This window comes from Mixophyes fleayi, chromosome 9, assembly GCF_038048845.1.
Source record: "Mixophyes fleayi isolate aMixFle1 chromosome 9, aMixFle1.hap1, whole genome shotgun sequence".
NCBI classification, from domain to species: domain Eukaryota; kingdom Metazoa; phylum Chordata; class Amphibia; order Anura; family Limnodynastidae; genus Mixophyes; species Mixophyes fleayi.
The window spans coordinates 22,696,034-22,840,212 of record NC_134410.1 but is presented as its reverse complement, the minus strand read 5'-3'; the positions used below and the strand labels follow the sequence as shown (position 1 = coordinate 22,840,212).

Genomic DNA, 144,179 nt, shown 5'->3' with positions numbered 1-144,179 from the left:
ATAATCATGGTTAACAGTGGAAGAATAATGAGTTAAAGCACCACCCTCCTTTTAAAGCTTCCTGTCTGTTATTCTAACTCAATCAGCATGACACAGCCTTGTCCACGTCAACACTCTCACCTGTGTTAACGAGAGAATCACTGACCTGATGTCAGCTAGTCCTTTTGTGGCACTGCTGAAATGCAGTGTAAATGTTGTTTTTTAGATAAAGTTCATTGTCATGGCAAAGAGGGATTTTGAAATTAATTGCAATTCATCTGATCACTTTTCATGACATTCTGGAGTATATGCAAATTGCCATCATAAAAACTGAGGCAGCAGACTTTGTGAAAAATAATATTTGTGTCATTCTCAAAACCTTTGGCCATGACTGTTCAAGAGTTAGACAGATTCTAAGTGCGGATAAGGCATATGTGGAAAATTGAAATTCTGGACATCTAACCTTGCCCGTATGGGACACATTTTCAATCAGTTGAAGCAAAGAGCATTTCTATGTGCAGTTTCAAACACCGAAAAGTGCCACATGTAGCACAGACAGTCTAGGGGGTAAATGTATCAAGCTGAAAGTTTTTCGGCGGGTTTGAAGCTATCATTTATTTAGTACATTCTACAAAATGACAGCTAGAATCTGATTGGTTGCTACAGGCAACATCTCCACTTTTCAAACCCACTGAAGAACTCTCAGCTTGATACATTTACCCCCAGATGTCCCCTCACTTCCATCATTAATATAAGGCATAAATATTTTAGATAAAAAAAAGTGGGTGCTCCTACAGTGGTAATAAGTTGGATTTTCTAGTTATGTTTTTACTGTTTTCATCATGCACATTTTTCGTAGCCATAAACTCAAAAATATAGATTGATTCTTTGGGGGTGTTTTAAAAAAAATCAGGAAATAGGAGGACATCTTGAATTGCACTTTTCCATTAATTAAATGCTCTTTTTTTGGTTCATAAATGAACTTTAACTTGCATTAGACTGATAAAAGCTCATTTGTTGCAGTGATTCAATGTAAATTGTGCACCTAAATGCAATATTAGTATATGAGCCCTTCTATGTATTATAAAATAGTCATTTTTCAGCATGTTTTTTTTTTTGGAGAGCACATTTTATGCTGGTAAAATTAGTTAATGCCAACAACATTTTCACAGTAATATTCCCACGATTATTTAGATGCCATTGTGTAGATAAATTGTGTAATTACTCACTAGACTTCAACTAGTTTTACAGTCATTTTACAACCATTATCTTTCAAATTTTGGTAGAGAACCAAAAGATTACTGACCAAGTGAAGTGATGGTAAAAGGCTTGGGACAGCGGTAACCTTCTAAAACGATTGATGTGAGATTTAAGGTACAGAAGGTACGAAGGACACCATGTTAGCCTTCCTCATTTTTATCCTGGGCATCTGCCAAAATCAGGTCATCAGTCTAGGATGTTCTTCTGTAAATATCAAATTGCTAAACAGGAGGGGCCACTGAAGTGGGATCATGGTTGTGGTCTCATGTTTCGTCCTATTGATTGGAAATAGATATATTAAACATATGGAACGTGATCACATTTGTTGTATTGTCCTGATATCCAGGAGGATTAATAACCTAATGACATGTACTGTTGTATTCCACCGAAGAGGATTAATCCACAATCTAATCTAACAAAGAAATGCACCCATAATAAATATTTAAAAATAAATACTGTGATCCAATGTTATTAACCCCCAAGATACTCCCCCTTCCTCCGGTGTAGCCTCTGTAACTGTTCATTCTCTTGCCGTACTGGAACATATTAATTGTCACCAATTTGGGCACTCATGTGCCTCTCCATGCAACAAATAGGGGTCACCCACTGTCCGTTACCAGAGCCAATCATGCAGTGAGCTCACAGTGGACCAAATCTGTCCACTCCTCTCCTATAGATCCAAATGGAAGTGCTCTGTTCAGCTATAGGGGAGAGGAGTGAACAGACTTCCTCTCCCATGTACAATGCAAGCTCACAGCATTATAGTTCTGACTTTAACTTTAAAGTTAGAGTGAATTGGGTTATAAGGAACCAAGACACCCTTCAATGTAAATAAATTACAGTTAAAGTCTATATGAGAAGTAATACTCATATATCTGCAACATGATCACAATTCCTTGTTAAAATGAAAATTTAAAATGTAATCTTCACATAAGGAACTGTGGGCAGAGACATACGAAACATTCCTTATGTTTCCATTTTGACCAAAGTGCACCCATAAACTACTGGTTAATAGTACAGAAACAGTGTGTTCATGGTAGCCCACAATTATTTAAATATGGGGTAAACTCCCAGGTGTATTGCCTTTAGTAGTAGGCTGGGTCAAACTAAAGTGGGTGACCACCTCTCTACTAATTACAACCAATCCCAGCAAAAGAAAAGCACCACTCTCAAGAGCTGGTGACTACAGAATCAAGCTAGTCCCTCAAAAGGCTAATGAAGATGATGATGATGATGATGATGATGATGATGATGAAGGCAAAATCATGTCACCTTTCTGCATTAACTTACCTGACTATTGTCACTTTTTAGGAACCGGCAGCATTTTTATTAGTTCCTACTAATCAAAATGACCAGTTCTTGGACTATTCAGTGCTGGGCTGATTGCCTTTAGTAGAGGGCTGGACCAAAAAACTAGTGTGACCCAATCTAATTATATCCAGCTACAAAACTAAAAAAGCACAGGGGCTCTTTTAGTCATTCTTGTGCAGTGGTGGCTAGAGAAACATGTGGACTCCAAGAGGCAATAAGTATGCCACATCCATAGGGTTTCTGTGCAACAAACATGGAGTCAACAGAACCATATGCCCATTATCAGTAGCCCCTGCCCCAGCCAATTCTCAGCCTGATACCATGACTTTGGGAGTAAAGTACAATATAGAGTTCCCACCTCATTCAAAGAGGTCGTCCTTTAAGCTACGCATTGCTGGGATGTCTTCTTTTAGCAGATGAGTGGTCAAGCTAAAGTGGGTGTCCCCCTCTTCTAATTACAAACAGGCCACCCTCTACTAATTACATAATTGCAACCAGTGCAGAGGTGGCCTAAGATCTCTCTTTCTAGGGTAAATGTATTGGTTCCATATAGGTTTACAGCTGCAGATTGTGTGACATGATCCTAACATTTAGAAATATTAAAAAAGTGTACACCAGTGTATGTGCCTGGTCTTCAACTAGTTACATTACCAAAAATATATATATATTAACATTCCACATTTTTTTTCTAGTATAAAGGTAAATGCTTATCCTACACTTTACCATAGACATGTTGGTTGACAGTGCTAAAGTCACATTACCCAATATTAATAAAATATACTCAAGAAAGCATAATGTGTTGACAGCTTTTAATAAATGCAAAAGTTGAATTTTTTTTATCTAAAATGCCATTAACTACAAAAACCAATACAAAATAGAAATATAAATTAAATTAAATCAAGTTAAATACAAACATCTGTTGTTTTTCCCACTTTAAAAATCAATGGGAATCTTCTTTCCTGCAGTAGTCAAAATGGAAATGTCATTTAAGTAATCTAAATAGACGTCTGCGACTTGATATTATATAGCTGCGGTGCTAAAGAATAAAGTACTATCAGCTAGAGAGGCCGATGTGCAATCAGCCAGTGACTAGATAGTATATTGTTGCAACCCTCCAGCACCGGCAAGAGTTACGCCTCCTAAACGGCGTATCTGTTGATGCATCCACATCTAATTGTGTCACAGTAAGGTGAACACAGCCGTACTTTACTAAGCATGTGCATGTCTGCCCCTGATCCCCCACTCCAGGCAGAAGGAGATGCAAAATTATGAGCTGTGAGTGAGAAAGAGGGAGTCTCTCAGAGAAGAGAGAAGTGAGTTGAAGGGGCAAAGATGAATTGACTGTTGGAACGCTGGTGGATATTAGAGATATGAAGTAGCTTTGCATGGCAAGTGAAAGGGCGGTGCTGTTAGAAAAAAAAGGATGAATTAATAATGAAGAAAGTAGGCATTGGAGTAAGATTTTCTTCAGTGGCATTAAGCAGTTCTGGAGCACTTTTGCAGGTAGTGGGTGTGTTTGGTGTGCCATGGTTGAGGTTTGAATTGATGAAGAGTAAGTGCGGAAGCTGGATTTTCTATGTCTAGGTCTAAAATAATTGCCCTGCTGAAAGAGGTAGTTAGATCAGGGCAGGACAAGTTAGGAGAATTAGAGGCCAGTTATAGGAGAAAGGAATAGTTTTACTGAAGGTGGGAAGTGGATCATGTCAAGAGCTTTTAAGTGGAAGTATGGCTGTTGGGATAAAAACATTAGGAAAATGGTTACCACTGCTTCCTCATAGTGCTGGATTCATCGGTACAATTCCCCACAGGGCTCTATCTATGTGGAGTTTTTATGTTCTGACTGTGTTTAGGTTTCCTCTGGGTGGTCCAGATTCCCCCCACAGTCTAAAAACAAACAGACCTTAGTGTGTGTTGTAGGGGATGAGACAGTGACTAATGTGAATGACTACATATTACATAACTATATCACGGAAAGAGCTGATAACTGCAAGTATATGCGTCTGCCAGCTGTATACAGTTCTATCCACTGCATCTCTATTAAGACACTAAAGGGATTTGGTGACTGTCATACAAAAGCTTAAACCTTTCACAGTCGAAATTAAACATCTCCACCTGGTGGTGAATCTGTGAAACGGATATTTATAATTATACAAAACTATGTGAACTGGAAGATAATTGATTGAAATGAATCATTAGACAGTGATCCTTCAATACAATATAATTTTGATAATAAGAGATATTTGGTTTTGAGGTGTTCACCCTCGCCACAATAATATCTTTTATTTCATTTTATTTTACTTTATTTTACATGTCTTGGTGATTATTCCTATGGCTACGATCTTATTTGGCTAGGATTGATATATCTTTTTATTTCTTATTCATTTAAATTCATCTGATTAATAAATACATTTATATCAATGTGTGTAAGTGATGGTGGAAATTTGGATGGTTATAATGTACCGTATTTTCCCATGTATAAGGCGCTCCCATGTATAAGACGCACCTTAATTTTGCCCCCAAAATGTGAAAAAAAAAATATTATGGTAGCTGTCAAAAAAGGCAGGGAGTGTGTAATGGCTGGCTGCTCTTATTGTGATCAGAGCAGCCAGGCAGCACACTCTCCCTGCAATTGCCCCCCCCCCCCTCTGCCACTGTACCTCTGTCCCCCTCCTCCTGGATCCTCGCTGCCACTGTGCCTCTGTCCCCCTCTTCCTGGATCCCCCCACTGCCACTGTAACGCTGCCCTGCTCCCTCTCGATTCTCCCCCGCTGCCACTGTAATGCTGCCCCCCCCCCCCCCCCTGCATCCCTGCTACCCCTGTATAAGACGCACCCAGGTTTTAGAAAAGGTGCGTCTTATACATGGGGAAATACAGTAACTCAGGAGGGATAATTTATGCACTCTTTTTTCCGTTTATGGTATATTATCTCAATAATAGCAAGGTTTAGCTGTCACTATGTGTGTGGATTTGGATGCAGGGAGGTAACAAGAGGTAAAGTGAGGCTGAAGGAAAGGAGGTTGTGGGTGGAGACCATGGGCCTGATTCATTAAGGATCTTAACTTAAGAAGCTTCTTATTTAAGTCTCCTGGACAAAACCATGTTACAATGCAAGGGGTGCAAATTAGTATTCTGATTTGCACATAAGTTAAATAGTGACTGTTTTTTCACGTAGCACACAAATACTTGATAGCTTATTTGTACACTGAAATTTAAAGTTGATATCTGTGTGTTACATGAAAAAACAGTCAGTATTTAACTTATGTGCAAAACAGAATACTAATTTGCACCCCTTGCATTGTAACATGGTTTTGTCCAGGAGACTTAAATAAGAAGTTTCTTAAGTTAAGATCCTTAATGAATCAGGTCCCATATGAGGAAGTAAGAGAAAGACGTTTTGAAGCAGCAGAGACAGAGGTATTGGCAATGGGAATGCTAAATTCAACAAGGATGAGGATGATAAATGAATCCATGCACCATAGTGGGTGGGGAAAACGCAATGAAAATTTGATATCTGTATATTTTTGAGTAAAATCTTACAAGAACCCGCATTCTACAGTATATTCCTGGTTGTTTTTAGATTTTACTTTTTTAGACCAGAATTCTACTTTAAATGTTCTGTGAACTCAAAAACACATTTATCTTAATATCCAAATTGATTGAGCATATCTGATTTATCATAAAGTGGAAGTAAAGTAAGATAATTAAAGCACTTAATTTAAAACTCTTCAATCGGCCATCTATTCATACATATGGAACATATACATGTGCATATCCTGCACTGTATTCTGTCTGTTAACATACTTGAAGTAACGTATAACCAGAGTGTACTATATAACCAGATGCAAATGGAATTTTTTGTTTTGAAATACGCTAGTACTTGAATATAGTCATACGTGTCTGCAAAATGCGTGCAATTTTTTCAAATGTAAGTTACGTTCAGGTTGTGTTCCTATATGAATCTGGCCCCTTATGTTTAAAAATTACATTTTAAAAGACAAATGTTTCAGTGCAAACTTAATGAACTGAATCAACGGTGCAGAAATTTGCAAAAGTGCACCGACTTTGCAACAATGCCCTGACGCAGCCAGATTCCTCCCAAAACCTGTGCAAACTTCTGGTTCTCCTTAAATAAGACAACTTGTTCTATAAACATAAATAAATTGAGGCACACAGCATATTTAAAGCTGTTTTGCACTTCCTATCTTACCTTAACTGTGTGCAAAGCACATTCACACTAAATAATGTGATTGTGTTTATAAAAGATTTTTTCATGTTTTACAAGTGTAGCTTATTATAGAACCAGTACAGGTACATGTTGGGGAAGAGCTATAGGAAACTTTTTATAAGTACATTTGTAATTTCTGGGGTTTTTTTTTATCCTTTTCTTCTGCACTGTTGCTGGGCAGAAGCTTTCAGAAAAAACTCATTTTAATTTCTAAGCAATATATAACTAGAACAATTATTGAGCTATATCACAGCAAATGCTATGCATGTGGAGAATAAATTATTATGTTAAAACTAAATTTCAACTATAAGCACAATTCTCCCATAACACCATAAAAGTTTACTGTGACTATAAATAATAATAGTACATACAGTTATATGGCTGCCACTGTGCAGATAAACATGTCATGCAGAATAGAACATTTCACACCATTACTTAGTTTTTACAGCTTTACAGTCATTTTACAGCCCAGTTGTCTGTTATCTCTCAGAGATTGACAGGCCGTATTCATATTAAGGTGAGGAGTAGATAGAAAGGAGGGGTGGAATATACCCCTAGCGCTATATATACTGGCTTAGCACAAGCTGTCCGGTACAGAAGACGAGATGGACACCATGTTGGCCTTCTTCATTTTGATCCTGGGCGTCTGCCAGAATCAGGCCAACAGTCTGGTGAGTTCTACTGAAAAATCCAAACTGATGTGATAAAGGTGACACAAAAGTGGGCTCAGGGCTGTGTTCTCATGCTTCTACCTATTGAATAAACAGATATATAGATACATAGATTGTCACCACAATCGCTGTATTCGTGAATAAAATGTTCAATGGCTGCACCCACGGATTCATTAATGTTTCAGTAGTGGGCAGCATGTTGGCACAGGAACTAGCATTTCTGCTCGACAGCGTCCAGGGCCATGGGCTAAATTATAATCAGGGCACTATTTGTGTGCAGTCTGTGGGCCTGAGTCATTAAGGAGAGCAAAGCATAAAAAAAGAGTAACATTGCACCTGGGCAAAACCATGTTGCATTGGAGGGGGGGGGGGGGGGGGGTAAAGTTAAAATGTTGGCAATATAGCACAATGAACATGGAGATGAATCACTAATAACTGTGAGGCAGCCTATGAACAATTGTTTCATGCAACCTTTTGAAGTTTATTTGGGGAAGAACATGTTCCTGGCTAACACTAGGCACACAAATAGATCTAGGGTTGTACTTTTTTTGAGATAAGTAATACACACTTGTTGTATTAACAGTGCATTCAGAATAATTACCCAATGCCATATATTGTTATATTTCACTAAAGAAGATGCAATTAATCCACAATATAAGCTAATTGAATACACCCATAATAAATATGTAACATAACTGTCCAGAGCCACCAAGATACTCTTTCTCCTCTGGTGTGAACCTCTGTAATTGTTCATGCTCTTGCCACATTGGGAATTTTAAATTCCCCCACTTTTATCACTCACGTACCTTTCCTTGCCGTACAGAGGATACATCGACCCTCAGTTAGTTGACTTGATCATACTGTGAGCTTACAATTCAGAAGGATTGAAACATTCCGGTCCTCTTCTATAGAACTGAATAGAGACAGTCTGTTCATCTTTATGGGTGGGGCTGGATGTACTTCCTACCTCCCCCCTGCACTTTTCCCCAGTAATGCAAGGTCACATAGCAACCCGATGTCCAAAAGTGGACCTCCCCTTGAACATTAGGGTGAGGTGGGTTAAAAAAACCAACACCCCCCCCCCCCCCCCCCACACACACACACACACATACACACACTGCAAATAAAATACATATCTCTGGTATATAAGATCATTAAACTGGAAATGACAAATGTAATCTTCACAAGTGAAATTGTGCACAAAGAAATGCTAATCATTCCTTATGCTCCCATTGAGACACACTATGCATCCAGATTCAGCAGCAGGCTGGTAGCCTTTAGTGGTGGGCTGCTTAAACTAATATGGATGACCATCCCCCTACTAATTACAACCAGCCACAGCACTGAAAAGCATAATGATTCTTCCTAGTCAAACTGTAGCTGTGTTGTCTAGGGGAGTAAGCAGGACCCTAAAGAGGCAACAAACCTACTTTTCTAGGTTCCATGTATAGCAGACATGGAGTCCACAGAACCTCATCCCCTATACACAGTAGAACCTGCCCTGCCCAACCTGAGCATACTACCATGGTTTTTGTACCAGCCTACAACATGGGGTCTCCACCCCACTGAAAGTGAGTATATACCTTGGGCTACTTATTGCTGGACTCCTGTTTTTTATTAGAGGGTGACCAACCAAAAGAGGATTCCCCCTCTACTAATTAGAACCAGTGCAGCGGTAGCTATGACACCTCTGTAGGGTAACTGTGTATTTGGCCGATATAACTTTATATTTCCGGATTCATCTGAGACACTAACTTTACTTTTAATGACAGAATTTCATGGTCACGAGACAAGTAATTTGCAACAAGTGAAAAAGTTTCTCTCTTGCTTATAATGTGGCTAAGGACATTCATCATTTTCTGTAGCTTATGTCTTGTTTCTCCTGATGTGACACAAGTGAAGGTACCTATAGTGATAGAAGGAATTTTGGAAACTTGTTGTCTGTTGGGAATAAGCAGCCTATCTGTACTTAAATAATTTTTATTTTTTATTTTTTTATGACATATATTTTTTTAGTTGCCCTTGCTTTCATATATTTTTAAGTAAATAACTGCTGGTGGTACGGAAAATGTAAGTCAATGGAACGTGACAGTTTTACAATGAAGGCAGTAGGAAAAGTCGCAGTATGACATATCCCTGTATACCAGCCCACTTCAAACACTGTTCACAGGGAATATAACTATACACCTTCCTTGAGATTTTACCAAATACTAGTGAAAAGGCCAGGGCAGGGTTGGCAAATTTTAGGCTGGGGGGCAAGTCTCGACTCAGCAGCCTACTAGGAACATTTTAAAGGAAAAAAAATGGCCCAGTGACCCAGCCCAAGGTAGAACACTAAGGGACCGGCCCGGGGAGAAGATGCCCCCCTGTCCCACCAGCTCAGCCCGCCCCTGTAAAAGGCAATCTCCTTTTTAACTCATAATCTAAGTTACAGTCCTTAACAGTACTGTTTATATCTGTTGTTATTATTATTAGGCACATTCTGGTTTAAAACGTATGAGTCTCCATGTTCTTTTTTTCGTTTTACATTGTTACATTGAAATGTGTGTCCAGTTTTCTGTGGGTTTATGGTATCCAATAATCACTGTAATAATACTTCCCATCAATATATAACTCTGACATTTGTTCTTCAATAGTATCAAAACTCAACAGGATTATTGGATGAAAATGGGGTCTGTCTCTGCGCCGTCATACTCCCAGACTCCACTTTTCCCGCAGGTCGACTGGAGATCCTGGAGGTAACCAACCGCAACCTGAGCATCACCGTCGAGAAGGAGATCACTAAGGTATAGAGAAGATTTCAGACATAAATAAAGTTTTGGTCAATTTCATACCCGACAAACACCTACTAAAGAGGAAGAAGAAAGAGAAATGTGTGCACACGCAAGGCACTCAATGATTGATTATAGCGTAATAAAAAAACAATCTTTATTGATATACAGTAAATTAAAAAATTAAAACAGAACCCTGTTTGCCAGGATCCCTTATATCAAAAGAAATAACATTGACTTATAGCAAAATATTAATGGATAGTGATGATTACAGTTAAAATGGTAGTGAAAGACTACCAAGCCACTTCGCGGTTGTATAATTTTATTTTGGCTTTATATCCTAACAATGTGTTATTCTATTGTTCATAAAATACAATTTTAACTATTCCGCCTATATGACACATATTAATAAAGAATTGTATTTTTCTCAATGTATCTTCCTTCCATATACTTGTTTTCTTATTACTTGTGCTCTGAAATGAGCCTATGAATGGTGTAGGCTTGATAAATCATGTATAAAGGATTGCACTGTTGCAAACAATTATATAGAATATGAATATGAATAACCAATTGTTTGTATATCAAACCAAAATAAAATGATACAACAGCGACACCTATGATGCAGCTTGCCATGGACACATAATTGATCTTAGCTCCTGGTAAGTTAATTCATAAAATTCTAAATCTAGCACTGAGTTGAAGTGAAGGCATTATAGCATAAGCAAGATATAAAGGATAAAGGTCTGTTCTAAATTTTTAGACAAAAACATTTTGTTTGCAAACCTTAAAATACTGTAGCATTTCTATCATTACTATTTACCAGTGTATTTTCACATGAAATCTATTAAAATTACAGTGTTCCAGCAGATTTTTCAAACTTTTCTTGGCTTACCACTGTCAAAGGTAGTGATCACTACTTAGTGCAAAGGAACTGTGATAGGCGTTTCACAGAGGAGCAGTACAAAACCAAGGCATTTTGCTGTGCGCATCAGATGTGCTTCATAAATTCCCTCCATTGCGTTCTCATCTCGCTAAATACACAGCATAGTGTGTGGACATTCTAATCATTGACTGTGTTATTGTACTATTACACTACAAATGTGGACTCTCTCTACAGATTCACAATTATCAGAGTATACTGATTGTGTATATAGAGAAGCTGAAGAACCTGACCATACGTGTGGAGGAGATGGAGAAGAGTGGCATCACTTATACGGAGCTGGAGTTTGAGCTGGTGAAGTTGGAGATCAAAGAGATGGAAACTATCATACTGCAGCTGAAAACTTCATTAAATGGCTCAAATGTCCTGGTGGAGACTCTTTACCTGGAGGTGAGACTAGATGTATTGAAAGGAAGAAAATGCAACTATCTATCTATCTTTTTATCTATCTAATCTATCCATCTAATCTATATATCTATTGTTCCTAACTGCCATGCATCCGCATTGGCTATCTGATTTTCTATTAATGATGCAGCCTGACTTCAACATCCCTTTATGCCTGTGACACTGGTTTTCAGCTTGTTTTCTGACCTTGTACAAAGGTTTCCTGTCCAGGCCAATGACCTATTTCTGACCTCAATTGTACCTCAAATTCAGTGTTCAGGCTTGTTCTGTGTTAGCTGCTACCTAGCAGGGTGAACCTGTGCTCTGTCTCACTCCAAAGCCCATTACCTCCCTGCAAGGATCTCTGGTAAAGACCAGTCACTCATTAAGCTGCGACTCAGGTCAATCAGTTGATACCCCAAGCATATGATTTCTCTCGATAATCTTTGGTAGGATAATGGATGAGAGCTTCATTTTGCTCAAACAGTTTGACCTCTAACAGAAAACATGTAGATAAAGTTTGACTATACATTATGCAGGTATAGGCAGAATACTGGGCTTAACAGTGAAATGTGGTCTATAGTAATCAAACCCTAGTTAAACAATTGTAAGATATGTAAATGTCATAATCAAACAGGACTAAAGACCATCCCACAAGCTATCCTTTATTCTATTTTAGATCCGTAACATTTCAATTATGGTGAATCAGTTGGAGGTCTATGACAAGAACAATGTTCTGGCGATCAGAAGAGAAATATTGGCTCTGCAGAAACGTCTGGAAGCATGTGAGAAGAACAATACAAAACCAAATTCTCCTCCAGTGGACTATGGTAGGTCACATCAGTATCTGTTGATCAAAAGAATTCTATTGTAAATAATAATTGGCATTGAATGTATAGTGAAACTCTGCATCTGTTTTTCTATTCTGTGTGTACATTTAACTGCACAACATGGAATCAACTCAAGGCCACTTTAAAATATTTGTATACCCCTTACAATTTTAGAATTTGGGGAGTGAGGTCAGAGAGTTTAAAAAGTTTCAGCAGGATTTCTGGTATAACTTGGATTAGAATTTGAGCTAATGCTAGGGTTAAAGTTTGGGGTAGGTTCAGATTCAGGAATGGACAGATGGCCCACTGGCCAGGTACAGTTTGACCTGTCTTGGGCTGGGTGGTATAGACCAATATTCAGACAAAGCCATACTGATGTGTTTTGTTCGGAAGAGCCGAGTTGCATCTTCAGCCTGCCAGGCATGGCCATGAACTCTGCAGCACCACAGTTACATGACTCCAAGCAGAGACTGATTAAGAGTCCATCCAGTCCTAGGCAATATACTGGTTTTGGGCCCCTTCTCCCTCTTTTTTTATATAAAAAAGAACACATTAAAACAGGTTAGTGTATTCAGGGTCCCTCAAGAGTCTAGGTTGCCTAATGTATGATCCAACTTTGACTCCAAGCATGCCGATTGTAGGCTAGTGATGACTAGCTAGTGATGAAGTCAGCACTGTAACATCACCGGAGATTTGGGGGATGTGGGAGGCCTGCAATGTAAATCCACCAAAGAATTGGAGGTGTGCATTTTAAAGGATTCTCCAGAACGGGGTTGGCATTGAATAGTAGTTACCTGTATGCATTGTGTTTTGTGTAATGGTCACAAGAATGTTCTTTGCATTGCATATTGTTTATTAAGACGCTCTTTATTGTATAGCGGCCAATAAGATGCTCTCTGTATTGCATATTGGTCACTAGAATGCTTTCTGTATTATATAGAGTCCTCTAGAATACTTTTTGAATGCTATAAAGATCACTAGAATCGGATAAATTAAATACTAACTATATGGGACTATGTAAAATTTAATTATAGCTACTTGATATAACATTGTCCTATTGACTATATAAAGTCACACCCACATTATACAAACTCTGCCTCCGTAGTTTTTCTCAGACTAATATTTATGTTGCCGCACCAGAGCTGGGCCTTTTGCTAGTTGTATTTGACCCCCAGGCCCTCTCCTGTTCAGATTTATCACTTGGGTATGTTTATGATTAAAAACTTAAGGCTATGGTCGAGGATGATTTTCTTTTGATTTCATCTAGGCTGATTACTTGATAGGTGATACCTGTCTTTTTGAAAAAAAGGTCATCATATGGCTGAAAAAAGAATCTTATATGATCTTTTAAATCCAGAGGATACTTCTAGGAAGTCTCACTCTGTGTGTCTCAGAGGGCTGAGGCAAAATGTTTTTTTTGCTCTTGGAGATAAAAAAAAAATCTCTGAGTCATAGATCCAGCATACAGAAGAAGAGAAGTGGTATTGTGTGGTTATCATCAGCATCCTCATCACCATCATTGTCTATTTATAAGGCGCCATAGATTTCATAGCACCGAAAAGTCATCTTACATATGGCAAACATAAGTACAATAAATCTAATTAAATATACAGGTAATAACTTTGACATGAATACAATTTAAGCAAAATAATGCTTCCGTGGATTATCATGAGCTAGCGATAAAGCATGAGGTAGCGGAGGATTCCGCTTAAGACATGACAACAAGGTTGTATGAGAGAGACATTCATGAAACATGGAGGAGAGGACCCTGTCAATGATAGCTTACATTCTAGAAGGATGACAGACAATAGGTGCAAATGGGGCAGGAGCGAATGTGGTGAACAGATGAGGCAGAGGGAGTGGATGTGAGAGTTTAGGGAGTAGGGTAGGCAAGGATCAAGAGATGAGTTTTGAGTGATGGTTTCAAGGATTTGAATGCTGGGTGAAAGTCTGGTAGAATAAGGCAAGGAGTTCCATAGGTGGGGAGAAGTCTTGTTGACAGGAGTGCTAGGAGGTAACAAGGTTTGAAAAGGTCAGAGGTTGAACAAAGTGGATATGATGGAGTATATCGCATGATATTGTCAAAGACATAGGGGGAAAGCCTTATAGATGTGGGTGAGCAACTTAAACTTAATTCTTGAGGCAACAGGAAACCAGTGAAGGGATTTACAGAGAGGAGCAGCGGAGGAGGAGTGGCGGGATGGGTATATAAATCTAGCCACAGCTTTCAGGATGGATTGAAGAGGGTAAAGGCAGTTGTAGGGTAGGCCAGTGAGAAGTAGGTTACAATAGTCAAGGAAATAAGCAGCAAAGTTGACTTGGATTTTAGATGCATCTTCAGTGAAGAAGGGGCATAGATTAGCAATGATGTGGATGTGTCAGGACTATAAGAGAGACTGGATGTGAGGGGAAAAGCATAGGGTGGAGCCAAGAATGACACTGAGGGTGCACGGGTGAGGAACAGGGGAGAGAATGAAGTTGTCAATTGTGAGGGAAATGCGGGGAGGGGTGGTGACATTAGCAGTGGGAAAGATGATAAGCTCTAATTTGGACAGGTTAAGTTTGAAGAAGCATTGGATCATCCAGGTGGAGATGGTGAAGAGACAGTATAGGAAAGAGGGTGAGACATCTGGAGGAAATGTAGATTTGGGTGTCATCTCAATAGAGGTGGTAGTGGAGATCGAAGGATCAGATGAGTTAGCTAAGAAAGGAGGTGTTTATAGAACAAATAGATAGATAGAGGGAGGAAGAGGAGGGGTGCAAGAATTGGAACTAGAGACAATAAAGGATTAACCTGAGAGGTAGAAGGTGAATCCGAAGAAGACAATGTAATGAAGGCTGAAGGAATGAAGCATGTCAAGGAGAAAAGAGAGGTCATCAGTGTGGAAAGTGGAAAGAGGTAAAGGAGAAGAGGAGGGAAAATTTATATTTTACCTGTACCAGGAGTAGATCATTGGTAACTATGTTGTGGTCGGTTTCGGTTAGGTGAAGAGGGCGCAGGCCCAACTGAAGGGGGGCGATGAGTGAGTGGAAAGAGGCAAAGTGGGTCAGACAGTTGCAGACAGTTAATAAGTTAATAAGTAATACTGAGACATTTCTCTGGATGTTTTTTTACATGAAACCTACACTATTGGATTTGGGAGAATATCAGGATGGATCATCCAAGCATGAAAATTTATTTGTTTGAAGTGAACATTTTATGGGACTGTGATTTTGATCGTTGTTCACCATTCAAAATATAATATTTTTGTATGTTTGTTGTATGCACCTATAGCGCCATCTAATTCCTTTTGTATTGTATAGTTGCAGACAGTTGTTCAATAATTCTGGATGCAAAAGGGAGCAAAGGAATGGGATGGTAGTTGAAGTGAGAGGAAGGGTCAATAGACGGTTTCTTGACAATGTGGGAGATGAGAGTATGTTTAAAAGGCAGTGGGGAAAATATTGGTGGAGAGGCCGGAGTTAAAGAGGTGAAAAAGGTGTAGGCAAGCTTTGTGGAAGAGAATGCAGAGTAGCTTGAAAGGGGGCAGGTTGCCGGAAAAGAAGAGAACATGAGTGAGGATTTTGTACTCAGTTACAGGAGGGAATGAAATGAGGATGAGAAGGTAGCAAGGGATCTGGCTGGAGCAGATTTTGTGGTGGATAGTGTCAATATAGTCTTTAAAGTAAGTTGAAAAATCTTGGTTGGTAAGATAGGAGGGGATGGGTGGTGAGGGTCATGCATACTTTATATATCTATATACCAGATAAGAAGAAAAGATGCTAATGTACATCCACTGGCCAATTATTATTGAAAATGTTGGAGCATTGACTTGTTTTACCAGACTTTACCAAGCCATATATATTTTTAGAAAAATTAAATGCTTCAGTTTGTCCCTTTCAATAGCAAGTACTAAGGCACCAAGATGTTAGCAGCAGATTCTTTAAGTTCTGTAAGTTGTGAGGATGGGTCTCCATGGCATGGCCTTGTTTTTCCAGCACATCCCACAGATCCCAGATCAGATTGAGATCTGGGGAATTTGGAGGTCAAGTCAACACCTTGAAAACTTTGTCATGTTCTCAAACTATTCCTGAACAATATCTGCAGTGTGGCAGGGTGCATTATCCTGCTCAAAGAGACCACTGCCTTCAGGGAATACTGATGCCATGAAGGGGTGTACTTGGTCTACAACAATGTTTTGGTAGGTGGTACGTGTCAAAGTAACACATGAATGCCAGGACCCAAGGATTCACAGCAGAACATTGCCCAGAGCATCACACTGCCTCCGCCTGCTTGCCTTCTTCCCTTAGTGCATCCTGGTGTCATCTCTTCCCCAGATAAACGATGTATATGCAACCAACAGTCTACATGATGTAAAAGAAAAAAATTGATTATATAGGTAATCTACAGCACTCAAAACTATTTGTTGCTTATGTTTCAACTGGAATCACAGATAAAATTCCCCAAATAGCTATATAAATAAGAAAATATTTTTGGAGATTTCAGTGCTAATAGTGTTTCTCACAATGTATAACATTATAAATGAAATAAATTGCTTAATATTTTTTTTTTTTTAAAAGACATTTCCAGGAATATGTTCCTTTTCCAGTCTCTTGATCGCTCAGAAATTTGTGTATATATAAAACATTTTTTTTTTACATAGTGTGATATTGTCTACAGTATATAGCATATATTTCAACCATATTCTGTGACTTAAAAAAGCTATAATGGAATTTCTCCACTATAATGTGGTAACGTTCTTTCCCAGACATCCTCTAGTGGAGATCCACTTGCTAGACATTTTCTTAATTGTGGACCTTAATTCGCAGATATTATAGGTACAAGTGTACATCAGAAAGTCTCTTCTTCCAAACATGTGATAACACCAATTGGTATTACACTTACTAGAGTTATTCTTTGTGTAAAGCTTCATAAAGAGTTTCTGGAGATGTGTGTATTCTACCAGATCTTATCCACTTGTTCTCCTTCCCAGTTTACTCAATTGTAGGATGTATGGAATAGAAACAGAAGAAAGCAAACCTAGTGTGATTTTGCTTTTGCTATAAAATTCTTTTTGATAAGTAATCCAACATATATCTTAAAAACATGTATTCAACAATAATTGCACTAAAAACTCCCTATCAGATATGGGGGGTGAAGCATTCACATTGTTTGTAATGATGTAAAAAGATGTCTCCAGGGTATAATATGAAGTTCCTCCACTTGATGGTATTTTGATAGTATAGACCAGAGTTTCCCAAACCCAGTCCTCAGGGCTCCCCAACAGTGCAGGTTTTCCATATCTCCTTGCTGGAGCACAGGTGTACTCATTACTGACTGATACATTGTAACAGATCCACAGGTGGTCCTAATTATGTCACATGTGATCCAGAAAACCTGCAATGTTGGGGAGCCCTGAGGACTGGGTTTGGGAAACCCTGGTATAGACGTTCTTTGTGCAGATTAAATTTACCCTTATCCAAACACATTTCAACCTCCTTAGTTCAGGTCTTTCTCAAGGATAGAGCTAAATCCAGACTGACTCCATGTGGACCAATCAGAATACATAAGGGTCAAAGTAGGGTCTAAGGTAGGCAAAATTTTGTACTGAGTGACATATTTCACAGAAAGACTATTTAATATAAGAGTCAAATCACATTTAAAGGGACACAATCTCTTTTGTTGATTCCACATTTTGTTCTATTTTTGTTTAGTCATTGATTTCAAGTTGTGGGATGTGTTTTTTTATTTTTTAGTGGATGGGGAGCAAAAACTACATCATACTCACTTTATAACTTAAAAAGTCTTCATTGTACCTCTGCTTCATATATTTAAGTATCAAATCTATATTTGTTTCATTGTATAGGTACATGTGACCATGGAGGAATTGTGAATATCAGCAAACCTTTTGTAGTACATCTGAACTGGTTGGGATTCAGCTACAAATATGGAGGATGGGGAAGGGATTCATTTTTAGGATCTGATCAGAGTGTTCAATGGGTAGCCCCTCTAAATACAGATGAGAGGATAATGAATACCCTGCGCTTCTACCCTTCATATAATGATCTTCTGATCTATGCAAACAACATAGAGAAGACCCTTGCAGTCAGGGTTGGTAACGGTTATGATTATAACAATTGTGGACAAGGAGGTGGGATGATTATGTTCAACAATACAATGTACTATAACTGCTACAACTCCAGGAATCTCTGCAAATTTAATAGGCAGACAAATGTGGTGCAGCGCCTGACTCTCACTGAAGCCACCTACACTAATCGGTTCTCATATTCATCCTCATCTTGGCAGGACATTGACCTGGCCGGCGATGAAAATGGTCTTTGGGTCATTTATTCATCTGAGGCTAAGAGTGGTCACATTATTATTAGCAAACTTGATGCCATTTCTCTTGTTGTGATCGAAACCTGGTACACCTCCCAGTACAAACGTGGGGTCACCAATGCGTTCATGTCATGTGGGGTTTTATATGCTACTAGAAGCCTCAACACAAGACAAGAGGAGATTTTCTATATGTATGACACCAAAACCAGTGAAGAAGGGTATCTGAGCATCCGATTTGACAAGATGATGGAAAATGTGCAGAGTCTGTCCTACAACCCCAATAATCACAAGCTCTACATGTACAACGACGGGTACCTGGTCAATTATGACCTCACTTTCATGCCTCTCAAAGGAAAGAAGTCTTAAATGTAATTTTTTAATATTCCAGAAGCAATCAAGGTTATACGAATCTTTTCATTAGGTTGATGCTGCTAGTGTGATACTTACCTAGTGGTGATGTGTAAAATCCAATATTTCATTTTGTAATTGTCTTCTAATTCTTTTGTGTGCATTAAAGTAACATCTAGTATCTTTTCAATCAAATTTAAAAGAGCTTTAGAAATATAAAATACACTGTAGTGACAATAGGCTTTGTACTAATGTTTTCCTCTTTGATCATTTAATATTAAACTTTATAAACTGATCAATGGATTTTCAAAGTAAACTAATAAAAACGTGTTATTGAATTTAATTTGTGTTTCTCAAGATAAGTAGATTTAGATTTGAAAGGAACAAATGTCTTTCAGTTATACAGTCAAACAATTGTCTCTCACACAAAATAATCTTCAAGTGTTTTAATATATATAATACACAGGCAATTTTTATACACATGTGACATTTTGTAAATTACAATGATTTTCTTTGGAGACTTGTGATGACATCAGTTGTAGCTGGAGAGCTGTGATAGATTTCTCTCATGCTGTCAATAAGCACAAACATTTTATGTATTATGCGAAAGCAACAAGTCACTTCATAGCTTTATGGCCTGTATAAAATCACCAATATTTTCCCATGTGCTTCCGTATGATGACCGAAATTGGAGACTTGTAAAATACTAGGTAAAAGCCTATCAAAATGATGGGAAAAAATAAGAGTAAGATCATGTTGGACCCCTTTGCACTCAATTTGACTTTACCCTTGTGGCAGCAGTGGTTGAATTGATTATCAGATGACTGCTCAGCCACAAAATGCTTAGCGTGTCAGAATTCACAAATACTGTTCATGGGACCATAGTTGATGGCAATAATATTTGTTTCATCAAAGTTACCGACGTGAAGAATGGCGTGGCATCTTGTTTGCCGACTTTGTAGGCGTTGGTGTGATATTACCTCTGTCCTGTTTGCTCTTCGATTGTCCGTCACAGTGAAAACAATTTGCGGAGGAGATATATCTGCATGGCATTGACGATCACGTTCTCTTTGGTCATCAGTCACAGTTTGTCGTCAGGCTTTATTCCACTCCACCTCCTTCGTCTTTTTGTTGTTGTTGTTGTTCAGTTACTCCCACAGCAGACATTTGCCTTTTATGTGGCATCGCAGTTACAGTTTGTATAAATTAATTAGTACCGTATTTCCCCATGTATAAGGCACACCTTTTCCCCCAAAATTTTGGGTCTAATAACTGGGTGCGTCTTATACAGGGGGTGTAGCACTTTCCCTGTCAGATGACTCCTCTGTTCGGTAAAGTCTTCTCTCTGTCTGATCCTGATGCTGGAAACCTGATTAAGGTCCTCTCTGCGATGTCTGGATGTCCTTTCAGGACCTTGACAAGGTCCTGAAAGGCATCCTTTTAGGACCTTGAGGTCCTGAAAGAATTGACAAGGTCCTGAAAGGACATCCGGACATCGCAGAGAGGACCTTAATCGGGTTTCCAGCATCAGGATCAGACAGAGAGAAGACAGAAGACTTTACCAGACAGAGGAATCATCTGACAGGGTAAGTCAGAATTCACTATAGCAGGGTTTCCCAAACCCAGTCGTCAGGGCTCCCCAACAGTGCAGGTTTTCCATATCTCCTTGCTGGAGCACAGGTGTATTCATTACTGACTGACACATTGTAACAGATCCACAGGTGGTCCTAATTATGTTACATGTGTTCTGGAAAACCTGCACTGTTGGGGAGCCCTGAGGACTGGGTTTTGGAAACCCTGCACTATAGCATTGTCTCTCCACTGTATAAGCTGCACAAATACTCTGTGAAAAAATTGAGGATAATGTTTATCCTCAATTTTTTCACATGATTTATATAGGTGCGTCTTATACAGTGGAGCGTCCTATACATAGGGAAATACGGTATATTCCTAATAATTTAACACTAATTATAAATAAAATGAATGGCTAGAAAATCAAATCAATTTGGAATAGCAAAGGTCGCTATAAATGGTAACTGCCACCCAAAAAACCTAAATAAACCAAACAAAATGAGCCCAAGAAATAAGGAAAATCTAATCAGTAGAAATAAATAACAAAAGAGTCATTTGTAAGTGTAGATATGAATCAGATCACTTAATCCACTAATTTACATTTCAGTTACAATCAAATCTTCACAAACAGATTTGGTTAAATATAAAAAAAAAACAAATCTGAATTATTAGCTATGCATATGAAATATGGTGAAGGGAAAAACAAAAGGCGATAAGAAATAATACCAGCTAAAAATCCATAAACCATCACTGAACTATGAATAGCCCTGCCTGATGAAAAATAGAAAATAGTTAATAATGAAAGTCTATGGCAATAAAAAGTGTGTTATGTCCTGTAGGTGCCGATAAAAAGTCATGTTTTCTACTTATACTAGGAACTGAGGTGAGCTGGCAGATGAGGTAACTTTATTCCCTAACTAATTAGCTCACCCCTATGGTCAGGGCAAGAGGAATGCTACTGCCTTTACAAGAGAGCAGATCCAAGGCTTTTTTCTATCTAATCCTCTATGTAGGCTACTATCTGATAACAGAGATGGCACCAGGATGCACTGTGGGAAGAAGGCAAGCTGGCATAGGCAGTGCAATACTCTGGGCAATTTTCTGCTGGGATACCTTGGGTCCTGGCATTCCTTTGGATGTTACTTTGAAACGTACCATCTATCTAATTATTTTTGCATACCAAGCACACACCTTCATGGGGACGGTATTCCCTGATGGTAGTATCCTTTCCAGCAGGATAAGGTACTCTGCCGCACTGCAAAAATTGTTCAGGAATAGTTTGAGGAACATGACAAAGAGATCAAGGTGTTGAATTGGCCTTCAAAACCCCCCTATCCCAATTCAATTGAGCATCTGCGGGATGTGCTGGTAACAAGTACCGAGCCATGGAGGACAAACCTCGCAACTTACAGGACTTAAAGGATCTGCTGCTAACTTCTTGCAGCCAGATACTACAGGACACCTTCAGAGGTCTTGTACAGTCTATGCCTCGCCGGGTCAGAGCTGTTTTGGCGGCACAAGAGGGACCTACACAATATTAGACCGGTAGTTTTAAAGAAGTGGCTCATCGGTGTATGCATTCTTATTTGTTATCCTACTTGTCCTGTTTTAACCTTATCTTATAACCTCAGTAAATATATATTTGAACATGTCACACATCAGTTACACAATACACAGAAAGTGTTAAATGAGGATGTTTGTTCTATGACGCAAATCTCATTGTTTCTAAGTGTCCACATCTTGTGCGCTTTGTGGACCTGTCACAATTTGAATAGAAACAAATAAATGAAGAAATCTGTAAGGATTCCTTATTTGTTCATTGGCTTAATTAGAGATTAAAACTAAGATGGGACCCAGTATATGTAATACACTTATGCTATTTGTTGTTACATTTCATTAGAGATTAAGAATGAAGAAACCTGGAAAAGAACTGGATGGAGCACAATTTATGTAGTCAGAAGATTATATGAAAAAGAGTAAAAGTCATGATAATCAAGTGTACTCTACCCAATTGGAAAGGAGATGCAGGTAACCCAATCAGTTGCCACATAGACTGAACACACTCCGTCCTACATGAGTGAATAGTTAGGGTGGGTTAAGTCGGCCAGTCCTGACAGCAACATGTGGTGTCTACTTAAAGTCTAAAATAAGGGAACTCTTTAAAAATAAAAAAGTCCAACCAGGAAATACACAACTTGGTTTCACATTTCCCCTGCACTATAAGTAAATAACAATCTTAAAGAAGCAGTTCAGGACCACCCTTTTTTCTTGTTTGTAAATGACTCCTGTCGACTGTTGTCTATACTAAAATGATGTTAATGAATTACTTTTCCAGTTTTATTGCTATAGGATTTTATTATGGCTCTTCCATTTATAAAGCCATTTATAAAAGATAGTTCTATCACTTCTACGTATTCCTTGTGTGTTGTACTAATTGCAACCACTTACATTAAGAAACATTATCTCACAATAATCTCAGCACTATTGCCATTGTATATTATTCACACAAAACCACTTACCACCAATGGTGCCAACTATAACAATACATATATTTTACATAGCATTGATCATACAGTTTTTAAGCACATCTTATTTATCTTGCCACTATCTATCAAGACATTATCTCTTGTACTACTGTATTGTGAGTGTTATCATTATTGGGCTAATGATATCTACATTTCTAGTTTTTAATAATGATTCTACTGCTGCTGACATCCTGCCACTTATTGCCATTAGATATTTATATAGAACAATAAACCCTTTGCTCTAAATTCTAAGAAATATCATGACACCAAAGAGTTATGTGACCATATAAAGGCGCAAGGTCACATACACTCTAATTTACATAAGTCTTTTTGGTTGTGGGTACAGTAGTCCTTATATTTCACAAGCTTTCCAGACGTCATCAGAACATATCGATTATAACTGATGACATCACAGCTCCCCATATAAACAGATTTGAAACAGTTTCAGATATAATTGTTTTGTAATGCATGTCCTCTCTGTCATGGGCCTTGTGAGAAGCTGTACTCGATATTAGAACTCTGTAGGCTTTCAAGTTTACATGTTCATAAAGAAGAAGACACTTTTGCTGTATTTCTCTCTTCTCCAACCAACTCACCCACCTTACTTACTAAATTTAGAAACTATGATCTTGTTTATTTAAAACTCAAGTTGTACATGTAAGTAAGGACAGTTGTAGTAAGCTTGATTTGCCCATGGAAACACTCTGGATCAACAATAACTCTCTTTAGCTGGTTAATCCAAGTTAAACCATGTGTCATATACTATTAAGCAGTAAACAAATTTCTATTACAAGGTCCAGAAAAGGTTGGGACTTGTGAGTTCTCATCCTGAACTGAATGCCACACCTTCCTGTACAGAAAGATGTATATAAAGTAAGCTTGATGATATTAAGAGACACACATATGACAAATAAAAAAACAGGATGTTAATCTTGCTTCTGTTGAGTGTGGGGATTTGCCAGGCTCAGACTGTGACTATGGTATGTATAGGATGTAAAAAGGATTGACGTAGATAAGCAATAACATGGTAGGAAATAATGAAGGGAAATGGATATGTGGATAAGGAAAGAGATGGATAGCACACAATAAGGGATGTTGGGACACTCTAGGTCATATACTACATCAGGTTAATTATAAGGGAATTTCTGCTTCACATAGATATCATCTATTGATCACTAGATGTGGTCCTTTAAGTTCAGCATCTCTGCAATCTTCTGGTCCACAACAGCTGGCGTTCCACAAGTTTGTAAGTTGGTTGATAGCATAACAACAAGGCAACACCATATTGTTTTGCAGAACTTATAAATCAAACATAGGTATTTTTTTTATCATGAGCCCCTGATACTGTTTCTTGCTTCTCTAGAATCCAAGACTATCTAATTCAAGCCAGAAGATGGTGACTGGGTCTCTGGATGACCTTGGAGTCTGTTATTGCTCTGTTGTGTTGCCGGATTCCAGCTTTCCTGCAGATCGTATGGAGTTTCTGGAGACATCCAACTATAACCTAAGTCTCAGCATCCAGCAGGAGTTGACTAAGGTATATATTTCAATAGAAAGAACAGTGAGAGCACATTGAGTTCAGCTCATTCTGGAGGGGATATAGGCATCAGTGCTTAATGTAATTAGAGCAAAGATGGGTATCAGTGAGTCAGAGAGAAAAATATAGAGAAGATGAGAGAGGTAAAATTGAAGTCATAGAAAAAGAAGACAAAATTAGCAGCCAGAAGGAAGAAGAAGAGTAAGAGACAGACAAGAAGAAGTAATATATTTAAAAAGAGAAGTCATAGAGGAGAACAAGGCTAGGGCATCAAACTACAATGTTTTTTGACAATAGGTAAGAGTACAAATAGCAGGTCCCACAAGAGACCTTTGGTGACTGGTTACCCAATCTACCTTATGCAATATTGTTGTGCAGCAGCATCCAATACTTTCATATGAAAAATTCTAGTGGAGAGAGCATAAGAGGGAGAGAGTAGTGAAACAGAAGGAGGGTTTGATTTTGTGAGGGATATAAATAATGGAATTATTTATGGCTGAAAGTGAAAGGGAGCTTTATGTTTTACATGTTAGCTTCTTATTTATTAACAATTTTGGATGTACCAGATCCTACACTACCAAAATCAACTGGATGTTTACATAGAAAAGATAAAGAACTTGACAAGAAGGGTGGAGTTCATGGAGATGGGAGGCGTTTCCTATACTGAACTCGACTTTGAGCTGTTAAAGTTGGAGATCAGACAACTGCAATCCTTGGTGGGGGAACTCAGATCATCGCTTACCGGCTCTAATGAGAATGTGGAAGCACTATATGTGGAGGTAAGTGCTGCTCACTCTCTATCAGATAATCATGGGCTGGATGGGTGAGGGGTAAATGCTGATGAATAAATTCTAAGTGCAGTTTTGTCAAGTGATGTTGTATTTTCCAAGTCAACAGAGGCACTAAATTGTTTGAAAGTAGTGGGCATCTTCCTTACCTTTTTATGATATGTGGAACCAACCTATGAATAATAAGTACTCATTAATGGGAGTCTGGATTTTTGACTACACTGTTGATAACATATTTATTTGGATATTAATCATGTGCACCACTATTGTTATTTCCTATGCTATTACTCACAAGTTAATACCTTTTTATAATAACATCCGCAAGTGGATATTATCCCTTAGAGTGAAAAACAAAGAACTGAGTTGGATATATGGAAAAATAGATGTGCTCTGATTGGGACTGCTGAGTTCTGGATTATATCATAGTGTCGTACTAACCCATTTCTTTGAAGGCTCTAAATTTTGGGTGTGGATCCTATTTATGAGTCTAATATTACTACTGTGGCAGAACCATATGGATTTCATGCGCTTGAGTTGATTGGTTTTAAATTTCAATGATAGAAGTGTTGATATAAGCACTCCGTTTCTTGTTTTTTTTTTATTATACTCATAATGGAACACTTTTTATTGTTGCTTTGTTGTATATTTACACAAGGCCTTATTTTATTAGGCAAAGAAAGTTTGTACATCTAAGTGCTGCTTGTATGTTCAGGTTAAAGTGTCAATTTTATTAAGAGTCTAGTTACTAGTGCTGCCTTTTCATCATTAATAAAATTTTAATCAATTACTTGAAATTTGTCCATATTTTGTTATGTCGACAGATTCATAACATGTTCATCATGGTGACCCAACTGGAAAAGTACGACAAGAACAATGTCCTGTCAGTCCGAAGGGAAATTGTATCTTTACAGAAACGCTTGGATGAGTGTAAACGCAACAAGACAATGTTTACACCTTCACAAGTGGACTACGGTAAGATCAGAATTTAATATATGCAGTTATAGGTTCATTTAACACCACATATTGTTTTTTAATCAATTCATTATATTCTTATGTATTGTATTGGGTTTTTTTACGTGTAATTATATAGCTATGTTCAGTAAAGCAATTATGCTATAGCTAGAACATAGCATCTTCATCAACCTCACATATCACTGTGATATCAGCTACAATCAAGCTTAAATGGACATCATATATTTAGCCTCCATGTTTTATATATGAAAATATTACATTTATATTTAATTGTTTCATTGTATAGGTACATGTGACCATGGCGGAATCGTAAATATCAGCAAACCTTTTGTAGTACAACTGAACTGGCAGGGATTCAGCTACAAATATGGAGGCTGGGGAAGGGATTCATTATTAGGAGCTGATCAGAGTGATCAATGGGTAGCCCCTCTAAATACAGATGCGAGGATGATGAACACCCTGCGCTTCTACCCTTCATATAATGATCTCCTGGTCTATGCAAACTACATAGAGAAGACCCTTCAAATCAGTAGTAATTATGCCAATTGTGGACAAGGAGCCGGGATGATTATGTTCAACAAAACAATGTATTATAACTGCTACAACTCCAGAAACCTGTGCAAATTTAATAGGCTGACCAACGTGGTGGAGCGCCTGACTCTCACTGATGCCACCTACACTAATCGGTTTTCATATTCATCATCAGCTTGGCAGGACATTGACCTGGCCAGCGATGAAGAAGGTCTTTGGGTCATTTATGCAACAGAACAGAAGGGTGGTAACATGCTGATTGGTAAACTTGATGCCACTTCTCTTATGGTGAAGCAAACCTGGTCCACCTCCCAGTACAAACGTGGAGTTACCAATGCGTTTATAGTATGTGGAGTTTTATATGCTACTAGAACACTTAACACAAGAAAAGAAGAGATTTTCTATATGTATGACACTAAAACCAATGAAGAAGGGTACCTGAGCATTCAATTTGACAAGATGATGGAGAATGTGCAGAGTCTGTCCTACAACCCTAATGATCACAAGCTTTACATGTACAACGACGGGTATCTGATGACATATGACCTTGGTTTCATGCCTCTCCAGGGAAAGGAGTATTAAATTAAATTTTCACTTTCAAGAACCAATCAATGTTCTAATAATTGTTTCATTTGAATGATGCCTAATTTTGTTTTAAGGATCAAAGTAACCTGTAAGATCTATTCGTCCAAATTCTACAGTGCTTTCGTAATACAAAATACACAGTGATGACAATAGTCCAGATTCTAAAAGTTTCCTCTTTGATACTATATAATAATCAATGGCTTCTAAAATAAACTAATGCAAGTAAAAGGAAAGGTGTTATTGTATTTTAGTGTGTGTGTGTCTTTATGTGTCTCAAGATAAGGTGCTATAGACTAGAAAAAAATAATTCTCTTCAAGTTATCTAGTCCAGCAATTGACTGTCACTAGGCATTAGCACATAAACAATAACATATTCTAATATATTTATTCTATGCAGTATATAACTCAGCAATTTCATATTATGTGAATGCAACAAGTCACTTCACAGCTTTATGTCTATATAAAAGCACTGAACACTGGCAACTACTTGGGGGTGAGCTATGGCACAGTCTTTTGGGCAAAAGTATATGAAAATCATATTGTGACCTGTGAGGTGCTAAAAATTGACTGGAAATTACTGGAAATTAGTGTTAGTGAGGTTAATAATAATGTAGGTGCAAAATAAGAGCTAAATTATGTGATTTTCGCTCAAAAAGTGACATTTTGTCAAAAAAATCAAAACAAAACTAAAACCAAAACACGCAAGGGCGGTTTTGGCAAAACCAAAACCAAAACCTGAAGGTAATCCAGATCCAAAACCAAAACACGGGGGTCAGTGAGCATCTCTAGATCTTACTGACATTCCCTTACACGATTCTGATGAGTCTGATTCATGATGCAACTCTTCTGCTAACATCTACACCGAGACAAGGTAAACTTTTGGATTAGTAGATTATTGGATATCATTGAAGTTGTTTGAATTCAAAACTTCTGTTGGTAATGCTATTAAGTGCCTTTAAAATGTTACTACACTTTTAGATGCTTTGCAACTTCCCAGCTCACTAGCTATGCTACACACACACAAGCAAAGGACATTGTAATTATTGCAAATCACAAGGCTGCATGACTGCTGCACTTTAGTCTATGACAAAACAATTCTACCAAATCATGCATCCATGACCTTCACAGACTTGCCCTCTGCAAAATACATCTGACCTACTGATTAACGATGAAAGGATCCTGGCAGATAGCTCCCATTAATAATGGAGCATGGAGACGTCTCCAGGGCAGACCTGAGCTACACCCTTGTCTTGCTTGCGTATCTCATTTGACAAAAGGGGAGGATAATAGCCATGGTGCGGAAATAATTGGTTTGCAATGTAAAAGTTGTCTACAAGGGGGTGTGGCTTGTAAGCCAACATGGCCGGACGCTTCAGAAGGAGCTCCGGTAGGCACATTCTAAAGGGACCCGAAATGGGAAGTGTGAGGGGAGATTAGAAATACCTAGCACCCAATAACGAGTCCGCAGAACCTAAGGACTCAGGGTTTTGAGAATTGGATCCCCCTGTTGTCAGCGGTCAGTTCTTCCCCCGGAGCGCGCTTGGGCGCCATTGAGGTGCCTGCACCATCTCACGGCTTACTAGTGATTTCAGCAGCAGTGTCCCCAGTGTTGCCAGCAATAATCTGAGTTTGGGCTGGTGTGTCCACACCTGCTTGCCGCGAGAACCTGCAGCCTGGAGGTTGGGTAAGGCTGGAGTTCTTTTATAACTTTTGGCGCGAACGGCGCTCGGCGGCAGAGTTGGATTTGGAGCTGCAAGTACATAGTACATAGTATACTACAGAAAGTGCAAGGTACGCACAAAAGTAAAATAAGAAAGAAAGGTGACATACTTAAAGTTTGGTGTATAGTAGTGGAAAATCATCTCTGTCTATTTCTGCTTCTTTGTTCACTGGACATTTTTGCTGTGCAGCTCATAGGCTATTCAACGAAGCTGAGCTCCATCTAGTGGCAATTGAGCACATTGCAATACATTCTTTGCTTTTGATCAGGAAGAAAGGAGAAAAAAAAAAAAGATAAAAAATACATTTAAAATCAGTTGCCAGTACCCAGTTTTGATTTCTCAATTTCTCAACTTTTCCACAAGACACATAGGAAAGCAATTCACCTATCTCTACAAAACTAAGTCTTGAGATGTAACGTTCAAATGTAATTTGGAGGGATTAACACCCACTCTGTTTAATATTGAATGGGACTAATTTAATTTCGTCTGCCTGGAGTATTGGTTTCTGACCTTCATCATTTGCAATGGATACATTTGTTAACTCATCCACGAGTGGTAAACCACAACGCACTGGATCTGAACATAAAAGAGGAGCGAGGAATGCTGGCCAGGGCAACAAATCATCCGATAAAGATGCAAATGACAATTCAACTACTATGGTTGCCAAACCTCCATCTCCACCTCGATCCAATCAGTTGGTGACGGATACACCAGCTCTTTCCTATGAATCTGTTGTACAGGGCATCAGGGAGACTATGGAAACACTAATGAAGCAATAGATGAATATCCTTACAGCGGCTATACAAGAGCTCAAAGAGCAGGTGTCGCAGACCACTAAACAAGTTCAAGTGAACAAGTTACGCATTGGAGAAAATATACACGAAATTGAAGGTCAGAAGACCCTTACAGCTTCTTTAATTAAAACCCAAAAGCAAATGCAAAACAAGTTGGATGACTTGGAGAGGAGATCCAGGAGAAATAACCTATGTCTTGTAGGTCTAGCCGAAACAGTTAAAGGCCCAACTCTTTTATCATTTATCTCTAAAGAGCTACCCCGAATTCTAAGGATAAATGAAGAAAGTAGAAATTGAACGCGCGCATAGATTGGGACCGCCGAGAGAAAATATGAAGGAACGACCCCGCACGGTCATTTTTAAATGCCTGATTTACACACACAAAAATGCTGTTTGGTTGGCCTCAAAGTCAATGGTCCCGATAAATTGGGAAGGTAACCACCTACTGCTTTTCCAAGACTACTCGGCAGAAGTCACGAGAGCGCGGAAAGAATTCTCCACAGTCTGTTCTACATTAATAAAGAAAGGGAAAAAATTTGCTCTTTTATATCCTGCACGCCTGAGGATCTTTGATGGTCAGGATTATAAAGACTTTATGACTGCGGACGATGCAGAAGCCTTTTTAGAGGAAACGGAGGTGGAAGCTGAGTGAACAGGTCAAAGAGACTGATTAGGCTCTGGACTCATCATTGATATGTACCGGTTTGTCACCATTATTGAGTTACTGCGAGAGGTGACCTCATATTCCCGTAAATATGCCTTTCTGACCTTATTATTGTTTTAGCATATAACTGCCTTTATAATGTTAGGAAACTACACTTTGCAGGTTTTCCAGGCATATAATGGTTTGCTTATACAGGTTTCTGGAGACGTTCGGGGATATCATAACACGGGTCGCTGAAACACTTCCAGAGAATGTTCTGATCAATAATGCCGTGATATTGGTATTGATATTAATATTGGTGTATTATCGCTCATCTGGCTTTGGTTTTGTCCTGGCATTGCTGTTATTTTTATTTTACTTTATTTCCTTTTTGTGTACCTTTTCTACTGTCTCCAATTACGAGGTGCTTATGCCCATTAGTATAAAACTAGTCCCATTTTAATTTAATATACTAATGTATTTATATAGTTGTAACACTTTACCTTCCCACAAACGGAGTGGGTTCCTTCCCTCCCTCCATTACTAAGTTCACTCTCATTTCTATGTTTAATTTATTATTTTCCTTCTTTTTGCTGATGTTGCATCAAACTGACATGTCATCTCTTTACACCCGGACAGGTACAGGTGTGACAGTGGTTATGTTAAACCACATCTGTTCTATGTATAGTCACTGCTTTTGTCCTTGTCCCCACCTTCCCTTAATGGTAGTTGTCTCTTCTAGCAGTGTAAAAAATTGTCAAATCAATCTTCTTCAATCTGGAGCCTGGGGGGGGGGGGGGGGCGTCTACGTACGAGGTATTTTGTAACATGTGTTATGTCGTTTTGAGGGTCATTCTCTCTAACAGCTACTATTTAGAAGATACTGACACTATTGAAGGGTGTAATACAAAAACATGAAAGTTAAATGGCTGCGTTGAAATTTTGCTCCTGGAATGTTGGAGGTATTAACTCACCTTTTAAACGGAAAAAGCTGTTGACATATTTAAATAAATCTAAAGCAGATATAACTTTGTTGCAAGAGACGCATCTGACTGATGCAGAACATGACAAGCTGTCTATGTTAGGACATAAAATTTTGGTATATGCTTCGTACAATAGGAAATCAAGAGGGGTAGCGATTCTAAAGAGGAAAAACCCTCAGGTAGATATTCACCATGAGATAACTGACAAGGGCGGGAGATTTGTGGCATTGTTCGCCACCATCAAAGACACTAAATATGTAATATGTAATGTCTATGCCCCAAACACACAGACTAAGCCATTTTTCTTACAATTGATGAATAAGCTTTATACATATTCAGATTCACTTCTCATAATCGGGGGAGATTTCAACATGGTGGCTTCCAGATACCTAGATAGATCAGCTCCATCAGGGCAAACGAGATTCGACAGCCAGGTTGGCATAAAATACATTTCAGATCAATTGGGTTTGTTGGATGTTTGGAGAGCTAGACACCCACCTAGAATATACATGTTTATCGGCAGCTCATAATACATTGTCCTGTACAGATTACTTTTTGATCTCCCATCTCTTAGCCAATAAAACCTTATCAACTGGCATTGAACCAATAGACCTCTCTGACCATGCCAGGATTTGGATTCAGCTAGAAAGACAGGCCCCATTGGGAAAACACAAGCAATGGAGATCTCCAACTAAGCTTTCTAATTCACAAAAAGTTCCAGGATATGGTAAAACTAGCGTGGGATGAATATGTACATAATAACCAACAACATGCTAATGATCCTATGCTATTTTGGCAGACTGCCAAAGTAGTTTTGAGGGGGGGAGATTATCTTGTATACGACAAAATATAATAAAAAATAGCAGAAGACATATTTTGAGGCTCAGCGTGAACTGACAGAGTCCTTTGAGATCTATAAAGGTCAGCCCACCCCAAAAAATAAAAATAAGTATAAGCAAAAGCAAATACACGTTGATCAGGTCATGCAACAGCAATGTACACGCCGGGAAATGGCAAGAAAAATTTAACTTTTATAAATTTGGCAATGAATCCAGTAGAATTCTCTCAAACTTACTAAATGGAACTAGACTAAATAGTAATATTTCATCATTACAATCACATGATGGAACTGTCCAATATAAAGGGCCAGAAATTATAGAGATTCTAAGATCCTTCTACTCTAAACTTTATTCTCAGAACCCTAATGATGCAAGTGCACAAGAATTGTTTTGGGAAAAAAATTCTCTACCTCAATTGACAGAAATGCAAGCAGATACTCTAATTCAGCCCATTTCTTCTGAAGAGGTTTTAAAGGCAATTAAGTAACCTTTTAAATCCCCAGGCCCTGACGGATTTAGTGGGGAATTTTACAAAATTCTTCAAGACAGAGTTGTAACTTTGTTGACAGATTTTTTTTAATTTAATTCTTGGACAACAAAATTCCAATTTATTTTAATAGTGCCATTGTTAAGGTACTTCGTAAGCCGGGACGAGACTTAAGGTTGCCAGGATTGTATAGACCCATCTCACTACTAGATGTAGACTACAAACTATTCAGGAAAATAATGGCAGAGCAACTCAAAATCCTGTTGCCAACTCTTATTCACAATGATCAAACAAGCTTTATATGGGGGCGACACTCAGTAACTAATGTTAGAAAGATCTTGACGGTTCTCCAGGCTTTAGAGGGTTCGGGTAGGGAAGACCCGGCCTTGTTACTTTCCCTAGATGACAAAAAGGCGTTTGACCTTGTAACATGGGAGCATTTGTTCACAACCCTTAACAAGTTTGGATTTCCTGCTCAATACATTAACACCCTAAAAACGCTATATTATTCCCCTAATACGCAAATGTTGTCCAATGGCTATCTCTCAGCTTCATTCACAGTGGAAAGAGGTACCAGGCAGGGGTCTAAGAGAAAATACCGATTATACGGGCATAAAAGTGTGGAATCAAGAAGCTAAGTTAGCTCTTTTTGCAGATGACATGCTATTGATGGTGTATAACCCAGAGAAATCAATCCCTGCTATTCTGAGCGTAATACAGGAATTTAGTTCTTTCGCAGGATATAAAATAAACATTGATAATATTTACGGTAGCAAAGAAGCTGATTTTGTGATATTGGACAACACCAGTGTCCCCGACTCTAGGAATGCTCAAAATTCAAATTTTGGATATTGTATATTTGGACAGGAGAGCCACTCTACTCTCCCAGATATAGAAAAAGGTGGGTTGAGGTTCCAGAAAAAATGGGGAATATATATTGAATCGCTGGAGCCCTCGGTCAACAAAACATCTTTAAACTATTTGAATATACTACCTGGTATTTACTTAGACAACTAAGTTAAAAATTTAGATTGACAAATGTGACAGTTCCAAACTGGTTGAAAGTGAAACCCAAAAGCTAAAATTCCGGAATATAAAATATAAAATTAAATTTTTTTTTACTTTTGAAATGTCAGGAGGATAATCCCTTAACTCGATAATTTTACCCTCCTGAACCCCCTAAGGACACAGATTATTGTTAGATAGATAAAGGTTTGATCTAAATCCTTTATTTTATTTTTATTAACTAAAAGACAACTACTTTCCCCCCTCCCCCTTCATCCCTTCCCATGTTTTTATGTTTCCTCAAAATTGTGTTTTTTCAGCTTTTGTTTGCTCGGTGTGAGAACCCTTGGGACAATCTTTGCACAAACTTTTGTCATGTTAAGATCTTAATGCAAAATTTTCCATACGGTGTGTTTGTCAATGTTCACAGATTCAGCTATCATTTGAACACTGAGTCGGCGGTCTTTTCGAACAATCTGACTGACTGATTTTTTTTTCTACATTTTCTTTGGTTCTTGAAGTGCAAGGTCGTCCAGGGCGTTTATCATCTTCGACATACTCACGTCCCTCGCTAACTTTTTTGTGCCACTCAAACACACGAGCACGAGTCCGGCAGTCATTCCCATAGGCCGTAGTAAGCATTTGAAAACATTCTGTTGGTGTTTTGTGCAATTTTACTAAAAATTTCTAATTGACACGTTCAACTTTTAAACTTAGCATTTTTCGGCACTCTACAGAAAACACAACCAAACTAAATGGCGACTCACAATCAACTGAACGTCATAGAGTGTTGTAGCCTGTCATGCAGGTTCAGACCGCTATTATTTGCGCTGGCACCTCTGACTGCTTTGTTTACTAGGTGAAATCACAGTCTCGTTATGTAATAGACATATCTTGTATTATTTGCATATAAGCTTAAAGTCTTCCCTTATCTGTCACTGCACAGTTGTAATGTCATTTAACACCAGGACATGAATTAATTGTTATTAAAAAAAAACTTTGTTGTCATGGATATAATTTTATAATGACAGATACATAATATATTTACCAGGTATACTACACCTTTTTTCTTCTGGTATTGTTAAAATATATCTGTGCACAATTTACACAATAGATGGTTTATTTTTTTCTATTAATAACGAGCATCCTTTAAATTAATTTACAACTGTCTACAACTTAAATATACTATTAAAAAGGATAGGTACCCTTTAATATAGTAGATAAATCCAAATGAGGACTTGTCAATAAAGTTCATAAGTGCATGTGTATCAAGTGAAATGACAGAGCGAGACTTATCTGTTTAATATCCTTAAGACCTCAGCACTCCTCCTTATTGAAAGACGTTCCTTAGGGTTGGAGAAGGATACCAAACAAAACAGTAACTATATAGTGTAGTAAGATTAGGTTACTTTAAATATTCAAAAATTCTGTTTTGTTTTTTTTACTCTTTGCAAAAGGTGCAAAAGTCGATACAAATTCCTACTAGACGACCTACCATGAGGCAGGCATTGATTCTTTGACTTTCTATTTTTCCAAATATGTGGAAATTTTTCACAAGAAATATGTAAAGGAACTGCAAGGAGATTCTTTGAATATGGACCATTATTTAGGTAATGATCAGCATTTTTTTTATATGTGAACTAATTCATTTTATTTTAACTGATAACTATTTTACATTTTTAGATTAATTATATTTACAAACATGTGGTACAACTATTGTGACTACCTTGGCCCTGAGTTTTTTTAATTTGTTGACTGGAACTTGGGGAAAACAGTACATATACATTAACAATCCAGATTGCTGTAATGAGAAATTAAGCAAGAAATAGACTATACTATTATGGTAGATGATGGTACAGTAGAGTTTTGTTATGATTTTAAGGGGCGTATTCAATTGTTAGCGTTAACGCTAAAAAACGAGCGCTCGAAAAATCTTACCGTTAATACGGTAATTGCTCGCTGAAATTCCACGAGTAAACTACCGTATTAACGGTTTTCGCGCGCAATATTACCGTATAAACGGTAATATTTTTCGAGCGCTCGTTTTGCAGCGTTAACGCTGACAATTGAATACGCCCCTAAGAGTTTTATTGGTAATAATGATTTTGATCTTAAATTTAACTAAAATATTAACAGTGTAAAAATATAGTTTTTAGACCTAATTCTAGAGGATAACAATAGTAAATGTATTATAATTAATTATATTACATCGATAGGCAAAAACACTTAAGTGAAAAAGAAGATGGTGCACTTCTTTAGATTAACAAAATGTTTACAAGTGAATAAAATCATTTGGAAAAGTGCAGCCAGGACAATTAAGACCACTGTGTATATGATAACACACTTATGTACATTTTAAAAGTGTACATTGAGTAGATGGAATCTAAACATCCCACTTTCTCAATCTGACGGATAGAAAGGAATTGCAGTACAGATCAGGTCTCGGAGGAACAATTTACACTGTAGAGATCAGGTCCGTGAGGCACACAACATTATATGCTCAGAGATTAACCACCAGACGTTACCCAGATACATTAATGCATCATACAATTAACAAAACTAGAAAAGTAGAAAAGGAAGACCTTTTAGAATATAAAATATAACAACAAAATAGGGATATGACACATTTATTAAAAAATATAAAACTAAGACCAATTCTTTATCTTTCAAAGCCCTAGAACATGTAACCATGAGTTAAAGAGGGGGAGATATTGATAGCCCTTTTCTTACTCAACATGCTACCAAAACTCTTATCCATTCTCTCATCATCTCCCGTCTTGACTATTGCAACATCTTGCTATCTGGCATTCCTGACACCCATATATCCACACTTCAATCCATCCTAAATGCTGCTGCAAGACTGATCTTCCTCTCTCACCGCTCCACATCTGCTGCACCACTTTGCAAATCCCTACACTGGCTCCATGTGTCCTCTGGAATCAAATTCAAATTACTCACCCTTACCTACAAATCCCTTAACAACAACACCCCTACATACATCTCAAATCTTATATCAAAATACTCTCCCTTCCGCCCTCTTAGATCTACCTCTGACCTGCGCCTTGTTTCGTCTCTGATAACTACCTCTCACTCCAGCCTACAAGACTTCTCCTGTGCTGCTTCCCACTTATGGAATTCCCTACCATGCTCTTTGAAAACCCATCTCTTTTTTAGAGGTGACTTTATCCTTGATAACACTATTCACACTAATGCATCCTCACAACTATCCCAATCTCCACTCTGAGCCACACTTGCTCCTCTTGTTTCAGCTATGCCCTCTTCCCTTAGAATGTAAGCTCTCTAATGAGCAGGGTCCTTCATACCTTTTGTTTTCATGTCTCCATTCATTTTGTCTGCCTTGTCTGTTCCTGTTTTATGTATGTCCTGTTTTATGTATGTCCTTGTCTCCCTACTGTACGGCGCTGCGGAGCATTGTGGCACCTTACAAAACTACCATAATAACAATAATAATTGTCTATTATCTCAGTGTTGGATATACTGGATTTGTAAATTGAATTTATTATCCCCCATTACTCTTAATGAGGTATAGGAAATTGTTCTGTTTTTATAGTTAGACTATTTATTCATTGTGCAATGATGTCCTTTTTTACCTGACCCAATAATTAATATATTTATATCAAAGTTTGAGATGCATTTTTAGTAATATTTTTTCTGGCATATGGCTAGAAATTATAAACTTAGACTTTATTGAACTTTATTATTATTATAATTATTATCATTGTTATTATTATTAGTTTGTTTTAAGGAGAGAATTATAATCATAGTTTTAATTTTATAACGGCCATTGGTACATTTATTCAAATGTATAGTGTATTTGCTTTCAGAGGAAAGATACCTATTTCTCACAAGCCTTTGGTATTTTTTTAGTTACCTATGAATATGTGTTCTCTTATACCTTACCTATAGATTCTTTTCTAGTGGGACCGATTAACCATAGTGTATGTGTTAGGGAATTTAAACTGTAAGCTCTAATGAAGCAGGGACTGATAATCTAGTTAGATTATTATTTGAAACACAATACTAATAAGATAGTTCTTTTTTCTTTTGTTTCTATATAAATATTTTGATACTACATCGATTGGCAAATCTTTTATTTCTTCTATTTAAATAAAATGCAATTTTTTAGATTTAACCTGTCAATATATTAATTATTCTTAACAATGTTTAAAAAACAAGAGAAAATGAAATTTAAAAACACAATTTTTTCAGTGCAACTTTAACAAACTAATTCAACAGTCTCATAAATTTGTATCAGTGCAACTATTTTATATTTTGCAAGGAAAGTCCTCCTTCTGCCTAATTCCTCCCATCCCCCCAAAGCCTGAGTAAATTTTTGCTTTAAAGCAAATGCTGTCATCTTGCTCCTTAAACCCATGCTGAATTCAACTTTTACATGTTCAAAAACATGTTTCACTTTGCAAGTCATTGTAAGATGCGCTTTAGTCATAAATATTAGTCTTAATATTTAAAAATATTTAATGTATATAAGGTAGTTTTAAAATAAAAGTTTTATTTTATTTACATTTTGTTAACATTTATTTAATGAAGCAAAAGTCCATTTATTGAAAGAATATTTATTAATTTATTAACAGAACAGTTATAGCTGTAGTAAGTTATCATTGGTGATAGGCTTCTTCATGCAAAAGTATGCGGGATACTATCTATCAAGTATAATGGTGGTACATTAAGTTGACTATCACTAAGCTGTCTTGGTGTCAAAATTAAAGTAAATCACGTTGATAAGTAATTTATTAATAGCGCCATAAGTGATGATAAACAAATTAAACTTTTTGCCAAAATATCTGTTGGTATATTAGCACTTATTTATTTAGCACCAGGGTATTCCACAAAGCTACAATTAGTTTAATAAATAGGCCACAAATTTACAAATAGCAAAACTAAGTCACTCTTTTTATTTCCTGATAAGAGATCATTAGCTCAGTCGGCACATCTAGGGGAGAGTAACTAAGTAATCACAAGTCTGATAAGAACAAATATTTTAAGACATGTATTACTTATTTATTAACCTTTGAAAACATATTTTTCAATACCAGTAAGTTCCTGTTCTAAGATTTGCATAAGAGCTAAAAGTCTTCTGTTATCTGTTATTGCTCAGTTGTAATGGCATTCAACACACAAAGACATGCTATTGTATTGCACCACTTTCTTGTTGTGCAATACAATGACCAAGCATCACATCCCATAAATTATTTGGCTATCATTTAATAATGACATTTACATATTATATTTACCAGATATATGTCACCTCTTTTATTCTGGGTCTATTAGAATATATCTAATATATTCATGTACCAATTGCAAAACAGATTATGTCATTTTTTTAATCTAATAAGGACAGCAGTTTACAACTTAATTTTGAAAAAAGTTAGGTGCCTTCTAGTATAGTAAAAATAAATCCAACTGTGCACTTATCAATAAAGTGCATAAGTGGCTGTGTACTAAGTGAAACAACAGAGTTAGGCTTATCTGTTTAATATGTTTAGGTCCTCAGCACTCCTCCTTTTTCAAAGATGTTCCTAGGGTTGGAGAAGAATACCAAACAAAATAGCAACCGTATATTAAAATAACAACAATAGGGAGCGCAGATCTCAGATTAAAGTTTAAAATTAGTTTAATAAAACATATATAAAAAAGTACATACTTAGGTATAGACAAATATTTGGAAGTATGTAACACACCCGGGCTTATATAAATGCTCTTATATCAATACTAATTTTTTATAACAAAAAAATAATTATAAGCTCTTGCCAAAAACAAAAAAAATCTCCAAGAACATTCTGGAGGAATTTATTGGAGATGAATGATTTTTGAGATGCAAATTATAATATAATTTATTGGCAAGAGCCTATAATGATTTTTTTGTTATAGACCATTAATGTTCATATAAGAGCATTTATATAAGCCCAGGGGGTAAATGTATTAACCTCCGGTTTCTTCAACCCCCGCGAGTTCGGCGTCTTCGATGTTTAAATTTAAAGTGGCGCTGCCTTGTAAAGGGAAATTCAAGCGCAGAAGACGCCGAACTCGCGGAGGTTGAAGAAACCGGAGGTTAATACATTTACCCCCGGGTGTGTTACATACTTACACATAATTGTCTATACCGAAGTATATGCTTTTTTATATATGTTTTATTAAACTAATTTTAAACTTTAATCTGAGATCTGCGCTCCCTATTGTTGTTGTTTTGGTATTTACTATTGGGTACGGATCCCATGTTTTGGCGAAGCTGCAATCTAGATTAGCACTGTTTATTGTATTAATATATTGTGGAGTATTGGTCTCTAGCGTCCAACCTTTTTTTCTATTTTAGCAACCATATATGTATAGTAAAATTAAGTTACTTTTAATAGACTTAATGATAACAATAATGCATGTACAGTCACAAACATAAAAAAACAGCTTATCTGGTTTGAGCCAATCATGTTTTACTCCAATACGGAATCCAGTACTAATGAGAGAGTTCAGAAATCAGCAGGCAATATCATAAGATGCCAGTCCCTACTTTTTTCCGAGGATAATAGATTTTATCAGGGAGATAATAAACTCTTTCAGTTATGACTTGAGTTTACATTATGTATGTGTACTACATAATAAGTGTGTAGAGCTTATTACACACTGCAATCGCGCTTGTGCCAAAAAGACCACTTGCAGAAACGTGAAAAATCTATATTTTGAGTTCTAATTTCATATGGCATATGCGTTGTAAGGAGATTGTGTATCTCAGATATTGTCTTAGTAGCAATAACATATGCAACTTTTTTTAGAAGTGTTTTTGCATGCATCTTAGACTAATCTGTTCAATGGTATCAACACACTTATATAAGTAAGAATTAAAAAAATATTAATTTAAAACAATCAAAACTATAAATAAATAACTATAAAGACATACATTGTGTGCACTTGCACAAGGTTTTAGAAATCTTTGAAATGGGAGTACGGTACAAATCGGTCCCAATAGAAAAGAATATAAATAAGGTATAAGAATAGAAACGTTCATATGTTACCTAAAAATAAATAACAAGAGGCTGAAAAGAAGTGGGAGAAATAGATATAATCTTCTGGAAGCAAACAAAAAATACGTGTGCAAATGACATAATCTGACATTATACCATTAAAACTAAGATTCAAACTTTCACTTTAAGCAAACTATTAACAAAAATATCCAAAAAAATTAAGCTATATAGGCGTTAATAGTGATCAATCTGTGATAGCCACAAAAGATATACTTAAATAAGTAGAAGACTGCTCCCAAGTGAAATGACACCTGTCTGCGAGTGTCACACCTAAAGACCAAAACACAAACAGACAGGGGCGCCACACATAGTGTAATTTGTTTATAACAAATGATGGATAAATTAAATCCAATGCTAGGAATTGCCCATACCAAATTAATAAATTAAAACCAGATAAGCTATTTTAATTTATTGATTTGGTACAGGCAATTCCTAGCATTGGATTTCATTTATCCATCATTTGTTATAAACAAATTACACTATGTGTGGCGCCCCTGTCTTTTTGTGTTTTGGTCTTTAGGTATTAACAAAAATAGTAAACTTTTCACATAATAGGATAAGTATATATTTTCTAAAAAAAATATGTAAAAAACGTTTAAATAAAGATAAAAATAATTATGTGGTGCACATAAAATTTAACATTATAGCATAACAAAGAAAACAAAAAATAGATAGAAATAGTAATTATTAAAACAATAAAAATACATATACAGTAAACATAATGAATTAGGTATATATTAATAAAATAAAAAGTTTAACTATAAAAATGGAACTATTTCATATTCATCATTAAGACCATCGGGGGATAATATATTCAATTTATAAATGAAGTACAACTTACACTGAGATAATAGCATGTCAAAATATCTACCCCTCTTTCACCCATGTTACATGTTGTAGGGTTTTGAAAGATTAAACATTTGGGATCAGAATTATATTTATTGAGAAAGTGCTAAGGGCCATGATTATCTATTTTTTTTCATGCATGTTCTTGTATTCCTAATTTAAGTAAATGCGCAGTTTATACCAGAAAAAGAAGCAAGAAAGTCCTGATATCAGAAACAGTACTGTTGCAAAAAGTCTTCTGGTTTTTTTTGCTGATTATTTTAAAAGCAAATTCTTTATTTATTTAATTAATATAGTATTATACTATCCCATGTGAAATATAAAGATAAAATATATAAGTGATCAAAGATTGTCGGAAAATTGTGTGAAATGTATTAAAAATACTCCCCCTATAGGCCTTTGAGGATCTCTTAATATTACTAAATATTCTAGGTATGATATTTACCTTAAAAATCATATCATTCTATGGTTCTTATTTAGTTCAAATGCAGTTATTTTTTTCAGGACACATTATCACTATGTAATTTCACATTCTATATCCTAAATGACTTTGTCAATAAATTAGGTTGTAACATTTATTACTTCCTGTCGCTGTCAGTCTTTTTGATGTCTTAGTAAATCTGTTAGGCTGTCATTAAGGCTGTCATTAAGTAGTAATTGTTTCTTCTTTAGGACAGTATAGTTAGAGCTATAGTTTCTTTTGTAGAGATTATGTTGTATTTATAGCAGTTTTCTTATCTCAAACTTGACTTCATTGACAAAGTTTACTCACGTACAGAGAGCAAATATCCTAATTAGACTTGAGATTGAAAGCTGATGAGGCTGCAGTTATACATTTCAACTTGTTTTTACAACTCCCCATCATAGTCCGCCGTATGCCTTTATTTATAATTGTTACAATGCACTTGCTATGCAACATATGTACCTTAAAGTTTTATATCCAATGTACCACTTAATACATCTGGCAAAAGTGTCAGATGTAGTGCACCGACCGCGGCTCTCCGGTATGAATTCATCTTGTCAATCACGCTGAATAAGGTGCACAGCCTAACACTGCCTGGGCAGAAACCAAATCACTGCTTAAGGGTTCCTCATAAGAAAAAGTTCCTTCCTGATTGAATTCTGATTGAAAAAAAAGTGCAGGACGCTGAGATTAATTACTATTAATACTAGAACAACATGAAGTCACTGAATAAGATAGTAGCAGTACATCTGCCACTCTAATGTGGGCAGCGCGTGATGACAGTGGGGTGTGTCAAAGTCAAACAATTGGATATAGTCGTTTCAAATTAATATCCATCAATCTGTTTGTCTTTGTCTGAAAATATGCGAACAGCACGCTACCTCGTGGAAGGGCGTATTTAACCACAACACGTACGAACACTTCAACACACATTTACACTTACACACTCACTTGTAAATAGTTCACCTTAAAATAGTTCCAACACATAGACGTTTATAATCAAATGTAATAGAGTTTATAGTTAAATATTGTAATGTTAAATACACTTTAGTGAGATCTAAGGTTCAGGATACAGGAAACATATCATGTCTAGTATTATTCTAATCCCCTATTTATTCTCAGACGTCCGTTTCTATCAGCTAAGAGATCGCACCTTGCGTATGTGAGTTATGGATTATAGGAAATAAATGATCAGAATGGTATTGTGTGTGTAATGCAAATAGACCAGTTTGAACCAGCTTTTCAGTGGGAAGATTAGTATGCATCTGTTGGAGAGCTGACCCCCACCCTTGGAGGGCATCATTTGAACTGATCAATGACCTGCATTATACTGGACTGTCCTGAAGCCTGAACCAATGAAAACATGCCAAATCATCTCTATTGTTTTCAATGTAACACCAACTGTATATAAGCAGGAGTTCTGGGACCAACAGACAGTCTTCTTGACCACAGACTTCAGGATTAAATGACTGTATGCTGGATCCAGGGTGCCTGCGTATGTAATCGGCTGTACTTATTTTTATTGAGTTGTTACTCTGCTACTATTTGCTATTAAATCGCATTGTGAGTTGGAACCACACTATTCAAAGTGGACAATTTTCATTGAATAGTGACTAGACGAACATAACAGGTGGAACCTAAGTGGCGTCCTGGTACAATAAGTGCAGGACTATAAAAACAAGTTACATTACAAGTGGATCAACATAAAATCACAAAACAAGACAAAGAAGTCATGATACATCTGACACTTTAGCCAGAGGTATTAAGTGGTACATTGGATACAAAACTATAAAATACATATGTTGCAAAGCCAAGTGCGTTTTAACATTTATAAACAAAGGCATACTGCTGACTATAAATGGGTTTTGTAAAAATTAGATGAAATGTATAACTGCAACCTCAACAGAATTCAATCTCAAACTAATTAGTATAAATGCTCTCTGTACGTGGTTAAGCTTTGTCAATGAAGTCAAGTTTGAGATAAGAAAACTGCTATAAATACAACATAATCTCTACAAAAGAAACTATAGCTCTAACTATACTGTCCTAAAGAAGAAACAATTACTACTTAATGACAGCATTAATGGCAGCCTAACAGATACAGATATTCCAACACATAAAAAGGCTGACAGAGACAGGTAGTAATAAAGGTTATTGAATTGACAAAGTCATTCAAGATATTGTGAAATCATATAATGATAATGTGTCCTGACAAATATAACCCCACTTGAATTAAATAAAAATAAGAACTCTGGAATGATATTATTTTAAATGTAAATATCATACATTTATATTAAGTAATACAAAGAGATCATCAAGGGTCTATAGAGGAATACCTATTTCCTTGATTACTTATATATGTTATCCTTATATTTCTTTTTTTTTCCTTTTTTTAAACAAGTGTTTATTGCCTGTCAAGTAAGATACATTACAAGAATCAAGTACATTTAACAGCATATAGAAAATATTAGTTGAAAAGCTCTCTGTGTCTGGGAGAGAGTTGAAGTCAAATTCCGTTAAGCTAGGCAAAAAGAGTAACCAGTGATTTTTATTTAAATTAAGGAGCAAGAAAAAAGGAAAAGAAACGAGAATGGTGAAGATCAGAAAGTAGAGAATACAAGAAGACAGGTAGGAGGGTGGTGTGGCAGGAACCACCCGAGAGTAAAAGGACTAAATGGAAAGGAGAGGGAGAGGTGAATGGGAGAAGGGTGCGACCTAAGTAAAGTGGGAGCAATATTTGAAGTAGGACATCCATGAATTCCAGACTTTGTTAAAGGTTTTGGAAGAGTTGCGTATAATGCTGGTTATATACTCCATGCGGTGGTTGGCCATATCCTATTAGTCACAGCGTTGATGCCTGCCTCCAATCGATGGCGATTTGGCATGGGGCAGCTGGAATAATGTGGCTAGTTTATTTTGATGTCTAGTTGCCGAAGGGAACCCCAGGGGTAGAAGAAAATGTTTTGGGTAAAGGGGCAGGGAAATTTGGATCACAGTTTCTATCAATGCTTTAACCTCACGCCAGAAGAGGGTCAGTTTTGGCCAGTTCTAACATATATGTAGAAATGAGCCAACGCCAGAGCATAAACGCCAACATCTATCAGAGGAACCAGGAAGCATCTTATGGAGACGTGTGGGAACATAATACCACCGAAAGAGGAGCTTGTATACATTTTCTTCTATTCGGACACATATTGAACTGGAGGCGACATTGTCCCGAATTTCTGACCATTCCTTAGCCTCAAGTGAGGAGCCCAAGTCCCGCTACCATGCCACCTCACAGGGTCTCGAGGAGGAATAGAGGGGGAGGTTAGTTCGGAGTAGATAGAGGAGATGAGGCCTGACGTTGATGCTCGGCGTAGGTACAATTTCTCTATGGTAGTGAGTGGGCAAGAGGTAAGGTGAGATTTGGTGGCAGTGTGGAGGTTACGAATCTGCAGATATTGATAAAAGTAATAATACACTGCGGGTTATATTGTTTAAGAATCGTATCTCTCGGGAGTGCCACGGAAAGAACGAGGAGGGATGTACCCTGGAGGGAAATCCGGGCAATTGAAGAGGGGGACTATTGGAGAGGGATGTGAGGAGAGACCAAACAATCTGATGAACGAGTCCCATATAGCTAGAGAGAGGAAGATTGTGGGATGAGTCAGAGCTTCTTGGGGACCACGCGCCCTTGGGAGCCACAGAAGGGAAGCAGGTGTAAGCAGACCCAGACTCTCAGCCTCAAGAGTTACCCAGACTCTAGCAGATGTCGGCCCATTCCATAAGACACACTAGAGAACCAGATGAAGAGCACAGATCTGAAGGTAAATCTGTCTAGTGTGTATGCATGAATCGCCTGACCGATCGGACCTTCAGCTGCAGGTGCAATCCTTGTATATGACAAGTCAGTCAGAAAATTCTTCAGTGTGTACCTAGCCTTACGAAAATGTATTGCTGAAGACACAATCCAGCTGAATTTGTTGGGATAATTTATCTATATATATTAGAGATGGACAGGCTCGGTTTCCCGAATACCGAGCCGAGTCAGCTCGGTACTTTTGCGCTATTTCAGATTCCAAAATGATCGTCGGATCTGGGGTCTCGCGAGTTTTGGAATCAATAAATACCGCCCTCCACGGCGATCTAGTGCCATTTGAGAGAGGGACAGAGAAGGGGTAGGACTGAGTATAGAGCAGTTTGGCAGCAAAATGATAGAAGAGAAAGAGGCGGGTGGTAGCAGTGTTAGAAAAAGCTCCATTGCTGAATTTGTCATAGCTGAAATCCAAATATAAATATACAAGTCCTTGCAGGCTTTTTTTCTGATTTTGCACTACTGAGTGTAGGGTCTATTATACAGTTATACACCCAAATAGAAGAGCTGCGTTGGTAATTTTGTCATTGCTGAAATAGTAATCTACAAGTCCTTGCAGGCTTTTTTCTGAATTTGCACCAATAAGTGTAGAGTGTTATATACACCCAAAGAGAAGAGCTCCATTGCTGAATTTGTTATTGCTGAAATACAAATATAATATCTAATATATAAAAGCCTAGCGGCGTGTGTTAGTGTGTGTGTGTGTGTGTGTGTGTGTGTGTGTGTGTGTGTAAAAAACTACCGGGTGACAGAGTGCTCAAGCTGCAGCGCCACCTGCTGGGCGGAGTTATATACTACACTGACCTACTAAATTCTTAGCATTATCTAATATATAAAAGCCTAGCGGCGTGTGTTAGTGTGTGTGTGTGGAAAAAACTATTTTCTCAGAAAGGGCTCATCCAATTGACCTGAAATTTGGTATACTGACATTATTTGACAAAAAAATTATAATAGTGAAGTCAGTTAACTTCCATCATCCCCCCTTCCCCCCGTGGGAGGGGTAGTAAAGGCTAAATTTACGAGTTGAGGGCTCAAACTCATTTTCGTGAGGTAATTTTTCCTCATGAACACACATGCTGTGTTAGTGTGTGTGTGTGGAAAAAACTACCGGGTGACAGAGTGCTCAAGCTGCATCGCCACCTGCTGGGCGGAGTTATATACTACACTGACCTACTAAATTCTTAGCATTATCTAATATATAAAAGCTTAGCGGCGTGTGTGTGTGTGGCAATGAAGATGACAAGAACCTTTTTAACACCTTCAGTAGCTTGATTTGACTAGAATGCATGAGTATCATGCACAGGTTAACTTGTAAATATACAAGACCTTGCAGGCTTTTTTTCTGAATTTGCACCAATAAGTGTTATATACACCCAAGGGCAAGAGCTGCGTTGCTAATTTTGTCATTGCTGAAATACAAATATAATATACTAGTCCTTGCAGGCTTTTTTTCTGAATTTGCACCAAAAAGTGTACGGTGTTATATACACTTTTTTCTGGGAATTCCAATGACTCTTTTTAGTGCATTGTCTGGCACCCTGGATTGGTGTGTGTCTGATAAAAGCACACATCCCGGGGAGGGGGGGGTCAGCACTTGTCGCCATGTATTAGCTGTACAATTACCTCACTTATCCAAGAAACAGGTGTAGCGATCAAATGAACCATAACTGGTTTCATAATCCAAGGACAATTTCATCTTGCACCACTTTTCTTTTCTGCCACTGCTGTGTGCCAATGTGTCCTAGATGTGGTAGGAACTGCCGTGTGTTTCAGTCATTGCTCTGTCGCTTACCACCCAGCCAGATCGCTGCAGGATTTGGCTGAAAGTGTATGAAAAGCATATTGTGACCTGTGAGATGGTAAAAATTTAATGGAAATCACTGGAATTTAGTGTTAGTGAGGTTAATAATAATGTAGGTACAAAATAATACCTAGATTATGTTATTTTAGCCCAAAAAATGGAATTTTGTAAAAAAATAGCTAAACAAAACCAAAACCAAAACCAAAACACGCAAGGGCGGTTTTGGCAAAACCAAAACCCTAAGGTAATCCAGTTCCAAAACCAAAATTAAAAACACGGGGGTCAATGAGCATCTCTATTATATAAATATTTTCCAGTGTCTTCACAAACTGCATCATTAGCTTACTCAAGAAAGTAGTTTTTGCTGCCACCTAATGCCTAACCTATAGAATGCAACTTGTTATGCCATACAGAATATAAAAACTCTCAAAGAGCTCAATGCCAGGAAAAAAATCCAGGGACTGAGTCTCAGTCGAAATCATTTCATATATTGTGACCTGGCCAAAAAACATACAACAAATCCAGTTATATGGCCTGTGACTGGTTCACTTATAAATAACTTATGTGTATTAAAATGTATTTATAGATTAGAGGATACCTCACCAAATTCAGCTTCTATGTTCTATTTACAAGTGTTTACAGATCTGTGCTAACCAGACATTGAGTGATTTAGGTAAGCACAATTTATCTTCCATTTGGTATGCACAAACACTAATGGTGTGTGTGGTATGGTGTGGGGCTCCACTTACATCTGATGGCACGACTACACCATGGTTGGTTTCTGTTTATTTCCATATATGAGATGACAAGGAACTACTGAAGAACTCCCCATCTTCTGTGTGAGCATCTGATACATGTTTCTTGTTTTTATCCATCTGGTATGCATATATATCATATACATTTCTTTGGTGTGACTCAACGGCACTAAAATACTGCACCATTAGGCGCCTGTCCCCCTTCCGCTCTCTTTTTTGCAGATATTTTCTGCAGTAACCACCTGGTCTGTTGATGTGAGGCAGCCACCTGCACATGAGGAGTGCTTTTTAGACCTTGAATATATGAATGGACTTTTAACCAGACATTTCAATTTAGTGCCACGTTATATCTGTTCTTTATGTGTGTATTGTATAAATATATTTAAATTACTAGCATAGTGCGCTAATTTATAGCATTACAAATGTACTGATTTTTGTTGCATTTTTGCATAGAAAATGTATTTATTGCTGAGACAGGGAAGGAAATTGGATTTGTGTAACTTTTCTAAAGAAAGTCCCCTATGCTAATTAGACCTTTTGATGTGTGAGTGTCCAACTCATCCATTAGCCTGAAGGTCCAGCAGGAAGTCATTACCTGTTGTCACATCTTGTTAGAGAGACAGGAATCTGTCTGAACAATGTAGACTCAGGATGCAAATATTAGAATATAACAGATTAATGTAAATTTTGTTAAAGCTTAAACTGCGTTAGCCCCATGGTTAATGGATATATAACATCCTACTGATAATTATTGAATGTGATTTGTCAGTCTTTGCGGAGCCATCTAGGATCAGGGGGCGGTGTTACCCCATGCTAACAGTTGTGTCAGAATCTGTATAAAAGGAGCTCTGTTTGACCATGTATCAGTATACCATCTGTAACTTCTGGAAAGAACGCTAGTGCTACAAACTGGCGTGTGTAACTGTCCTTATTAGGACACTTGAGCTAATAAAAATCACTGCTTCAAGGACCTGCTTTGACGACTACTTACGGTGGCAAGGCAAGCCCAGCCGGTCCCCAACACAACAGACAGGGTGGCATAGCGACCCATACATAGCCCTACTGTGACGGTTCCATAGACCAACTCCTATTACTTAAAATCTTTATAATGATATACAACCTGTGCAACCTAAAACCTACAACATTATCTGAATTCATAGTTGCATTATCAGTTGGATTCCTCATCTATCTTCATCAATTAGTGAGTTTACATCAGAAATCAGTGACAGAACTAGCCATATAGAAAACAAGGTGAAGGAACTGGTCATTTCACACAATGACCTCAAAACAGCTCATGATTCTCTTCAAGTTCAGTGACAATGCTAAGAAACAAAATAGCTGACCAGGAAGATTGCTTCAGGTGCAATAACACCAAAATAAGAGCAGTAACCAACACAAGCTACGTAACTATGCTATGATCCTATTCTGCAAACTTCTCACTATAACAGAAGATCATGAGTTACTAATTGATCATATACATAGAATATCAAAACTGTGACCAGCAAAGTAAAATTTTCCAAGAGACACCCTCCTCTGAGCTTTTCTTTCATATCAGCGAAAGAATACTGAAAGCAGCTAGAACATTTGGAGACACCAAGATTCTAGGAGACCTACAACACTTTCCTAACTTTTCCCCAGATACCATTGTAAAGAGAAGATCCTTTCAACCAGTTTTCGCAGCATTGAGAGCAATCACAATAACTATCAAATTGCTCATACACAAGAATACATCCACTTATGTTATCTCTACAGTTGATGAAAGAGTGAAGCTACTAGAAGAATGGAACATACCAGTTACAACCAGTGTCTCTAAATAAAAACTACACTCTCAGAAATTATGGTCCCTAGTAGACACTGGATGATTCCAGATGAGTTTAATTTTGAAATGTAACTTAAATTGAATCACATAAGTGAAAAGTTAAGTAAAAGTTTAAATATTCTTCTGTTTCAGTTGCTATCAGGTAATGTATTTTCTATAAATAAGTGAAGTTTTATTGCTACAGTATTATTTTCTTACACATTTTAAACTGTGGTTCCAAACTGAGACCATTAGTACATATTGAGTGGGTTAGTGGTAAATAGCCAATCTTAGTCAACTTCAACATGTTAATTCTATATATTTAAGTGTCTCTGCTCTTAAAACTCTTGTTAGTCTATTAATATATCTGAGTGCTATACGATTTCTCAACAATTTAAGATAGGTATTATTTGTTTTAAAACTTAATTGTTAATTGTTGCTAATATTTCTACCTCATGGATTTCTTATGAGCGGAGTTTTCTTTTAAATGATGTGCCACATCCCATCCCCTGCACCAAATACACTAGCCCAATTTCAAAGCATACTTCAGTTTTCCTATCCATATTTATTACTTTCCTTGCCCCTTTGCCCACCCCCTACTAATCAATATCCGACTGGTTACATGGCCAATGGTCCATTTAAACACAATGGAGTTTCTTTCTTAATTAGTACCATGTCTATAATAAAAGACAGAAATGACAGATATTTGGTGATAACAACAGCAACAATTTATGCTCCAAACTCTAGACAAACCCCCTTTCTTAAAGAAGTTTGAGAAGAAATCCAGAAACAAATGATTCTAAATCATACAGCATAATTCTAGGAGACTTCAACTAGATCCATACATAGATAAACCATCTACAAAAAACAAATAAAAACAAATGTTCAGTCAACTGCTTTTAGTAAATTATCCACAGAACACGATCTATATGATATTTGAAGAGCTAACGTTCCTAATGAAAGAGACTATACATATTTTTCAATTGTTCATAATACATATTGATGTATAGATCTCATATTCTCAGACAAATGGACCAACAAACCAAAGCCCTACAAAGACTCCCTATAATGTTGCCTGATCCTATACTCTGGCAATGTAATTTTAAATAAAGTAACATATGACCAAGGTTTTCACGGCTTCCAAACTAATAACTTCATTAGAAGCCAAAACTGCATTACTAGAGCTTAAGACACCTCAATAGTTATATATTTGTGCCCCTAAAGGCTGTATATAGAGTAATTGCCGTCAGACCTAGAAACTAAACTTATTTTATTTGAAACCCAAAATAAGAAGCCATTAGAAAAGAATGAACTTATCAATTACAAAAAATCTTCATTGGTGCTACTCGTATTTACGACTGAAATAATTCCGACACTGCTGTTTCATAGTAAGTCTATATTTTTGTCATGTCACCCTCATTGTCTTCGCATTTTTTTTGCCGCAGTACTCAGTGTCGGAATTATTTCATCCGGAAATACGTTCCCCACCCATCCTCATGAGAGGCACACAACGAGCTCTAACTAGTCTATGCCAGGAAGCTTAGAGACCAACAAGCTAGAAATCGAATAAAACACCTTATTAATAAAGAGGACTCTAAAATCTCCAACCGCAATATGTTTGTTGATTATTATTCCAAATTCTACAGCTTAAAAGTAGATGCAGACACAACCCAACCATCATGGAACAACATAGATTTATTCTTGAACAAACTAAAACTTCCCGCACTTGATCAACATATTAGAGAATCACTCCATGCCCAATGGACACAATTAGATACAGCAAGTAATTAATAGTATACACAAAAATAAAGACTTAAGCCCAGATGATTACATAAACAGCTTTGACACAACTTTCCAAGCTGATCCCATAGCAATCCTAACAAAGCTTTACAATGCCAGCACTGAGATAGGTAGCTTTTCCAAAGAAATGTTAGAATCCCTGATAGTAACAATTTCTAAGCCGGGGAAGGACTCAAAATATTAGCAAATTAAATTGACCCCTCATTCCAAACCTGATAAACCATGGTCAAGTCAGCTTTGTTACAGGCTACAAAGCTTTAGATGATACACAAGGTATCCTAGATATAGTAGATTCGATGTCACTTAACCAGAGCGAGCTATTGTTGCTTTCTCTGGACACAGATTAAGCATTAAATAGGCTTCACTGGAAATATATAGAAGAAGCCCTAATTAAATTTGGACTCAAAGAAAAAAATCTTGCAATCAATCTTAGCGCTTTATAAAGGCACCATCTGCTAGAGTCTTCAGTAATGGATTTCTTTTGATAAATTCAAATTCACCAATTGAAACAGATGGATGTTTCCTTTCTCCAATAATCTTTATTATTTCAATTGAGCCCCTAGATAAGAAATTAGGACTTTTCCAAGTTTAAAAGTTGTGACCTCAATGGAATTATTTATATATTTTTTTCATTGTGTAGATGATGTTCTTTTTAGTGACCAACCCAGAGACTTCATTTTCAGCCTTACATGAGATATTAGATCAGAATTGTAAGGAATCCCTTTACAACTTAAATACTTCCAAGTCTGAGGACTTTATAATGAGGAGTAATATATGTGGAAAAAAATATTATTCTATTACCTTGAGATACAGATTCCAGCAAATATAGGAGAAATATTTGAATTCAACTGCTACACATTAATCTTACAATTCATAAACAGAACTAAAGCTTAAATTAATTATGAAGTCTCATGGATGAGCAGATTAGCACAATCCAAAATGATGCTACTTCCTAAACTCACGTACATTTCTTGCACTATACCATACATGATGCCTAAAACAATGTAGGCAAACTTCACTCCGGGGTAAAAGAGGAAACCACCATGCATGGCCCATAACTGTATGACTCTCACTAAAAATCAAGGTGGGGGGGCTTGCCCTCCCAAATCATACTAAATACCTGGAAGCCTGCATACTATGACAAAAGATTGGTCTCTTCCATCATTTAAAAACCCTGCGTAGATCTAGAAAGGGCCCTCAATCCAGAATACCCCATCAAGGATTTAATATGGACTACCCCTACAACCTGCTTGTAGAAATATAACTATGTTAACGTCAAATATGCTGAAAATGTAGGACAAAACAGTGGGATTGAATAAAGAGATTACTACTCGAACACAAAATCACGGCAACATATCTTTAAAAGAATTAACCAAACTGATTGTAGATTTCAACCTCACCCTTTGCAAAAGGTATCACAGTAAACTTTTTAACATAAAGGGTCTTTTATCTTTCGCCTAGCTGCAAGATTAATTTAACCTCCCCTCCCTATTTTACAAATACCTACAAATCAGACATTGGTTTTCAACTAGAATAATCATTGAGCGCTATCACAGCAAATGCTATGCATGTAGAGAATACATTGTTATCGTAAATCTAAAATTCAACTTAAATAAGCATATTTTTCCACAAACCCATAAAACTTAAGACTATAGATAATAATATTACATAATAACCAGGTCATTCAGATAATAACATTTCACACCAATTCATTACATTTTACAGTCATTTTACAGCCCATTTGTCTATCTCTCACAGATTGAGAGAATTTATACATATTAAGGTGAGGAGTCAGTAAAGGGAGGGGTGAACTATACCCCTAGCGCTATATATACTGGCTTAGCACAAGCTGTCCGGTACAGAAGACAAGATGGACACCATGTTGGCCTTCCTCATTTTGATCCTGGGCATCTGCCAGAATCAGGCCAACAGTCTGGTGAGTTCTACTGCAAAATCCAATTTGCTGTGCAGGAGGTGGCATAAATATAAGGAATTTGACCTCATTTATATTCATGACATTTATGTTTCTCGAAAGGCTGCACACAGACAATAGTTAGTGAGGGGGGAAGTAGCAGAGAAGTCAGCATTGCTGCCTCACATCAATGGATCATGGGCTCGATTCTAACCAGGGCCCTATTTGTGTTCAAAGACATACAGATAGGTTAACTGGCTTCTGACAATAATGGGCACTAGTGTGTGTGTGTGTGTGTGTGTGTGTGTGTGTGTGTGTGTGTGTGTGTGTGTGTGTGTGTGTGTGTGTGTGTGGCACTAGTGTGTGTGTGTGGCACTAGTGTGTGTGTGTGTGTGTGTGGCACTAGTGTGTGTGTGTGTGTGTGTGTGTGTGTGTGTGTGTGTGTGTGTGTGTGTGTGATAGAGAACTTAGACAACAGGGGCCTGATTCATTAAGGATCTTAACTTAAGTAACTTCTTATTTCAGTCTCCTGGACAAAACCATGTTACAATGCAAGGGGTGCAAATTAGTATTCTGTTTTGCACATAAAGTTAAATACTGACTGTTTTTTCATGTAACACACAAATACCTGATAGCTTATTTGTACACTGAAATTTAAAGTTGATATTTGTGTGCTACATGAAAAAACAGTTAGTATTTAACTTATGTGCAAAACAGAATACTAATTTGCACCCCTTGCATTGTAACATGGTTATACATGACTAAAAAATACTTTACAAAATAATACATGCAGAATACACATATAAAAAAAATGTACATTTATTCAATTACAGTGGAACAGTATCACTAATAGTTTAAATTTAAAAGCTGTAACAAATTTGTAATTTTAAAAATAGCATTATACCAAGTCACTGAAACAGCTTCATTTTTTTAATTAATAATTGTTTTTCATTTTATATTTTCACATAGTATTAAAATAGAGAATCTTTATAAAAAATATGTATAGTCAATGTCAAATAACTCTGCTCATAATCCTTAATAACCATGAAGTCAGTAAGAAAAATCATTACAACAGTTATAAAATGTATCACGTTTCTAACAAACAATCAATGTTGCACTAGCAAGTTAATCAATATAATCCATCAAGCCACCTGCACTCATTAATGAATTAATTTGCTACAAGATCAAAAATAAGAGCTATTCCTAATTGGTTAGGAAATATATATTCTACATAAAAGACATAGATATTACTGCACATAAGGGTAGTAAAAATCATTGTATTAATGTGAGATAAAATTTTAATATAAATGTAACACTGTAAAAACAACATAAAGTGATTATAGTGCAAAAAGTGATATAATCAACAATGCCTTCAAAATAGTGATAGTCTGTAGCTAATTGATTAATTTATTGATTAGGTTGGGGAGCCTAATGCACCTAATTGATTAACTTATGATTGCTAGCAAAATGTTGAACGTTTGTTACAATCTTGACACATTCTAGAATTTTTCTAATGATTTGTCCTAACTGACGTAACTCAAAAACAGCAGTATTTCAATGGTAGGCAACAATAATGAATACAGATGTGAGTATTTACGTATAGCAATAGCATAGATGTCCCGTTTTACAATGTTAGTAAATAATGAGAAAGTTGCAAGGCCTTATTTGAACACAATGTAATGAAGTGTCATATACACAAGAGAGAATAGTGTTATTACAAATTGTAAAAGTAATTTTCTATATAAAATGTAATGAAATATAACCATCTGTTGTTTACCACTTTAGAAATTAAATGGAAGCCTGTGTTCTGGCACTAGATCAAATGGAAATGACAAATACATCTTGCAAATAGGCTGCTTTGTCTTGATATAAAGGAAGCTAAGAGGTTGATTAATTGCTGTTACTAATTACTAAGTATTATGAGTTGGAGGGATCAATACGTAAGCAGCCAATCAGATGAGACTAGATAGTGCTATTAGTGTTATCATCATCACCATCATTTACATTTACCCCAGACTTGCAGTGCCTGCAAGAGATTCACCTCCTAAGGAGCATGTTCAATTAGTTTCTGGGATCGTGGATATGCGTATCCGCCTCCTTCCCGATACCGCTACACAACAGATTTCCATTCACACCTCATAGGGTTGTGAAAAGAAATCTGCGATGTGACGGTACCGTAATTGCACTTTATGAGCGTGGCCGCACAATGCCGCGATTCCGGAAGCTAATTGAATATGCCTCTCCGGGGTATTCAATTGTTAGCGTTAACGCAAAAAAACGAGCGCTCAAAAAATATTACCGTTTATACGGTAATATTGCGCGCGAAAAGCGTTAATACGGTAGTTTACTTGCGGAATTTCAGCTCGCCGCTCAGGGAGCTACGACCTGAAATTCCGCAAGTAATTACCATATTAACGCTAAGATTTTTTGAGCGCTTGTTTGAGAGCGTTAACGCTAACAATTGAATACCCCCTTCAGAGTCTTATCTGGGGTGGGGTGGGGAGTCTTTTACGAGAACATTACCGTAAAGTACTCAACTTACAATTGCCCATCCCCATTTCACCTCTTTAGGTGTATGGGGCTGTAAGTTTAATTTACGCCCAATTGCTGATATGGACACATTTTGGTAAGCATGTATGTCCTAAACATTAAAGTACATCCAACTATAAATAAGAACCAATGATTATACAGGATTTTTAAAAAAATCACATTGAAAAATGTTTAATTTTCTTAATGATCCTCTATTGTAATACTATGTGAACAGTATTAATCAGGGTACTTCATAAAATTTTCTAGCGATACTGTTCCACTGTAATGAAGTACATGTATGCTTGTTATATTTGTTATCGATGTGTATTATTTTGTGATGTCATTATTTAAACTTTTCAGTACTGGGTATGTACACCATTTGTTACACCTGAAGAAGGGGGAACATCCCCGGAAGATTGTGCTATTTTCTGTGTTTGCATAAACAAGCATAGAATATAGAACAATGAAGACACCCCTCAGGGAGATAAATCACTAATACCTGTGAGACAGCCTTTGAACAATTGCTTCTTGCATACTTTTGGAAGTTTATTTAGGGAAGAACCTGTTCCTGGCCAACACTAGGCACACACAGAGTTTGTTATGGGTGTGCTCTGATTACACAATTATTCTATTGACATAGTACTCAGAATGAGCAAGTACCCAATGACATGTGTTGCTGTATTTCACTAAAGAATATGCAACTAGTGGATAATCTAAGCTACTTGAATGAACCAATAATAAATATTTAACAGTAAATGTTTGGAACCCTGATGATGATGATGATGATGATGATGATGAAGATACTCTTCCAGTGTGCGCCTCTGCAGCTGTTCAATCAGTTGGACATACTTGGAAATTCTCCCAGCTGTTAGCACTCACATTGCTGCAAATGGGGTACACCTATCATCAGTTAGCTGAGCCTATCACACTGTAAGCTTACAGTTCAGAAGGATTGAAACTGCTCGGTCCTCTTCTATAGAACTGAATAGAAGCAATCTGTTCAGCTTATGGGAGAGGACCCAAAGTTCAAAAGTGGACTTCCCCTTGAATGTTCGGATGAGGTGGGTTAAAAGGAGCCAAAACACCCTCCTCTGCAAATAAAATACATATCTCTGTTATGTAAGATCATTGCCTCATTAAACTGAAAATGACAAATGTAATCTTCACAAATATAAATTGTGGACAAAGACATGCAAATCATTCCTTATGTTTCCGTTTTGAAATGCATCCAGATTCAGCACCAGGTTAGTAGTAATGAAAGAGAATGACCACCCTTTTACTAATTGCAACAAGCCACAGTACTGAAAAGCACAGTGATTCTTCCTAGCGCAGCCGTGTCTGTGTTGACTGGGAAACAACCCTACTTTTCTAGGATCCCTGTATAACAGACAAGTGGTCCAAAGAACCTCATCCCCAATACACAGTAGGACCTGCCCTGGCCAACCTGAGCTTGCTACCATGATTTTTGTACCAACCTACAACATGAGGTCCTCTCCTCTCTGAAAGTGGGAATGCCTTGGTCTACATATTGCAGAGCTTAAAATTCCTTTTTACTTGACAGAATGTCATGCCCATGAGACATGTCATTTGCAAAAGGTGTATTTCTTTCTCTCTTGCTTATTATATTGCTAAGGCCATTCATCCTTGTCTCTGGTTCTCCGGTTGCGACACAAGTGAAGGTACCTACAGTGAGAGAAGGAATTTTGTAATCTTGTTTCTTGGGAATAAGCAGCCTATCTATCTTAAATATTTTTTTCTTTTTACAATATATATTTTCTTAATTCCCCTTACTCCCATGTATTTTTTAAAGTGGAGAACCACTTTAATTCTGAGGGCAGATCACACATCTAATATTGCCCATGAAAATGCCTGTTTTTGTTCGATGAGACAAAGGGCTTCTGACAACTATATTTTCCATTTTTGGGGGCTACCTATTAGAGAGGAACAATATTTGACACACTAAAAACAACATACAGTTTAGCTATGAATTGTGTTGCTTTATTATTCATAGGAATCCTGACTACACACATTTCCTTGTTTTATCAAATCCAAGTGAAAAGGCAATACCCTTCTTAACTCCATATCTAGGTTACAATCGTTAACTCTTGATTTGATCTATCACTATTAGGCACATTCTGGTTTAAAATTCATGATTCCACATGTTTTCACATTTTCCATATATATCCAGTTTTCTATGGGTATATTGTATCCAATAACCACTGTTAAATACGTCTTATCACTATACAACACTGACATTTGTTCTTGATTAGATTCAAAACTCAACAGGATCTTTGGATGACAATGGGGTCTGTCTCTGCTCCGTCATACTCCCAGACTCCACATTCCCCGCAGGTCGACTGGAGATCCTGGAGACAACCACCCTCAATCTGAGCATCACTATCCAGCAGGAGATCACTAAGGTATAGAGAGGATTTCAGATATATATAAAGTTTTAGTTAATTTCATACCTGACTCGCACCTACTATAGTCAATGCATTAAAAAGAGACTGTGATCCCTACGTGAAACTTCATTGGTGTTTATTAAAAATTTTAAAAAACTGCAAAGCAATCTGCTGCTGAATCTGTCCCCTCCCTCTCATTTGCATACCTGAGCCACAGGAAAGGGAGTAGACAGATGAAAGAAAGAAATATATAGCTATAAAAAGCTATAAAAAGAAAGTTGCAATAACCATTTTGGGAACAAACAGAAAATATGATGAATGAGTATTTTTATTTACTTTTCAACCAGACAGTGTTAATGGTGACTAGTTGAACTTTAATACAAATATTTTGTTGTTACTTGTGCAGATTTTGGTGCTTTTCATTTTTTGGGGACAAATCTAAGATAGACAGGTAATATGAAGCCTAAGATGCAGCTTACTATGGAAAATCTAATGACCAGATAAAAATGATGATTTTAGCTCCTGGTAAATTAATTCCTAAAGTTCTAAATGTAGCACTAGGTTGCAGAGAAGGCATTCTAGCATATGCATTATTTAAGGTGTACAGGTCTGTTTTTCAAATAATATTTTGCTTGCAAAGCTTGCAAAACTGAGGCACAGTGCAAAACCATTTTGCATTTTGCTGTGCACATCAGATGTGCTTCATAAATTACCTCCACTGCGTCCTCATCTCACTAAATACACAGCATAGTGTGTGGACATATTAATCATTAACTGTGTTGTTGTACAATTACACTACAAATGTGGACTCTCTCTACAGATTCACAGTTATCAGAGTATACTGATTGTGTATATAGAGAAGCTGAAGAACCTGACCATACGTGTGGAGGAGATGGAGATGGGTGGTATCTCTTACACTAAGCTGGAGTTTGAGATGGTGAAGTTGGAGATCAAAGAGATGGAGATTATCATACTGCAGCTGAAAACTTCATTAAACGGCTCCAATGAACTGGTGGAGACTCTGTACCTGGAGGTGAGACTAGATGTATTGAAAGGAAGAAAATGCAAGTAGCATCTATCTATCTATCTATCTATCTATCTATCTATCTATCTATCTATCTATCTATATCTTCTTACACTGGACCTGTGGCCACACATTGGTGGTAACACCTGCTTACACCATCGAGCACTAGATTTAAACGGAAAGCTCAGTGTATACTACAGAGGCTGAGCAACAGGTATTCTGCACTTTTGTGTCCAGTTAGCTATTTGCATATTAACTCCTGGTTACTATCCTGGTTTGTTTCTGCCAATCCCTGTGCCTGCTTTCTGATTGTCTATCTAATTTTCTATAAACTGGATCTCTGGTAAAGACCAGTCACCCATTAAGCCACATCCGAGGTTAGCCAGTGGTGGGTTGATACCAAAAGTCAATGACATCACCCAAACACCACCCAGTCTATGACGATCTATCATACCTTCCAACATTTTAAAAAGCAAAAGCAGGATAAAAATAAGCTCCACCCATTATCCACACAAACCACATCGCATTTCTAAATAATCACCCCCACATTTAATGCAACACCACATCCACTTTATGATAGGTCACACCCCTTTCAGAATCCAGTAATAAGCACCTTCTGCCAAAATCGTGAACTATTCAGATATGTTCTACCAATGAAAAGATGGCAGCACCTGTCCTCAGTGGAGAATTAAGATGATCTGGTGTTTTGACACATGGTGAAAAAATGCATGTGGTGTTGGCAATTATGGTGTGGGCAGATTGGGCCCTGGCTTATGCCCAATGTTGCATGCATGGCCTAGGGATCCAAGAAGCAGCTACATTGGGGCTTGTAATTTCTCTTGATGAACTATGGTAAGATAATGCTGCAGTATGTAGCTTTATTTGGCTCTAAATTACAAACAGTTTGGCATGTAACAATAAACATGTAGACAGAGATTGACTATACATTATGAATGGAGGTGTAGACAGAAGACTTTGGGCATAGCCATAAAATGTGCTCTTTAGTAATCAAACGCTAGTTATACAATTGTAAGATATGTAAGTGATGTAATCGAACAGCATTAAGATTTTCTTTATTCTATTCTAGATCCGTAACATTTCCATTATGGTGAACCAGCTGGAGGTTTATGATAAGAACAACGTTCTGGCAATCAGAAGGGAAATATTGGCTCTACAGAGTCGTCTGGAAGCGTGTGAGAAGAACCATACAAAACCAAATCCTCTCCCTCCCCCAGTGGACTATGGTAGGTCATAACAATATCTGCTGATCAAAAGTATACTGTGTTCAATAATAATTGGTACTGTGTGTACATTTAACTGCACAACACAACTCATGGAATTACATCAAAGCTACTTTAAAATATTTCAGGACCCTTTACATTTTTAGAATTTGGGGAGTGAGAACAGAGAGTTGGAAAAGTTTGAAGTAAGTTTTCTAACATGATTTGGATTAGAGTTTGAGCTAATGCTAAAGTTAAAGTTTAGGATAGGTTTCAGCAATGGGCAGATGGCCCCCTGGGCTCAGGGCCGATGCAAGTTTTCTCAACTCCTTAGGCAAAGCTTCAAACTACCGCACCCCCACCCCTGCACCTATCCCCACCAAATACCCACTTCCCAGACCCTCGCACACTTAACTTTTGTAAAATAAAAATGATAAGCCTTATGTCCTCCAGCACTTCAGATGCACTGATGTTTGATGCAGAAAGCTATCCACACTCTACACAAGATTTCTAGAGTGGAGATATCCAAGTGTTAGATTTTGAAACAAAAACTTTGACACAAAAAGTCAACAACAGACAATATTTTGTGATGAGTTGAGTCACTGTCTGTGTATTATGTACTTGTTAAAAGCACTGGGCATCATCTTTCCTTTATTGGTCCAAATGGAAATGACAAGTAATCCGAATAGACTGCTCTAACATATCCCTCCATTACAGTTTCTTCTTCATCACACTGCTTCCCATGCATCACAGAGTCCCTCCTTCATCACACAGACCCTCCTTCATCACACAGACCCTCCTTCATCACACTGCCCCCCCCCTGCATCATACTGCCCCCCCTGAATCATACTGCCCCCCCTGAATCATACTGCCGCCCCTGCATCATACTGCCGCCCCTGCATCATACTGCCGCCCCCTTCATCACACTGATGCTCCCTTCATCACACTGATGCCCCCTTCATCACACTGATGCCCCCTGCATCATACTGCCCCCCCTGAATCATACTGCCCCCCCTGAATCATACTGCCCCCCCTGAATCATACTGCCGCCCCTGCATCATACTGCCGCCCCCTGCATCACACTGCCACCCCCTTCATCACACTGATGCTCCCTTCATCACACTGATGCCCCCTTCATCACACTGTGCCCCCTTTCACACTGCTGCCCCTTCATTACATATGAAGGGGATTAATTGAATACTAGTCACTTGGGTCCGTGTAGTATTTCCTTATAGCTCTTCGACATAATATTTTTTGGCTATATGAAATCACACCTATATTATACAAACTCTGCCGCATGGTTTTTCTCAGACTCATATTTCCATTGTGGTGCTCTGGTTTCCGGCCCTCCCCTGTTCAGATTTATCATTTGATTATGTTACGGTTACAATTAGAAACTTAAGGGAAAAGTTGAGGATGATCTTTTTAAAAATGTTCCAATAGAAATCTTAGGCGGCTTAATTGATAGAGGATACATCCCTCTTTGAAATAGGGGGCTTATCGTCCTAGACACCATATGGCTGAAAAAAAATTATTTTATAGGCTCTTTGAAATCCAGATAATACTTCTAGGAAGCCTTATTCTGTGCCCCCTGTCCAAGAGGGCTGAGGCTAAATGGGGTTTTTGTTGCCCTTTAATAAAAATTCTGTCAGTCATAGATCCAGGATACAGAAGAAGAGAAGTGGTATTGTGTGGTTATCATCATCATTCCACTGAACAGACATCTTACATATAACAAACATAACTATAATAAATATAATGTCATATACAGATAATATTTGTCACATGAATACAATTAAACATGCACCCATGGATGGTCATGAGCTAGCGATAATAGCATGAAGTAACGGAGGAGTAAACTTAAGACATGACAACAAGGTTGTATGAGGGAGACAGACATGAAACACAATGAAGAGAGGACCCTGCCTTGTAACAGCTTACATTCTAGAGGGAGGGGATAATGAGAGACAGTAGGTGCATATAGGGCAAGAGTCAATGTGGTGAAGAAATGGATGTGTGGGTTAAAGGGGATAAGGTAGACAGACATGAAAAGCTGAGTTTTGAGGGATTGTTTGAACGATTAAACGTTGGCGGAGAGTCTGGCTGGAGGAGACTTTTTGTTGTATAGTGTCAATTTTGTCTTTAAAGTAAGTGTGAAAGTCTTGGTTGGTGAGTGAGGAGGGGACGTGTGGTGAGTGTGATGTATATGTATATGCCAAATAGGAAGGACAGATACAGAATATTATTGTACATCCACTGGCCAATTATTATTGAAAATGTTATAGTAATTGTTCCATGCCTATATTGAGAAGCAATCTCTCTGCCTCCTATATTAAATAAAATGTTCTTACACGTCACCTCTGTCAGCAGCACTGTGCTAACGCCACCTCTTTCGGTATGCAAGGACTCCCTGCTGATGACTTTTTCACCTGTTGGGGTGATGGCACAGCCCAGTTGTTATATCCAGCTTTTGTATAGAACACTTGTAACCCACTTTTCAAACTTTATTTCCTACAATAGCAGCAAATTTGAAAGTAGTATTTGAAAAGTAGACTGGTTGGTCACTAAGATACTGGATGTGTAAGAGGGGTCATCAGTGTGACCGATGGGCAGCACAGTGGCTTAGTGGTTAGCACTTCTGCCTCACAGCACTGGGGTCATGAGTTCGATTCCTGACCATGGCCTTATCTGTGTGGAGTTTGTATGTTCTCCCCGAGTTTGCGTGGGTTTCCTCCCACACTCCAAAAACATACTGATAGGTTAATTGGCTGCTATCAAAATTGACCCTAGTCCCTCTCTATCTGTGTGTGCATGTTAGGGAATTTAGACTGTAAGCTCCAATGGGGCAGGGACTGATGTGAGTTCTCTGTACAGCGCTGTGGAACTAGTGGCTCTATATAAATAAATAGATGATGATAATGAATCTCTAATGTAACTAAAATGTTGTACAGAGTGATAGGTTCTACACAAAGACTAATTAATAATAAGAGTTAAATAATGGTCAAAGAGACACAATCTGTTTTGCTGATTCCACTTTTTGGCCCATTTTAGCAGTTATTATTCGTTGCCTTCAAGTTGTGGAATGTGTTATTTTTTAATTTTATGATGAATGGGGAGGAAAAACAACATCCTACTCACGCTATATCTTAAAAAGTCTGCATTTTACCTCCATGCTTTATAAATGAAAACATCACATCTATATTTGTTTGATTGTATAGGTGCATGTGACCATGGAAAAATCGTGAATATCAGCAAACCTTTTGTAGTACAGCTGAACTGGTTGGGATTCAGCTACAAATATGGAGGATGGGGAAGGGATTCATTACCAGGAGCTGATCAGAGTGTTCAATGGGTAGCCCCTCTAAATACAGATGCGAGGATAATGAACACTCTCCGCATCTACTCTTCATATAATAATCTCCTGATCTATGCAGCTTCCTCAGAGAAGGTCTTTTCAACCAAGCCTACAAGTTCTACTACCGATTATACCAATAGTGGACAAGGAGCCGGGATGATTATGTTTAACAATACAATGTACTATAATTGCTACAACACCAGAAACCTCTGCAAATATAACCGGCTGACCAACGTGGTGGAGCGCCTGGCTCTCACTGATGCTACCTATAATAACAGGTTCTCGTACTCATCATCGGTTTGGCAGGACATTGACCTGGCCAGCGATGAAGATGGTCTTTGGGTCATATATTCAACTGAAGCTAAGAGTGGTCACATTATTATTAGTAAACTTGATGCCATTTCTCTTGTAGTGACACGAACCTGGTACACCTCCCAGTTCAAAAGTGGGGTCACTAATGCGTTCATGTCATGTGGGGTTTTATATGCTACTAGAACGCTCAACACCAAACAGGAGGAGATATTTTATATGTATGACACCAAAACCAGTGAAGAAGGGTTTCTGAGCATCCAATTAGACAAGATGATGGAGAATGTGCAGAGTTTGTCCTACAACCCTAATGATCACAAGCTCTACATGTACAACGACGGGTACCTGGTCACTTATGACCTCACTTTCATGCCTCTCCAAGAAAAGGAGTCTTAAATTTAATTTTTAATATTCCAGAACCAATCAAGGTTATACAAATTATTTAATTTAGATGCTGCTGCTACTGTGATACTTACCTAAAGATGATGTCTAAAATCCAACATTTATAATTGTTTTCTAATTCTTTTGTGAATTAAAGTAACTTCTAGTATATTTTCAATCAAATTTATAAAATACACTGTAGTAACAATCCTTGTACTAATGTTTTCCTCTTTGGCCACTTAATATTATAATTTATAAACTGTTCAATAGTTTTCAAAATAAACTAAAAAAAAAGTGTCATTGCATTTTAATTTGTGTATTTCAATATAAGTTCCTATAAACTTGAAAGGAACAAATGTCTTTCAGCTATACAGTCAAACAGTTGACACTCATCAGGCATGAGCACGTACACAATATAATCTTCCAATGTGTTTATAAATAATACACAGAGTATGTTTATACATTTGTGGTGTTGTCCCAAGCAGGACTGATTTAAGTCAAAGAAATTCCAGTAATGTAAGGAAATGAGGCCAAAACAAGTTAAGTAAATAATAAAAATATTTATATAAATGAAGTTTATACTTAGCATTGGGAAGGAACCAATGACCAGTGGTATAAATGGTCATCAGAGAGCTTTATTTCATTTAGTCTTTGACACTGTAATGCAATCTAAAGATGAAATTGCCAGTGTGAGGTGTATGGCTCCTATTTATGCTGCAAAATTATAAAGATTACATAATATCCAAATACAACTGTTCAGTGCTACTCATCCACAGATATCACTTCCTCGTGTTCAGCCCACTGTGGCAGTGATTCCTCAGTTGCTGTTCAGTGCTACTCACCCACAGCTATCTCCTTCTGAAATCTGTTCACCTCTCTGCAGTTTTCTCGCTGCAGAGTTTCTTCTACTCCTGTGTTTTCCATATGGGTCTCGTGACGTCTAACACTCTCCCTGAGGGCCGCAACCTGCGGGGCAGTTGCTGCAAACCAATACCTCCTTGCTGGGGTTCCTGGTAAAGACAACCAGTCCCATACTTCTGGGTAGAGTAGTGTCAAGTTAGACAGACCTGGAGATCCTACATTTCAGTTTCTGATCATGACAGCTGTTTATGCAACAATGTGAACATTACTCAGGGCAACCGTGGGAGAAATAAGTGAGCGAGTTTATAAAGAAGCAAATCTCATTAATTAACTTATTCCAGAAGCTTACAGAGAGAGGGTCTAGGGCAGGCCTGTCCAACCTGCGGCCCTCCAGCTGTTTTGAAACTACAAGTCCCAGCATGCCCTTCCAGCTATCAACTGGTTGTCTATCGCAAAGCATGCTGGGGCTTGTAGTTTCACAACACCTGGAGGGCCGCAGGTTGGACAGGCCTGGTCTAGGGCTTTCCATGGCAACAAGAGCGCATTCCTTCGATAAACAAGTAAAAGAGCCAGCAACAAAGTGTACAAGCGGCAACTTGAGGTGTCAATAAATCCCAATATGCAAATGGAAGCATGTTAGGAAAGGGAAAGACCACTCAAAAATGGTGAGGATGGATCACCAATACTACAGCACTTTTAGGCAGTCCTATTTCATATGACAGTAGTGTTCTCTAGCATATTTATATATAAGAAATTCATGGAAGCAATCAGTCCCACTCTATGGAGCCTCTTTAGCTTGTATATAAAAATGTAGGACTCTAAGTACTAATTTACTTAGAAACAAAAATAATTCACCTTGATGGGCGCTACACAGTAACGCCATAAAGCAAACCAGAAATTTAAATCAATAAGTCCAGTATCAATGTAATGGGAATGATCCGGTAATTCTTCCGAATAGTTGTATTAAAACAGAATTTCCCAAAGATGTAAAAAAACATATAAAATATATATAGTGTAGTAGTTAACTACATTTTTTTTCAAGTGAAGAGTGTGCACAGTGATATATTATAGCATGAGATAATGACACACTACTCCTTAGTGATAAAAGTAGCCAATAAGTATAATGTACAACCAGCTATACATGTGAGGTTGGCAAACAGCACCGGAATAGATGCAGATTTTTTTTCGAGGTCTCCCCCTATATGAACATGCTTACTGGATTTTAAAAGAAAAAGCCAGACACTAAATTATCAATCCCGTTGGAGATACAGTGAATCTTCTGCTGATCCTTCATTAAGCCACATGTGTTTAGGACATAGTCTTCTCTCACAGCTATCAGGCTCCGGGTTGTGTTTATAATGAAGTCTTACAAACAGAGCACCTCTTTAATTCCCTATATTTAGGGGAGGTGGGTACTTAGAGCATCTGAACTGCCACAATGCTTCATTTTTCAATCATTGACTCTACAGAGCTTTGTATGTAGTAGGACACTGTATATGGTTGACAGTAATTTAGAAAATAAAAATAAAAATCCTCCAATTCTGAAGCCTCTCGTTGCATTGAGTAATTGCAGAACTAGAACTAACAAGTGTGTCCAGATGCAAACATAAGTGTGTGTCCTAGACAGGGTGCACACTCATACATATACAAGTATAAAAGTCCTATAATGTTATTGATATGCCCTAAAATTCAGCACACCTCTGCTAAACAAGAAATTACTTAAAAGCAGCAAAATATATAAAACTGATAGTCAAGAGAAAGTGTATCAAAAAGAAAAAGATTGTGATTTTAAGAGAATAACAAACAATATCAGCTTCTTTATTATAGTGTATTATCTTAGGATTTTTGATAATGACTGTTTTTCTGTATTATCTCACAGTCAGTTTAAGTAGTCCTCTAACCACATATAACCGTAATAACCACATATCCTCATAAATAATATCATTTTAATTCTGCCTGCTGTTTCGCTACCAAGTACCAAACATAATCTATAGAATATATGTCAAAGTTTTAGTCAATGTGAGCCCCTGTAATTTCTCAATAAAAAAGTGTTTCTTATAGTTTGTCATTGGCTGAATATTGTCAATGTTATTACTGTCCACTTTAATCAGGTTTAGTACGTGAGGAAGTTTGCAGTTTCCACCTTTTACTATTTATCTCGTAATTACATTGATTAGGTTACTGAATAAATATTGTTCTCTTGCTCTTATAATCTTCTCAGGGACTGTCTAAAATCTCACCACTTAAGGGGAGAATATTAAGGTGGGGAATATGTATTATATCAAATATCCTTATTTGTTGTCCTGGAGTCATATTAATGTTCTACCCCGTTATAAACCTTAGTTAACCTTAACGTTATCTATTGTGCACCAGGATCAGTAGTCTCATTATCCCTTAGACATACAGTCTAATTTTGTAACATTCATATAACCAGATTTAAAAAGTATCCAGGTTTTCTGGCTTCAGCAGTGTTGAAATTTTGATATCTTTTCTATAGTTGTATCTCCAAATCACAAATGCCACTATTCTAAACCTCCTGCCTGCTAATGGCAGATTCTATTCCTGATCTTGAATGGAGTCATCATTCACACATATTTTAAAATAAATTAGTAAGAGGCAGGTAAGAAACAAATAGCAGGTTTAACAAGCCCACACTTTGTCAAGGCTGGAAGTTTAGACCTTCACCGATAGGAGTATGCAACTATATCTCTGCCAATCCACTGTTAGAGTGTCATGATTTGGTCCAACCTAACTTTACCATATCTATTTTAACCCTTAGGTTGTCAGATCTCATTTGGATTTAAACATAAATTTTTTTTCATAAGGGTCTGTTGAAAGTGTAGACAGTTTTATCTATATAATTCATTCATTAAAACTGATTATGTGTATTACTTTTAGAACTTAAATCTCCATCTTATTACTAAACCAGGGATATATTTTAGAATTTAAATCCATATTACCAGAAAACTACTCAATATCAGTAATCCATCTGTTTGATAGTTTAGAAACTCTCTACTTTTCAAATCTCTCACATAATATAACCTGTCTAATCTTATTTAGATCTTTATTAGTACTGTAATCAATAATAAGAATGTTTTCACATATCATCTTTCTTGTTCTCCAGTCTAAGCTAATAAAAGTCCTGTTGTATTGCTTGAGAGAATATAATATTGTTCTGATAGTTTAGCAAAGGAGGATTGTGTTCACATTGCGCTAGAAGATTAATCAGGCAAGTAGAATCAACTTCAACTGACCACTAAAAAAAAACCAGATCTTCTTCAAAATTTGGCCACTAAGTAACATGGAAAGAAATAACCACACTGGGAAATTATACAAGAACTAAAGATAACCAGGCAAAATTATAATTGTGAACAAATTGTTTTATTTCGGTGGGGGCAGAGGAAGAAAAGCAGAATTCTTAACATATCTAGAAAAGCTAGTAAAGCTAGCTATGTTATCTACTATGTAACTTAACAGAGTTAGAGGTAGAGGACAATATGGGTGTGAATCATTAAGACAAAAAAAGAATAAGTTTTCTCCTGGGCAAACCATGTTACAATGCAAGGGGTGCAAATTAGTTTATTATTTTGCACATAAGTTAAATACTGGCTGTCTTTTCATACTTGATACTTGATGGCTTTATTTGTACACTGAAATTTAAAGTTGATCTAGAACATGCTCTACCCCAACTATAAATCTGTCTAACATTTTAAATTTACCTCCCACTCCAATGCAACATGGTTTTGTCAAGGTGCAAAGTTACTCCTTTTTTTTTTGCTTTACTTTCCTTAATGAATCGGGCCATATAACTTAAATATTTAAACTTGGACACTCATTTTAATTGTGAGCCTGAAGGTGTTAGTCTGCAACCTAGATCAGAGGGCATAAACACAGATTTCCCACAATTGACACATAATCCAGAAAACCTGCCATATACATCAAACAATTCAAGCACCTTAGTCAGAAATTCCCTCTGGCCCCTACAGGAGAACGTTATTATCATAGATCACTATGTGCACCCCCGGCTGAACCACCGGAAAGACGACCTATCTTGGAGAGGGGTAAACTAAGGAACTAGATGGCCAGTGCAATTAGGAAGCGAGATTGGGGACAACTATGGCTGCTGTCCCGGGAGAAAAAAGGGAAGGGGAGATATTCACTTTATTTGCCCCTTTGCAAGGTGAAATCAAATTCCTAGTGGGCAACAGCAACATAGTGGAATATTGCAAGTTATGGTAGATACTTATACAGGTAATTTAAACTGGTGAAGTAAATATATATTTTTTAGCTCTCATCATCATCATCATCATTTATTTGTAAGGTGCCACAAAACTCTGCAGCGCTACACAGTCGGTATACCAAGTCATGCCAAAAAAACAAATCATACATAAAAAGAGAACAAATAAATACAAGGATTATGAAGAAGGCATAAACGTATGAGACCATACGAGCTAGTGGAGCTCAGATTAAAGATTGGGCTGTTTCAAAGCTCTTCCCTTTAAAAGAGATTAATAATTAAAATAAGCCCAAGGTCACACCGGTGCTTGGTATTTATCAGTGCTCGTGCATTTACCCAGTCTAATTTGTGCAGAAAATAAAGCATGTATGTACAAAACGGGCTGAAGTACAGAGGGACCACTACTCTTAATGTGAATGATCCAGAATCCTGACAATATCCCACCTACTTGTCATGCCAGCTCCTCTGTCTTGTGCTTCTGGTTCTGACCCCAGCTTGACTATGGACATCTCCCTTGATTCCAATTTGGCATTTTGTTGACCACTCACGTACCAGACCCCGGCTTGTTTGATCTCTCGGATTGCTTCCACTCTGTACCCTGTATTCTCCTGCTACAATCTCGTCAAGCCTGGGGGCAATGTAGTGGGCCGGTCAGACTCCATGGGCTAGATTTCCTAAACTGCAGGTTTGAAAAAGTGCAGATGTTGCCTATAGCAACCAATCAGATTCTAGCCATCATTTTGCAGAATGTAAAAATATACAAGAAAGAAAGAAATGCACAGAAAGTACCTGAATACATACACAAATAATTTAATCAAAATATTAGAATGGCAGCCAATGAATACTAAAAAGTATACATATGTATATGTGTAAATGTATAAAACTAACTATATAATGACAGAGCTCTGTATAATATCATATAATAAAATTGTGTTAATTGCCAGCTGAAACAGAATACAATCAAACTGTATTAAATAGTCTTGAATAGATTAGTATCATCCAATATCCTCCAATAGAACCAATGTCATATATCTGATAGTCTTTCTTATATCCACGGGGCTAATGGAGACCACACAATATATCCAATACAGTGAATCTGATCCTTTTTTTTTTATGTCAATGTTATATCATTTTGTAGAATGCACTAAATACATGATAACTGCTTTATTACCAAGTAATATTAATTTTTTTTTTTTTTCTGTGTGTTCTTTTGCGAATTTATAATCCACATAGGTATTGGACTTACCCTGCAGTGCCTGGTGTAGGAGAGCACAGCAGACATACACCTGAATTCATTAGCGCACGTGTCTTCAGATCCGCTCCTTGTTGAATTCGGGAGTAAGTAGCGCCCATTTACATGCTATTTTAAACAAGCGTGCATTGCGCTCAATATGCGTGCCTTTATGAATCAGGCCTATAGGCTGTATATATCTTTTCACAGTATGTGTTTTACTACGTTTTTTGCCAAACAGGAATGTTTAAGGACACGTAGGCTAATTACATACAAATAGTAATAACTATATTGGAACTACATCCAGCATATAAGAGAACTGGCACTATGTAGTTTTCCATACATACACAATGAGAACAAATAGTGAGAATACATCTGGGATACACAACAAGAGAAAGTTCTGCAGGTCTTACATACAACTTAAAAACCAATGTTGAGAATCACATCCTGCATAGCATACAAAACAAGAACAGTGCACTTTTAATAAACAATAAGGACTAGCCAGAGGATGAAAAGATGTCGGGCAGTTGTTTAGTTTTAACATGTGTTCCTATACATGAAACTAAAATTTCACATAGGTCATACATTAAGGGCTAGATTTACTAAACTGCGGGTTTGAAAAAGTGGAGATGTTGCCTATGGCAACCAATCAGATTTTAGCTGTCATTTTGTAGAATGCACTAAATAAATGAAAGCTAGAATCTGATTGGTTGCCATAGGCAACATCACCACTTTTTCAAACCCGCCGCTTAGTAAATCTAGCCCTAAGGCTTAGAACAGCTGTGGAGCATTTTGAATGCAATAGTTTAATTATATGTTTAAATGTTTAACTAGGACAGTTGGATTAGTGATAGGTCACAATTTCTGCCCCATTTGTTTAATTATTTTAATGCAAAATAATATCATATGAGTGGGACTAGTTAAAATAAGACTCTCTGAGGCTATTTCAGATTGCACACACAGTAAGCAATCATTATAGGCATGAACTGAAAGAATTCTGTATATTTAAATAAAAGGAGGCTTCAAATAACTTTACTGTTGAATGACAGTTCTGGAATGCCTTATGTCATAATTAAATTCAATAAATGTTAACTGATAAAAGTCTACATAGTGTTTTTGAACACCGCAATGTTGTATAGCACAAGGTAAGTGGTCATTCATTGCCATCTTGTGGTTCAGAGTAAGTATATGGCAAATTGAGATTAAATGTAAAATCAGAAACAATATATGGTCAAGAAATAAAAGGTGCTACTATTATTTATCATTAATAAAGCACCGGTCAGAATGTAACATGTTAAATCTGTGTTTGATTCCAAACTGTGGGGTATCAACAGGGGCTGTCAACTTTTAGTCCATGAGGATTGGCCGAGAGAGAGGCACAGTGTGTGCCACCGCAGAGGATGAATGACCAATGTACAGAGGGGGCGCGATTAACACTAGTCTGCCCTCCAACCCCCTCGCTCTACCTTTACGCACCAAAATAAAGTTCAGAGCTCCCACAAACCAGGCAGCACCTCAATAAATGCACCCCCTACACCTGTTAAATATAATTGTAATATCTCTTCCCCAAAAATGTAATGTATTTTCTGAATATGGTCATAAAATGAAGCGACAAGTGTGCCAAGACCCCCCACCCCCCACCAGATCATACTACCTGCAGACACTGTCATTTTCATATGAAAACTTAATGTGTGTCGGGCAAAATTGGGTCCATTCATTGAAAATGGGCACATGACAACGCAAAATAGTAATTGCACTTTGGCGCTTGTACAAATGACTCTACTCCTGTTGTCAAGAGATCAGTAGATGATAATATGTGGGTCCTTTTCCTTGGCACATCTAGGTCCATGTCTATCAGATGACCATTACACTAGTTGTGTGGTGATGAGGGTTTGAAATCAGGGGCAAACGCAGGATTTTTAAGGGGGGTTTCCTCCCCCTTCCCAAAAAATACAGCAGCTCCATTTTGGCGATGCTGTACGGTACAGCAGCCGCGGCGCTGTCAAAGAAGCATCCGCGGCGGTGCTGTATTGTAGTACAATACAGCACCGCCGCGGATGCTTATTAGACAGCGCCGCGGCTGCTGTACAGTACACTGCTGCAGTGTTTAGCTCCCGTTCGTCTGCGGAGGGGAGGGGTTTCTGGAGAACCAGAAACCCCCCCTGCGTGCGCCCTTGGAAATAAATTCACATCACTATTCAAGATAAGCAGGCAGCCTATTGAATAACCACTGTTGGGTGCATGCGGCCTCCTCATTATGAGCAGAGTAGCGTCAAGCGTGACATAATTCCCAAATGTTCCTACAGTAGTGACAAAGTCCTGACGGCCCAAGACAGTACCCCAAACCAGGTGGTGGTGTTGAGAGCTTTGTAAATATGGGTGATTAATTTGAATTGGATTCTGGAAGACACAAGAAGCCAATGCAGGGATTTGCACAGTGGTGTAGCAGATGTGGAGTGGCATGAGAGGAAGATTGGTCTTGCTGCGGCATTTAAAATGGATTGAAATGGGGATAGATTGGCGAGGGGAAGGCTAGATAGGAGTCAAGGAAGTGTGGCAAAGAGGCATATTTGCCACAGTTCCCCTATAAGGGAACTGGTAAAAACACAACTAGTCTGCAGCAACAGACTGCAGAAAGGGTTAAAGGTTCCCTGGGATACTCTTTTAGCACATACACACACAGGTGTTCCACATGGGTGTGATTGGTTTACTTTGTTGTGATGTGTTTGTAGTGCTTGGGGTGGATGATAAAAACACTGTCTATATGTGTGGGTGGGACCACCGATGCCAGTAAGTGGCCGGCTTGCAGACAGGGAAGTAATGTCTAGCCAGATGTAGGTGGTGGGGATTTTTGTGTACTGTTTTTGGATATGACTGCTGAACCAGCATTGGAACTGTTTACTATCCTGACAACTGCTAAATAAACAGTTAAATGGTTCAGCATACCTGTGTCAGATTCCTGTGAATACTGTACTTTCTCACAGAAGGATAAGAGAGAATGGAGAAAGAGATGAGAAAATGGATAAGATTTTTGTAAGCATCTTGGGTAAAAAAAGGGCATATTCTGGCAATATGTCTAAGGTGGCAAAAGGACTGGGAGAGATATTGGATGCTAGGAATAAATCAGAGGGCGGACTCAAGTGTGACAACAAGGCAGCGGGCTTGGGAGACTGAGGAAATTGTGATCTAATTGACAGTGAATATATATGAAATATCCCCAGAGACTAGTCTGGCAAATCGGTAAGACAGTATTGCAGGGGGCAGCAGAGTATTGCCCTGGCAATATGTTCTTTATAAGAAAAAAAATCATCCTGATTACCTAATTTTGATAAATGGGGCCAAGGTGTGGTGTAGAAATTGTGCAATACATTACAGTGCCATCTCTCAATGTGATATAAAGTAATATTAACCAGAGCATCTCTCATGATGAATGAATAAAGGAAACGTTTTCACCTCTACTTTTCTCACTCCGGCACATTAGCTTAGCTACACTTAGTAACAGGAACAAGAATCCATTTCCCTCACTCCTCATGCACAGTGTGCATGTTCTGTTTATGTTCACTGTCATTGTCTGTGTGTAGTAGCTGTGGCATTGAAAAGAAAGAATAAAAGAGTATAAATAGATATGCGTTAAGAAATATGGATAGCACTGCAGAGGAAGAAGTGGATAACAGAAGGTAAGAGACAGCACACAAAGCAAGGGTAGACAAAGAGAGGAAAGGAAAAGAATACCTAGCTCATCACCAAAGCCAATCCTGCAACTTTACAACCATTGTTAAAAATTAATAGACTTACGGTTACTTTGTATAGAAAAGGTACATTTTAAGAACGCGAGGGATGAACTTACCCACATGGTTGAAGTTGAAAGTTATGTTAAAATGAAGCTACAATTTGTCTCTCAATAATAATAAACCTGACTCAAGCTGATGTGTGGAGACTGTATGAGTCATGCCCACCTCCCACCTCTCGTAAAAGAACAATTTAGTGGCACACAGGTTTTCTTTCTTACTCCTTTAGCAACCAATCAGATTCTAGCCGTCATTTTCTAGAGTGTACTAAATACATGATAACTAGAATCTGATTGGTTGCTATAGGCAACATCTCCACTTTTCCAAACCCGCAGTTTAGTAAATATACCCCCTGCCGTCACTTTGAATCTCTTCACATCTCACTGCTGTGTCTTTCTGTCTTGCATATGTGTTACCCTCTGTCACTGTGTGTGGTATTGGGGTGCATGGATAGGTGATGCACCTCCTCACCTGCATTATCTTCTCTGTCCTGGATAGCTCTTGGGTGTGGGCATAAATAACCAGAGCGTCCCCGCACATGTAGGTTTTACAGCAAATGATGTAACTTGGCGGTGGTGCAGTGCAAAAAATGAACAGTAAATCGGGCGCCAGAACATCTCACTAAATAAACTTTTTATTACTCTTCACTCCAGATTAATATTTAAAGTTGTAGCCATTGCAGTTGCAAAATCAGAGTTCTCCTAGGGGTATGTCTCCTAGGGGTATAGTTTTGTTCCAAAGGGGATGCTGTACTCTTCCCCATTAGTCTGCTGCTCTATGTTTACCACCTGGAGGACCATCCACGCAGTGCATAGTATAAAAACAATAGCAATTTCAAGAATTATACTAGAAACATTAAACACCAAGGGGTAAATGTATCAAGCTGAGAGTTTTTTGGCGGGTTTGAAAAACCAATCAGATTCTAGTTATCATTTATTTAGTACATTTTACAAAGTGACAGCTAGAATCTGATTGGTTGCTATAGGCAACATCTCCACTTTTCAAACCCACCGGAAAACTCTCAGCTTGATACATTTACCCCCACAAATAACTTCAATTTACATTGAACTAGCAGCATGAAAAATCTTTGCCTACCAAGCCTCAGCCCTCCACCCCCAACCCCTTTAATAAATAAACACATTTTACCAAATACCAAAGAATCAACTGCACACAGAGGGGCTCATGTACAGTCAGACGTAAGTTCCAATAAAAAAGCACAAAATGTGCGCTTCTGAATAATGAGTAAACTACGTTTTTTAAAAGAATGCAATTTACACTTACGTTTTAAGCATAAATTGTGTCCAACTCGACTTGAGGCTCAGAGTTCTCCGTTTGGCACTGCTGTCCCAAAAGCAATTTTCCAATACATACTGAAGCCCTGCAAGGCTCCAGGGGGTAAATGTGTCAAGCTGAGAGTTTTCAAGCGGGTTTGAAAAACCAATCAGATTCTAGTTATCATTTATATAGTACAATGATAGCTAGAATTTGATTGGTTGCTATAGGCAACATCTCCACTTTTCAACCCTGCCGGAAAAACTCTCAGCTTAATACATTTACCCCCAGATCTCGACTTCTAGAGTTCCACTGTCAAAATGGGCAATTCTTCATACATAGAAACCTTTATTAAAAATTTTCTTCCACCTGAAGTAAAATCAAGGTTAAACATGTGTAAAGTCTGTCCTCTGTTTTCAAAACAGTTCTGGGATCGGTCTCTTGAAAGTTCATTGATAGCAGGACCTTTACTCAAGGGCTGATTTATTAAAGGGTGAAAATGTGTGTATTAGTCGGTGATGTGGGGTTTTCATATCACCCAATAAATCAGAGCGTTCTCATAATAGCACTACTATTACCACCAGTAAACCCCACTTTTGCATGGGGAAGCCCATTTATCAAAGATCGGTATGGAACAGACACCGTTGCAATACTTGTTCTGTTACAGCCATCTCAGTATAATGTGGCTTCTGGTGTGGCTTCTGGATCTCAGTTCCTCAATGGGCTCCTCTGCGATCACAGTCAGCATCACCCTATTTTAAACCATTTCCCATCTCACTACAGGTACATCTGCACTGGGTTCTGGAGCCTCCTTCTCTGAACTCAGACTCACTTGGATACATGAAAACTCTCTCCCACTGTGATGGTCACATGTATTATATTCTGCTCTCTTACTTTACTAAAACGCCTCCTCTTACTTTCTCATAGGGTGGGCATTTGCTGCTAGGACCATCCAGAAAGTCTCTCTGGGAGGATTTTCTCTCAGCCCACCCTGTCTGGATAACTTGCATTCTAATCTAATTGAGGCCCTCAGTTGTTACAGCATACTTGCCAACTCTCCCTGAATGTCAAGGAGACTCCCTGAAATAGAGGTGATCTCCCTCACTCCCTGAAGAGTCTGGCATTCTTCCTGATGCTGAGCCAGTACAAGACGTGGTTGGCTTTGCCCTCACTAAGGTCACTAATGACCTTCTCCTTACTAAATCCAAAAGACACTACTCCCTTCTTATCCTTCTTGACCTCTCTGCCTCCTTCGATACCGTTGACCACGCACCGTCCTCTCCTGGTTTTCGTCTTAGCTCACCAACTGCTCCTTCTCAGTCTCTACACATGACTCTACATTCCCCCCCTCTTCGCTTACCTGTTGGTGTTCCCAAGGTTCTGTTCTTGGCCCCCTGCTTTTCTCCCTCTACATCTCCTCCCTTGGTGTCCTCATCCACTCCTTTGGCCTCCAGTACCACCTCTTTGCTGATGATACCCAAATTTATCTTTCATCCCCTGACCTCTCCCCTTCCCTTTTGTCTCTTGTCTCCTGCTGTCTCTCGGCCACCTCATCTTGGATGTCCCAACGCTTCCTTAAACTCAATATTTCTAAGACTGAACTTATCATCTTCCCCCCTTCCAGGACTCTCCCACCTTCCCCCCTCTTTATTTTTGTTAATAACACTACCCTCGTTTCTGTCCCTCAAGTCCGATGCCTTGGGGTCATCCTTGATTCCTCCCTCTCCTTCAAACCTCACATTCTGTCCTTCTCAAAATCCTGTTACTTCCACCTTCGGAATATATCCAAGATACAACCCTTTCTCACCACAGGAGCCAGGAAAACCCTTGTTCACTCGCTTGTAATCTATAGCCTTGACTAATATGACCTCCTACTCTCTGACCTACCTGATTCTCCCCTTGACCCTCTTAAGTCTATCTTCAATGTTTGTGCCTGCCTCATTTTTCTTTCTGCTCTATCTCTGCTGTCCCCCTCCAACAGTCATTACATTGGCTCCCCATGGCCTACACAATTAAATTTAAACTTCTCACTCTCCCATTTAAAGCTCTTAATCAATCCTCCTCTCCCTACATTTACAATCTCATCTCTACCTATTCTCCTAGCCACCCCCTCCGCTCTGCCTGTGACCGCCACCTCACTACTTCCCATTCCCATCTCCAGGAACTTGCCGGGCTGCTCCCCAGCTGTGGAACGATCTTCCATGTTCCATCAGGTTAGCATCTACTCTCAAAGGCTTCAAGCGTGCCCTTTAGACTCATTTCTTGATTCCAATCTATCAGTCCTCCTCCTAACTCCCTTGTCCTGGCTCTCTCCCCCAGTTAGTACCACCATATTTAGGTCTCCCCCTTTCCTTTAGGAGCAGGGCCCTCTTTCCTTGTGTGCTCCTTCTACTATTCCATCACCCTCTGCACCTCTTGGCCTGCTTCCCTAGCCCTGTTTTCTTAAGCTTCGGCATACTTCTCGCTGATTTCTACTATCACTTTCACTCATTGTCCCAGAAATAATTTGATTTGCATTACCATGTTACCTGTGTGTGTGTGTGTGTGTGTGTGTGTGTGTGTATTTACATATTTTTGTTTTTCATATTTTGTTCTTTATGTATCATGTTGTGTCATGGGTCACTGTTTTCTAAATATGTCATATATGGCACTGCGGACCCTTTGTGGCGCCTTATAAATTAAAGATAATAATAATAATAGTTAAGGATACACCAAACACTAGGTACATCTAGGTACAGGTGTATACATATGTCTTTTTAGTGTGCATGCATAGTATAAAAAAAATTTACAGAAAAGAATAAAATTGTATTCTCCTTTCACACCCTCAGACAAATGGTGCAACCAACTTCTTGAATATGGAAGGATTACACAGTGCAAGTTCTGAGAACAAAACTCTGATTTGTACATACTGTCAAATAAAATAAACATTTCCAAACAATACTAGTATGACCAAGGTGTTGCCCAATAACTTCCTTCAGTAACCCAATATTGCAACCAACTGTATCAGGGACATTGTCACTGGCGTACATCAGTACAAACTGTGCTCACAAAGAGAGTCATATTTTCTCTAGTCTCTGTTATACATTCACTGGAGGAAGGACAGGCAGCACTTTCCTGCCAAGTGTCCCAAGATTAATCAGATAATCCCTGTTATACAATTTGTGCACAATGGGATGTTTGGTGTACAGATGAGGAGTTGTGTTACAGCACCCACTCAGCTAACTTATTGTGGATTCAGGAACTTCTATGACTGATTAGAGGCAGATAGAGGAGATGGAGATAGAGGCGCAAGATCCTCTAGGACTGGATAAAGACAGGTAAAGTTTAAAGATTATACATAGACAGAGAGACATTTATGGAAAGTGGCGGTGCCCATAGTAACCAATCATATTCTGACATTTTCTGGTGTGGTTTAGAAAATGTAAGCAAACATCTAACTAAATTGTCATGGACAACGTCATCTTTTCCTTCGTACCAGTTTTTATAGATGTCCCAAATAGCCTCAGTGGTGTATTGCAATAGGGCATTTTGAATGCAGCAATGGTGCACCCAAGATTGTAGATGGGCTCATTCAATGCCAATTGTGCGAGTATGACAAGACACAAAAGTAAGTTAGTCTGAGGTGAAAGGGTTGCCGAGCCTTCCAATGAACTTAGGGATATTATATAGCTGTATAATGTAAATCACAGTTTATTGTATACACTAATGTACTTGGGGTAAGTCCAGGACTATGACAAGGAAGTATGACACTTGGGGCATGAACTACTTTTCCCTCTAGCCCAACTTATTTCTAGGAGATAATATAAAATCTCTTTTTATTTATTTTTTGCAAACTATTACTTTTTACTTTTATTAGGAAGACAGATTGTTTTCTATGGAAAGCAAGATGGGGAAATATATGTGTAGGACAGCAAGCTTAGGGGCCTATTTATTAATATTAAGTGAGTAGTCTGAAAAATCTTTGCATACCAAGCCCAGTGGGGGGTCATGGATAGGTCTAACTATGGGATGATGATGATGATGATGAACACCCAAACTAGCAAACCTCTTGTAATAAGAGGTTTGAAAATCATTCTCAGATGCGTTGGCTTTTAAAGTCGCCCAGCCATAGATTGGGATTTGCAGAGTGTGTTGTAGCAAATATTTAATTTTCTTTGTATTCATGTCGGGAAGCCGTTCCTGCAGTATTAGCCAGGTTAAGTTTAAATGATGCGTTATAGTAATTGCGTTCCTAACATATAAAATAAAATGTTTTTGTACATGTGAGAAAGTTGGATGTAAGTGTCTGAGGGGTCTGTCTGTTATCAACGTATCCGCTACTCATTCAGACCTGGACGCATCTTCATCTAATGATGGGGGCAACACTTAATATTTCATGATGGGAGCACCATTTATGCTGCACACTACAAGTATCAGCATGCACATGGGCACTTGTAGTGGTACATGTGTGCAGCATGAATGTCACCCCCATCATGTATAATTATTTTCCCCATTAGCAATCAAATATTATTGCCCCCTTAATATAATTATATATTAATTTTACAATGATTACACTAATACATTTATATCCCCCCTTAATATAATGTAAAATAAAAATTGCTCTCATAACTTATTTGTAAATTAATTTTGTCCCAAAAAAATTAATAAATAATGATTGCTCCCATAATTCATTAGTCAGTGATGCTTCTTCTTATGTTCTGAATGGCCAGAAAGTTCAAGCTCTCACAGTATGCTTGAGATATCTAGCCAATCAGAAAGAAGCATATCTAAAAAAAAAACTATTACTTTTCTTCTGGCAGTTTTGACTAAACCACAAACAGTTTAGGTGTTTTGAAACTGTCGCACATTGCTGTCAATTTAACATTCCAGCATCCAATCATCCTATAGTAAATGTGTCACACGATGCAGCAGCTACCTATCATTCTGGTCACTGTTTTTACCTGTTTCCCTAGGTTCTCACTCCTTGCATTCACTTGTTGGTCTGAACTGAGCATGCGCACACCTGGGGGTAAATGTATCATTCTCCGTATTCTGCAAGTCGCCGGATATTGGTGACTGTGCAGTGAAAATTTAAAGTGGTGATGGCTTGTAAAGGCAAACTTGCCTTTACAAGCAGGGCCGGATTAAGGGAATGGAGGCCCCTGGGCTAAGAGGGCCTCCATTTCCCCGTGAGGGCCCCCCCCCCCATGATCCGAGCCACCCCTCCGGTGATCCGAGCCGCCCCCAAGGCACTTACCTCCTTCTCCTGGCATTGCAGTCCTTCCCCGGCACGCTGTGCGCTCTTTACTGAGGAGATCTCGTGAGAGTGAGACTCACGAGATCTCCTCAGTAAGGAGACTACAGCGCGCCGGGGAAGGACTGCAGTGAAAGCGCTCAGCAGCACTGATCGGGCCGGGGGCGCCCCCACCCCTGACCAATCAATAATGCTGTTGAGCACTTTGAAGGGCCCCCTGGATGCCTGAGGCCCCTGGGCTGTAGCCCAGTTAGCCCTAGGGTTAATCCGGCCCTGTTTACAAGACAGAACAGATGTTAGCCATTGCATTCACACAATTGTGAACATAAAAGTGCCTGCAAATAAAACCAATCCAGGGAGGTCCTTGTATCAACAGCTGATCTTCCTGCTCTACTTCACTTTTATGTGCTTCTTCAGGAAATTGTTTAAATGTGCAAACCCTAAAAAAATAGGAGCAGGTTGATTTTTGGGGAGTAGTTCCACTGACCAAACTGGGACAGATAAATTAGCAATGCAGGTCTGCATTTTTTGTGGTTCTGAAGTGATAATAAGTAAACTGTGGCTTAAAAGTTGGCTACAGTTGAGCTACTCTTGGACTAGACTAGTCTAATTCTCTGTTTATCTACTGGGTCCGTTTAGAATGTTCTAATGCTCTAATTGGCTATAATAAGTTACTGATTTAAATCACATTTGAAAAAGAAAAAAATGTTCTAACACACTGACCACAGTTTGGTTTCTAATTGGCTAAATTAGTGAGTTCCACTAACCGTTCTAATGCTCTTATTGGCTACCACTTGCTCCAGAACTGTGGACATTGATTGATTTAATTGGCTACAGATACTACTAGTCATCCTATGGGGGGGTATTCAATTGTTAGCGAGATTTTTTTTCCCCGCCATGTTAAAAAAAAAATCTCCTACGGGTTTTGGCAGACAATAGCGACAGTTTGAGTTAGCGCAGTGGGAAAGCTCGTGCAATTCAATTGAAAAAGAGGGAACGCTGCCCTCGCGCGTTAAAAATTGTGTTTGCGAGATTTTAGGGGAGTGAAGGGGAGTTTTAACACGGTCATGTCTAACACAAAAAAAAGGTTTTGCATACATTTCAATACATTAGATTGCATTAAACATTGATAATATCTACAATTAAGTACTTTCTTTAGCATATTTTTTAATTGAACTATTTTTTAACATACAATCATCTATGCCATGTCAAAACATATTACTACATTCATATTTGTACCAAAAATATACATAAATATAATTAGTGATTTTTAAAAAAAAAAAAAAAATGTATTTCATTATTTTTTCACAAGAAAATCAACATACACAAGCTAGGCATTAGTGATAAACATACATTTAACTTTTTTTCAACATTTTTACATGATTTCAAATACTTTTCAGAGGTTTTTTATTTGTAACACAAACCAAGGAGGTGCGAGATAATACAGCATATTTGCCTGTTTTACCCGCCGCATTAAAAACCAATTGAATAGCTTTTAACGCGGCTGTCTCTCGCACACCCTATACTTTTAATAGACCTTCTACTGGAGCGCGAGAGGACCGTTTCATGAAAAAAAAGTAGCGTTAAAAATGTAATTGAATTGCAGGTAAAGTTAACCCGCTCGAAAATTATAAAAAACTGCGTTAAAATGACTTAACACGCAAAAAAAAAAAAAAACAACTCGCTGACAATAAAATACCCCCCTATGGATGTTGTAGTGCTCTAATTTTGGCTACAGATTGGTTCAAGACCCACCAACTTCACAGATGGGTATACGTGTACATTGCCCAGACCAGAAATATATTGCATGTAAAAAAAACAAAAAACAATGCATTGAAAAATGAGAGTAAAATACAGTTTATCCCATAGGTTTCATACATAGTCCACAATCTGCTGAATACAAAAAAATACAGAACAATAGATGCTATCAATGACAGTGGGTGTGGTACAGAAGAGCTTGGAAAACCATGCGCCATAATCCCTGACACCTGTCACTATATACCTTTAATCCCACTTTCTACAAACTGACCATTGATATAAGCTCACTGCACCCTGTAATCATAACAAACATATAATTTTAGGATCAAGATAACACAGCCCTAATTAGTAAGAAGGACGGGGAACTAGAGTATATAAACCTCAGCACTGCGGCTCTAAAGCACATCCAGTTTACTCCGATTAAAGATGTATTTCTGCCTATTGACATTGGTCCTGCTCCACACCACCGCTGGCTATGTAAGTATCTCTTCTATAATAGAGTGGTAGGGATTTTCTATAGCCTAATGATAATAATCACTGCTCAATGCTATATATCTACAAATAATGATCTCATTGGTCTGTACAATAATACTGAGTTTCTACACAGATAATGATTACACTGCACTGTATGATGATATTATTATTATTATTATTATTATTATTATTATTATTATTATTATTATTATTACTATTATTATCAGAGGATAAATGATTTTACTACTATACTTTACAATACTTTTGATTATGTATGCACTGATAATGATCATGTTGCTTTATTTGATCATTCTGAGCACATAAACAGTAGTAGCTGAATTATAGGATATTTTAAATATGGTACATTTATTCAGTAAAATATGTTTTAACTGAGCTATTTGAACTTCCCGGGGTGCACTGACATACTCTGTATTGCTGTATATTGCAGCATGTTCATCTAACATGGGGTAGGAAATCCGCACTCAGACTTGGTGGTCTGCATTGTCAGAGGCTCAGTCTCACTGCACTGATGATACCGTGCAGACTGCATACATTGCAAATTAGTGTGAAAACTGGCGTACAATTCGGTATTGCATTTGATGAATGAATGTGAACAAAAACCCAGGGGGGGGTGTTGAGTAGCAGGACTGCCGATCACGAGCAGCAATCAAGAGATTGTGGCTTGTGATTGACCATCTCGCTCCCCTCCCCCCCCCCCCCCCCCAAGCCACCATTTAAAGAGGAATTTGTTGGTTCTATACTACAGAACTGGCGGAGTCCCATGACAAACTGCTGCACGGCACCAGCAAGTGCACGGTCACTTTTTATTACGTGTTAGTTCGTTTTTAAATATAAATTACTGTAACCACATACATACTGTATATTACATGAAGACTGTATTAAAATTTAATCTAGGTTCACTAATAGTTATTTAATTAATTAAAAATATAGTGCTTCCAGCAATTATACATATACTATGTAGAGGTGGCTCTTAACATGTAGGTGGCAATTGAACTACTAATTACTTAATAGCATACATAGGACCATTCAATAATGCAGTCTTAATTTTATATCTGTCTGTCTATCTATCTATCTATCTATCTATCTATCACCTATCTATCTATCACATATCTATATATCTGTCTATCTATCTATCTATCTATCTATCTATCTATCTATCTATCTCTATGGGGTAAATGTATCAAGATGCAACTTTCCGATGAGTTTGAAAAGTAGAGATGTTGTCTTTAGGAACCAATCAGAGTCTAGTTATCACTTATTTAGTACATTCTATAAAATGACAGCTAGAATCTGATTGGTTGCTATAGGCAACATCTCCACTTTTCAAACTCGCAGCTTGATACATTTACCTTATACATCTATTGATAAAATTTTGTTGCCTACACACAGTTGAGGCAGCCATTTTGAGCCACAATATCAGAGGTGCTGTGAGACTGAGCCTCCCTTTAAATGTTACACCATCAATTCCAGTGGGACTGTAGAGAGCAATGTAATTCCCTCTACTGTATTTTCTTCTACAGTTTTGGCTTTAAAAAATGTTTTACATTCTGATCACCCCAGGTTCGAGATTAACCAGGGTACTGATTGTCGCACATCACCTAGAGCATTCTATCCTTGTACCAGCACTATAAGGGTCGTTTAAAATCCAGAAACTTGTAAAACTGCAGCCCAAAAGCTTTTGTGATATCAGATGCCTATTTTTGGTTACCTGCCCAGTTTTACAAGGAAGAGCATGGATTGGCTGGCCAAGATGGTGGTGCTTATGGGGAGCAAATGGACATGTTAGGTAGATCGAGAGCATTCCTTGCAAAGCGCAGGTTTGGCACACAGGCTCATCGACTTTTGCACTAAAGTGCAGAAAAGAGATTTAATTTTACAGTATAGAATTATTTAAATAAGATAAAATAATGAAGTATAATAAATAGCAGCGTTCCCTGTATTTCTGGAAGGCTCAGGGCAATTATATCCCCCACAAGGCCTTGAATTCCCCTTCACCACTGAGGTTCAGGAGATTAAGTCCTTTTACTTATATTGGGATGCACGTTGCACTACTGCGGAAAAGCATATATCTAGGTTCACTTCAATCAATGTAATCAAAAGCTTCAAACACACCATCAGTTCTGATATCTCCTTACTTTCAGGATTAATTTAAGACATAAATGAAGCTCAACTAAGCAATATTTTCGGAGAAAACCTGAGAGTTTAAATTAACAAAAGGATCCTAAAATGGTAGTAGGATGGACTTTGATTTGGCACTTTTTTAAAATAAGTATTTTTATTGGTATTTTTGAGCAGTACAATACAAACATGATAGCCTGTAAATAAACTGTGAAAAAACAAAAAGAAATCTATTAAAATGACATACATCACATACCAATAAATACGGATATGGCAAACATGAGGTGCGCATATTTATGAACACAAAGGGCCTGATTCATTAAGGAACTTAAATTAAGTAATTTCTTATTTAAGTCTCCTGGACAAAACCATGTTACAATGCAAGGGGTGCAAATTAGTTTTCTGTTTTGCATGCAAGTTAAATACTGACTGTTTTTTCATGCAGCACACAAATATCAACTTTAAATTTCAGTGTACAAATAATCTATCAAGTATTTGTGTGCTACATGAAAAAACAGCCAGTATTTAACTTATGTGCACAACAGAAAACTAATTTGCACCCCTTGGATTGTAACATGGTTTTGTCCAGGAGACTTAAATAAGAAATTTCTTAATTTAAGTTCATTAATGAATCATGCCCAATGTGTAGGAACTTGCAATCAAGCATAGAAAACATGTAACAGTAGAATTTAAGTCTAATAACGTGCAATATGTGTCACCTGGCATGGGTGCCCGCGGGATCAGTCATCTATGCTCAGTCTCCTCATGGAGGTCAAGGCATAAGGAGAGTCAAACCACCTACACAAGATACTTCCGAATTTTGGTAAAGCCTTCCAATTATTATATACCAATCTCTCTTGATTTGGTGCTTTTACTGTTTACACCTATCGTATTTTTACAAAGCATTCACCAATCTGCAAAACTAGGCGCATTCTATTTTAATAGAAGTGTATTCATAGAAGTGGGCATACACATAAAGAATTGTGGGACCTGAGATTTTGCAATTTGTCAATGACTCTCAGGGAGTGGTGCAGAGTTAACCACCCTACCCAAATTTGCGAAAAATGCCCAATACTCCATTGAAAGTCATATTTTCTAGGTAAATATTTTATATCTGTGTATCAGCCATCACCGACTATAGCTACACTTGTAGCATTAGCGTGATTGCGTACGACAGATCTAGGGAGGACACGCTGCAAAAGAAGGACCCTGTGAATTGTTATCGGGAGCTCAGGAGATTGACAGCGACCACCACTGAAAGTACAGAACCCTATGTCTGCCGTAAAGGGCTCCAAAGAAATGGCTGCCTGCAAGATGTGTGTCGGTAGAAAGAAAAATCTGTGGTACGTTCCTTTGCCTACTCTACCAAAAAAAAAAAAAAAAATGGTGATCTCCACACACTTATAGCTGGAGGATTTGTAAAAAAAACACATTTCAGTTTTTGTAAATGAATATAAATTGGTCAGAATTAAGGGGCTGATTTATTAATGAACAAAACTACCTATTTCCAGCAAAAACTGGAGTTTTCCAGTTTTTTTTGTTTTGACCAATACATTATAAATAGAGAAACCCGCCTTAACTTGAACTTAGATGTAATGTCTAAATTACTTTATTCACATAATTCAATAACTTTTTTTTATACACTACATTACATGTAGAAATTTTAACAACGGAGTATAATTATTAAATAAGTATATTATCAATCAATATATTAAAGGAACTAAATAATTTCTTTATACATTACAATATATAAGTTCTTCCATTGAAGTTACATTGCTGGGCATGGTCCCCGCAAGACGTGCATATATATGTGCCTGCAAATACCTGTCACAGTTTCCAGACCACCCAACAGGTCACATGTTCCAGGTCACCCAGCAGGACTGCAAATAACTGTCACTGTTTCCATACCACCCAGCAGGTGACATGTTCCATGTCACCCAGCGGGTGTATAAGGAGAGTTCCCTAACTGTCACAGTTTCCATACCACCCAGCAGGTGACATGCTTCGGGTCACTCAGCAGGTGCATAGGGAGAGTTCACTAGCTGTCACAGATTCCAGAGCAACCAGTAGGTGCACAGGTGTATTGCCAACTGTCACATTTTCCAGAGGACAATGGTAATGCATTCTTGTAAATGGTGGTTGGACGTTTCGCGAAATAACTCAGAAACGAGGCTACCAATTGCAAAGCCAATATTTTTATGCAAATCTACAGACCAATATCTTTAATTTGGTATATGATGTGCCCTGCTCAGACAACGATATCATAGAAGTAAGTCACTCATAATAGTTGTACTCTTGCTATTAATACATAGATATAATAATTGTTACTTCCAGTGGTATAATTTGCCTTTGCAAAGGAATTTGCCCCCAAAAATATTGTGCGCCGGCAATATTAAGCCGCAGCATTAACAGTAAACTTACCACTTTACCGGGCCAGTCTTTGCAGACCTGTGCATAAGTGAGCTGGCTTGCCAGCTTGTGCATCTGCACTAATGTAAAGCTAAAGTAAAAATAAAAATTAATAGACAGAAATGTAAAAATGTTAATATATTTATATATATATATATATATATATATATATATATATATATATTAAAAAAAACACACAAAAATATGACTTTGCTGGCCGTAGAGCTTTTCGCCCATAGATAAATCAGTTCTTATATATTCACAATATGGAAAAACTTAGTCTAGTTATAAGTGCGTGGAAATACACATTGCTTCCTTGAAATGCAGCTTATTTTTTTTATATAATGTTGATATTTTATGCAGAAACTTAGAAAACATTGTACTTTAAAATATTAGATGTAAATATCATTGCATTTTACAATGTATTTGATTATATTCTGTGTGTAGTTTTTGTCAATTTTTCTTTGTTGGCATGTTGGAATTCTCATGATTACTTTTTATGTTTTGTTTTTTTTGTTCCCCTAATTGCAGATAATTGGCCACCAGAACACCAACACTAGTCATAAGTCTGTGGGCTGGAATATTCCATTCGACAAGCTCCCATTGAAAATGAGACAGAAAGCTTTAATGTGATTTGAAATTATATTATATATGTATATTGCCTCTCTGGCTCACTCTCTGCCACTTTGAATACTGTAGAGGATATTCTATAAAAAGGGAGGAATCTAAAAATATTCTAAAAAATGCTTTCAGTGGAAGGACTGTACAGTTTGACACTATAGGGGTAACTTTATCAAGCTGCGAGTTTCAGGATTAGATGTTGCCTATAGCTACCAATCAGATTCTAGTTATCATTTATTTAGTACATTCTAGAAAATGACAGCTAGAATCTGATTGGTTGCTATAGGCAACATCTCCACTTTTCAAACCCGTCGGATACTCGCAGCTTGATAAATTTACCCCTATAGTCTTTAAAAGGTCTTTATTTAGGATGTAAAAATGTACTATTTATAGTCCCCTAAAAGTATTTCTTCTGCTTTCTAAAGTAAACAGACACTTTTATAGGCCATCATTCTCTGTTCTTGAAAATATCATTTTTTTATAATTATGTAGCATTGATTCAATTAGAAGGAAATACTACAATATGCGTGAATAGTACAGTGATATCTATCATGGTCCCCACCCAGTTTTCACTCATTATATAAGAAGATGAGCTATTAGTGGAAAAAAATTATATGATATGGGGTATCAAGGACAATCTTAAAGAAAAGTTAAAGCAACACTCCTGGTTAGCTGTTTAATTTATTACCATTCACTATTTTAAAATAGCCGCTGATATGGGTGTGAGCTGGTGGACCAATAAGAAGCAAGTTCCGTGTTTGTGCATTTGTATTGGTCTGTACAGCCACGCCCCTCAACAGCATCACACAGCCCTGTGGGTACTATTGTGAAGCCATTTTTCACAGAGCTCCGGTGATGGGCGAAGTGGATAGGTTAATTTTTTCCATGCTAACCAGGAATGCAGCTTTAACACAAATGTTCCATTCCTCCTCTTTTATAGAATCTCTGTATATTATGGGTTAACATGTACATCTAATCTGAGTCTATTTTGTTCAAACACAAGAAAGCACATTTATAAAAAATTTAGTTTATGAAATGAGGTCCACACACAAGCAGATGCTATTATTGACAAATGACAAAATCTGTTTCGAGTTTGACTACACACATGGATGACCAAATTGGACAGAACTGACAGATTCAGATCTCTTATGGGGCACAGTTAGTACAGTCATTAGGTATCTGTACATACAGGTAAATTCTGAACTCTAAAATTACAAATTAAGAGAACCCTTCTCAAAACTTGTTACAACAATAGAAATAATTTCAGTTGATGTGCAATGACCTTTCTGTCAGTTTTGATATATAAAAAAAACACACATATTACTCTAACTGTTTTCCGCAGGAAAAAGTTGTTGCAAGCCACAGTTATGCCAAGCACCCAATGGCATTGTGTTAAACGCATGTCAAAGACAAATGCAGCTGATATGCTTTTGCTACAAGCATTTGGAGTTCACTGCGGGATTTTACCCGTGGTACATCATCCCTTTTGAAATCCGGAATGCTACAGCAATGTTAGCAAACAAACACTAGTAACAGTGATAAGTGGGTTTGATGCTAATAGAAACATTGGTTTCTTGCATCACCCCTGTTGATGTGCAGTCTACTATCGCTAGAAAATGCTAGTAAAATGCATGTAAATTAATGTCACTGGGTACGAGGCCTGAGCCAAGTGTTAATCAACCCCCAAAATTATTCCAAGGTTTGCAGAGAAATACACAAAGGCCGAAGCCTTTTCTCCATATGTCATGGAGCTATTTCCAGCTACAGACAGCTCCAACACTGGCGTCTGCCACAAATCCAGCACACTCTACTTTTTACAAATGTGCTTCATTAATTGCAATTTTTCTTCTCTTTCACATTGAGTCTTTGTATCACTCTATCCTGTGACCTTCTAACGACATCTTTCAGGCGCTTCCTGATGAAGAGATGGCATAAGGCCACCAGCAGCTTTCAAAATGAGCCGGACTCCGCACAGGACAGAGAGATGTCCTGGGAAGAATTTGACCCGGTGACGCAGGAATGCCTGTGGCTGGTGAGAAGGTCATGGTTCAAAGTCACTATGAAAGGGTGCTGGACCCTGTGGTGGACATTTGAAAAACCAACACAGAGGGAAAAAAGTGTAGACAGAAATCCAAAATAAGAATGTTCCCATGCAACTTTAAAAAAAAAAAAATATATATATATATATATATATATATATATATATATATATATATATATATAATATATAAATGTCTAGTGGCGTGTGTTAGTCTGTCTGTCTGTGTGTGTGTGTGTGTGTGTGTGTGTGTGTAAAAGATAAAACCAAGCTGCAGCGCCACCTGCTGGGCGGAGTTATACACTGACCTACTAAATTCTTAGTGTGTGTGGGAAAAAAAAATCAGAAAGGGCTGAAATTTGGTATACTAAGATATTTTTAATTTGTTAATTTAATTTGTTAATTGTTAAAAGTGTTTATAAAGATTTAAAAAAAATATATATATATTTCTTGAAAGAGAAGTGACAGTTGGGAGTGGTTGGTGGTTGCCGGGGGTGACAGTGGGGAGTGGTTGGTGGTTGCCGGGGGTGACAGTGGGGAGTGGTTGGTGGTTGAGGCCTGGGCTATGGCCCAAATGCATGACAAGAACCTTTTTAACACCTTAAGTAGCTTGATTTGACTAGAATGCATGAGTATCATGCACGGGTTAACTTGTATATATATATATATATATATATTTATTTATTTATTTTTTTCAGTTCTCTAAATGTATGGTGCCTGCAACTAATATAAGTTCCAGTGTCTGATTGCTGTCTCATCCTAGTTAATGATTATTTTTCACTTGTATTGTAAACTTTTTTTCATCTAATCTACTAGTGACTTTCATTACTGCTGGTTATTATAAATGTCCTAATGGTGTCCTCTGAATTATTTTTTTACTTAGACCGTACACGGTAAAGGGGTCCAGTAACAACTAGTGTAGTTTTGTCTTCTTCCTTAGAAACCTATAGCTCGGAGGTTGTAGTAGACCTCCATCTGATAGGTTTTTATTACATCTTAAATCCAGCTACTCTATAGGATTAATATCTTTTACATGAGGTTGTGTAGCAGATGGATACTATTTAAACTATATCATTAATAGAATAAAAACCATGCATGGCAAGCTTTAAATATTATTTTAGTACACATTTCACTTATATTTTGCTGTCTTTTAATTAATTTTAATGGTTACTAATAGAGGTTATGTTTTATATCTGTTTCGGAGTATATTTATATTAATTATTGTGGGATCGTTACAATTTATTTCCATCAGAGCAGACTTTATCTTATTTAGATTTTCATACTTTATCCATGTCAACGAAATCCAATCGACACATTAAAAAATGTCATCGGTTCTTGGGCACCAACGTTACATACATCTTTTTTTCTTCTTTTTGTTAGAATTAGGAAATATCTTCTTGCTTGTGCTGTAAGCTATGGGTAACTCTAGAGTTATTTTCAGGGGGATCAGAAATCCAGTCTAGGGGTGAATCCAAACCCTCAAAAGTCCCAATTTATGCATTTCAATTGTCGGGAGGTAAGGGTAACTGCATGCAATCTGTCTGTCTGGGAGACAGGTCATGAAAACCAATCGTAGACTATACCGGTTGCCTATAAAACCACTGTGGAAGCAGCCATATTGTGTTCTGAAGTAACATTTATTTGAATGCAGCCTAAATATCGGTAGATACCAGTGCCATCACTGAGGTAAAAGGTCATGATAATGACACTGCGAACTAATGAATTGATAGGTTGCATTCTCTTGAATATTGGTACAGCTCACAAAATGACTGTCATGTTAAAGTTCACCGGCTTTATCCAATTTATTTGCCCCCACTACAGGGCTGGTGTAAATGCCAACTGATAGTGATGACTGACACAGCATAGGAGTTACACGTATGCTTGCCATTAGCTATCACAGAACAAATATATGTAAAATGAGATAGATAAGACTATAAAAACGCATTGTATGTACAGTACACATTGAAATAATCTTTATATAATTACTATAAAATAATATTATATTTGAAAACTAACATTTATATAAATGATTATATTGATAACAGTTGTTATTTTATGATCAAATAAAAGTTTTATGTGTTCTGATGTGAGTTTTTATTGTACATACGCTTTTCTGTGCGTTTCTGTTGTTCTGTGTGTCTACGTACGGCACTTAGTGTTAAGGCAGAGCGTACGTCCTTCGAGATGCAAATGGAAACGTATCTTAAGATGTGCGTGGATTTGAAAACTGTTGGAAAGACGCACAAGTTCCTTGCACTTTTTGAACACATAAACTTACATGTAAGTTGCATTCGGACGTGAATCGGGCCCCATAAATTGCAGACTCCTTGTGGTACCCACTGAAAAAGATGTTCTCCATCACTGCCATGAACAATTCTGAAGCAAGCTAAAACATATGCTCAATGCAGACTGATTTGATAACATGCATTATAAACAGATTCTAGCGCTAACTCATATTAGAGACAACCAATGGAATAAATCCATATATCACCTCATTATTTATCATATCAATTTGCCCCTAAACCAGATCAATAGTTTCATGTATGTACGGTGAGTTTTTGATTGACGTGTGTTCAGAGAAGAATGTAGCCAGTGTTTTATGTTTAGAATGTGATCTTGTGTGCTGTACCTATAAGTTATTATATTACAATGTACATGCTCAAAGGCTCCTGTATGTTCAACTATGAATAAAATGACAATATATATATATGTTCAGTATGATATATATTTTGCTTACCAGATGCATTATGTTGGTGGGCTTATGTGTGATGCAATACAGGTGAACATGGAGTATATGAATTGAATGACTGGACTGCAGTGAGTGACAGAGGGATGTGACACTGAAAATACGCATGCCTATAGGATGGAATTATTAGAATTGCAAAGCTAATGTTATAACCACATATATTATGTGACACTATTCCCCATCTAATGTAGAGTATACCTGTATATCTTTGCATCTTGCCATACTCTCAGATCTATCATCTCACAAATGTTTATCTCACGATAACAAGTTACTACAATTTACCATTTATTAGATGACAATTTCTTTTATTGACTGTTTTATATTGAAAGTTTTAAGCAAGTATGTTCTTGCTGGTCAGATGCTGCAGTAAATGCCATGCTGTGTGATTGGCAGATTGGAGGAGAGGGCTTCAAGCTCCTTACTAAAAAAAACATTACAGTGAATTGTACAGTGAAATGCTCTTGGTGTTCAAGGCTCTCTTTTCTATTATATACAATGGGCCTGAGTCATTAAAGAGAGCAAAGAAAAAAAAGGAGTAAGTTTGCTCCTGGACAAACCATGTTGCAATGGACAAACCATGTTGCAATGCAAGGGGTGCAAATTAGTTTATTATTTTGCACATTAGTTAAATACTGGCTGTTTTTCAAGTAGCAAACAAATACTTGATAGCTTTATTTTTACACTGAAAAGTAAAGTTGATCTAGGACAGGCGCTACCCTAACTATAAATCTGTCACCACATTTTAAATTTACCTCCCCCTCCAGTGCAACATGGTTTTGAACACATGCAAAGTTACTCCTTTTTTATGCTTTGCTCTCCTTAATGACTCAGGCCCAATGGCTCTACTGGAGATATAGGGTTTTTATATGAATGGGTGACAGCTAACTGTTCAATAGACAGGAGATACATGAAGACATTCTATTGGTTGTTTGGCTGACATGTACATTAGACATTCAGAGCATATGCTTTGTGATTGAGCTGATAGCCCTTCTACGATAGCACTTCCTAATAGATCTATATTAATATGTACAGTATGTATCATATTATGAAGTTCAGTCTTCTTTCTACAGGTGGTCCAAAATGCTACAGGAATGCTAAGTGGGAAAGACCACTGTGTGTGCGAAGTTGTTCTACCAGACAGTTCCTTCCCAGCCAAGAGAGTGGGTGCCTTGGAGGATGAGACATTACACTTGAATAACCGCGTGGAGGACGAAATGCAAATGGTGAGATCAAACATCCCTTGTGTGGTGGATACTGGGGTGACAGCAAACCTGAACTGCCATATAGGCCTATGGAAAACAGGTCTAGGGCACTACTGCAGCAGAGAAACAGCCTTATTTTTATTTATATTTATATTTAAGCTCTGATATAGTTGTTTATTTAGTCAGTTAACACCTTGGTGTATAGAATGGTTGGCATTGTATTATATGGATATGGGGCCTGATTCATTAAGGATCTTAAGAAACTTCTTATTTAAGTCTCCTGGACAAAACCATGTTACAATGCAAGGGGTGCAAATTAGTATTCTGTTTTGCACATAAGTTAAATAATGACTGTTTTTTGATGTAGCACACAAATATCAACTTTAAATTTCAGCGTACAAATAAGCTAGCAAGTATTTGTGTGCTACATGAAAAAACAGTCAGTATTTAACTTATGTGCAAAACAGAATACTAATTTGCACCCCTTGCATTGTAACATGGTTTTGTCCAGGAGACTTAAATAAGAAGTTTCTTAAGTTAAGATCCTTAATGAATCAGGCCCATGATTATCAATTTAAGCGATTCATAGTATGGAGCAAGCACAAGAGATGATATAGTCTTGAATGTGACAGCTGTATCTCCCACATTATGTGAGGCTTCAGAACATGAAAAATGTGTAATATTTGGGAATTTACAAGGGTCATAGATTAAAAACCATGGGGACTAAATAATTGATTGATCTGCTATTTCTAAAACAAAGCAACATTTGCACAAACTGCTGATGATAAAACAATATCCATGAGTATGCAGCCTGTAAGTTCATTAGGTCCTTGTAGAATCAGAAACATGAGACACTCACACTTCAGTGATGATGTCACTCCTGTCTAGTGAACTGATATTGGCTCCGTACACTTTAACATCAGGGGTTTCCATCAGTCACAATTACAATAGCACAGATGATGCTTTATGTTAATAAAACGTCCCTGAAGAAGAATGATGCCCAGTGAATATGTGAACATGGCTTCTTATCTGTTCCTATGTGTAGTTGACATGTTCTCTGTACGGTTCCATTTATTCATGGGTATAAATTCATTTTTTTAACAAGTGCAGTTAGTGAAAGCCAAATAATTTCACAGCTCCAGCAGAAGGCAGAGAAAAGGGAAGTATAAGATGAAGTTATCTCTATGGTCTGAACTCTGCTAGGGTAGGTTGGTGGTGGAAGCAGTTGTATCTGCATTACTGGCAGCTAAGGTCTTGTCTGTCTAAGTCAGGCCTGTCCAACCTGCGGCCCTCCAGGTGTTGTGGAACTACAAGTCCCAGCATGCCCTTCCAGCTATCAACTGGTTGTCTACCGGCAAAGCATGCTGGGGCTTGTAGTTTCACAACACCTGGAGGGCCGCAGGTTGGACAGGCCTGGTCTAAGTCATCTGTTGAAAAAAATATATATATTCAGACCATCAACTTTGCTCCACTTTCCTCTCATGTTTTCTACAGATACAAGAGCAGGATATTAGACTGGACTCCTATTTGGAAAAACTGATTAATCTAACCAAGAGAGTGGAACGTTTGGAAAAGATGCGTCCTGAAGGTCTAGTAGAAATCAACTTTGACGTTCTAAAGCAAGAGATAAAGGACATGGAGATTTTCATCTTGGCGCTAAGAAGCAAGTTGAATGGGAGCAATGCTCATGTGGAAATCCTGTACACGGAGGTATGTTTCATCCTACGGCCAAGCATATAAGAGGAGAACATAAGGGAGGGTAAGAAGATGAAAGAAAAAATATGTTGGGATACCAGACTTTGGACATGAAGTGATCATGAATTTGTGTGTTTAGGTGAAGAACATCTCTAAGACTGTTGGAGAGCTGGAGACTCTTGACAAGAACAATGTTCTGAAAGCTCACAGGGACATGGAGGATCTGAAGAAACGCCTTGTGGATTGCGAGAAAAATATCAAGATGAAAGCACCTGTTACAGTACCCCTAGGTGAGTAGATCTATGTAGGTCCACAACAAGAAGCATATTTATTAATTGTGAAAGTTTCTGGCAATGGTTATTTGGAATAATAAGGGCTTCAAAGAGGGATTATATAAAGTACAGGGCTCCCTCCTTGTACTGCCAGCTTAAAACAAAAGTCATGTACTTTTGAGCAGACAATATATGTGGTGGTAATTGAGGGTGGCATTATTAAAGGGTTCAGGAACCCACAGTTACATTATAAACTCACATCCTACCCTGAAACTACCTACGTCTTGCCGTTGACGAGTCTTCTGGACAGGGGTTTCCTACTCCTTTATGGGGGCATTATAAAGACCTGGAGTTACAGGAAGCTGTTAAATGGTGTGATATTAGGAATTATGGAATAAATTACAACAAGGATAAATGGAGAGATTGTGTTTAGGATAATGAGGTGGTACACAAAGGGATTATAAAATGCAATGCAGTACATTTTAAGGAGAGCTTACACACACACAAATGTTTATTTTAATCCATTTTCCTACATGTAATTACTCTGTTCTTCCTATAGGATCTTGTCAGCACAATGGCTTAGCCCGTATTAGTAAACCCAACCTGCTCCAGCTTAACTGGAAGGGATCTGGGTTTAAGTCTGGAGCATGGGGTAAGGATGCAGCATGGAACACCACTAAGAAGTCATTGTATTGGGTGGCTCCTCTAAATACTGATGGTCGAATTCTAGAATCCATACGCATCTACCCAACTCTGTATGATCTACAATTGTACAGAAACGCCATGGACCTGCCCCTCTCTGTACTCAGCAAGAACAAATGGAATCACACCTTTGCTGGCCAAGGTTCCGGAGTGGTTGTTTACAACAACAATTTGTACTACAACTGCTACAACACTCATGATATGTGCAGAGTTAGTTTGAGCAATGGAGTCTATCAGAGAAAGACTCTTCCTAAAGCTGTATTCAACAATCGTTATTCCTACTCCGGGGTTACCTATCAAGACATTGATTTTGCTTCTGATGAGAAGGGTTTGTGGGTTTTGTACTCCACAGAGGAAAGTGCTGGTAACCTTGTAGTGGGTAAAGTCAATGTTGCCACCTTGTCAGTGGATCACAGCTGGACCACTACACAGTACAAACCAGGTGTGACCAATGCATTCATGATATGTGGAGTACTCTATGCCACTCGTTCAGTAAACCAGAAGATGGAGGAGATATTCTACATGTTTGACACCAAGACAGGAAAAGAAGGTCGGATAAGCTTCATGATAGAAAAGATGACTGAGAAGGTCCAAAGTATCAGTTATAACTCAAATGAGCGCAAGTTGTACATTTTTAATGATGGCTATCTGGTGCACTATGATGTTGCCATGAAGCCTTGAGCTGTCTTGTCTGTCTAAATATTCTTCTAATAGGGTTCTTAAATTCTTGTCTGTTGCCTGCCCTCTATTTACTAACGTTCCTTTATCATGATCAATGTTCCCGATTAACAAACCCGTGAAGATCTGTCATGACTTTTGAGACACACTCTGCATACTTTTCCTGTTATATAGACGCTGCACTGCATTGTCAGCCGTAAGTTTTAGTGGAAATATCCTTGGGATAAAACATGCTGTCATTTTATTGATATTTACATTGCAAAATCATAAGATGAGATAAATTATCTTTTTCTGTTCCCTGAGCACAATGTCAGCACTATCAGAGCATATTATTTTATACTTAATGTAATCCATTACTTGGTTTTTTTTCATGACATCTATCTCCTGTTTCCATAGAGTGTTTTGTCTCTGTCCTGTCTCAATTTTCCCGTCCTCTGTCAATTTAGTGCTGTGGAGGACACGCATATAAATCAGTAACATTGATGTTTGTTGAAATGCAAATGATTTAAAAGCCAAAATAAAATCACAAACTCTGGGTTTACTTGTCATTGTAAGTGGAAAATAAACTATTTGACTTGTGAATATGAGCAGCTTAGTCTTGATGTACTAGCATATGAAAGCTCACATTTCTACCCAAACCACATGTTACCCTAATGCATTGAGTGAGAGCATTGTCGAAATGTGCTAAGAGTACCAAATCTATTTGTACATCACTGGTCCAATGAAAGGAGATCAAGTTCCATTCTCAAACATACGGTATACTTCTATGCTCTCAGCACATAGGCAGAAGTAGAGTCAAAGCAATGTTTCTATTTGAAACAGTGGCGTAAATAGATTCCATTCTCCTCCCCAAAAGGACCTGATTTTTGTACCTGCTCTGAGAGAGTGTAAATCAGGACTTGTCTTCTACCTTTAATGGGATTCATTTTGCACCTTCCAAATGCACTTTGGTGGAAAATAATATTTCTAGGTGCACTTTGAGCAATGTAATAAAAAGTTTCAAACACACAAAGGTGACAGAGGTAATATAGACAATTCTGATCCCTTTACTCTCATGATTAATTTAAGACATAAATGAGGTTAAACAAATCAGTATTTTAAGAGAATAAAAGTACAAGTTATTAAAGTAATTCTATCATTTTCACATAAGCATTGCATAAACGATTGTATTGTGTTTCCAAAACACAAAGTAATTTATTTTAGCAGATGCAATAATTTAACAATTCAATACATGATTATAATACAGTACAGCCAATACCAAAAAGAGATAAATACATACCGCGCTCCCACAGGTACCAGTGAACATTATTTCACTCCAGAATACTGTGGTCAGAGAATGACTGAAACCAGTGGAAGCACAGCTATATTATATACACTCAGTGTTACAGAGAGAACAATGCAGATGATGTGGCTTGCTTCTATAAGTCCAGACTTCAGGTGGGTCCAGTGTAAACAGGTCATAGGCTAGTTTAAACAACCCCTGCCAAGGCTGAGGGTCAACATTCCAGATGATTCTTCCGCCCAGAAACCAGTTTAAGCTAGTCTATTTGCGTATTACAGTCAGTATAACTTTAAGTATTTATTCCCTAACATCACTAACTAGAGTATGCAATGTGTGATCTCTTCGGGGAAAGAACCGGACAACTGCTGATGAATGGGGGATTAAAATGATACCAGACATGACACATTTCCTATAACCTGAACCTTAAATAACACTAAAGTGTACATATAATCATAATATATAAACTAATAATAAACTAAATACTATCTGCTCATAAATCACTGTGGATTGGAATCATTATAAATATGAAATATATAAATAACTAAATGTTGTAGTGCGAGTGTGTGCGTGCGTATTTTACCGCATGATAACACCATGCCACGTGTAGTGTGGCGTACTGAGTGCAATCGCACGATAAAAAAATATTAACCAATATACTTTCGTTCATCCACTTCGACAAAGTTGACATAAATTAAGTGGATGGTCCTAAAGTTAAAGTAGATTGGCTTTTGTAAGGATATTTTTAGGGATTACACCATGCATATCTTCAGGGTTAATCACCAATTTATTAAGGGTCATTTATGAACTTACACAAATACAGTGTAAATGTTGTGTTGGGATGTCACGCGCCTAATTCTGCACATATGCATCCCTGTTTGTCCGTAAGTGCATGGATCTGCAGGCCAATATAAACATACCTGTGGAGGTGCAAAAGTTTGTACAGTCTGGTGGAAGGAGTTAATCAGATTGGGGGTGCTCCTTGCTGACTGGTGGAGAAGGTTAATGGCAAAGATTATGAACTTTCAAAGAATATTGCACCTTCAGTTGCACTTTCGCTCGAACCATGATTTTCTAGCCGTTCTTCGAGCAATATAATATAAACTTTCAAGCAAAAGTGACACATGTAATACAGACAGTCCTGTTGGTCCATCTATATTGTAGGAGTAATATGTTAAAGTTGGAAAGAATAAAAAGGATGGTACTAAAATGCCAGTAGGTTGGGCATTGACTTGATGTTTTCATTCTTTCCCCATGAGCATTTTCAGATGCGCAGATTTTCCAGGGGCAGTTTCAAGGATTGGGACATTACTGTTAATGAGACTTCCCATGGAAAATCAAGTTACGTTTACTTTTGCAGAATTGCAGGGTCTAGCTCAAAATGTACACAATTCAAAGAATAAAAATATCACTTCAAAGTCCTGCCCACTTCAGGACTATGATGATTATGAGACCGTGTTCAACATATTGATTATACCAGCAATAATGTCCTATATTGATTATACTAGTCACTGTTCTGAATCATTATGCCTGCCACTGAGCCCCGCACATTGAATTAGATACCCACATTGCCAACATTGATCATGCCAGCCATAGTGTCCCATATATTGATCATACCAGTTATTGTGCCCAAAGCTTCTTTATACCAGCCACTGTGTTCCACATTTAGTACTCTCCTCTTCTCTGAGCTCTGCTCACTAGATGGGTTCCCAGGTTGATATTTTGCTTTCTCAATAGCATTTACACATGAACCGGCACCATGCAATGATAAACTATTAATCTACCTCCCAATCTCAAGCCATTATGTAATACTGCCAGTTCACTGCAAATTTCAGAACATAAGACACTGTTACAGCTTCCACTCTGCTACCACAAAGGTGTTAGTCCCTTCATGGCACAGGGAATAATTTTGCTACTTAACTGAGTTATATACCTAAGTATGTGTATGACTAAGCTAAGTAAGTTGAAATAACTGAAATTATTAATATTTGAGTGATTAAACCGGTACCTATGTGATCTTTCCCCAACTCTGGTGCTGCTTGTTAGTTTAGTCTCTATGGTACTCGGTGCCTATGCAAAGCCATTCACTGAGATCCACTACCCAGCTTACTTCGAGCCAGGTTAACTCCTTGTACTGGCTCCTGGAAGACGTAGAAAGGTCAACGTGCAACTGTGCTGTAAATTTACACTGTCTGACAAATGCTCCTATATTGCCCTTGAGATGGCCCTGATACTTTTAATGCACGAGTAATGCTTTTCCACTCTACTCCATAAAGCTCAATGAAAAAACTATTTATCTGCATGTATTTACAATATTTTACCACAGTGGTAGCTAAGCAATACTCAGATGCCACAGCAAAAAATATCTAGAGCAATAACAGTTACTTATCTCTCAGGAGGCCCCTGGTCTGCTGTACTGAGCATACGTGGGGGTCTAACTTCTTATCTAAAGGGGGGTAGTGTGGCACTGAGGTTCCCACCTCCCTAAACCCCCTAAAGTCCATCCATGTGGGAGGCAGAAGACTCTGGTCCATGAGTGAAGCTTTCTCATGCTCACCTTGGTACTAACGTTTTCTGGCTTCTCTTTGCAAGTGAAAGAAAAGCGTTTTTTCATGCCATTCACTGACCAGCAATGAAATTCTGAGCAGAATTCCTCGGCTGATCTTGGCATGGTGACCTGGACCATCAAGAACCCGAAAAGTTTTCAAGAAGGCCCCAACCCAATGTTGGGGATTGTTGCTCAAAAGCCTGTCTGACCACCATGCACCATGTAAGAAGATTTGACAATGGCAACCTTATCTTCTGTGACCTTAGTTTAAAATATAATTTGCATCTTTCTCTAAACTCCTTGAAGGTTTTTTGATCTCCAGAGAAACATTTGGGTATATATTTTTTTGGTTTAGGTTGAACTTGAGAAGATGGATTCACAGTCACCTGACTAGTTTGGGTTTATTGATTGACCAACAGTTGTTATACAACAGGCTCACACCTGTGACTCGTCATCAGCGACAGACAAATTAAGGGAGATAGTCAACCTGAAACTGTGAAGATACTTATGCTTTTTTCTTTCTGACCACCAGGCAGACAGTGCATTTTGTCCTTGTCCTCTTGGTGGAATTTTTCTTCTATAGGTGCAATCTTACAAATTGGCTCTGTGCTTCATTAACCCTAGACAGAGTCCCGAGTTTAAAGTCTAACCACTGTGGCCCTCCAATTACCTTCTGTACTCAAGAACTTACTGTATATCCCCATATCGCTCCTCAAACTTCACTCTATTTGAATTCCTGATAATAAACTGGCTCTCTTGAAAAGAGATCTTGGGTCAAACCTGAAGATCGTTATGCTCACAGGTTATTGAGAACCTTCCTGAAACATCACCCTCACAGAGCTCATACTGCAAGTCAGAGTCGAATCAAATGTTTTACAATGGCCTGGTCCCATTTCCTATTAGAACAGGTTGTTAGGGATAACACTATATTCATATCAATTGGTTTGCTTCAAAAGTGTATAATCAAAAAACTTGGTTCCTAAGCAGCTCGTAGACTCCACAATTCCCACTACTGTGTTCTGTTCTTTCTTTTACTACCAAATACATTTTTTTGTACGCTGTGTTGCTTAACAATTTAGAGTAGGGGTGTGCACATTTTTGTTAATCAATTTTAAAGGTATGTTCAATAAAAAAATAAATTCATTCATGTTTCACTAATTCATTTATATTTTTTATTATGCTGTTTATAACTCAACAAATGGTCCAACTTGTAACTAAAAACAAATTATATACAAATTATATAAACAAAAACTGGTAATGCATATTTTATCAAATAATATAGGGGGATGAACTAGGGGACAGGATAGTGGGGTGAAGGGGAGTACCACGCAGGTGAGAAATTAGAGGGAAAATCACTAAGAAGTAGGGATATGGGGTAAGATCCTGGCAAAACAAAGACCAATTATTGGCTTGGTGGTTGAGTAAATGGTGACTGTGAAGGAGGACCAAGTAGTACATACTCTATGGAAAGATGTTGAGAATTTATCCAGTATACTTTTTGTGTTTCCTTTGATAAGTATACTAGACTCGTTTGCAGACCGAGAGCATACCAAGAGCATGAGGCTTTTTCCACAAAGCTGCTATTTGGCATGTTGCGGCACTAAGGATGTGTCTAAGTAGTTTAAGGGAGGGAAAATCAGGAATAGGCAGAGGGAGCAAGATATGTTTGAGGTCATGTGAAATTTGCAAATTAATGACACTTGTGGCTGCTGAAACAACTTCTTTCCAGAATGGTTGTCATTTAGGGCAGCTCCAGCAGGAAAGACCCCAGTTGACCATAATTCCTCCAGCAGACATCCGAACCATCAGGATAAATGCGCAAAGCCTAGTTGGGACATAATATCAAAGGTAGAGTCATTTGTAGGTGTTCTCCTTGATAGAGACAAAGATGGAGGCCTTAGAAATGCATTCATGATTTTCAACCCTCTCCAGGTTTAGGGGGTAGTGAGATAGGCTTCCCACTTTCTTTGGTAATGGTCCTTCTCACCATTGGAAATGGGGAAAAGAGAATTATAAAGTATCAAGATAATACCCTTCGGTATGTGGCCAGTGACCATTGAGGTTTGTCTGCTCAGGAGACAAGTCTTAACAGGGTGGAAATGCTTAATCTGCTGATACTGGTGGAACTGCCCCATAGAGAAGCCAGGTAGATCCCCTAAATCTGAAAACTGAGGGAAGAGCCCTATTCTGAAAAGGTTATTTAACAATACTATGCCTGCTGTGGACCAATGTCGAGGACTAAATCATTTATTTTAAGGTTATGTTGTTCAATTGTCTCTATTATAATAACTTGGGGCCTGATTCATTAAGGATCTTAAATGAAGAGGATTCTTATTTCAGTCTTCTGGACAAAACCATGTCACATTGCAAGGGGTGCAAATGAGTGTTCTGTTTTGCACATTAGTTAAATACTGACTGTTTTTTCATGTAGCACACACATATCAACTTTAAATTTCAGTGTACAAATAAGCTATCAAGTATTTGTGTGCTATTTCAAAAAACAGGCAGTATTTAATTTATGTGCAAAACAGAACACTCATTTGCACCCCTTGCAATGTAACATGGTTTTGTCCAGGAACATGCAGCAACAAGCAGAACAGTCCCTCAGTCTGTGTGCTCAATTCAAGCTCTCCTGTAGTGTGAACTTTCCAGAAGCCTGTTACTAACTGATGATATCCCACACTGGCAAGTCCCACAATGCCTTGCAGGTACTAGTAAATGCAGACAGCGTGCAGCCAGGGCCGGTGCTAGCATTCCTGGCGCCCCCCTGCAAAAAATAAATTTGCGCCCTCCTCTTTTATAAATTATTTGTTCATTCAATAATGCTTTTTCTTAAAACAAATCATATAATATACTTTGAAAAAGAGAGTAATTCAAATAAATACATTAAACAGCAAACATGATTGCTATATGAAAAATATAGATGAAGAATATGTATTCTTCGTAATAAGATTTTAGTTTTGGCAAATTAGTTTGTTTGTTACACCTCCTTCATCACACTGTACCTCCCCTTCAACATCACACTGTGCCCTCTTCTTATCATTGTGCCCTCTCCTCATCACAGTGTGCCCTCTCCTCATCACTGTGCCCCCTCCTCATCATTGTGTCCTCTCCTCATCACACTATACCCTCTCGTCATCACACTGTGCCCTCTCCTCATCACACTATGCCCTCTCATCACTGTGCCCCCTCCTCATCACACTGTGCTGTCTTCATCACACTATACCCTCTCCTCATCTCTGTGCCCTGTCCTCATCACACTATACCCTCTCCTCATCACTGTGCCCTGTCCTCCTCCTCATCACACTATACCCTCTCTTCATCACACTGTGCCCTGTCCTCATCACACTATGGGGCACATTTATCAATATTCACATAAAGTGAAAAGTAGTTTTCAATCCTTATCGCAATGATAAGGATTGAACTATTTCTCACATTTATGTACAGCCCTGCACAGAAACAGCAGTTCCGAAAAACTGCTGTTTCAGTGATAAAAAAAATCATACTTACCCCCCTCTTCGGAAGCGCTGTCTCCGGGTCTTCTCTTCACTCTTCAATTGCGCATGTCCAGTTCCAAGAACTGGACATGCGCACACAGATCCCCTCTCTGTCTCTGCAACAATAGTTGCAGAGAGAGCGCGCTGAGTGACAGGGAGGGATCATGTGATCCCTCCACACATGCGCTGTACAGCTCTGCTCTTCGGAGCAGAGCTGACAGCATTAGATTTCTTCAATTCGGATGATGTACGCCTGCTTCAGCTGGCGTACATTAACATGACAAGTTCCCGAAAAAAAAAATTTTTCGGGACTTGTTAGATTGCGGCAAGGAGCAGTCACCATTCTGTTGAATGGTGACTGCTCCCAAAAACGAAGAGGAATGCAAAGCAGCAGATATCCATGATATCTGCTGCGATGCCCCCTTAATAAATTTGCGGAGGACACGGAGGCACCTTAATGACCCGTTAAAAGCACTATCGTGCTTTATTAAATATGCCCCTAAATCTTGTGTGAAATAGTACTGTCCATGCTCAGAAAGGAGCCTTGCACCAATTAACGCAATAGCTTGCAATCCATGCCTAAACACAAACGACGCTTATGACTACTAGTGCCTAAGACTTGAGAGACAGAACATGAGATAGAAGTAGTGCAGTAATGTAAGCCATGTACAGTAAAGGTGTTTTTTCTGATACTAATGTGGATGATTAAAGTCCTGGGTCTCTCGTAAGTGTGCTTGTTTCAGCCGTATCATTTCCACCCACTACAGGGCAGGTGTTAATGCAGACTGATAGGGATGACTGTCATAGCATAATTTTGATTTTAAAATCACATATATGTGTGCCACTAGCTAGCACAGAACATTTGTATGCAAGGAAGATGGACTGTAAAAAAGCATTGTATGTTCAGTACGCATTGCAAGCATCTTTATTTATGCATAGTTGCCTACTCTCCCAAAATGTCCGAGAGTCTCCCAAATTTCTGGGAGGAGAGGAGGCAATTCTCCCAGATAGCTCTGTAAATTAAATGAAGGGGGCGTGGCTTCGTAACGCCGTGAACGCGTCATCTCGGCTACGCCACATTCTTAGTGGTCAAAAATAGTGATGACTGTTTTGGCGGTGGTGCTAATGCGGCGATTCTTCGTGACCCACACCCACCTGCCCCCCGGACCTTCCGGGAACCAACTTGCCTATGTTGGCAAGTATGTATTTATGTAATTAATGTATTTTATTTTTTACAAAAAATATGTCTATGTTTATATTGTTAAGAGTTGTTCTTTTATTTTATATTACAAATATGATATATGTTCCAATGTGACCTTTAATTGTACATATGCTTGTGCGTACACGGCAGTCTGTTTTGTGTGTGTCTCCGAATGGCAAGTACTGTATAGCCAGAGCGTACTTACACCCAGATTCATAAGAAAGCGTGTCTTGAGATACGCTTGGTTTGAATGCAGTTAGAACTACACTCAGGCTCTTTGCTCTTTTTTCCAAACATGAATCAGGCCTTAAAAGTCTTCCTGATTTTCATCGTCCCAGGTTGATGAAGCGCTTTAACCTGGTTTCTTTGTCTATTATTTTGCACTACTTTGGATTGAATTAATGAGATCGTGTTAGAAAATATGTTTAACATGAAATATTTTATTAACCACACTTGTGGAATAAGCAGAGAAAGCAGGAGCAAAATATAAGTAGACCAGTTAAAACAAGTCTTGCAGTATATTGTTGTATGAATAAACTGAATTGTAACGTAAACATGAATATACAATAGTGTAGAACTGTCTTTTTGTTACAAAAATACAAATTTATCTTATAAATAACATAATATCCTTTTTATTCTATTGTTTTTCATTTACTGAAATTTACGTACGAGTCTCAATATGAAAGACAAGCCATGGGACGTAAAACACTGGGAGCAGCAATATGGCGCAGAATGTCAGGAATGCGTTCATCGAATAGTACTCGAAGAGCCTTGGGTGTAGCAAGATGGCTACTCTATTAACCAATTCACGCCGGATGTTGCTAAGGGAGACAGTTGTTCGCCAGTTCCGTTTGTGGACTCTGTCACCGCCCACATACAATAGTAGCCAATGAGGGATTCGACAGACAAAGATATACAATTCCTATTGGCTGCACGCACAGCCGTGCCGTATCTTGTCACCAGAGGGCCTCGCTGCGCAGGTTGTCGGTCAGAAGGGAAGCCCGGTGCCGCCATTTTGTCCGTCCGTGTTACCGCGCTTCGGGCAGCGAGCTGAGACAAGAGAATGGGGGATCACTTTTATCGAGGCGGATATCCACCTGGACCACCGAGAGATTTCCGTAGGGACGGAGACAGCAGATGTAAGGAGGGGGCAGATGCTGGGAGCGTGAAGGGTCGTTTGAACGGACACAAAGCCATTGATCCCAAGGATGGAATACTGGGATGTGCGGGAGCTGGAAAGGCTGGGCTTAGTGTGCAAGAGACACGGTGGCTGGCTGGGGAGCGGACACAAGGCCATTATAGTTAATACGAGTGCATGGCTTTAGCTGTGTGATGTGTGCACCCTAATTGCTGTGATAGTAAACTGCAAGTGCCCTTCATTTGTGTCAGCGCTTAAAATAGAAATTTGCGCTGGATGGGGCAAACTAGGCATATCCATGGAATGGTGCAACCTGGGCAGATCCATGGGACGGTGCAAATCCTTGGGATGGGGCAACCTGGGCAGATGCATGGGGGAGGGGGGCAACCTGGGCAGATGCATGGGGGAGGGGGGCAACCTGGGCAGATGCATGGGGGAGGGGGGCGACCTGGGCAGATGCATGGGGGAGGGGGGCGACCTGGGCAGATGCATGGGGGAGGGGGGCGACCTGGGCAGATGCATGGGGCAGGGGGGCGACCTGGGCAGATGCATGGGGGAGGGGGGCAACCTGGGCAGATCCATGGGATGGGGCAATATGGGTGGGTGCATTTATTAATTGCAGTTATCATATTAGAGACACGCTTTGATAATTTGTCAATTTTCTTGTTTCAGACTATGGACAGCATTCCCCAGATAATTATGGCCCTCCAGGTGGGGGTTACCCTCCACCTCACAGACAAGAATCCATGAAACAGGAACGAGACCCGTTTTATGACCGGAGACCCACGGAGCCAGGACCTCCTATGCATGATATGGGTAATTACACTTCAGATGTATTATTGTATTAGTGAGACATGCAAGTATCTTGCTGAATGTACATTGGACAAGTACATTGGAGCCAATCAAGAGACAAACCTTTGCAAGGAATGTAACCCTGCATAAGAGTTAGTGCAGGGGACAAATTAATACACAGTCCGGTCAGGCAGCTAATGCTCTCCAAAGGCATAACATTGAGTGTAGTATTTAACACACACACACACACACACACACACACACACACACACTGACAAACCTCAACAATATAATACCCAGACCCCTCATTCACAAACATCATAGTCACAGTATGTTTTTTTTGTGCTCCCATCCACTCACTATTCCACAGTATGTGCTCCCTTCTTTTTCCCTCCACATCCTTTGTTTCCACTTTGATATACTATCCTGCCATTCCCCCCTCTGTGGTGATCTGGTAGACTCTAAGGATGCCTAGACTTGCAGAACATATAGACAGATTTCATTGTATTTACTTCTCAAGGGAGAGCGCACCCTACAGATGAGACCAAGATGGCGGCTGCAGAAGACAGCAAGGGGTGAGAGTATTAGGGTGGTTGTCCCTTGCATTCTTAGGTTCTGCGACTTTTGTATATATCGGGCCTGATTTATTAAGACATGTTAAACGAACCTGTTGTGCTTTTAAAAACAAAAACGCACATTATTTGGGCATATGCATATCCGTATTCAACTACAAGTGTCCTGTAGCTGTTACAAGTGATAAGACTGGAAAAACACGTACCTTAGAGAAGCCCAAAGCTTGAATTGGACTCTGCTGCGTGCACTCGAGCTTGGCACGCCCTTACGTCCGTACGCCCATTTCACTCCCCATTCTACCCATGAAATCGTAGCCCATCGTAAGTGTCCTTCGCGTTTGAATGTGAATTGGATGTTTTTGTGTTCACTGGCGTATAGTCCGGTTCTGGGCATGTGCAGTGCGTTTTAAAGCAAAATACGTTGCATATTGGCATTTACGTTCCTTAATGAATTAGGCTCATCGTGTCCAGCACATGATATTTGTGGCGGTCTGCATAAGGAGTGCAGTACCAGTCGGGTCCTGCACATGTGACATGCTCTGCACAATGGGACCTTGGCTCCCGGTATGGCTTGCAGGTAGTCTTCAGTGCCCCCTTGCAGCATGCTAGGAGACTGCCAAGATTCTTTAGCTTACATCAGTCTTAGCTCTGCAGACTGCCATATTTGCCTGTCCAGCTCTTTAGCTTGATATAGATTCCTGTTGGCAGCTGCGTAATGGTCCAAGGGACAAGGTACAGGGAGTCATAGACCAGCCCACAGAGGGTTACTAATTATTCATTCTACTCTGCTCCTTATTATTCTTTTCTCCTGTATGCCCTAGTGGAAAACTAAGGAGGAGCAGAAGGGTTAGAAGGAAGAGTAGTAATCCGTTTGCATCCAATATCTAAGGGTGGAATATAGACACTATCTGTGTCCACCTACAGCATCAGAGAAAGGGATGTAATGGTTATGTACAAGGGGAAAAATCCAGTTTTTCACAATATGAAAACAAGGGACAGCATATGCATAGAATTTCAGTATTACTGAGACAGAATGATGAATTTTTATTCCTCTTGTATGATGGTGGTCTTTATGATTTTTAATAAATATTTTATTTTAATTTTTTTTAACAAAATGTATGTGAGTGTCCCACTGTGCTCGGTGATGGCTACCAATGAAGTCTGCGTGTGCAGTGTTGCTGTTGATGGAATTTTCCCAATATAGTCTATTCACGTCTGACTGTGGGGTCTGTGCATAGTGGCTGGCAATGGGGTCAGATTGTGTGGCCAGTAATAACATCTGTACCATGCGATAGACAATGTCTGGTTGTGGTAGTGATCACATTTGTACAACCTAGTTGGGTCAGTGGTTAATATTGTTACTGCAGTTGCTGACATTGGAGTTGGTGCAAAGTGGCATATACAGTGTGGTGGGTTTTGCCAGCCGTGATCTTGGCAAAAAGGTGAGGTTATGCTGGTAGAATGAAGCTTAGTTATGTAATTGACAGTGGGAGTTATAAATAAATATATATATATACTTTATATTTATAATTTATTATTATCTCTCCTACTACGGTAGTTGTCTTTTGTGTATGAATCTCATTGTGTACAGGTTGTGTTCTTTAAGAGATACTGAACGCTTTAGATCTATAAAGGATTAGGCTTTTGTGCAGTGCTACTCCTTTCCTGCCCCATGACATATCGCCTTGAAACAAGTTGCTTCAGGGTCATAGCATAAAAGGAATCAATCCAAGCAGCCTTCTCCCGTAGAGATGAGTAGAGGCTCTCTTTACAGCTCAACTGGAAAAGGCAGGGCAGATTTCATCGTCTTGCTCTACAATTCTCTGCCTTCAGGTGACCGGGAAAGGGGTGGGGGGGATAAGAGTAATACTCTGTAGACATGAATTCATGATTACGTAACTGGCTTGTATGGTCAGCTTTTGATGTAATGTGCACTTTTTTTCTCTTTCCTTAGCCATAAAAACAGAATTTAAGCAGGAGGAGCCTGATCCTGGTTACCGGAGTCCTAGTGCTGCCGGACCTCCACAGTCGTTCCAGAACCGCAAAAGACCGTTTGAAGACAGAGGGAGGCCATACTTAGAGCATCGTGATGACCGCAGGTGAGTAAATGTAGTTACTGCTAGCTTAACTGATCACTCCTGTGCAAGACTGGTATTTGTGGACCTACTAACCCCAAAAGGACCCCTAAACATAAAATACCATTTTATGAGAAATAGTAACTAGTAATAACATGGCAAAAGTTTCAGTAGCTTGGTGCAATTAAAGTGCACTGCTCATTCTCTTGTTGCTTAACTAGGTCTTCTCCAAATTCCATTCAAACAGGATGGGGCGGATGGGCTTATTACAATAATTATGGTGTTGTCCAGAATATGGGGGTTGAAAAATTTGTAAATACAAGATTGGGAGAGAAAAAGGGGGTTTATTTTTGTTTCCAGATTAATAGGACAGGTGAGCTCAGATCCCTGAGTTACTAGAATATAAATGATTTGTCTACTTTAAATGTTTTTAGGCTATGGCTGTGTAGTTTCTATGCATGCCATACTTCCTGTTTATAACTACCTAACGACACTCCAGGGAGCCACACAAAGCCTAAATTGCCTAATGTAAGATAGCTTCAATATGCTACATTGTCAATGTACCTACAATTCTAAATACATTTATGCATGTGTTTATGGCATGCTTAAATAATGTTAGCAGAGTCTTGTGCAAAAATACGAGTGAAATAATAAGCAAGACTGACTCTTGCAGTAACATTGTTTCCAAAAGATCATAACAAAAATGCTTTTGGTAGGGCGGGGAGGGCTGATATATACTTTTGATTACAAATACTTGTGTTGTGCTGTGCAGAGCGCGATCCCCGCAAGGTCGTGCTGGTGGAGGTGGTGGTGATGATGAGGATGATCCGTTTGATGAGAACGTTGTGGTCTTGGATAACTGTAAGTAATCTACATTAAGTTACTGTATTTTCCTGGGTAGAGAATGATCTGGTCTGGAAGGAAACTTGTGTTACAGCTTAGACCTCTTTATGGTGCCGTATATAATGTTGAGACATTGCGTATAACACGGCTCTTCTCCTAAATGGAGCAGACATGAGGGAGCGCAGGGAGGAGTGGCACAAAAGGCTCCATGGTATTGAATATCTTTAACATCTGTGCATGCCCTGGTTTCTGTCCGCACTGCCCCAGAGACAAATATTTAGGAAACGGTGGGAATGTGCTCCTCTCCCCCTCCCTCCCAATACATTTGTTATGGCACAAGGAACCAGTACCTCATAAATATAATTAACATTGCTTATTAGAATATGGAGGTTATCAGTGTATTTTCATACACTGACTGATTTTATTGATTGATCTGCTCTCGTGGGAATTTGAACTCTTTCATATTGGCAAAAATATTATTTAAAAAAGGGATAAAATTATTTTCACATAATTTGACTAATTGATACAATATGGAATTTGTTTATAATAGGGCCTAATTTTGGAGGATTTCTTTTAGACTTATAGCTATAGACCAGTTAGGACAGGTTTTAATGAGAATTAACAATGAACAATATGCTTCACTGTTTATTATTATTATTATTATTAATTTTTATTTATAGGGCGCCACTAGGCGTCCTTAGCGCCGTACAGGGACAAACAAAGTTACAATACAAGGTGAGACAGCACAGTACAGTAAACAATAAGCACAGTAACTCGGTGAGCTCAAAACACAGCTAGAGGGGAGGGGAAGGTCCTGCATACGTCTGAGCCCGAGAGGGAGGGCCCGGATGATAGGGAAACCCCCAGAGGGGAGAGGAAGGAGCGAGAGGGGACGGGGAACAGGGAAGAGGGTCCCCGAGGAGGAGGGCAAGATAGCTGGAGAGCCGAGTTAAGAGTGGTGAGGACAGGAGGAGAGATGACCCTGCTCAGAGGAGCGTACAATCTAAGGGGTGGGGTAGACAAACAGAGACACAGGGGAGAGAGGGAGAGATAAGGATAAGGGCAATGAAGGGGAAGAGGTAGAAGAAAAGGTAGGAAATTAAGTGGTATATGTTTATGACTTATATTATCTATAAGCACACTTTAATGTAGTCGTGGTCCTCCTTATAGAAGTGCACACAAAAGGTAGGCGCTCATTGACTAATCAATATCCTTGGTAAGTTCTAGATGTTATGTTCAGGAATTTTGCTATGTATATTGGCTATCTTAGTGTATGTTCCCTTATTGTTATATAACTAAGGGTATGTGTGTGTGTGTATATATATATATATATATATATATATATATATATATATATATCTATCCCTGTATATTGTTCAGCTTCCCCATTGATGTGCGTTTCCTCATAAAATTGGTGACTAAATGAACTTCCAGTTTTCTCCTTTTATTAACAAACCCGTACTAGTAAAAACCTGGCTAAAATCTCCCCTTTGGGGTTTCTAAAACAATAATGCGCATATACTTTAAACAAAATTCAATTCACGTTCTAAATCGTATTCGTCCCACGTGAAACACAGGAGAAATGTTCATATATTGCACTTCGTCCCAGTTCGCTATAGGTACATGATTGGCCACATGCAGATAGCGACTCTAAACAGAGAAATAAAGTCCAATGTCTCCTAATTGAAGTGACATATTGACCAATTCAATTCTCAACCAGATAACAGCGACCTGCATTTCAAGCTGAGCAAAGACCGGACTACGGGTTTCCCATTGACCATGGAAGGTTTTGCTTACCTCTGGTCTGGTGCTCGAGCTACGCACGGAGTCAACAAAGGCAGGGTGTGCTTTGAAATAAAGGTGAGTCTTGTTGCCAAAACCCCACACCCCACGTTTGACTGCTTCCATTTACACGTATAGCCAAATCTGACAGTCTGCAAAGCGGCTGGACTGGCCATCGTATCACCAACTTAACACCCAATTTATTTTTTTCCCCTTACTCGCAGATTAAGGAAGAAATTGCAGTGGGACACCTGCCAGCCAGCGAGCCAGACCCTCACGTAGTTCGTGTCGGGTGGTCCCTGGATTCTTGCAGTACTCAGTTAGGTAAGGGTAATTAATATAGTTATTCTGAAGACCTGCTCTTCTTGTTCAACTTGTGCATACGCTCTTAAATTTATATCAAGGTAGCACATTGATGTTATTTTGTTTGAGCTTTTTCCACATTCTGTTTGTGACCACGCGTCACCCACCCCATCTTTAAATATAATAGTCACCAGATGTCTCTGAACCTGCTGCGACTTTGACTACACAGCCTCGTATTTTGCAATCCTGCCTCCATTCTCCAATTGCCTTCTAATCTTTCTTACCTTCAACTCGCAGGTGAGGAACCATTTTCCTATGGCTACGGTGGCACAGCAAAGAAATCCACCAACAGCAAGTTTGAAAATTATGGGGAGACCTTTGGAGAGAACAGCGTCATCGGGTGTTACATTGTATGTTGACGTTTTTCTGCCACATGTAAAATTTTAGATTTACATGCACAGTATGCCCCCCCTTTATTTGGGTTATTCGATTTTTTTCCCACACTCCCAGCCTGAAGCTAGAATAAGAAGGGTTTTCTTACTGTAAAGTATGTATCAAGCAATTTCTACATTGTTTAAAGGTCCTGTTTCATTAGCAAGAAGTGTTGGATTTTTTTTTTATACAAGCTGTTAATAAACTTGCAAATATTTACCAGTTGGAATACAACAGACAAAGAGAACTGGTTTAAAATGGTAATGTGAGTTGTTGAGTAGTGAGTGCTATTGTTTCATATTAAAAGCAATTTCCTTTTTACTTTCTCTTATGTGACTTTTCAGTGCATCTTTACAACAGGTTTGATTTTGAACTTCATTTCATATAGAAGTGTGCATGACACCACTATTTCCCTGCATTAGTTTGAAGGGGGCTTCCATCACTATACTGTGCTGTTATTTAAAATTTTTGATGACCTACCCTGCCTTACGTTTGCCTGTACATAAATACACCTGCCTCACTTCTCAATATTCTTCACTGTTAATTAAACCACACTCCCCTGTCCCCCTCTGATGTCTTGTCATCCTGGACTCCAACCTCTTCTCACCTCACCAACCTGACGCCTCTAGTTTCACAACACTGCCAGACTTTATCCCTTTCTCACCCTATATACAATCACAACACTTGTCCGCTTAAACTACTGCAACCTCCTAGTAACTGGCATTCCTCTCACCACGCTTCTATCTGTCCTAAATGCTGCAATGAGATTACGGTGATCTTTCTCTCTTGCTGCTCCACCTGTCTCCATACACTGCATTCCCAAACTCTCCAGAATCCCATTTAAACGCTTGACCTACAAATCCCTCAACAACACATTCTCCTATCTACATCTGTGATCTCCATATGCTCTGCTTCTGACCTACACATCGCCTCCACTTTCATAACCATCTCTCACGATTCTTTAGATTTTTCCTGTGCCGCTTCCAACCTATGAACCTCCCTACCACACCAGCCCCCAAGACAGAACCCAACACACATTTTATGCTGTTTACGTAATTGCTCGTAGAGTTAACATGTTAAGTTTACAGTGAACCAAAGCAGTGCTCCACAGAAAGGCACAAAGTGGGTGCTCTCTTAATGTTCTCATCTTTCTCGCCCCTATCTGCAGGATTTTGACACTCAAGCAGACATTGAGATATCCTTCTCCAAGGATGGTCGTTATTTGGGCCCAGCCTTCCGCATAAGCAGGAGTTCTGTGGGCAGTCAGGCGTTCTTCCCCCACATTTTGGTAAAGAACTGCTGCGTTGAATTTAATTTTGGGCAAATCCCTGAGCCTTTCTGCACTATACCACCAGGATTTATGTTCATACAGGACGTGCCCCCGTACAAAAAAATACGAGGCACAGAACCCCCTAAGAACAAAGGGGAGTGTGAGGTGAGTGTTTTCACAGGGGAGGCAAATGTGCATATCGTTTACTATCATGGACTCTGCTCCTAATGGTATTGTATTTTAAATTCATTTTTAATTTTATTCTGCCCCGTCCCCCAGATTGTGATGATGGTGGGATTGCCAGGGGCTGGTAAGACAACCTGGGCGATAAAGCACTCGCTAGCCAATCCTGAAAAGAAATACAATATGCTTGGCACCAATGCCATTATGGAGAAGATGAAGGTAAGCTAGCATTGTATTCTTACATTTTAAAATAGTGTGATTTTTCCAAATATAGATATGATGCAAAACGAGCCACTTTGACCTTAATCTCTCGTGCAGGTAATGGGCCTTAGGAGACAGCGTAATTATGCCGGTCGCTGGGATGTCCTCATTCAGCAAGCCACAAAGTGTCTGAACCAGCTCATCCAGATAGCTGCTCGCAGGAAACGCAACTACATCCTAGATCAGGTTAGTGGGGGGACCGCGGCAGTGCAGAATTCGCCACATGCCCAGGACAGCTTCTCAGTCTCTCCTGTCCTCTCTTCTCAGACGAACGTCTACGGCACAGCTCAGCGCAGGAAGATGCGACCGTTTGAAGGCTTTCAGCGCAAGGGTGTCATTATCTGCCCCACAGATGAGGATCTTCAGGATCGTATTGTAAAACGCACAGACGAGGAAGGAAAGGATGTTCCTGACCATGCTGTGCTAGAAATGAAAGGTAAATTATCAATCCTACTGGTCCTAGCCTGTTCCTGTAGATCTGATCAGAATAATTCACTACATTACAGGAGACGTTTGTACAGAATGTGATATTTGTGCCAGTTCAAGTTGCTTTATGTAAAAGAGTGACTAATAATAATTGCAGGTGTGTGTATATAATGTTCAATTGAACTGTTTAAGACAAAGCTGTTATAGGGAATCCTCCTTTTTCTTTATTTTAAACATTTGCAATATTAACGGACATCGAAGTAGGAAATCAAATATCCATCATAACAGAAGTAATATAAAACTCCCAATAAATCTAGCTCCACTATTTTCTATCCGTTCGTATAGTGTTCTCTAATACCTAACTAGCATTTCTTCCTGACACAGGACTCTGATTGCAGCCCTCGCTGCTAATGTCAGGGAACTCATCTTGAATCTCTAATTGCGCTACTATTTAAACACTCCTGGGGCTCAAACTGTGATTTGTTCTTAGTCCAATGGGGGTGAGGGGGCTTAAGGCACTTGGCTTTCCTTGTGTACCTGTAACTTTTAGATGTAAAGGAGGAGATAGGGGGAGGTTGTGATTGCAAGATTAGTTCAGTTGGCTAGAAAATAGTTGAACTAGCCTATAACACAGGATGAGCCTCTTGGCAAAATAAGAATACTGCAAAGTAAAACTTACTCGGCGGTGTTGGCCATTTGGTAGGAGTAACCGATGGTCACGAGAACGCAGTCTTGTCATTTCATTAGGAACCAGTGATGTTGCTGCTTCGGTATTTGAGCGACTGGATGCTTTGAAAGACATACATGTTTCAGGATGCTGGATAAAACAGTACAGACAAAAAAGTTTATTGATGATACATAACTTGTTTGTTTATGGAGTTTAGTCCCATGTAGCAGACAATTTTAACTATGATTTCAATAAAAAGGCCTTCTGCTCGGGACATGTTAGGGTTATACGTGGCTGCTGTGTGTATGTGATGCAGGGGCGGATCCAGAACTTAATTGTACCGGGGGATATTTAGCCCCGCCCCCTTTTTTACCACCTAAGGCTGCCGACGTCTGCACACTATGTGCAGGTCCGTTCGGCGGAGAGAGTCCTACCCGGCTGCTCTGATTGTGTCAATCAGAGCAGTTGGGCAGGACTCTCTCCCTAACTCTCTCAGCCGAACGGACCTGCACATAGTGTGCAGCCGCCGGCAGCAAGCCCCTGGATGCGCCACTGATGTGATGGATACACGTTCAATTTCAGTTTAACATATAAATCTTGTATACTTATCCGCACTTAGAACAGGTAGACTCTCATTAATATTGTGTGTTCCGTCACTCCCTCGTCACTGTCTTACACAATTTTTGTTCTGACACCTGCCTGTCTTTTAGTGCCATCTATATCAATGGCAACATAATAGAAACTGATGCTGTTATGTATTAATTATATTGACCATATTAACTGTATAATATAGAACAATGAAAAAAAACACTATACACCATTAAAATGATGTGCAGTCCTCTTTAACAGTCGGGTTCCCCTTATGCTGGTTGATGGAGATGAGGCATGTTACAACTCCCACAATAAGCATATTTGCAGCACGTGAGGTTTGTTTGTTGTAATTATTGATGGCTGCAGCGTGTATTGATTGTTGTTTTTTCATTTTAGCCAGAGTCTCTAATAAAGTGCTAGCAACATAGCAAATCTTTATTTATTTTTTAAAGGAACCTTATGCATAAATTTATATTTATTGGGAAGATTTTTCATTTTAATATTGTTACATTTTAACCAGGTCGCAGTAAGTCTGTCCAAAATCTATGGAGCTGGTTTCAAAAGTTAGGTGCCAGAGTTTTGTTATGGTGTGCAGAGATGTAGTCTATTAAAATAATGGACATGGAGTTTCTAAAAGAGGAATGGTTTTGGTTCAGAATACTGCATAATTGCCAGTATATGTAAGAAACCAAGTGTTCACTAATTTGCATCCGTTCTGGAATCATTTGAGCTTACTGCCTAAATTTTCAATTAAGGATACAGAAGCCAATTAACCTACCAGTATATGGTAGGAAACCCATGCAAACATGGGGCGAACATACAAATTCTACATAGACAGTGACCTGGTCTTAATCTAACTACTGTACTGAACTAAGATTATGCCTACATGATGGAGGAATGAAACCCAGGTCTCCAATGTGTTGCCAAGCGTCTTTTGTACTCCCTAACCTCCACTGCTTGTGTGGAGACTCACTGATTTTACTGGGCTTCCTCCCTGCTGTTTATTTCAACGTCCAGTCGATGTTTAGAAGCTAATCTCTGTCATCAGGTAACAGGATAATTTAGCAGGAAGAATCAATCTTGGTGCTTGGGCTTCCTAGTAAACATATTATAATTGCTATCCTATCTATTACATAGTACATCATCCCCCTTTTAAGATGGGTGTTATACAATATTGTCCCAGCACCTAGCCATTTACAGCATGTTACTTCATTACTTCTGTCTCTCTTTTCAGCTAATTTCAGCCTTCCAGAAGCTGGGGACTTCCTGGAAGAGGTGATCTACATCGAGGTTCAAAAGGAGGAGGCACAGCAGCTGGTTCGCCAGTACAACGAGGAAGGAAAAAAATTGGGGCCACCTCCAGACAAGAAATTCCGAGGCCGTGGTGGAGGAACTCCTGGTGGAGGGGGAGGCAGAGGCGATGGGGGGCGCAGTGATATTCAACGATTTGACAACCGTGGCCCTCCTGGTGGAAATAGAGGAGGATTTCCAGGTAGAGGCGGAAACTCGGGAGGTGGATTCCGAGGTGGTGGCGGTGAGCAGCAATTTATTTTTAATTCTTAACTGCCTCCGTGTGTGTGTATGTATGTATGTATGTATGTATATATATATATATATATGTATGTATGTGTGTGTATATATATGTATATATAATATATATTTATTTCTACAAAAACCAAGCTGCAGCGCCACTTGCTGGGCAGAGTTATACACTGACCTATATATTTCTTGAAGGAGAAGTGGCAGTTGGGAGTGGTTGGTGGTTGCCGGGGGTGACAGTGGGGAGTTTTTACCACCTTAAGTAGCTTGATGAAGGATGTGGCGATGAAGAATCAGGTGATGGAGAAAAATGATGAGGTGGTGACATGCGGACAAAACCACGTTAAAAAAGGGCGCTTGCGTCGGGAAGTAACGCTCTTCCCCTGAGGAGGCCTGGGCTAGGCCCAAATGCATGACAAGAACCTTTTTAACACCTTAAGTAGCTTGATTTGACTAGAATGCATGAGTATCATGCACGGGTTAACTTGTGTGTGTGTGTGTGTGTGTGTATATATATATATATATATATATATATATATATATATATATATATATATATATATATATATATATATATAGTGTGTGTGTGTGTGTGCATATAATGTATGTGTGTATCTTAAAGTATTTTTGCCCTTTTGCTATTGAAGGATTTAACAGAGGAGGGAACAACTCTCAGAGCCGGTGGTCTGGGGGCTCACAAGATAACGGCTCAGACCATCGAAGTGGCTATGGCCAGGACAGTCAGCAGCTCAGCTACAACACCGCAGGCAACCAAGGTGGTGGTTATGGTGGTGGCACATCAAATCCCTCTCCTAATGCCTCCAGCAGCTATAGCCAAGGACAGGTAAGGAAATCCATGTCTCTGCCATATGTGTTTTCTTTGGCACATTTTGGTGTAACCGCTTTTCATTCATAGTCTCCATGTGTTTTTCAGCAGTCAAGCTTTGGACAAGGCGGCTACAGCCATAGCGGTGGAGGAGGATACAGCCAGAGTGGAAGCTATGGCCAGGGAGGCGGAAGCAGTGGAGGTTATGGACAGGGCAGTGGTGGTTACGGCCAGGGAGGTGGAGGCGGTGGTGGCTATGGCCAAAGTGGTGGAAGCAGAGGTAGTTACAGCCAGGGCGGTGAAAGCGGCAGTAGTTACAGCCAGGGAGGTGGAAGCAGTGGTGGATACAACCAGGGCAGTGCTGGTGGTGGTTACAGCAGCCAGAGCTACAACAGCAGCAATCAAAGCTACAGTGGTGTGCAAAGCTACAACCAAGGGTACAGCCAACCACCACCTCCAAGCGCCTCTTCTCAGTCCTCTTATACCCAGGGTGGCTACAGTCAACAGTCTGTAAGTATTATTCATCCATAGTCTGCCTCCTACATCTATGCATTCACAAAGTGTTCCTTTATTCCAAGGGCCCAGTTTGGTATTGCGTGAAAATGTATTTACTCTATTCAAATTGCATGTGTGCTATAACGTCAAATATTCATTTATATCACTGTGGTACATATCTGACCAGTGAAATCATCATGTAATGGCACATGTATGTTACTGTACCTTATAATGGAAAGAACACTGACCAAAGTTCTTAATAACTTGAACGAAAAACAGATTTAAGTAGGGTAAAGCTTTTATCTATTCTGTATAGACAACATTTTGCTCATATATTTTCTTTTTCTTTGTCTTATGATTGTAACACATGTAGAGCTGCAGTTATCTTTTTAGCTTTTTCTCCATTTAACCTGAATGACTTGTCACTATTTACTATGCTGGAACAAAGATATTCTCAGTAATATGTGGTCATGTCAGCAGCAGAGCCTTTGCGTTAATAAAGCAACAGATATCACCAGATGAAAAATGGCTGCTGTGCAAGGCTCTTATAGTGATACAGTGGACAGTGCAATTCCAATTTATTAATTTGGACAGAAAACATAACTGCCTCGTATGGGGTTTTTTTGGGGGGGTTTTTTCTGAAATTATCTGTAGCTGCAATTTTTCTGCATGGCTATAACGTTTCTTTTTATATTATATGGTCTCCTGTGTTACTGCAGTCTTTTGACCTTTTTCTTTCTCCTAGTATGGAAGTCCGCAATGGAACCAGTATCAGAGCCATGGACAGGCCCAGAATCCAAGTCCCGGTCAATCACAAGGTCAAGGGCAGTGGGGCCAGTATAATTACGGAGGAGGAGGAGGAAGCGGCGGCAGCGGTGGTTACGATCAGTCTGCTAGATATGGTTCTCATGGTGGAGCACAGTGAGATCCTGTAGGAATGTGACGTTTGTTTTGGTTTCACACCAGGACTGATTTGAGATCCTCAACCACATTGGATTAAACTTCCTACTTTTCTGATATCCACAAAAGAGTGGACATCTGTGCTTGGGTCTAGTATGGAATAATGTTTTGTTGGCACCAAGACAAGTACTATACATATATAATTTTACTGTGTCTCAAGAAGAATACATAAAGTGAATGTTATTCCTTTTAGCTTGTAATTGTCCATTTGAAAGTTGTTGCCCTGGGAAAACAAAATCCCTTTCTTGAGCTTTCATTCCATGCTATGTAGACTGTGCAGCAGCACGTAATTATTTTAAATTTTTATTTTTGTTCCTTTTTATTACCTTACTATCTGTACTTATTTCAGTGTTTCAAAACCTGCTCATGCCTGCATGGATTCCTAATGAATTGTCTGTACCATAGGTTCTAACTTACTCTTTTGCTCTGTTTAAAAAGAAATCAAGAGTAGTGACTTTATTTTATTGTAGAATATTAATGTTCTTACTGGTTTTTTTGCTGTTAAAAAAAAAAAAATCCTTTTTGAAGTTTCAGACTTTGTTGCATTACCCGGAGGCTAAAAATTTCAACATGCCACCTTCGCTGTTTTTGTTTCATTGCACATTACTGTGTTAGTCACTTGTATTTTTTTCTATTATAATTATTATTTGGACAGGTGTGAATATTGAATTTTAAAGAAAAAAAAAATTGCGTCCTCTTGTATTCTTTTCTTGTGTTGGTAAAACATTTCTCAGCTACACAAAAGTCCAAGTCCAAGTTTTCTCCAGCCAAAATCAGTATATTCATATGAAGTGTGGCAGATGCGTCGAACCCAAAATCTACTTTTGGTACTATCTACACTCCAGTGTTCCACAGCTCTGTCGCTTCTTGTTAGATGTAAATCTGACATGGTTATATAGCTGTACAGTAGCTTTACACATATCAAACTAGCCTGCGGCGTGTGGTATTGTTCTATTTGCAGCCTGTAGCCACTGAAAATAGAACTCTGGGACATATCGCAGGAGGATGTGTTAGAGGGGACAGGAATTTTTTTTTTTTAACATTGCTGTTCCCCATTGTATTCATATTCAAATACTGATATTGAGTGGAGAAGAACTTTTGAAAAGAGGAAATTGTGGCAAACCTGTATGTCACCCTTGATCGTTTTGGGAAGGGAGTCTTACCTTGGCTCATGATGTGATTGTTTAAGGGATGTAAAGGACATGTTCACTTTAATGGTAGTTAGTACATCATTGTTTTACATGGGTCCTGAGAGAATATTACTCAATAAAAGTGTTTCTTGCGCTTAACTTTTTTCCTGATTACTTAGGTGACCAATCAGCGGTAACCTTCCAGACTATTGGCATAACCAATTCATATTTCTCCTTCAGTAAGTGCATACAGACAGTGGATTATACTTCACCCAAACTAGGCAGGGTCCTGGCAAGAAAGTTACTTCCCTATAAATCTTCACGCCAAAGGGTTTTTTCCCCCATGCCCTGTTGCACTACTGGCACCATATGGGGGAGTTAGCCTCAACTGTACCCAGCGGTATGTCAGACTCCCTCCCCTGCTGTGGTTGCTTCTGGGAGGGAAGGGGGGGGTTGCAGTGTTGAAGTAAAGTTGCTCCTAACATTGTTTAAGGGGTATTTACAATCATGGAGGATTATAGCATTATATTGGTTAAACTAAATCAGCATCTGAAGTTTGAAACTCAATGTAGCAGGACAGCTTTGTAGATGATGATGATGAGTCTTGCTGCTTCGGAAGAATGCAATTTTAAAACTGACATAGTAGATAATGTATTGAAGACAATTATGAAGTGATGGACATTTAAGATGTGAAAGAAAGACAGCGGACCTAAATATGCTGTTTTAAGAGTCAAAAAGAACAGTTTTTCTTCTTAACAAGATAGTCAAGGGTGTGATTGCAGAGGAATGGAGACATGTGGACAGGCGTATGTGTAGTACCAACAAATTAGGGTGCATGTATCTGTTTGAGGTAGAAGAGACAAAAAATTATATAAATATCCTAAAATTGACGCATCAGTTACCAGATAACTAAAAATGGGATTTTTATACTTACATAAAATCCGTTTCTCTTAGTCTATTGGGGGACATAGGGGTATAGAGTAGGGACAGGGCGAACTGGCCCTTTAAACTTCTGTTTAACTAAACCCTAGCTCATCCCCCTCTACCCCACCTCCTGTCCAGCCTCCATTTATGTTTAACCAAGCCCACAGAAAACAGAGATAGAGAGAAACTGGAAAAGAGAATAAAATGAACAAACAACAACATTCTCTTAACAACAAGACTACATGTCAAACAGTAGGAGAAACTAGAGCGTTAAGGGTGGGCATCCAGTGTCCCCCAATGGACTAAGAGAAATGGATTTTATGTAAGTATGAAAATCCCATTTTCTCTGTCTTCCTTTGGGGGACATTGAGGACATTCCAAAGCTGCCCTACGGGAGGAAACACTCAGAAGAAATGACACGAAGCACCTTTCTTCTAAAACTTGCATTCATGGATGCAAACACATTAAACTTGTAAAAGTTAGTGAATGTGTGTACAGACGACCACATGGCTGTCTTACCCAGCTGGTCACTGGAGACACCATGGCGGGTCGCCCAGGAAGCACAGACCCTGTAGAGTGCGCGCATAGATTATCTAGGACAGGCTCCCCAGCCTTACTATAAGATTAACAGATAAAAGCTGTAATCCACGTAGCAATAATTACTTTAGAAGCTAGCCAGCCTCTTTCGTGAGCATGATAGAGAATCAAAAGATCATCAGTCTTGCGCATCTTCTGAGACCTCTGCACATAAATACGGAAGACTCAGACAACATTGAGAAAACGAATAGAAATATCGTTAACCTGAATACATAAAATCATTCAGGGCCGGAATGACATTGTGTTGATTTAGATGAAAACCAGACACAACCGGAGGAAGGAAATAGGGCTTGTTTCGAAGAACTGGCCTGTTTTTATGAAAGACAAGAAGAGGAAACTTGCAAGATAAAGCAGCAAGCTCTGAAAACCATGCGTGCCGTAGAAATGGGCAAAACCGTTTTCTAGGATAGAAATTTGAATTCCACTGTATTCAAAAGGCGGATGCTGTAAAGCATTCAACACCAAATTCAAATCCCATGGTGGTACCGGAGGAACATATGGAGGTTGTACATGGAGAATGCTCTGAATGAAAGTATGCACATAAGGAATGACAGCAAGTTTTCTTAAAAAAGAAGACCGAAAAAGCTGACACCTGACCTTTAAGAGAACTAAGGCGCAAACCTGCATCCAACCCGTCCTGCAAGAACCTAAGTAACATGGGCAAGCAAAAAGTAGTAGGATATCCCTTCATTTTACACCAGTCAATAAAAGTTTTCCAAACTCAATGATAAATCTTTGCAGAGGCTGGTTTCTGAGCACAAAGCATGGTTTACACCACACGTTCGGAAAAACCCTTAGCACTTAGGATCATGGTTTCAACAGTCACCGTTAAAGCCAGACGTAAACGTAGATGACAAAAGGAATCTTGAGTTAATAGATCTGGGCATAGCAGCAACCGCCACGTCCGAGCTCTTCGGTGTACCAGGCCCTCTGCGGCCAATCCGGTGCTATCGGAAGAACTGGAACACCCCCTCTCTACCTTTTTAACATCCTTGGGAGCATGGCTACCGGTGGAAAAGGGTACACTAAGCGATATCTCCAAAGGACAGACATGGCGCCTACTGCAACAGCCATAGGATCTCTTGCACGGGAGCAGAAGAGGAGAACCTTGTGGTTCATCCGAGATGCCACCATGTCTACATTCGGATGACCCCACCATTCCACCAACTGACAAAACACCTTAGGATGAAGTGACAATTTCCGCATGCCCAAGGGACTTTTGGTACCGCACTGATGATTGAGGTATGCCACTGATGTGGCATGATCTGACTGAATCTTTACTGGCCTTGCCTGCAGCAAGTGTTGTGCAAAAACCCTGAAACCGAGCATGAAGACAGACTGCCTCTAATCTCGAAGGCTGGCATCCTTTGTGATTAAAGTCCAATTTAAATTGATAAATTGCGTTCCCTGGCGAGAATCTGTTTATGTAACCACCAAAGAAGCGACTAACGGGTCTGTGGAGACAGGCGAAATACCTGGGCCGCCAGATTCAAATGGTATTTGTTGCATTGCAACAGAAAATCCAACTGGGACTGGCGTGCATGAAACTGAGCAAACTGGACCGGCTTGAAAGTCGATACCATGTTGCCAAAAACTCATGGCGAAATGTACCGAAAGCTACATTGCCGCCAACCAAGAACTTACCCTGTTCTACAAGGCTAGAATCCTTTCTTGGTTGGTAAAAACACCCGTTTTGTCGGATGTGAAATAAAATACTCAAAAAGATCATTTGCTGGGATGGGAGCAAATTGGACTTTTTGAAATTGAGAATCCAACCGTGAGACTATAGAGTCTGGATTACTACTTGAATATGTCGACTAAAGCACCTTTGGAGACTCCATCATTAAAAGAAGATCGTCCAGACAAGGGATGATTGTAATCCTCTTGGACCTTAGCAGAGCAGCCACGACTGGTATGATCTCTGTGAAGATACGTGGGGCCGTGGCCAGACCAAAGGGAAGAGCCTGAAATTGTTAGTGCTCTGACCGAACCGCAAACCTCAAAGGGGACTGATGACCCCTCTAGATAGGTACATGAAGATAGGCATTGATGTCTAGAACCCCTTGAATTTTCTTTGTTCCATGCCGTGAATGACCGAACTCAAAGACTCAATCTTGAACCTGGGCACTGTGACATGGGTGTTGAAAGATTTTCAGAATCAGAATTGGTCTGAATAAGCCCTTTGGTTTTAGTACGAGAAAGGGGTTGTAATAAAAACCCAAACCTCTTCGAGAATCTGGCATCGGAATCATCACTCCGGAATAAAGGGATAGAATTGTTTCTCATAAAACCAGTCGCTTTCGTGGACAAGTGGGAAGCCCTATGGCAAAGAACTGTCTGGGAGAAAGACCGAGCAGATCGATCATGCATCCTCAATCCACTACACCCGAGCCCAGATATCAGTGGTAGACTGCAACCACTGATTCCTGAACAAGGAAAAACGAGCTCACACCACTTGCGACAGCGGAGGAGCAAAATGTCCGTAATGCAGACTGTTTGTTTGCAGGTTTCGCTGCTGGACGTTGAGCCGACTAGGCCTGGCGCCCACGCAGCAAACCAGCCCTAGGGGCGGATGACCGGCCTATAGAAGATTGGCCTGAGGAATATTAACCCTGGAATCCTTCCTGAGGACTGAAAGGACTGGAATTCGGGTAATTTTGTTTGGGAGCATGAACCGGGAGAAAAGTGCCCTTTCCACCTGTAGCTTGACTGATAATAGAGTCAAGCTGAGGTCCAAACAAAAGACCCCCAGAAAAAGGTATGGTCTCAAGAACTTTTTCAGACTCCCCATCAGCCTTCCAGGACTTAAGGCAAGAGAAAGACGAGCTGAAACTGCAAAGGCAGAAATACGTGCACCAATCAGTCCCGCGTATGTAGCTGCCTCTCATAAATAATCTATCGCCCACTGAATTTGCTCCACTAATGGAAGCAGTTCAGAGGAAGGCCTGCCTGCCAACAAACCTTGAAACGGCTGTTTTGACCAGCATTCTACAGCTTTGTTAACCCACGCAGATGCCAAAACAGTCCAGAAAGAGGCACATGCTGCCACGAAAATGAACTTAAGGACGGCCTTAACCTCACAGTCTACCATCCTTAAGAGTGGATCTGTTAGGAAAAGGAATAGTAGTTACCTTGGCTAACCTTGTAACTGCAGCATCCACATGTGGAAGCGTCTACCATTTAGCAAAAACTTCAGGAGGAAAAGGATAACCCGACTGCAGTCACCGACATACTTGGAACTTGCTATCTGGGGAAGGCCAAGGCTCTGACAACAAAACTTCCAATAGGGAAGAAGCCAGGAAAAAAAGATAGAAAAAAAAATATTTCTTTTTTCTCCGTGCAAAAAAAGCCTGTGCAACATGAGGAACCTCTTACTTAGGAAAGTGAAGTACCTGACACACCGCTTGTATTAATTCCTCCACACTCTGGCGAACCAAATGAATCTCCTTCACCACAGAAGGAGCATCCACGGCAGAATTCACTGCTAAATTACCTTCATTCTGGGAACTACAGTCAAAATCTGACTTATTTTCCTGAAGTTGTGGTGTCATCCTCCTACACTTACGTGAGGAAGACGGTGCCGCAGATTGTAACATCCTCTCTAAAGAAGAAGAAACCTAAACCAAACCCTGTACAGAGGATGCAATTCCCTGTACCCAAGCAGGCTGTACAGACTCCACCAGCGAGAAACAGTGAAACCTTGACTTAGCGAAACAGAACCCATGTCATTCGCTACAGTGCAAGCAGAATCAGAAGATGGAGCGGCCACAGCCTGTGACCGCACCAACTGAGCAAGTTCAGCCACCGTATTGGAGAGAGACCGAACCCAGGCATGTGTTGCCGTATGTAAAGCAGCAGCTGCTGTTTTACACGGCAACTCTTTGAAAGCCGGCAGGCTGCGCACAGAGCCTGCATGCCTGACCGACCTGATGGTAACTTAACGTGACAGACTGCCCAGGTGAAACTCAACATTGATGTAACACCAGCTTTACCACGCATGGTTTTTCCCCTATCTGACATGTTAACAGATGGGACAAAACACAAACAAAACAGTGTAACAAAACACAATATAAATAACAAGCAGCACACAAAACTGAACAGAAAGCCTCACAGAGTAAAAATAACAAACTTTTGAAAATAACAACCCCCAAACCTTTTACCATAATCAGGACTCAGGACAGAAAAGGGAAGAAGCTGGAGCTATAAAATGGCTGTTTATTCTGGTGTCTGCACACAAATAGTGAGAGACCACCATGGAGGAAGTGTAATAGAAGAAACCCCACTCCCCAGAGCCCAGCACTGAATTGGCGAGCGTCCAACAGGTTAACTTCCTCAACCAATCCAGTGCCTAGCAGGGCTCACTATCTTAGTGACCCTAGCCTGACCCAGTATGCTGAGCTAAAAATAAAAAAAAATTCATAAAATGACTGCTTCTAGTAAGAAGCAGCCTGCTCAGGGACACACTGCGATTTTCTACCTCCCTCTCCCTCCACTGTGCTCGGAGAGGGTTTCACTTACCTGCTGCCATCCCTCCTCACGCAGTGTCTTCAGTCTATCTGGCTGTCGGATCAGGAGGACGGACACAGCCTGCGGCGACTGTGCCCTGCTCCTAGGAGGGCATGAAAACGTTGGGAGAGGGAGGCTGGCAACAGAGGCAACTCACATTGCACCTCCAATCCCCCTCTCCATACAGCGTACAGCTGCGCGCTACATACTGCAGTAAAATAAATAAAAGTATCAGAAGAGGGCTGCTGAGCAGCCCAGACACAGCCCGTTCACTGGGCACTTAAACTAAACTGAGGCTGGACAGGAGGTGGGGTATAGAGGGGGAGGGGCTAGGGCTTAGTTAAACAGAAGTTTAAAGTGCCAGTTCGCCCTTTCCCTACTCTATACCCTAATGTGTATAAAAACGACACTGATATGAAAACAAGGAGGAAAATGAAGGTTGCTACCCTAGGAAAGCCGTGCCAGAAGGCATTACCGTTTAAGGTCAGTAAGACATAGCTTGAAGGCAGATTTCAGAGAAGCTAGTCTGTACAGACCAGAAAGAATTTATGAAAAAAGATACCAGACTAGAAGGATCTTTTAGGAGTTTTGGGTGTGCTTTCATATCTTTTTCACAATGATGCCAGGAATGTCTACTTTTCTGCCTCCTGGATAGCAAAGGTAGATTAATGATTATGGGCAAAGACTACAAAGGCCGAGCGGCTACTGGAGGTAAAAAGCAATGGATACTAGTTGGATTTCATGGATTGCCCACTAAGGGACTATTTAACAAAAAATCCCCTTGTCCATGGCAATAGAAAGAGTTATTAGCTATGAGGGAAAGTTTAAATGTGCTTCTAGAGTAAAGCGCTATCTGCAAAAAAACAAAAAGGCATTTTTGTTCTTATGTTAAATTTTTTTCTCAATATATGGGGGGACCCTGGAACCATGGGGTACAGAGGTGCGTGTGCAGTACTTTGGGGCTTTTAAGGTAAAGTTGATGAAGTGTAAGCTCCTCTCCCTCTATCCCCCATCAGTGAAGTCTGTTATTTTCTAAGCAAACCCCAAATTAGGAGCTTTGGTCCTCTTACTGAGCTGTATAGATCAGCATTATTCTGATTGGCTACAGGATCAGTACATTTTTTTGGCCCCGCAGTTGCACGCTGGACATTCAAACTGGTGCGAACTGTCTGTTAACTTTAATCTCTCAGTCACGCAGCCTTCACCTGGAAGACGCAGGTGTTTGTTGCCTTGAGCCTAATCTATCGCACAATTCAATTTGTGCATTTGTTTAAGCAGCTGACAATGCTTTTTATTCAGGAGTTCCCATCATCAGCTCCATTTCACATTGGATATGAGTTATTCAGCAATGTTTGATTCTAGATTGTGGTTACTGTATGATCACAAGGAGACCCTTCACAAACCTCAAACCTATAGATGATTTGGCTTTTCATTACCATACTAATTCACAACTTACTTTTCATATTTTAGTTTGTATATTTCTACTGATATACTGCCCCCTAGAGGCTACTCCTGGGTAGACAGTTGATTCCTAATACTGCCTCTATCAAGCTTATCTACCACAAAGTTCTCTATTACTTTCGGAGTTTAAATATGTGAAAGACTCATAGTTTATGGTCCTTGCTTCATGACTGCAACATAATTTGATAATGTAAACCCTTTTCTTCTTTTTTTTGCCAACCATGGATAAATGTATGAGCTTGTCTACTGCAAAGTCGCAGCGTTCTTAAAGCTGATTGACATAAGGCCGAACCAGTTGCCACCCTACTTTAGAAATCCATTACCGGTGATCCTAGAGCCACTCCACAGACTTAGGGGCATATTTAAGAAAGCACGATAGTGCTTTTACCTGGTAATTAAGGTGCCTCTGTGTCCTCCGCAAATTTATTAAGGGTGCATCGCAGTAGATAGCATGGATATCTGCTGCTTTGCATTCCTCTTCGTTTTTGGGAGCAATCACCATTTAACAGTATGGTGACTGCTCCCAACTGCAATCTAACAAGTTCCGAAAAAACATTTTTTTCGGAAACTTGTCTTGATAATGTACGCCAGCTTCAGCTGGCGTACATTATCAGAAATGAAACAACCCAATGCTGTCAGCTCTGCTCCGAAGAGCAGAGCTGGACAGCGCATGTGTGGAGGGATCACATGATCCCTCCATGTCACTCACCGCTCGCAGAATTGCAGACAGACGGGGATCTTTGTGGAACTGCACATGCGCAATGGAAAGAAGAAGAGGAACGAAGATGACGTGGAGGAGATCCTAGAGACAGCGCGTCCCGAAGAGGGAGGTATGATTTATTTTATTACAGAAACAGCAGTTTTTCAGAACTGCTGTTTCTGTGATCCATTTTTAATAAATTTGAGAAATAGTTCAATCCTTTTCCATGCGATAAGGATTGATAACTATTTCTCATTTCTGCCGATGAATGATAAATGTGCCCCTTAATGCATTCACTACCGGCATGTACCTCTTCGGAAGCTTGTGATAATGATACTCCTTTATCATATCAAACTGTGGTTAAGAGAAATGTTGGAGCCTTTGATGCAAGCCCAGGCAGGTAAATTTACAGATACTATTAAAGAACTTAAGGATCAGATTTCTACGACTGCTAAACAGGTTACGTACGGTTAATGAGCCCAGGATTGGTGAGCGTATGCAGGACATCTCTACGTTAAAACATAAGGTGGCATCCATGCATTAAGTACAGAAACAAATGTTAAATAAAATTGACGATTTGGAGAACCACTCTCAGCGGAATAATCTGCACTTGCTAGACCTCCCAGAGTCAATTAAGGGGCCTCTTTAATATTTCGGATAATTTAAGGGGTATGGAAATTGAACGAGCCCATCGTTTAAGTCTGATGAGAGAGAGTATTGATATCAAGCCGAGAACTGTTATTTTCAAATGTTTGAATTACCTGCATAAAGTATGATTATAGACCGCTGCAACGACAAACTCTTCACAATCTCTTTATATTTTAAGATTATTCTTTGGAAGTGTCCAGGGCATGGAAGGAAATTACTCCCATTTGTGTGCACACTGGATCGGAAATTAGCTTTATTTTACCCAGCAAAGTTACGCATTTTCAATGGCAAGGCCTTTAAAGACTTTAACAATGCAGAGGATGCTCAGGTGTTCCTATCTGAAGAAGAACGGAGGAACTGACTCTTTCTGCTTAATCTGTATCCTGACTTCTAGTCCCGGATAACTAAGTATTATGTGTTACAATCAGCTTCAACTTTGACTTATTTTATACCTAATGTCTACTTTGTTTCTCTCCGGCAATCAATCATGTTGGGGATGCAATAGGAATCCCTGTAATTGAACTTGGGCATAAACAATTACTGAAGGACCAGCGAACGGCTCAATGGTGGTAGTAGTAACCCCCCATCCCCATAAAAGGCTTCAACTTGAGCATGAAGCTTGGCTAGATATTTTTGTGCCTTATAATGGTTACAAATGCTCCGTCAGTATCAGCAGGTGGACATTCTTAAATGAACCACTTCAGCAACAGAAAAAAAACTAGAATAGCGAGAAATAGACTATAACTACCGGAAAAAAACAGGTATGGGTGGGTTTCCCTGATATACTGGCATTCACTAGGTCGGCAATGTTTTGGTACCTCTCAGAACTGGCTCTTACGCCTTGAACATTTTGCGAATAAAGCCATAGAAGTCTTTTTTCCATACTCCCCACCGGCTCTCCTTCACATCAAGAACTGATATTCCGCCTTCTCTACCTCAGAATATATTCTTTTAAGATACTTTCTCTGCTTGAATAATCATTAATAAAAGGCTCACCTTAAACCCTTCATTTAATAAGCGCTGAACCTGTGGAATGACCCACAGAGGTCTTCACAGGAGATGTCTTCACAATGTGATGGACCTTGAACTGTTTTGCAGGTAAGGGTGGTATAGTATTGGAAAGTCCACGTGTAAGAAGTTGATAGAGATATATTAAAAAATTCAAACTGTTATAATTAAAGCAAAAGGTGCTTCCACAAAGCACTAGTTTAGCGGTGTGCACACCAGGGTATAGAAGTTTTTTTGGTTTTTTCACTTCTTTGTCACTTGAATTTTGTTGGTTTTAACTCACAATAAAGGTGGTGAAAATGTTTCACATGAAAGGATTTGTCTTTGGAAATGTTTGCCCCTAGAAGTATCCCTCTTTTTAACATTGACTGCACAGTAAAATTATTTTTCCCTGCCTTAGTTGTAATTTATAATATTAATTTTTCCCCTCAGATCTTTAGACGTTGATTGAAAATCAGTATTTAAACGTGCAAAAACTTCCTTAAAAACAAATTCACTATACATAACAGGATGGGGAAAGTAGTGTCCCAAAATCTTTATAGACTAATATTGTAAATGATATGCTAATACAACAGCAAAGAGTGCCTGGAAACTATTTAAAAAAATGTTACATATTTTATTTTATTTTCCCTCTCCCACACGTGCTAACCTGGCTAACTGTAGCATTCACATTGTAAAGGTTGTCCACTTTATGATTTTGAGATTTTCTAGCTTGACCATTGTAAACATAGCCAGGATCACGTGGTTGTATTCTAAACATAGCCAGGATCACGTGGTAATGTAACCAAGCTGACAGAAGACGTAAAGGGCATGGGAGTACCAATATGGCGACAGACGACTCCAGTGTTATGTACCAAAGCGACGGGTGTAGCAAGATGGCTATTTGAGTGTTTCCTGTTGTTAAGAGCGGATTTGTTGTAAAGGTGGAGTAAGATGGCGGCGCCCAGCGCGGTTTCCCAGGAGTTGCCTGGGAGATCGGAGCTAGAGGGGGAGGAAGGGTTAAAGGGAGACAGTAAGTGATCATCTCACATTAATTTCTGTAGCTGCGGGGGGATTATTCTTTGTTAATATGGCTTCATATGTATCGCTTTTTATTCTGAGGAAAGCAGAAATACCCAGCTAGGGTCAGCCAGGCTTTATATTGATGCGATCGATGCTCTTCATCTTATTTCTTCACACTAAACTTAATTTTAACATCAAAAGATCGTAGAGCATGGCATTTAATTTGTCTCTGGAAATGTCCTTTTCTTATATTAAGTATTGACTGTTTGCCAAATGTCCCCCTTTTTTACTGTATTATAGATGGAATGCCTCAGTATATTGTCTTTTAATTGCAATAAACTTATATTGCCATTTTGAGTGATCATTCTGAGTTTGCCATGTTAGACTATTGTCTGTGATGTGCTTGGATTCATCTGCTTATCAGCAAAGTGTACTTGGCTCAATTTCAGATATTAGTAACTGATTCCCATCTGCATTCGGCTCTAGTTTTCCTGGCCTGCACTACTGCCATTCTAGAAATAAAATATTCACAGCTAAATGTGAATTGAATGAGGCAATGAAATATATCATTGATTATAAAGTGCAGGGCAAATTATATGTTGAGTATTATATTTATCCCTGGGCCCTGAAGTCCCCAACAGTTTAATCTAATAACATCACTGTTTCTCCTGTTTTATTTGTTTACGTATTCTCCCCACCCCCACCATTTTTTTAATATAAAAATCCTCTTTATTGTTAATTACTTTTCAGACAATTTGTGTTGTATTGAGGTTTTTCTTCATTTTTCATATTGATCATGTTTACAGGAACTATGTAAATGTAATTTAGTTCTGTTTAATTACAGATCAATAATAAGCTTTTGTTTTAGTCTCCCTAAATTTATCCACTGTGCTTTAGAAATAAGAGTGCCATAATTTGTTTGAAACCAATCGTGGTATAGGTCATATAACTTAATGTTTATTATTATTGTAATTTAAATTCCTTGTATGTCCGTTCCTGCTCCTGTAGGGTTTACAGTCTAATTCCCCTACCCCAAGCACACAACCCATGCACAATTTAGGTTTAAACTTTGTATGTTTGATTTATTGGTTTGCTCATGACTTCCTGCTGCTTTTACTAAATACATTGCTTCTTCTTTTTGGCTTCCTTGTATTGTTTTTACTAAGGTCTTTATGTCACATTGGCAGTTGTTTATTTTATGCCCTCGGGTGTGAACAATATCGGTTTCTAGATATTGTATTCAATGCATGGTGCAGGGCAGGACAGTCTTCTTAAAGGACAACACAACTAAATGGCTTTAAGGCTAATAAGAGCGCTATAGTGCAGTAATGCACAACAACCAATCAGATATTTGGTTTCATTGTCTTAACTTGCACTAGACATATAAAAGCTGATAGGTTGATAAGGGTTACAGTACATTTTCTCTTTTGAGCACTGTTGGTAAATCACTAATTTACAACATTTTTTCCCCCAGCACACTGCTATAGCCAGCAACAGATCTGCCATTTCTACTGTAGATAAAAATTGCATTTTTATCTACAGTAGAAATGGCAGATCTGTTGCTGGCTATAGCAGTGTGCTGGGGGAAAAAATGTTGTGTGTATGTTCCTTGCAGGATAACCCCACCCTTTCAGCACCTGTTATGGCCTATAAATTGATTTGAGCAACTTCCACTTTTGTAAATCACTAATTTAGTAAACATTGCAGGAGGTCATGTATAGGACAATAAATAAAAGTCATATGAATGTCTAATTATGTGGTTGTAATTTATGGAAAATGTTATTTTATTGTAAGATGACGACCCAGAATCTATTGTGGAGGCCTTGGATGAAAACACACAAGGCGACAATTCTGTATGTGGGGAGAACATGGACACCTGTGGTGAGGATAGTAAATTGCTTGAAAGAACCTTAAAAGAGGTCAAACGTTTGGGCAGCCGTGAAGACCCCATAAGCCAGGATTCATCACCTGTAACAGGTCCTCTTCTGGATATGTTCACCACTATAGGTGTGAGTCAGGTGCCCATCCGCAGCCAGCAGAAAGGAGACCCTGAGTTTAGCCATGAGCAGAAGATGTCTATGCTTCATGAATTGTACACGTCTAAGCCTCTCATCTTTCTGGAACGGTTTCGCAAAGTTCTAAAAGAGGAACATCTTGATTGCTTCACCCACCTGTCTGGGGACTACACCGCTGACTTCTATTTCAAGGAGATTCGTAAGGCCTCCCTCAAGAAGGTGAATCACACGAGAGTCCGAAACAAGAGGTACGCCGCCCTCCAGCAGCTCATCTCCGGTATGACTTTCTCTTTATATCGATCTCCCATCACACTATGTCTATTAAGTATGTTAAATGTTCTTCAGTTTATTTATTGCCAATCTTTTTATTTTTCGCAATTAGAATTATTTAACAGTTCCATGTAGAAAATAAGATTTTACAATTCTTTTAAAAAGACTGGGATCTCATCCACCTCAGAACTGGGTGGGAAGTAGGGACAAGGGAAGTTGGTTACTGCATAAATCACAGTATGGTTTCATGTCAAACATCACATGGCAGTGAGGGATAGATGTTTATATCCAGGTCTGTAAGATGGGTCAGTGTTTGTTTTTGTTTTTTGAGGGAATTGTGAAAATGTTAAACTATGTAACTTAGTGGTGGGCAACAGACGGCACACGGGCTGCCAACGGCCTGGTAAGCTTACCTGAGGCCCCAGCTCTGTGATCCCCATCTGCTTTGTTATAAAGCAGAGCATAAGACTGAACGGGAGCCGCAGGCTTCTGTGGCACATGACTTTCTCTACACAACCAATCAGAGGAGGGAAGAGTGCAGTGCATTCTGCAAAATGTGTGTTTCCTTTTTCCTCTGCAGGCTCCAACTGTGCATGCAGGTATTTGGAGAAGGTAGGAGAGGCATGGGGGCATTTTTTTAAGTAAATGTAGGGGTTGAGGGCATATGGAGACATTTATGACAAGTGGCTGTGCTATTTTGGTGCAAGTGGGAGGATGTGAATGGCAGGTTGTGGTATTTTGGAACAAGTGAGGAGTATGTGGGTGAATTTTGAGAAGAGGGATGTGAGAGTGCCAAGGCAATTTTGGTGCTGTTTCTCGATTTTTAAAATTAAGAGTGAAGTGCTGCCTTTTTGAAGGTCGGATGGCCGCACATGCCGACCTTGCAGTATATGTGGTTGCCCATTACTGGTGTAATTGATCTTATTGCTTTCTTGTTTTGGGATGGTTGTAATTTAATATCTTGTGCAAACTTAAATACAGCCAGACTTTATTCAATTAGATAAAAATACAAATGTGTTATCATATGTGTTGTTTTGCCATGATGACCTTTGTTAGTTAGCATATTCAATAGTCTGCATTTGTCACTAAATCCATTGCTGTCTGGGGACTATGGCAGTGAATATAAGTGCTGCAATACTAATGAATTGCAAAACTGAAATGTATGTTGTGATGAACCTTGCAATGAGAAATGATTGTTTTCCTTTGCATCAGATATTTCATTTTGTAATATAAAGGTAAGCTTTCTAGCTCTCAGAGATAATAAAAGGGCTGATTTTGAGGAATGTTGGCTCTTCGCATGTAATAACATGACAAGTCTCTGTTCAGCAAGTATGTGTGTCCTGACATTTACCCAATAGGGACAAGTTTGGGGAATGCTTCAGATAATGTATTTGCTGCTCGTGTTCCACACTTGATAAATATTACTACTCCTTCCTTGTATAGCTCCAACATATTAAAAATAGAAAACTGTGCAGAGAATGTTCATTCAGATCTGTCCCTGGCCCGGTGGAGCTTACAACTTCCTTCCCACAGTCACATAAACAAATACTCTCTAGGGACAATTTAATTAGGAGACAAATAACCTACCAGTTTGTTTTTAGACTTTGGGAGAAAACTGGAGCACACGGTGGGGACCCATGGAGAGAATATAGAAGCTTTATGCGGATTGTACGCTGGTTATTTTGGAACTAAAGTCTTCATTGCTGCAGGACAGAGATCATCCATTGTGCCTTTCTCATAGTCCAGAAATGCTTATATTTGCTGCAACATATTCCTCTCTAATGCCCGTAGCTCCAGTATGCAAATAAGTGAGGAGTTAAATTCAACAATATTCTAGTAGTATAAAAGGGAAATTTGACTGCAAAGACAATTGGGCAAATCCATGTGTGGATGTTTTATCTGGGGCTGATGGGTCTACATGAATGTACATGTTCAGTTGCAGTACAAAGTACAGGGTGTCTGTTATCAATGTGCAGTTCCCCGTAACTCAGGCTTGTGTACCTTCTTCTTGTAGCTGGGGAATATTTCAGTGACGAGCAGATGCGGGCACGGGATCCTCTCATGTACGAGCATTATGTGGGCCAATACCTGAGCGAGGAGGAGATCATGTCGCAGAACAGTAAAGACCTGTCTCAGGCCAGCAGCCTCTCCGATGTGCTCCTCAACTCCTGCGAGGAGCAGTCTCTACAGAGAAGGCTGGAGGCTCAGCGAGACATGGAGGAGAGCTGCATGGAGGAAGAGGAGGATGACGGTGAAGAGGAAGGTGGGTTTTCTCCAGTGGATTCTTCTACTTTAGTTACAGAACAAATAACCAGCCATATACAGATGTCATATTAGCTAAGGACAGACCTCTAGGTCAGATTCATCCAAAGAGCATATTATCCATCATGTCACCAACCTCTCCCCTCCCGCAGAGTCGGAGCTGCCGTCAGATGAGGAAAGGCTTCTGATGCGGGAAGAATTCATCAGCCGCATGCATCAGAGGTTTTTGGATGGAAAAGACAGAAATTTCGACTACAAGTAAGAAAGCTTTAAGCCTCCCTTACAGACTGTATATGCATGTAATATCGTGTTACCGGCCCACTAAGCCTGGGATATAAGTTGACCCAATGACCAAATACATCTTGTAACATCTGTATGTAAAAGTTGTCATACCTTGGCAGATATTGAGGTGTGTGGCATTGTATTTACACTTCCTGTCTGTGGTGCGAGCTATAGCTGTAGCACCAGTCATTCAGACTTGAGCTGGCCACAAACACTGCAGTATACTGTGCAGCGAGGTCCTAACACGAGCATGATGTTTGATAATAAACAGGTTTCAATTTTTAAATTGATCAGATGATTATGGAGCATGTTGGAAGGGGACCTCTATCAATTCCTGGTCTTCTTTTGATATGAGCCCATCTATGTTGTCCATCTTATTGATCCTGACACTTGGGCAGAACGGCAGGATGAGCTAGTATGGCCAGAACCAGAGAGCTCCATTCTTTGTTTTCTTTATTAGAACTAAAGGGTTTCCATGCAAAGTATTGATACACACGATCCTTAGCTGAACAGTCTGGCTCCGATCTGTATTACACTGTGCTGTCACATATATAGTAAACTGTAATCTGGAGTTCCTGGCAGCTTGCTGGAGACACGAGTCCCACAGACCCTTATTTCGGTATTGGCACTTGCACTACAGAAAGGGTTCGGGCCCTGAAACATCTGTCACCATCTGCTTTCTGCTGTAATGTACACTTTAAATTGCAGTTTGATTGTGTGCTCTTTATATGATATGAGCTGTATTTTGTGACATGTTTTATATAATTGTAGTTTAGGTGAAGTAGTCCTGTTATCTGCCCTCCTAACACAAATGTAACATATACAGAGAAAAAAAACATAACATTACTTAAGCACAAAGAGTTAGACGTGAGGAATTTTATACCTGAAGAACATACAATCTAACTAGATACTACTGTATTTCCTCGATTCGAAGACGCCGTCGATTGTAAGAATGAGTCCTATGAATAAAATGCTAAAGACGCACCCTTGATTCTAAGACGCATCCTAGTTTTAGAGATGTTTATATGGGGAAAAAGAATCCAAGAATCCAAGCAATACGGTATTACTATAATCCATTGTGTGTTCTGTCTGTTTCTCTGCTAGGGAAGTCGATGATAACCCGGACTTTGATAACTTGGACATTGTTACCCGTGATGCAGAAGAACGGTACTTTGATGATGACGATGACGATGGTGATGACCTTGAAATGGAAGAAGAAGAGGAGAGAAATGAGACGGGACAGAGGAGGGACAGCAGTGAGTGACTACATTATGCCTCTCCAAAGCCTTATTACAAGGACGGGACTTTCATTCTTACATATGTTGATTCATTCAGTGATCAGCTTCTGCCAGATCTAATCTAGACTCACTCTTCAAGTCACCTTTGTCAACTGAAGCTGTGCACTATGTTGGCCTGTAGAGGGCAGCAGGTCTCTACTCACAATTTATGACTGTACCATACAGTGAGATGTAGAAAAAACTATTCAAATTAGAACACCAAAAAAGTTTTTGGGGTTTTCTGTTTTTTTTTGTTTTTTTTTAAAACCAGAAGGGAATTGTGTGTTATTTGTAAAATGGCCATCTGCTCTCTGCACAGTCACATTTTGGGATACAACTAAGCTGTTGTTTTTGCTCTATATTTCGGGGGTTAATTCAATTTCTCCCGAAATACCGCTGCACTAAAATTATTACTGTTATTAGAGTAGTTTTAGCCCAGCTTTCAGAGCTGTGAGCAAAAAGCCGGCGTTAGAACTACCGTAATAATGCGCATGCCGCGTTACTTTTACCAGTAACACGGCCAATTGAATACCCCCCTATGTGTGGGGTTATCTGCAGCCTAATTTTTTGTTTGTTTAAAAATAAATCTTCTTAAAGATAAACTACAGAGAACAGTAAAACCTGACTTGATAAACAAGTGATGTTTGTTTTTCTTTCCGTGTTCTAGTCCTTGGGTTAGATTTACTAAGCTGCGGGTTTTAAAAAGTGGGGATGTTGCCTATAGCAACCAATCAGATTCTAGCTGTCATTTATTTAGTACCTTCTACAAAATGACAGCTAGAATCTGATTGGTTGCTATAGGCAACATCCCCACTTTTTCAAACCCGCAGCTTAGTAAATCTAGCCCCTTGTGTTAAACTGTACCCGTTACCAGTGAAGGTAGCCAGTTCTTTGTCCATAACCAATATGTGAGAATGTAGCCTATCCACTGTAGGAACTGGTGACATCATTGAGGCATGCGTACAAATAATCAGTACAGACAATACAATGATTGTCTCTAGGTGACGGACCACTATAGGTCTCATTGAATGGTTTACACAGGAGTTTGAGGAATGATTGAGATTTCACAATTTCCTCTAACAGACATGACACTTGTTTCCCCTTTATAGTCTAATACCTGTGTGTGTGAATTTTGTCCAGAGACATGGTGCATTGAGACTTTGTGGAAAAGACAAGGAAATAGGCCTTTACAAGGCTGTTTATAATATAAACAAACAGCGTTTTTGTGTCCCACAAAATATCCATTACCATTTACGTCATTGCCACTTTATTCTTTCAGCTGTTACCCTCTGTCACAACTTTTCTAGTGAATTGTCCGTCAATCATTTCCCATTCGTGTTTATCCAGTGTCATGGCCAGAGGGTTCAGTGATACTCAATAGCTATTGCTTTATATCCTTAGCACTGTGTGTACCAATCAATGTTCTGCAACTTGCTGTTTTACCTCTAGATGGCAGTGCAGCTGATAACTTCGTGTGAGTTAGTTTGAGAATACAGGATCCTACTCTTAATGTAGTATCGATCAGTTGGATGTCTTGACGTTACTACATTGTCACAACCCACACTTGTGATGACTTTGTTAGGGGGCCTACTTTTTAAATGCACCATCGCCCCATCTTTGACCCTAGCTTTTGTCCACTGAAAAACTTCTATGTTGTGATTCTTTTATTTTCTACAATTTATGCTCCAATTAGCATTAACAGCTACCTTGGAATAAAAGGTTGGGTGCGCCAGAGAGGTGCGCTCTGTTTCCCTGGTGAAGTCTGTTCTCTCCTATATTTACCAACATTTTAAAATAATTAAATGTTGTTTTTCAACACCAAAGGGAGACTTTGGTGCTGAAACACTGCATCTCCGCATGTCTTCATATATGGTATATTCTAAATACTGCAAGCCCCATCATAAATTTTTCTTTTAACGGCAGATCCTTAGTTTAAACTCCTATAGAGCAGGACGTCCTGTTGTTTAAATGATGATACTTTGGCAGCCGGTGCTGGAAAATCTGTTGCTTATCAGACTGAGCTTGTTGTCACACTGTGATCTGATTGTTTCATGCAGTGTTACCTGTGCGTTGCTTTACAGCAGTAGTCAGAACGTTCGCATTGTTGGCTGCACTTACTGTGCTTCTTGCAACGTGTTAAGGGTGTAGAAAATAAAAACAGATGTGGGACTATAGCTAACTAGTATGGACACATGGTTTCTGGTAATGCAGATGAATAATAAGACCACTCTCCTATACTCTTCTCGTACCCCCTGCAGTGCCCCCAACGTAGTTGGCATCAACTCGTTCCCTATGGTGAGTCATGAAAGCATAATTGGGGACAGATGTCAGTGTTAACATGACTTAATGTACTGCACACCTCCTCCTAATACATAGGCATCAGGTCGGACCTCCTTCTAATACTTGTAGAGGACACAAGCCTCTCGCCTCTTCCAAATCCAAAGACGTAAGTGCAAAAGGCTGGCAGGAAAGGGGGGCAATGATCATAGTGACGACTACTGAGCAGACTCTGGACACGACTGATCCAAATTACTCTAGGCTCTAGAAACGTGCTAGTGCCCAACAACTATATCATCATGTCCTCCTGAAATCAAACTGTACAACAGTGGGCACGTCCACAACAGTATTCTGTCCAGTGCTGAGTGAGAGCAATTTAGTTATTGAGCAATTAAAGACAATCCTGCAGTTGTGGAAGGGATAGTGTCCAGGCTGTGTAATAATGGTCTGTTCCATGAGCATGGCTATCCTGTCAGTCCCAGTTAATCACAGTAGTAGCAGGGTAATCAACAGCAAGACAAAGAACATTGATAGAAGAGAAGAAACAAATCTGAACAGATCAGAAAGAAGGGGAAAGACGATCTTTGTTGTGGTACTTACCATAAGATGCCCTGGAAAGAAGCAATGTCCTTCGGTGGGGCAAATATTTTATTGATAGAGACCAGAGGTGTCCAAGTTCAGTCCTCAAGGGCTGCCAACAGTTCATGTTTTCAGGCTTTCTTTAATCATGCACAGATAAATTAATCTATTTGGCTGGGATTGTAATTATCCTGTTTCTACAGACAGAATTCCTGAAAACATGACCTGATGGTAGCCCTTGAGGACTGAACTTGAACACCTGTGGTCTAAACCAGTGTTTCCCAAACTCAGTCCTCGGGGACCTCTCACAGTCCTTGTTTTCTATATCTCCTTGCTGGAGCACAGGTGTATTCATTACTGACCAACACACTTTGAAAGATCCACAGGTTGTATAATTTTCACTTGTGACCAGGAAAACATTGACTGTTAGGAGCCCCTGAGGACTGGGTTGGGAAACATTGGTCTAGACCAGTGATGGGCAAACTACGGCCCGCGGGCCAGATCCGGCCCACTTAGAGGTTCTATCTGGCCCGCCAATAGTTTAAAAAATTTCATTAAAATATGCATAAAATTATTAGGGCCGACCCTGTGTGTCAGAACCTTCATTTTTATGCCTTCCCTGCTATTTCCTCCATTACACTTCATCCTCCTTCCTAAAAAGACACTTCGTATGTCAAT

General features: G+C 38.9%; 6 protein-coding genes across 7 annotated transcripts; all 6 read left to right on the top strand.

The window, feature by feature from the left end:
* The first annotated feature begins 7,381 nt into the window (after positions 1 to 7,381).
* Positions 7,382 to 19,057, top strand: LOC142101532 (olfactomedin-4-like). The gene is made up of 5 exons (XM_075185986.1): positions 7,382 to 7,447; positions 10,084 to 10,233; positions 11,336 to 11,548; positions 12,222 to 12,372; positions 18,219 to 19,057. Exons 1-5 carry the CDS (start codon positions 7,382 to 7,384, stop codon positions 19,055 to 19,057), a joined length of 1,419 nt encoding a protein of 472 aa, XP_075042087.1.
* Positions 19,058 to 24,059: 5,002 nt separating this feature from the next.
* On the top strand, positions 24,060 to 27,550 carry LOC142101497 (olfactomedin-4-like). Its single transcript, XM_075185952.1, has 5 exons — positions 24,060 to 24,116; positions 24,500 to 24,673; positions 25,240 to 25,452; positions 26,283 to 26,433; positions 26,720 to 27,550. The coding sequence occupies exons 1-5, from the start codon at positions 24,060 to 24,062 to the stop codon at positions 27,544 to 27,546; spliced, it is 1,422 nt and encodes a 473-aa protein (XP_075042053.1). The 3' UTR covers positions 27,547 to 27,550.
* A 26,724-nt stretch (positions 27,551 to 54,274) lies between these two features.
* Positions 54,275 to 65,542, top strand: LOC142101530 (olfactomedin-4-like). The gene is made up of 5 exons (XM_075185984.1): positions 54,275 to 54,331; positions 59,107 to 59,256; positions 60,059 to 60,271; positions 61,350 to 61,506; positions 64,701 to 65,542. The coding sequence occupies exons 1-5, from the start codon at positions 54,275 to 54,277 to the stop codon at positions 65,540 to 65,542; spliced, it is 1,419 nt and encodes a 472-aa protein (XP_075042085.1).
* A 9,953-nt stretch (positions 65,543 to 75,495) lies between these two features.
* LOC142101529 (olfactomedin-like) lies at positions 75,496 to 98,985 on the top strand. Its single transcript, XM_075185983.1, has 6 exons — positions 75,496 to 75,533; positions 91,459 to 91,582; positions 95,405 to 95,557; positions 97,031 to 97,246; positions 97,371 to 97,521; positions 98,063 to 98,985. Exons 1-6 carry the CDS (start codon positions 75,496 to 75,498, stop codon positions 98,884 to 98,886), a joined length of 1,506 nt encoding a protein of 501 aa, XP_075042084.1. The 3' UTR covers positions 98,887 to 98,985.
* A 9,338-nt stretch (positions 98,986 to 108,323) lies between these two features.
* Positions 108,324 to 123,852, top strand: HNRNPUL1 (heterogeneous nuclear ribonucleoprotein U like 1). Of its 2 annotated transcripts, none has more exons than XM_075186917.1 (15): positions 108,324 to 108,547; positions 109,219 to 109,362; positions 111,865 to 112,009; positions 112,758 to 112,846; positions 114,549 to 114,688; positions 114,835 to 114,934; positions 115,211 to 115,323; positions 116,514 to 116,780; positions 116,895 to 117,017; positions 117,117 to 117,245; positions 117,327 to 117,495; positions 119,978 to 120,277; positions 120,930 to 121,126; positions 121,220 to 121,618; positions 122,349 to 123,852. In XM_075186917.1, the coding sequence occupies exons 1-15, from the start codon at positions 108,472 to 108,474 to the stop codon at positions 122,526 to 122,528; spliced, it is 2,571 nt and encodes an 856-aa protein (XP_075043018.1). In that variant the 5' UTR covers positions 108,324 to 108,471; the 3' UTR covers positions 122,529 to 123,852. The 2 variants fall into 2 exon arrangements, with proteins under 2 accessions (XP_075043018.1, XP_075043017.1); XM_075186916.1 differs by having other exon boundaries at positions 108,325 to 108,547; positions 121,217 to 121,618.
* A 10,588-nt stretch (positions 123,853 to 134,440) lies between these two features.
* Positions 134,441 to 141,282, top strand: CCDC97 (coiled-coil domain containing 97). The gene is made up of 5 exons (XM_075185950.1): positions 134,441 to 134,549; positions 136,334 to 136,831; positions 138,839 to 139,087; positions 139,239 to 139,344; positions 140,473 to 141,282. The coding sequence occupies exons 1-5, from the start codon at positions 134,471 to 134,473 to the stop codon at positions 140,630 to 140,632; spliced, it is 1,092 nt and encodes a 363-aa protein (XP_075042051.1). The 5' UTR covers positions 134,441 to 134,470; the 3' UTR covers positions 140,633 to 141,282.
* The last annotated feature ends 2,897 nt before the right edge of the window (positions 141,283 to 144,179 follow it).

Excerpts from the sequence above, each read along its gene's own strand:
- LOC142101497 (XM_075185952.1), top strand. The coding sequence starts at position 24,060 with ATGTTAATCTTGCTTCTGTTGAGTGTGGGGATTTGCCAGGCTCAGACT. Across the intron at positions 24,117-24,499 it reads AGGCTCAGACTGTGACTATG|AATCCAAGACTATCTAATTC; the intron begins GTATGTATAGGA and ends TTGCTTCTCTAG. Across the intron at positions 26,434-26,719 it reads ACCTTCACAAGTGGACTACG|GTACATGTGACCATGGCGGA; the intron begins GTAAGATCAGAA and ends TTCATTGTATAG.
- CCDC97 (XM_075185950.1), top strand. The coding sequence starts at position 134,471 with ATGGCGGCGCCCAGCGCGGTTTCCCAGGAGTTGCCTGGGAGATCGGAG. Across the intron at positions 134,550-136,333 it reads GGAAGGGTTAAAGGGAGACA|ATGACGACCCAGAATCTATT; the intron begins GTAAGTGATCAT and ends TTTTATTGTAAG. Across the intron at positions 136,832-138,838 it reads CCTCCAGCAGCTCATCTCCG|CTGGGGAATATTTCAGTGAC; the intron begins GTATGACTTTCT and ends TTCTTCTTGTAG.
- LOC142101529 (XM_075185983.1), top strand. The coding sequence starts at position 75,496 with ATGGATAGCACTGCAGAGGAAGAAGTGGATAACAGAAG. Across the intron at positions 75,534-91,458 it reads GAAGAAGTGGATAACAGAAG|GCGCTTCCTGATGAAGAGAT; the intron begins GTAAGAGACAGC and ends GACATCTTTCAG. Across the intron at positions 91,583-95,404 it reads CGCAGGAATGCCTGTGGCTG|GTGGTCCAAAATGCTACAGG; the intron begins GTGAGAAGGTCA and ends TTCTTTCTACAG.
- LOC142101530 (XM_075185984.1), top strand. The coding sequence starts at position 54,275 with ATGTTGGCCTTCCTCATTTTGATCCTGGGCATCTGCCAGAATCAGGCC. Across the intron at positions 59,257-60,058 it reads TCCAGCAGGAGATCACTAAG|ATTCACAGTTATCAGAGTAT; the intron begins GTATAGAGAGGA and ends CTCTCTCTACAG. Across the intron at positions 60,272-61,349 it reads TGGAGACTCTGTACCTGGAG|ATCCGTAACATTTCCATTAT; the intron begins GTGAGACTAGAT and ends ATTCTATTCTAG.
- HNRNPUL1 (XM_075186916.1), top strand. The coding sequence starts at position 108,472 with ATGGGGGATCACTTTTATCGAGGCGGATATCCACCTGGACCACCGAGA. Across the intron at positions 115,324-116,513 it reads GCGTCATCGGGTGTTACATT|GATTTTGACACTCAAGCAGA; the intron begins GTATGTTGACGT and ends CCCTATCTGCAG. Across the intron at positions 117,018-117,116 it reads CCATTATGGAGAAGATGAAG|GTAATGGGCCTTAGGAGACA; the intron begins GTAAGCTAGCAT and ends TCTCTCGTGCAG.
- LOC142101532 (XM_075185986.1), top strand. The coding sequence starts at position 7,382 with ATGGACACCATGTTGGCCTTCTTCATTTTGATCCTGGGCGTCTGCCAG. Across the intron at positions 10,234-11,335 it reads TCGAGAAGGAGATCACTAAG|ATTCACAATTATCAGAGTAT; the intron begins GTATAGAGAAGA and ends CTCTCTCTACAG. Across the intron at positions 12,373-18,218 it reads TTCTCCTCCAGTGGACTATG|GTACATGTGACCATGGAGGA; the intron begins GTAGGTCACATC and ends TTCATTGTATAG.